This window comes from Emys orbicularis, chromosome 1, assembly GCF_028017835.1.
Source record: "Emys orbicularis isolate rEmyOrb1 chromosome 1, rEmyOrb1.hap1, whole genome shotgun sequence".
NCBI classification, from domain to species: Eukaryota; Metazoa; Chordata; order Testudines; family Emydidae; genus Emys; species Emys orbicularis.
In genome coordinates, this window is record NC_088683.1 from 154,195,183 (window position 1) to 154,339,361 (window position 144,179).

Consider the following 144,179-nt stretch of genomic DNA (forward strand, 5'->3'; position numbering starts at 1 on the left):
TAACTTCAGCTTGGAGAAGCTGCGTTCTCCACTGGCAACTGTTACAGGAAGTGTTAGAAGTATGCACAGAGCAAGAAAAGCATTTGGAAAGAGGGTGGTCATCTTATTTGTGCACATATATTCCAGAACAGCCTTTGGAGTTGATCCTGCTGAAATGTATCTTGAAAGGGCTTTCAGTTCATCACCTAAATCACTCGCCTCAATATCGTGCATTGCTGGTGTAGGTCTTCTTCAGGTATAGTGAGGAGTTTTGGAATATCATACAACACCCCAAATATAATATCTAGCACCTGGTTAAAGAATTCAACTTTGAATTGTTGTTTGGGGTCTCTTATGGGATTATCCCGTGCCTCGTAAGGAAAATGTCTTCTTCGGTGACTCTTGTATTCTTGAATGGGTGGGAAAATAACTTCAGTGTGAAGTTCCTCTGCCAACTTCTGTGCACTCTTCAGAACATTTTGAAATCCCTCATCTCACCGGTAAGACTGTAGGTATGACTTTGCTTTGTCCAGTTGTTCCATTGCTCCAGATATATCAAGGTCAACACCTTGGAGTCTCTTGCTTACAACATTTATTTCAAACAGTATGTCATGCCACAACACTAAGCCACACAGAAATTTGAAGTTATGTATGTTTCTGGTGATTCCATTTCCCTCTGCCACTGTTCTCCCATGAACAGTTCCTGTCATAGCATTATCCTGCATAATGGCAACTATGGCATCATCTATCTTCCCAATTTGGTGTTTGATAGGCTTTATCGCCTCCACTCGACTTTCCCATCATGTGGCACTCAGTGGTTTCAGTGTCAGAGAGGATGTTCCCAGATGTTGCTTCAAAATTTGCCATTGATGAGTTGATGCAGAGAAAAATACATAGATGCTTTGAATTGCATTAAAAAATTCAGCAGCCTCACTAGAAGCTGATGCTGCATCACTGACCACCATGTTCAATGAATGAGAACTGCATGGGACAAAAAAAGCTCGAGGGTTTAACTCTTGGATCCGTGTCTGCACTCCTCTGTTCTTTCCTCTCATGTTGGCACCATTATCGTAGCCCTGACCTCTCATGTCAGCTATCGCAATTCCCATATCATCCAGCTTTTTAAGAAGCACATTTGTCATACCAGCTCCTGTAGTATCATCAATGTCAATACATTCTAGAAAATGCTCTCTGACAGTCACCATTTTCACTAGGTTCTGTTGTTGTTACAAAACGCACCATTAAAGTCATTTGTTCCGTATGGCTGATGTCAGGTGTGCAGTTCAGAATAACAGAGTAATATCTTGCTGACTTCAGATCTGCCACAATCTTCTGTTTGACTTTTGTTGCCAGTAACTGTATGATCTAATTTTGAATTGTTTTTCCAAGGTAGGGTTGTGTGTATATTTCTTGGGTGGTGACTCTTCTTAGATGCTCCTTGAGTACAGCATCAAACTCAGCCATCAGCTCCACAATTTTAAGGAAGTTTCATTTCCATTGTTTGGCACATACAGCTGATCTGAAATGCCACGCAGTGCTAGGTTTTGGGTAGCAAGCATTCTCACAACGGCAATGAGCCTTTTCAGAACATTTTGCCAGTAAAAAGACTCTGATGCAATCTTCTCTTGATGCTGATCATCTATGGTGCCCTTTAACCTTAGTCTCATCTCAAGCTCCTTCCACCTATGGAATGCTCTCTGGTGATTTGCTGCCGTCTCATGGCATGCCAGATTTCTAGCCAGATTTTTCCAGTCCTTTGTTCCTGTAGAACCCAATGTGGCTGGAACATTAGACTGGAAGAGTTTGCAACAAAAACAGTATGCAGCATTCTGGGTTTTTGAGTACATAAGCCATGGCCTTTCCACTTTGTCACCATTGGGGATTTCATGCCAGTAATGTGTTGGATGGAAACTTCTATTTTCATTGTCTTTGGGGAATATGAAGTTTTTCACTTGCTGTGGCTCATGCAGTACAAGGAAGTCCCTCAGGCTACTGCTCAAGTGGGTCCACAGTCCTGGATCATCTAGGCCAGGGGTCTCAAACTCAAATGACCACGAGGGCCGCATGAGAAATAGTGCATTGGCCCGAGGGCCGCATCACTGACACCCACCCCTTGCTGGCCCTGGCCCTGCCCCCACTCCACCCCTTCCATGAGGCTCAGCCCCTGCCCCGCCTCTTCCCGCCCCTTCCCTGCCCCCATTCCAACCCCTTCCCCAAAGTCCTCACCCCAACTCTGCCCCCTCCCTGCCCCCAGGGGGTGCAGGAGGGGTGTGGGGTGTGATGGGGGCTCAGGGCAGGGAGTTGAGGTGCAGGAGGGGTGCAGGGTACGGCAGGGGGCTCAGGGCAGGGAATTTGGGTGTGGGGTGCAGGGAGTTGAGGTGCAGGAGGTGTGCAGGGTGCGGCAGGGGGCTTAGGGCAGGGAGTTGGGGTGTGGGGTGCAGGAGGGGTGAGGGGTGCAGCAGGGGGTTGGGGTGCAGGGTGTGGCAGGGGGCTCCGGACAGGGGGTTGGGGTGCAGGAGGGGTGCGGAGTGTGATGGGGGCTCAGGGCAGGGAGTTGAGGTGCAGGAGGTGTGCAGGGTACGGCAGGGGGCTCAGGGCAGGGAATTTGGGTATGGGGTGCAGGGAGTTGAGGTGCAGGAGGTGTGCAGGGTGCGGCAGGGGGCTCAGGGCAGGGAGTTGGGGTGCAGGAGGGTGTGGGATGTGGCAGGGGGCTCTGGACAGGGGGTTGGGGTGAGGGCTCCGGCCTGGTGCCGCTTACCTAGAGCGGCTCTGGGGTGGCAGCACCGCGCACCGTGGCCAGGGCAGGCTCCCTGCCTGCCCTGGCCCCTGGCCCCACTCCGCTCTGCTCCGCTCCAAGAAGCAGTCGGAGTCCCGAGGGAGGGAACGGCGCCATGTGCTGCTCTTGTTCCTCCAGGTACCTCCCCCAAAGCTCCCATTGGCCGCGGTTCCCCGTTCGCAGCCAATGGGAGCTGCGGGGGGCAGTGCCTGGAAGCGAGAGCACAGAGCCCTCTACTCCCCCCTCCCCCCCCCCCGCCCGGGGCTGCAGGGACATAGTTCCAGCCGCTTCAGGGAGCGGTGCGGGGCTCGCGGCACCACGGGGTAGGCAGAAGGGCGTGGGGGCGCGCGGGCAGGGGGGCGTGGGGAGCTTGGCGGGCCGCACGAAAGAACCCCGCAGGCCGCGTATTTGAGACCCCTGAACTAGACTTAAGGAACTAAACTCAGCAGCAGCTGTTTCTTGTGCCTCCACCACACTCCTCTCTGATCTACACTTTTCTTCAGGAATGTGCATGGTTACATCCATTTGAGATGGAGATATGGATGCTGCAGTAGCTGTCAGGTCACCTGCACTCTGACTAACTGGAAGATCAGGCATCTCCTCACCACTCACATCCTCACTAGGGCCAGAAGGCTCACCGTGAACATTTGTGCCTATGTATCTCAGGAGAGCTCCTTCCTGCTTAGATAGAAAAGCTTCCTTTGCTTTCTTTCTTTTTCTGAATGCTACCCCAGAGGGGCGTTTTCTTCTTTCACTCATGACTGCTGTTTTGTGCCAGCTATAGTGGCTCTCAACACTCAGTTGAAGGGGACAAATAAGCAGGCTGGTAACAGGGCCTGAACGAGGGAAGATATCAGTGTCTTAAAGGCCTAACTTCAGCTGACTGCCAGTTCTCCTCAAGTGGGTTCAGGGAAGCAGCAAGAAACAGGAAGCTCCCCGAGAAGCTGGTGTTAATCAGTCCAGGCTCCTGGGGGTGCTAGAGAGGTACATAAGATGCTCTTCCTCCTCTCTCTCCCTGCAGCTCCTGCCGCTTTCTGTTATTTCCTCACCTTTTCTCCTGCCTACCTGTTATGTCTCTTGTGCCCTCCTTCCTCCAGCACAGCACTCCACCATATCTGTGCATCTAGAGCATAGAGAATACATATGCACCAGCAGCAGACATAATTTTCTACACTCTGGGTCCTAGTGGCGTCCCCCCTCCCCCCACAGTTTGGCACCTGAGGCGGCCGCGTCAGTTCACCTCATGATAAGGCCAGCCCTGATCCACTCTCTTCAGCCTATGTAAAATGATGAGTATTGACAGCAGGAAACCATAAGTTACTTTCCAGCTCTCATCTGTGCAGTGGCCATGGACATATGTGTTTGTTTTCCTGTTTATACTTTTAATTTTACTCATTGAATGCACCTGTGCCTTGGCTGGTGACTCTGGTGATTTGTAAAGTCTGCAGAAGTGATTCCGCCAGGTGAGTCTCAGTTATGTTTACCATTTCGCAGATGATCTATTGAACCAAGACATAAGTCTTTTGGAAACTATTCTCAGGGTTAGGCTAGAATCCCACTTGTCTTATTCTTTAGCTACTCCTGCCATCTAGTGTCCATTTCCTTTCACTCAGTTAAAGCCAGAGACCAAGATTTTCAAAACTGGGTGCCTGAAATTGGGCTCCTAAGTCCATATTTAAGCACCTACATATGTAGCCTGATTTTTAGAAGTGTTGAGTACCTTTGGCTTCAATGGCAGAGCCTACTTTTAAAAATTGTTCCAGAGTGTGTATTTTTAAGTTTTCTCCCTGCTGTTTAATTGTTTTGATCAAATGTCATTTTAATATGTTGGTCACTTAATTAATTTGCTGCTGTTTTTCTACATATAATCATAAGCTCTGCCTGTCACAGGTGTATGCACACACAGCAATGAAAAGGTTAATTAATCCCTACCTTGAAAAAGTGTCTCTTCAAGTTCAGACTACCCTTATGTTCCCCACAATATTCCTCCTCAGCTAACAGTGCAGATAGTAAAACACGCCCTTACATGGCAATATCACCTGGAAGGCTTATTTTCTTGCCCTGACCAAAAAAATAAAAAAAAACAATGACAACCTAACAACAACAATAGTAATAAAAGAATAATGAGGTTTTAACCAAGGCGTTTCCACAGACCTTTGTTTGTCTCTGCTCAAGGTAAGTCTAAGGACAACCTACTCTGCTGCAGTGATCTAGAGCATTTTATAGTATTTTGAGAGAAGATTATAATTGATTCACACAGGCTGATAACTGTTACACAGAGGGAGATAAATTAACTTTAACTCAAGATTGGATGTTTTTCTAAAAGACATGCTCTAGGAACTATTTTGGGGAAGTTCTAGGGATGGTGTTATGCAGGAGGTCAGACTAGATGACCACAGTGGTCCCTTATGGCCTTGGAATCTATGTGGCAATGAATCCCTGATGTACCCCATTGTCTCCAGTGTGGCCGTACAGGTGCATTATTTCTCTGATCCATCCACATGCCAAATTTTCACATCAGTGAGTTCATTTAAAACAGGGGTAGGCAACCTATGGCATGCGTGCCGAAGGCGGCACACGAGCTGATTTTCAGTGGCACTCACACTGCCCAGGTCCTAGCCATTGGTCCGGGAGGCTCTGCATTTTAATTTAATTTTAAATGAAGCTTCTTAAATATTTTAAAAACCTTATTTACTTTACATACAACAATAGTTTAGTTATATATTATAGACTTAGAGAAAGAGACCTTCTAAAAATGTTAAAATGTATTACTGGCACATGAAACCTTAAATTAGAGTGAATAAATGAAGACTCGGTACATCACTTCTGAAAGGTTACCAACCCCTGATTTAAAACATCCTCAAAGTGGGTGAGAGAGGAGTGAGCACATCTTATCAAAAATTGGAGGCACTTGGGTCAACCTTGAGAAGGCCACTGAAGAGAGTGTCTTTAAAGATCTCTTCTGCTCCCCTCTCAACCCTTAAAGCTTCTCGTTCAGATAAAGATGTGTCCTGTACCATATACCCCTTCAAGATGGACCAGGATTGAAACGCTTGCTCTGGCTCACCTACCCTATAACCCCTCCCCCCACCCCGCCAATCCTAGCAGCTCCAAAATATTCAGTTGACCCTTACCTCTGTGCATGACACAAAACCCAAAACATCTGGCTGCTCGTATGCATTTCCCCATACTGCACCCAGCCACCTGTCTATGTGTGCCTCTCTAATACTCATCTTTCCTTTGGCTACACCCAAACATACCCATTTCTTGGGGACAGTTTCCACATCTTGACGTGTGTGTGTGTGTGTGTGAGTGTGTGTGAGAGAGAGAGAGAGAAATTAATATGGCAAAACACAACATAGGCTGTGATGTGAATGTTAGCCATGTATGTCATACGGGACATTATAGCAAGGACACTTCATTAACCATAAAACTACTAGGAACATAATCACTCATTGATACATCTCATTGAGCTCTCTCAACATTCTCCCTTGTGGCAAACTGTCCTCCCTCTCCACCAAAGTAGGCAGCCTGGGGGTGACAACATGTCAATGGGAACAAACCAACAGGCCACTAGTAACTCGATCTAATGCACTGATGTCTATGAAGAATATTGTCCAGCATTCACTACTGCTCACACTGGCAGCAACAGGAAGCAGGGGTTGGAACATCTTATATAAATAGCAGGGAGCACCGTCTGTCATATTAAATACTTTACATGTTCAGACTGTTGGCTGTACAAAGCATTCAGAATATTTATGTATTTATTTGTTTTATTTTTAAAGGACCCCTTTCCCCAGGTCAAACTGCAAGTCCTGTTTTAGTAAAGCTGAGTCCTTCCCTTGGTCTAACATGGTTAGAGATTTCACATGTAGGATACAGAGGGACTATTATACACAATGGGGAAGAGGGGTATTATACATCAGTGTAAAAGCAGAGTAAAATGAAATTGCCTAAATGCCTACAGCCAGCTGAGCTGCAGTCTGGCAGGCAAGATCGACAATGGCAAGGCAGTAGGCACAGTTTTACTAAAACCCATCTGGAGAAAATTTTCACTTGTCCTTTCAAGATGTCCTGATCCTGATTTCTTTAAAACAAACACAATGTCAGTACAAGGGTCCCTAGATGTAGCCTTCTGATAGTCTGTCCTCCTGTGTGTCCTTTGGAGGTGAGGGTCTCTTTGCTTGTACTAACAATAAGGTGTGGTGGCTACATCTCAGATGTGTCTTTGGTGTCTTTCCCAAAGAAGAAAGCAGGTGAGCTGGTTTCTCTGGAGAACTGTGGTGGATTTTATCATTTTTGTTTGTTAAAAATGTATTGTGTTCTCTATGATGGAGCCACCTCCACTACCTATAAAATTCTGGGAATTTGCTGACGGCAGAGGAGGCTCTTCTGGGATTTGCACCTCTTGTTTGGTTTCTCCCACTCCTGACTCCTGTAAGCTTGACTCTTGTCTTGAAGGTGCCTGGAAGCCAGGCTCTACACCTAGGGGTTCACTGTTCTGTAGGGGAAGCAGGGCCTTGTGCCGCATCAGGCTGTCATCACTGTTTTGGACTTCTAGGGAGTTCCTGTGCTTGGCATTCTTGTTGGCCACAGAGTTCTTCTGGGGCTCCTCAAAGCTCAATGACAGGGTGACAGTCCCACTGCCAAAGCTGACTTTTTGCTTGCATCCACGCTTCTGCTGCTGCCGCTCTGTGGAGGTAGGCAGAGGACAGGGGTCTTCATGGTTGCTCTTGCTACTCATGGAGGATGATGGGGTAGAGCCCGTGGAACCACCTAAACTGTTAGACCTCTTGCGTGACACGTTGCTACGTCTCAGTGTGGCCCTGGCTGCTACTTTGAAGGCATGTGCAGCTGTACTGCAGCGCACTTCCTCGATGGTGTTGCGGGAAGGCTTAAAGAGGATGATGTAGACTTTGTTGAAGAAGATGCAGGCCAACTGCCCAAAGCTGGCAGCCAGGATGGCAATCACCTCCACTGCTGAGACAAACTTGCCATAGGTACTGGCATAGGCAGGTATGAAGGAGATCCAGACAATGAAGAAGATCAGCATGCTGAAGGTGATGAACTTGGCCTCGTTGAAGTTCTCTGGCAGCTTCCGAGATTTGAAAGCGAAGAAGAAGCAGATGGCAGCCAGGAGGCAGGTGTAACCAATCAGGAAGCCCAGAGCCATCAGGGAGCCCTCATGGCAGGTGAGGAAGATGATCTCATCCTCCAACTCATGGTTCCGGTAGCTGGAAGGGGGAGCTGTGTAGAGCCAGATCACACAGATGATGATCTGCACAAAAGTACACAAGAAGACCAGAAGGAACTGCAGGTTGAGGCCCCACCATTTGCGATGGAGGCTTGTAGGGATCTTGGCTTCAAAAACCAGCAGGACGCGATTGGTCTTTACCAGGATGCAGGAGATGCAGAGGACAAAGCTGATACCAAAGGCTGGCTGCCGCAAACGGCAAGTCCAATCCTGAGGCTGGCCAATGAAGAATAGTGAGCTGGAGAAACAGCACAGCAGGGAGAACAGGAGGAGGTAGGACAACTCGCGGTTTGTGGCCTTGACAATGGGTGTATTGCGGAATTTGGTGAAGACCCCCAGAACAAAAGAGGTCAGGAAAATTCCCAGCACAGCAAAGAGAGTAAGAGCTATTCCAAAGGGCTCTGTCCAGGACAGGAACTCTATCTGCTTGGGGATGCAGGATGTGTGGTTTTCGTTGGACCAGAAATCCTTGGTGCACTTCTTACAAGTACTCGCATCTGCAAAATAAATAACACTGAATGAACAAGTTTGTTAGACTAGAGGGCCACCCAAAATAAAATGGGGCAATGTATAGCTCCCTTCATCTTAAATACAGAAGTGCTTCCTATAAGAGATTACAGGTTCTGGCATATAATGCTCTGAATCAAGAAGGAACATTGCATGATGGGACCTGTAGCCTCTCAGGAGCCATAGGTCTGTATTAAAGATGAAGGCCATTTATGAGCCACACGATAAAGTTTTGGGGCTGCACTCTGGCTTTTCAGACCAATTTCTTGGGAGAATTTTAGAATGTTTAAGTACTAGCTGGTAGACAGTGCACACTATACTGCTCCTATCTTATCTCACATACCTACTTCCTCCATCATCATGGTGGTATCTGAGTCCTTCTGGCTGACTTGATAACAAATGATGAAAATCAAAAGAATATGCTAGCTTCTTTAGCTGCACTGGGATCCCACCTCTCATCCTAGGGAGGTAAATCTTGAATGCATTTAAACTGTTCGTTTTAAGCAGACCGTCAGTGCCCTTGATTCCCCCATATCTTAAAGCCCTCATTTGAGAATGGCAGGGAAAGGGAACCCTGACTAGCTGATGTCGTCTTTATGTTGTTCTAATCATGCACAACACAACATCCCACAAAAACATACAGAAGAGAAATTTGGATGTCCACCAGGTGCGTCCAGGCCTTTCAGTATGTGCCTGTGTAAAACACATGGAATGTAGGTGTGTGATTATATCTCCCTCTAATGGCTGGCATTTCACTCAAATGGGGCTTGTGGTTTTGGTGCTGAAGATCTCTGTGGATGACCTGTGGTGGGATTTCATTATAAGTTTAGAACCTACACCTCAGCCATCAGCACCACTGTGCTGTGAGCTGACAAAGCATTCTGAGTACTGATTTGCAAATAACTCTATCAGCTGTCCCACACCCTTTTGTTTTCAGAGCTTTCTATCTGAGTACCGATTACAGCCACAGAACATGGCTCTTAAACTGGAATGAGGCATTTGACTGATATTAATAACGCAGCCAATAATGCTCCGCTAATGAGGGCAGAATATTCTGAACTCTTTCTGGAAAAGAGGTGACATCATGGGCCATGGCATGCCCAAAGGACTCTTCCATGGTCATTGTTGAAGGTTATTCTTTAAATCTGCTTAAAAATAACAATAGCCATTAAAATACTGAAAAACAATAAATAAATAAATTAAATAAACCAGGGTTCTTCAGAATCTGTTAACAAATGCTCCTCTATGATATCTCTCTCCTTATGTTTAGTTGGTCTTTTGTAAATTGTTCATGTGAGAAAATGTGAACAGAGAAAAAAGACCACTGTTACTATAGAACAGAACGTGTAATTTAGGTATTTCATTAACATTAATTCAGTCAAAAGTATAGTAATTATTATATACTATTTTATAGCCTTTTCATCTCACTGGCCTTTGCAAACTGTACACTACTTCACACACCATTGAAATGCAGCCACCTATCAGAACCTGGGACCATGGGGTTTCTGGGCTGCTGACACTTCCGCATCACCATTGGAAGCTTAGGTAGGGTTTCTGCTGGAGAACCCTAGCTAGACACTGCAGGAAGTACCTCCCAGCAGGGCCTGAGTGGCAGCCTCCTGCATCCCTCTGATTGGCTCTTGCTGGTATATAAACCAAGAAGCCATCATGGGTTGCTGTCTGAGAAATGACACAAACAGCCTACTTGCTTCCGCTCCAGACGTTGCCTTGCTGTGGATCGTAGACTCTGGCTTCTGACCCTGGTTCATTTCCAACTCCGCTACTTGCCAGTTGTCTGTAACCTGGTGCCTGACCCTGACTTCTTGGTATCCTGACCCGGCTTGAGCCCGACTCCACTTCTCATCTCGACTGCAACTTGGTAACTGAACAGTGCACACAGGCCACCCACAGCACAGCTCAGACCCCTTTGGTTCCCCACTCCATCCAACCACTCCACAGATGACGGAAGGGGCAGGCTGCCCTCTGACTGCGGCCCCCTGAGGGCCTGGGACTTGCAGGACCAAGTCATCTGCCTGCAGGCAGAGAACCTCATGCTACAGGCCCAAGTGAGGTAGCTCACTGCCGAAGCACAGAGCCTATGTGACCAGCTAGCACACTCACAGGGAGAAGCAGCTACACTATGGACCTGAATCGGCTCCCACAGTGCCACTGCCCGAATGGCTTGGTGGGGACTGCCGGAAATTCTGGGGGTTGCTGAACCAATGCAGGCTGCTCCTCCTGCTCTGTCCCAGTACATACCCCACAGACCAAACAAAGGTGCGGCTAATAGTCAGCCTTCTTACCAGCAAAATGCTCGCTTGGACGTCCCCATTGGAGCAGAACAGCCTAGTGCTCTCAAACTGTGATGCCTTCCAGAAAGCCTTCTCGACCTTTTTTGAGGACCCACATTGGATCTGCTCCACGGAGGCTGCCCTCTGGAAGCTTAACCAAGGGAAAGGGCTGGTCATCTCCTATGCTGCACATTTCCAACGGCTTGCTGCTGATGTCAAATGGAATGGAGCAGCCCAACTATACCAATTCTGGTGGAGACTCAGTGAGGATGTAAAAGATGAGCTAGCTTGCATTGAAAGCCCCACTTGCCTAGAGGTCTTTCTTGATATTGCCCTGTGCATTGACTCTCAGTTGCATAGGGGAGGGAAGAAAGCAGGGGAGCCTAATGCCCCCATGCAAGAGGGTTACTCGCCCTGTGCAGTAACTGAGGTTCTTCGAGATGTGTGTCCCTATGGGTGCTCCGCTGTAGGTGTGACAGCACCCCCTGTACCTGGGATCAGAGATCTGCAACTGGCAGTGCCCATCGGACCGCACATGTGCCCTTTCCCTCTCTCCTGCTGTGTGCAGGATGTATATATAGTGCTGTGTAGTCAGATTGCCCCCAGTTCCTTCTCTGCCACAGAGTTTGTTTTTGGCTCCAAAGCAGAGGGGAGGAGGGCAGGTAGTAGAGCACCCATAAGGACACACATCTCGAAGAACCTCAGTTACTGCACAGGGTGAGTAACAACTTCTTCTTTGAGTGATGTCCCTATGGGTGCTCCACTGGAGGTGACTAGAAAGTAGTGCCCCTTGTTGGAAGGCTGTTTCTTTGAAGCGACATGTACTGCTGAGGAGAGGACAGCATCTCCAAGGAGAGTGTCCATTGCGGCATCATGCCTAATAGCATAGTGCCGGGTGAAAATGTCTGTCGATGCCCATGTGGCAGCCTTATAAATGTCATCAGTGGGGACATTATTAAGAATGGCAATTGAGGTAGATAACAAACGTGTGGAATGTGTTCTGACTGAGGAAGGAATTTGTCTATCATGGAGTTCATAAGATAAACGTATACACTGGGAGATCCATTTAGAGAGGCATTGTTTAGATATAGCTGTGCCTCTGGATCTTTCAGTGATGGAGAGGAATAATCATGGCAATTTCTGGAAGGGGTTAGTCCTATCCAAGTAGATGACTACTGTGCGCCTCCCATCTAGGATGTGTAGAGCCACCTCCTGTTGATTTCTGTGAGGCTTCAGGAAAAAGCAAGGGAGCTGTATCGGTTGACTGAGATGAAAACACTGTGTATGGTGGATATGCCATGAGGACCATGATTTTGCCCACCTGTCTAGCAGAGGTGACTGGCGACAAGAAAGACTGTGTTCATTGATAGGTGTTTGTAAGAACAGCTTGCCACTGATTCAAACGGGGGCTTTCAGGGAACGTAGGACTAGGCTGGGGTCACAGGCTGGGATTGGGTCTCATATATGGGGATAGAGATTTTGAATATGCCTCAAGAAGCGCTTTGTGAGCGGGTGTCTGAAGACAGAGTGGATGTAAATAGGGGAGTGAAGGGTAGTGATTGCCACCAAGTGTACCCTAATAGAGCTATTGGCCAATCCTGACTATTTAAGGTGGAGAATGTAGGCAAAAATAAGGGGCAACAGAGTGTGTGCTGCATCAACCCGGTGTGAGGCACTCCAGCAGTGAAATCTAGTTCATTTGTGAATGCATGTTCATCTGGTCATCTCACGCCTGTTATTCAAAAGTTTGACTGCATCTGAGCGGGTTATTTCTGGACCCTGGGACCACAGAGGAGCCAGGATTTGAGGTGGAGCATCTATGGATTGGGATGGAGATGCGTCCTGTGAAAGGAGCCACGGTATTAGGTGGAGAGAGATCGGTCGGCATACCATCATGCGTAGAAGGTAAGTATAACAGACCTATTATGGCCATGTTGGAGCTATTAGTATGACAGGAGCTCGGTCCTCCTATATTTTGCAAAGTGCTCAGAATAGGAGGGAAAAAGGAGGGAAGACCTAAGGGAGCAGTGCATCCCAGGTTTTGAGGAACACATCCCCCAGCGATTGGTGCCCCAGTCCCACCCTGGAACAGAATTAAGCGCAATGGGCATTGTGTTGAGTGGCAAAGAGATATATAGTGGGATAGCCCCATCGGTTGAATATGGGTTGAAGTGCTCGCATATCCAGCTCTCACTCATGATCGTGTGAGAACATCCTGCTCAGTGCATCCACAGTGGTGTTCTGGTTCCCTGGAAGGTACGTGGCTAAAATGGAGATGTCATTCTGGATACACCAGTTCCACAGTTTGATCGCCTACAAGCATAAAGAGTGGGACCTCTGTTCACCCGCCCCGTTGATGTAATACATGCAGGCAAGATTGTCCATCATCTCTCTGATGGTATGATGTTTGAGAAGAGGTAGGAAATGTTGGCAGGCATTGCGGACTGCTCATAGTTCTAGGAGGTTGACGTGTAAGATGGAGTCAGTGGACAACCATCTGCCCTGCACTGTGTGTTCATGTATATGCGCTCCCCCAACTGACTAGGGAGGCATCAGTGGTTAGGAACATAGTTGGTGATGGTTGTAGGAAAGGAACTCCAACACAAACGTAGCTGGGCTGTGTCCACACAGCAGTGAGTCCTTGACTCGCCTCGGCATGGATAAAAGTTTGTGAATGCTGTGCTTGTGGGGGAGGTATATAGTATGGAGCCATGCTTGAAGACATTGCATGTGCAGTCTTGCGTGCCTGACCACAAACGTGGCTGCTGCCATGTGGCCTAGAAGCTGGAGGCACGTTCATGCAGAGATCTGGGGAGCAGACCCGTGCGGCGGATATCAGATCCATTAAAGTGAGAATCTGTGAGGTTGTAGGATGGCTCTGGCTTGTATGGCATCCAACTATACACCGATGAATTCCAGCTGTTGTACTGGCATTAGAGTGGACTTTTCTAGGTTCACAAGGAGGTCTAGCTTTGTGAACAGGTCCACTGTTACACAGACGGCTCGGAGAGCATTGATTTTGGATGGGGCCTTGAGGAGACAATAGTGCAAGTACGGGAAAATGATGATTCCTTGTTTCCTTTGGTAGGCTGTGACTACCGTGAGGATCTTGGAGAACACCCGAGGCACAGTGAATAGTCCAAAGGGCAGTACTTTGTAGTGGTCGGTGCCCATGACTAACTGGAGGAATTGTCTGTGGGCAGGATGTATGGAAATATGAAAGTATGCATCTTGGAAGTTGAGGGCCAAGAACCAGTCCCCCTGTTTTTTAGATTCTGAAGGTCTAGGATGGGACAGCTACCAGCGGACTTCTTCTGACTCAGAAAATAGTAGGAGTAGAAGGCCTGTCCCATGTGTTGGGAAGGAACTTGTTCTATGGCTCCCAGTACCAGAAGATGACTTATTTCTCCCCATGAGAGGGGTCCTGAAGAGGGGTGGTGAGGAGAGGTGGTGGGGTGGGATATATAGGAAGGGGATGGAGTATCCTTCCTTGACTGTCTCTAGAATCCACTTGTCCAAGGTGATGAGACTTTAAGATGGGGGAAAACGGAGCTAGTCGGTCCCCAAACTGTTGGACTGTCAGGAATGGTGGGGATGATTGGAACAAGGGAAGGCTTCTTGGGACCTCAACCACACCTTCAAAATTGTTATTTTGGTGCTGGTGCATGAGAGGTAGCCCCTTGAGGAGTGGGCTATCTACTTTTAGTCAGAGTCCTTTGTCGACAGCCTTGTGTATTGTAGTGCCGTTGAGGGATGTATTGTTGAATTTGGGATTGCGGGGGGAGTTGGTACTTCGCCGAACGTCTCTTTGGTGCTGGCGTGTATATCCTGAGAGAATGAAGTATAGCTGGGGAGTCTTTAAGGGAGTGCAGAGAGTTTTCTGTATGCTCCGAGAATAGTTTCTGACCTTCGAATGGTAAGTCCTCTACTGATAAGTCATGGCAGAGTGCCTCCAATTTGGAGTAGTTCAGATAATTATACTTCATAATTTGAAATCCTAAATTGGAGCACGGCTGAAGAATATGTCTTGTATCCAAATAGGTCCAGGCGTTTCCAATCTCTGCCTGGATGACCATATCGAGATTGGTATTGACGGCTTCTCTCCTGCACCACATTGACCACCAAAGAAGCAGGATGGGATACGAAAATAAAAATTCAGGATCCTTCTCCAGACTATAATATTTTTTGTCAGCATGTTTGCAGGTCGGAGAGATGGAAGCCACGGTCTGCCACAGAACTTTGGCGGGGTTGAGAAGAGCCTCATTGATAGGTAGTGTGATCTTTGAGAAAGAGGATATGTGGAAGATATTCAGCAGTTTATGCTGCTGGTCTTTGGCTTCCTCCAATGGAATCTATAGGGGGTCTGCCATCCTATGGAATAGATCTTGAAAGTGCCTGAAGTTGTCGGCAGATGCAGGGGGTGGAGGCATAATCACCTCGTCAGGTGAGGAGGAGGGAAAATGTAAAGTTGGGAAAGCCTCCTCTTCCTGCCCTTCCTCCTGTTTTTCCTCCTCAGTGGGTACCCGTGGCAGTTTGACTTCCTGAGGGCAAGAGAGTGATGGAGAAGGGAGAAGTGTAGGTCTCTGGCTTTGCTCTCTGGGAGCGTTCCTGAATTGTGCCCTGTACATAGCCCAAGGGTCCCAATATGACCAGTTTGGTGGAAGTGTGTGATAGGATCACCTATGAATAAACAACCTGGAACTGGGGTACCACTGTGCCCCCTTAATTCTCTAGCCTGGGCTCTCTCTTACAATACTTTTCTAGTGAAAAGCAGCAAACCCCTCCGGGTGCTGTTATCACTCAGTACAACAGCATGTGGAGCCCCACACCCAGCTAAATTGCATGAATTCTCCCTGAGCCACTCATGAATCACACAGAGAAAGGCACCAGCAAATCTCCCAAGCCCCCAGCCTTGCACCGTGGAATATACCATCTTGCCCTCATCAGGCGCCTGACCAGTATAAGTTTATTACCCACTTCACCCCTCCCTTGATGTGGAGAGGACACACACTAGCCTTTGTAAACTGAGTTGAGATTTCCCAAGCATTTCAACCAAAATACACTGTTTTAGATAAAATATTAAACAGATTTATTAACGACAGAAAGATAGGTTTTAGTGATTATGAGTGGTAAGCACAAAAGGTCAGAGATAGTTACCAAAGAAAATAAAAGGCAAGCTCACAGTCTAAATCTTAAACCTTATTAGACTAGGCAGTATTTGGATCAAGCAGTTCTCTCACCCTACTAGATGTTAAGTTTTTGATACACAGGCTTCCCCTTTAAACCTGGGACCAGTCTCCTCAGTTCAAGTCTTTGTCTTCCCAGTGTTCTTATTGCTCAGAGTGTAGGTGGGGGAGGAGAAAGGCAAAGGCATGATGCCACTGTCCCCTATTTTATATCCTCAGTCCATGTGCCTGGAAAACACTAGCCCAGACATGTCCTGGTGGGCTTTGCTGAGTCAGAGTTGAGCAATCCCCATTGTGTGATGCTTGTGCAGCCCTCTTACAGCCTTCTTACAGTACAACTCCCCTACTGATTAATGGTCACTTAACACCCTCCTGGGAGTTGATCACCACCTAGCAGTAGAGACTCTCAAACTTACAACATATTTCAGTAACAGCCATACAGCAAAATCTCATAACTTCATACACACTAACGATCTACATATTTGGACAGAACAGTGGGTTTCAGCAGATCATGACCTTTCATATGATATCTTACATGGCATGCTTTGTATAAAATATATCATAATTATATGACAAGGGTGAATATGGGGGTTCCAGAGTGCTGCTTTGAGGTACAGAATGCCAGAGTGGCACATGTGGCTGCATCCATGGTGGTCCCTGTCAGAACTGGGGGCCAGAGGTAGTTTGCATATAGTGAGGATAAGCCAGTGCAATTTGTCCAGTAGTCGAGGGAACAATGGAGCCCTCGTCGTCCTCTACTTTCTCCTCCTCACTGGGGAAGGGAGGTGCTGTTCTCAGCGGAGAGAGGGAGGAATTTCCAGAGTCCAGAGAGGAGGGTAGAAGTGGGGGGAGGTTCCGTCGAAGAAGTGAGGACTTACTTGGTGCCAATGGCTTTGTTGGTGCCAGAAATGGTGTCGGTGCCATAGCTCCTGCACACGGGCCGCCTCAGTCCCCAGAGCTGGGAAACGGTGCCGAGGGCTGAAGGTCTGCGCAGATAGGGTCTTTAGACGGTTTCTTTGAGTCGGTACCAGAGGTACTCGGACAAGCCCTGGACCTGTGTCCCCTGTCGGATGAGGTTGAAGCCACCAACCTAGCTGGGGATGGTATTCTGGCAGGCTGTGCCTCAAGAGTGTGAGGAGGAGGAAGCCCGTTTCTTGTCAAATGCACGATTACAGGATGACTTTCTTTTCAGTGTGTGTGGAGAGTGCGGGTCAGCTGATGACCTGGCAGAGCATGAGGGCCTCTGAGGGGAAGAGTCCGGGCCCAGGTTCATTGCTGCATGTAGCGATTTCTTCATGAGGAGAAATTTCAATCTAATGTCCCTTTCTTTTCTGGCTCTGTGTTTCAGGCCGAGGCAATGGGAACATTTTTGAGGGATGTGTCCCTCTGCCTGACAGCGGATACATTGCAGGTGGACGTCCGTTATCGAGAAGATGGTCCCACATGAATCACACTTCTCAAATCCGGAAAAGCCGTGCATAAGAGTGAAGGGAAAAGGCTTCCTGGTTGGCAAGGGTGGGAAGCGGGGGAAAACAGAAACCTAAGCTATGAGAAGAACTGTAAAGATAAACAATTTTTTTTAGATAGAAGGAAAAAGAAGAAGAAAATACTAATTACACTATCAGGTAAGGCACTATCTATAAGGGACTAGGAGAAGCGGGCTCTGCTAGCAGATTCCGTCCTAGACCAAAGATGTTAGAGAAGGAACTGGGGGGTGGTTGGACCACACAGCGCTATATATATGTCCTGCGTGCAGTGCAAAAGAGGGGTGGTGCCCATGTGCAGTCCGATGGGAACTGCTGATGAAGATCTCCAAACCCAGGCGCAGGGGGTGCTGCCGCACCTACAGTCGAGCAGCCATAGGGACATCACTTGAAGAACTGCCTGCTACACCAAAGCCTGTAGACCCGAGTCCTGAACTGATGTAGGTTTGCCTGGGTTGCAGACGCCTGACCTCGGAGGAGAAAGAATGTCAATGGCAGCTGAAACTCTGTACTGTGGGGTGCCAGGACATGCCGTCACCTCCTTTCCAGCTTGAAAGAGCTTGGAAAATGGACCAGTCCAAGTCCGGTGTGTGGGGGGGTACAGCTTGGGCATTACCAGAGCTCCATGCTCTAGAACCACTTTCACCCCTCAAGTAGAACCTGACCTAGGAACCATGGGGTCTCCCTGCATTTCTAATTGCTGCTGAGGTTGTGAGTCTTCGGGCAGGTGCAGCAGATCCCACCACAACTGGTGATGAGAGATGCTACTGTCAACTTTATAGGCATTAAGGTAGCCCAAATCATCCAGATCCCTCTCTGGCCAAAACCTACCCGAGACCTGGTAGAAATGGTTGATGGGTCGCCTCTGCTGTCAGGACTGGTGACCCAAGAGACCGTTTCCTTAGAGGCCATAGGGGAAGGGCACCAGGAAATAATATGCTTTGATGTGATCCACTCTCCATTCTTCCCAATAATTCTTGGCATTCTTTGGTTGTAGCGACATGGCCTGTGTATCTCCTGGTGGTGGAGGAACATTCGCTTCTCCTCTAAATATTGCCAGAAAGTTTGCCTCCAACAAATCGACAACCCCCCCAGGTGACCTGCAACCAGGGCCCCAGGATCAGATAAGACCCTCGGAAGCGAGATCCCAGATGGCAGGGGCTAACCCAGAAAGGAGTATCTCCAGACCAGAACCTCAGCTTCCCCTACAGATACCAAGACTACCTGGGTGTGGTGGAAAAGAAAAACATGGATTCATTACCCCGACATAGGGACTACAACTGTCCAATAGACCTCTAACCCAGGGCAAAGGTGCCCTGTGGATGGATATACACCATGCCTGAACCAGAAATGGAGATACTATGCACGTATATCCAGGAACATCTCATAAAGGGCTTCATTCAGAGATCCACCTCTTGAGCAGGGGCACCAGTCCTCTTTGTGCAAGAAAAGAACAGATCACTGCACCTCTGCATAGATTATCGTGCATTGAATCAGCTGACTATTTGTAACCGGTACCCCCTGCCCCTCATCCTGGAATTGCTGGACTGCCTGACGACTCACCTAGGTTTTGGGGGGGCATACAATCTAGAGCACATAAGGCCTGGGGACGAATGGAAGACTGCTTTTTGTACCTGATATGGGGACTTTGAATACTCAGTAATGCTGTTTGGCTTAACCAGTGCCTTCACAACATTTCAACAGTTCGTAAACAATATGTTCTAGGACATCTTGAACTGTATATAATCACCTATCCCGATGATATACTGGAGTTTTCTGAGAACCCTGAGCAGCACTGTCTGGTCTGTCCTGGATAGACTACGGAGGCATGGTTTCTATGCCAAACTAGAGAAGTGCACCTTTGACCAGACCACCCTTGAAGTTTTATGTTCCCTAGTCTCTCCAGAGGATACTCAGATGGACCTGTAGAAGATGGAAGCCATGCACAACTGGACAGCACCCCAGCTCCTCTGAGAACTTCAGTGCTTCCTGGACTTTGCAAATTTTTATAGGTGATTCATCGTCAACTTCTCAGAACAAATAACCCCCTGACCTCCCTCCTTCATAAAGCCATTTGGTTCACTTGGTCACCCGAAGCCCAGCTCACTTTTGACCGGCTTAAGATCACCTGCACCACAGCCCTGATTCTGGCATACTCTGACCCAATTTTCCTGTTAATAATGGAAGTGGATGTGTCCAACATGACCATCGGGACAGTACTCTTGCAGAGAGTTGGACCCCAGTCAGTTCTGCACCCTTGTGCATTCTGCTCTCAAAAACTCACCCCCGCAGAGATGAACTATGGAATACTGGACAAGGAGCTTATCACAATCAAAACTGCATTTGAAGAATGGTGTCACCATCTTGAGGGAGCTTGGCACACAGTACAGGTTTTTACTGACCATATGAACCCGGAGTACCTCTACAAGACCCAAGCTTTGAATCAGAGGCAGTTAAAGTGGGCCTTGTTCTTCTCTGAGTTAGAGTTTATTACCTACTGCCTAGGAAACCGAAATGGGAGAGCCAGCACTCTATCATGGAAGGGGAGATACTACCAGGAAAACAAGGAACTTACTTCTGAGACCCCCACCTCCTCAAGCCTAGTAATGTTGTCAATGTCACAATTCAGCAAGACCTGGTCTCCCTTATCAATTCTGCCTTGAAAGAAGACCCACTTGCCCAAAGAACACAGTCTATGCCATTGTGGGCTAAGAGACACTGTTCTGTGAGGGATGGGATAATATACTTTGGTGAGTGCATATATGTCCTTCTGGGGTGCCCCTGACTGGAGATGCTACGACCATGCCACAACGCTCCATTGGTGGGTCACTTTGGCCACCTAAATATCTCCTGCATGGTTGCCCATTTTTTCTGGTGGTCCCACATTCTGGCCAAAGTCTGAGCTTTTGTGGACTCCTGCACATGCTGTACTTGTACCAAGATGTTTTCAACGGAAGCCCTCAGTATCTTAGTACCCCTGGAGACTCCAACTAGGCCTTGTTTGGCCATCAGCCTAGACTTCATTGTGGAGTTCCCAGGGTCTGATGGCTGCACAGCAGCCTTACCGTCTGACTAAAATGGCCAACTTCATCCCTGCAACCACCTGCCTTCTGCCAAGACTACTGCTCATCTCCTGACATAGAATGTGGTTCATCTCCATAGACTTGCAGACCACATAGTTTCAGACTGAGGCCCATTCATGTTTCCCTTCTGAAGCCCTATACTGAGAACCTCTTCCCTGACTGAACCCCACCACTGCCTCCACCAGTCAAAATGCAGGGTCATGATGAGTAAAAAGTGCATGCCAACCTCAATTCCCGATGGACATGTGGCCGCCTGGTGGACTGGGAAGTCTACAGCCCCGAGGAGCACACTTGGACACTTCCCACATCCACACCCTTGCCCTGGTTGGGGAATGCCACAGGACTCCTCACGACTAGCCTGGCCTGGCACCACCTTAAAGGGGGCCACTGTAAGAAAGTGTGGGATTAGAACCTGGGACTGTGGGGTTCTGGACTACTGAAGCTTCTGCATCATCACTGGAAACTTAAGTTGGGTTTCTGCTGGAGGACACTGTGAAGCTAGACATTACAGGAAGTACCTCCCAGCAGGGCCTGAGTGGTGGCTCCCTGCAGCCCACTGATTGGCTCATGTTGGTATATAAACCAGAAAGCCATCATGAGGAGCTGTCTGAGCAACAACACAGACTATCTGCTTGCTTCCGCTCCAGACCTTGCCTTGCTGTGGATCCTAGACTCCGGCTTCTGACCCTGGTTCATCCCTGACTTTGCTACTGTAACCTGGTACCTGATCTTGGCTTCCTGGTATCCTGATCCAGCTTGACCCTGACTCCACCACTTGCCTCCCACCTGCAACTTGGTGCCTGACCCTGACTTTCTGACCCTGTTCAATTGTGATGCTACCAATTGTCTCCTGACCACAACGTGGTAACTGACTGGTGCACATGGGTCACCTATGGCCTGGTCCAGACACCACCTCTGGGGTGAAGAGTGGCAATTGTTTAACCGTGTATAGCAACACTGTAAAACTGTTTAAGCACAGGAAATGAAAAAAAGTAATGTATCCAACTGAAATAGGAAGAAATTTAGAAAGGCAGAATGAAATCACCCCAGCTGGAATTTTACCAGGGCAGCAGAAACCGCTCCTTAAATCTTGAGAAAAGTGCCAGGGGATCTTTACTTCAGATCTTTACAGAGGTCAGGACCTCTGTTTTCTATCTAATTCAAAATAAGCTTTTACATACATATTGATTAAATTTCTTATAGTATTTGAATCAAGAAATGTATGGTACCATATTAAAGAATGGTAATTCATTTCTGATATGCTGAGAATGTGATTCACACACATGGTAGCACATTTTAAATACTGCTGCAGCCTGGACTGTGACGCATGATGCCGGTGAGGGCAAGGAAATGGCTGCACTTTGGAGTGTAGCGTGGTTTTGGATGCAGAAATTTGCTGACACAATAATTTGGTTTCATTGTCTGGGATGTGCCCAACCCTGAGGCATCAGTCTGACTGAGACATTGGAAATTCAAAAATTTTCAATTTGCTCTAAAACTGTCATTACATTTTCCCTCCAGAGTGGAACTGTATGGTTTAATCAAACTCGCACTTCAATAGGAGTTGATTTGTGCCCCCAGGTCATATCAATCTGCTTTATTTCCTGGTAGCCAATTCAATTAAGGGAAATGTTCATCTGTGCAGTGTGAATACGGGGGTGTCTGATTACAATGGATTCTGCTACAGAATGGACTTTATTTCCTGATAAAATGGGGAATATATAAACATATAAAAAGGTGGATGCAGATTGGAATTGAATTATGGAGCATTTCACCTATCGGTTGTTGGGGGACCAAAAGTTATTGCCATGGTGTAGTAGGAATACTGATGTCAGATTCCTGGGTACTGTTTGTGGCTCTTCGACGGGCTTCGTGTGTGCCCTTGAGCAAAACTTTTCCCATCTCTCTTCCTTAGGAAACCTAACTGTGCAATAAGGGATAAGACTGACATGGCTCTGAGGGGGCTGAGAGCAGGGTTTTTTTTAGCAGAGATTAGGAAACGAATGAGCCACGAAAACTGAACTCCCCTCTGCCCTTTAGAGAGGGTCCCAATGAAGTCTATTGGCAGTGCCTTGAGGCAATTTGAACTAGGGAGGCTGCTGCATGTGCTGTACCTATTTCGGGGATGACTGAGAGGTTCATTCTTCAGGTCTGTGAATCTGGCAGCTTTCACTAGCACAAATTCACTTAAAGGAACTAATCATTCTTCATGCATCTTTCCTATGTGATATTCTCTCAGAGGACTTTCCAAGTTCTCTGTTGCTTCAGCTCAGCATTATTCTACCAGACTAGAACAGGGGCTGGGAATTAATTGCTCTTACAAATACAATCCATTGGCGGGGGCTCACAGGAATCTTTGCAAACCACACATGCTTTTTCCGTATTACCTGTTTCATCACTGTATTCCCCGTCAGAGCATTTCACGCATTGAAAGCAACAGGTGGGCTCTCCCTCGATGATACCTTTTCTGGTACCTGGGAGGCAATCCGTGCTGCAGTTAGAGACTGGCATCTGCAAGACAAAGAGTAATCTGGTTAAACATGCAAATGCATGATCCAGAACCTTGATGGGGAAAGGGCTCATACATAGGGTGACCAGATAGCAAGTGTGAAAAATCAGAATAGGGGGTGGGGGATAATAGGAGCCTATATAAGACAAAGCCCCAAATATCGGGACTGTCCCTATAAAATCGGGACATCAGGTCACCCTACTCATACACACTCTACTCTGGTGAGAAATTACAAAATGTGCTAAGGTCATATACTATGGTGATGAGCACAGTATAAAATTCTGGAGAGATACCCATCCTGAAGTTTGGTCGCTCTCTCTCTCTCTCTCTCTCTCAATATTTTCCAATTTTCTAACCCAAAAAATGTTGCAGCCAACACAGGGGAATTCTATATTAGACCTTGTCCTAACAGATAAATAAGAACTGACCACAGAAGTAAAAGATAATGGTAGCTTAGGTACAAGTGATCATGACTTGATCACATTCATATTGTGCAAGCAGAATAAACTCTAGACCAGATATATATACATACACTTATTGCTTTAAGGGCCAATTTCACAAAGCTGAAAACAATTATGAGCGAAATCAGCTGGGATGAAGAATTTAATCCCAAACATACAAATGATAATTGAGAGTCATTTAAGAACACCTTACTAAATGCCCAGAAAGTCACAATCCTGCTATTGAGGAAGAGGGCTATGCAGGTTAAAAAAACAATCTGGGCTAGAGGGGAAGTGAAGGCAGCTGTAAAAAATAAAACACACACACACAGAGATACACCAAATGGAAGAAAGGGGAAGTTGATAGTAATTAATATAAATCAGAAGTTAGGAATTGTAGAAAATTGATAAGGGAAGCCAAGGGACACACGGAAAAATCTGTGGCCAGCAGAAGTAAGGATAATAAGGCATTTAAAAATATATTGGGAACAACAAGAATCTTGACAATGTTATTGGTCCATTACTAGATGAAAGAAGTAGAATTATCAATAATAATGCAGAAAAGGCACATTTGCTCAATAACTATTTCTCTTCTGGATTTGGGGAAAAACAGATAATGCAGTCTCATCATATGGTGATGATAACACTTTCTCAATTTCACTAATATCTCAGGAGGATGTTAAACAGAAGCTACTAGAGTTAGACACTAAATCAGTAGGTCTGGAAAACTTGCATCCAAAAGTTTTTAAAGAGATGGCTGAGGATTGCACTGATCCATTAATGCTGATTTTCAGTAAGTCTTGGAGCACTGGGGAAGTACCAGAAGACTGGAAGAAAGCTAATGTTGTGCCATGTTTTATTAAGGATAAATGGATTGACATGGGTAATTATAGACCTGTCAGCCTGACATCAATCCCAGGCAAAATAATGGAGCAACTGATACTGGACTAGATTAATAAAGAATTCAACTCATGCAAATCAACATGGATTTACGGAAAATAGATCATGTCAAACTAACTTCATATCTTTTTGATGAGATAAGTTTGGTTGATAAAGTTTGGTTGATGTAATTTACTTAGACTTCTGTAAAGCATTTGACTTGGTGCCGCATGACATTTTTATTAAAAATTGAAACGACATAAAGTTTACATGGCACTCACTAAATGGATTAACAACTTGCTAACTAATAGGTCTTAAAATGCAGTTGCAAATGCGGAATTGTCATCAAGCACATCTGTTTCCAATGAGATCCTGCAGGGATTAGTTCTCGGCCCTACACTATATAATTTTTATCAATGACCTGGAAAAAAACATAAAATCATCACTGATTAAATTTGCAGATGACTTTGTGGGGAAAAAATTGGGGAACTAGTAGATAATGAAGAAGACAGGCTAGAGATTAAGAGTGGTCAGGATCACTTGGTATACTGAGCACAAGCAAACAATATGCGTTTAAATATGGCTAAATATAAATGTATAAATCTAGGAACAAATAACATAGGTCATACTTACAGGATGGGAAGCAGTGACTCTTAAAAACACCTGGGGGTTGTGGTTTGTGGTGGATAATCAGCTGAACATGAGCTCCCAGTGTGTGACGCTGTGGCCAAAAGAGCTAATGCTATCCTGGATGCATAAACAGGGGAATCTCAAGTAGAAGTGCAGAGGTTATTTTATCTGTGTATTTGGCAATGATGAGACCACTGTTGGGACACTGTGTTCAGTTCTGGAGCCCACAATTAAAGAAGGATGTTGATAAATTACAGACAGTTCAGAGGATAGCCATGAGAATGATTAAAGGATTAGAAAACCTGCCTTATAGTGATTGAGCATTTTTGAGTCTATCTACTTAGCTTAGCAAAGTGAAAGTTGAGGGGGTGACTTGATTACAGACTATAAGTACCTATATGGGGAATCAATATTTAATAATGGGCTCTTCAGTCTAGCAGAGAAAGGCACAACATGCTCCAATGGCTGGAAGTTGAAGCAAGACAAATTTAGACTGGAAATAGGCATACATGTTTGACAGTGAGAGTAATTAATCATCGGAACAACTTACCAAGGGTCTTGGTGGATTCTCCATCATTGACAATTTTTAAATCAAGATTGGATGTTTTTCTAGAAGATCTGCTCTAGGAATTATTTTGGGGAAGTTCTATGGCCTGTGCAATATAGGAAGTCAGACTAGACGATCATAATGGTCTCTTCTGGCCTTAGAAGCTATGAATCTCTCTCATATCCATGCTCTGATTCTGGTCCTACAGGCCTGTTGCTCAGGGGGTTGCAGGAGAAGCCTGAATATAGCTGGTGCATGGCAATGCAAGGAAGATACATACTCCAATATCGGAGTAGGTAAATTCTGTAAGTGGTGGCCAAACTGCAAGGGTAAAAATGAATTTAGTGCTGGTGGAAAGTGTCAGATTGACAGCCCTGGAGACTGAAATCTGCTGAGAGAACACGTGTAATCGAAAAACTGTCCTCCCTCAACCAGCCTTATCAGTATTCTCCACTTTTGTGTTTGAAGGACCATTTCTAGGGAGGAGAAGGTAGACCACAAGTCCTTGTAATCTCTGCTACATAATAGACACTAATTCCACTGAGAACTCATATTTAGGGTACTATTTTTAGGTTTTAACAGATAAACACCAATAAAACACCCCTGATTAGAAAAAAAAATGAAATCAGTGTTTATTCAATAAACACTAGAAATGGTTACTCAATTAATGCTTACTACACCTCTTTCCCAGTGCAGTTTGTTTATATAGGTGATGTCCCTGCTCCCTGACTGGTATCTAAGGGCTTGTCTACACAGAGCAGTAATGCAGACTACCGGGGTGTGATTTCTGAAATGCACTAACGTGTTATGCATTAATTGGTTAATATACAATCTGCTGGCGCGCACTAAAGGTTCTCTATTGTGCTCTATATAGAAAAAGCCTTGAAGAATATCCAATTTTTGGACATCTACATAGAACTCAAAAATTGCTAAAAATAAACCCTGAAAAATGAAATTATTAAACCCCGAAAAGCAGAAGCCCAACTCATGTTACTCATAACATCTAAGTGTTATCAGGTGGTAACAAAAGTCAGTTCTTACTGGTCTGAATTTGAATTAGCAGCCTAGAGTTGAAAGGTTCTAGTTACCATGAAACAAACCGCTGAGTCAGCCTGTCTCCTTGATATTGCATGATTACTAGTAACTAAAGCAAAGTAAAATGATTTCTTGCCACTCACTTTTACCCAATATCCTCTCCCACACAAATCTCCCCCTCCAACATTGAATAAAACTATTTAATTAACTAAATGTAAAATATACACTACCCTGAGAAAAGGTTTAACCCCTAAAAGGGAGAAGGGGTTAGATTTTTAGGTACTTAGGTGCCTAAAATTGCAGATAGGCACCTAAGGGGATTTTCAAAAGCTCCTAGGCACCTAACTACCATTGAAATGAAGGGAATTAGGTGTCATAGGCTAGGGACTCAGGTGCCTAACTGCCATTGAGATCCTCAAAACACCTGGGACCTAAATTCGCATGGCGCCTAAGTTTCTGTCGGTGGCCATGCACAAAACTGCCTAAGTTCTGAAGCTGATAGCTGCTTAGTGTGCTTGCTCATGCTGAAGTCCCAGCAGGATTCACAAACTTAGTGTTCCCTGCCTGTGTCATCTATGGGGCCTGATCTACTAGGTGTGCTCAGAGCATGCCCAACCCTACAAAAGACAGCTGGGGACAACCAGGTGGGGACTTTTGGGGCTGGCAAAAATCTATCCAATAGCCCAGAGATTAGGCTACCTGCTATAGTCACCAGGGATGCAGGAGACTTAGGTTTCAATACCTAATTTGGAGCAGGGACTCAAACTTCCACTCCCAGGTGAGTGCCCTAATTACCATGCTCCAGGGTGGGTGCCTCTCAATCTGTCCTTTGGGAGCTGTTCCACTTTGTAGAAATAATTGAATATTACTAGGAGCAGGGTCTTGACTGACTTTCCTACCTCTCAGATCTGTGCCCTAACCACCAGGCTACAGAGTCAATCTCTTTCTTTTTCTCTCTTCATCCGGCTCAAGGAGTATGTAATTATTTACACAAAATGGAACTGGCCGGCTTAGGTGGCTCCCTAGGATGTGTCTGGGGGCCTGACTCTGGGTCGTGAATTCCACTGAGCAGCAAGGTGCCTAGGAGTTAGGTGTGGGACTGCCTAAATCCCTTTGTGGATCTAGCCCCTCGGCACTTTTGAAAATCCCACTAGGCATCTAGCTGCATCTTTAGGCTCCTAACTAGCTTTACAAATTTGACCCAAAGTGCCAGAGACTCCATGAAGTCCACAAAGGATTATGCTATAAATAAAGATATCCTATCTCCTAGAACTAGAAGGGACCTTGAAAGGTCATTGAGTCCAGCCCCCTGCCTTCACTAGCAGGATGAAGTACTGATTTTGCCCCCAATCCCTAAGTGGTCCCCTCAAGGATTGAGCTCAAGGATTGAGCTCACAACCCTGGGGTTAACAGGCCAATGCTCAAACCACTGAGCTATCCTTCCCCCCAATTGCTTTTGATTACACATGGAAGCTGTATAAAACCCTAAGACAGATAGAAAGTTGGCTAGATCAATAGATCACGTATAAATCAATAATAAACTGTTATACGTAAAGAAGCCTTTCATCCTCAAGGGACTTTAAAAGCTTTACAAACTTAAAACATGCAGAATCTTCTGCTTGAGCTTTCAGAGAGACTGAAACAATAGCTTTGAGGTGTGAACTGTCCCAATAATTTAAATAGATGCTAAGTCAGCGGTTAACAATGATATTATTATGCTGAAAGATGCTAATGGCTGCAAGTAGTGGATCTAGGAGCCTATCTAGATTAATAGTGCAGCCCAGTTTGCTGTGCACTAAGTGTTCATCTAAACAAGCCCTAAACTCCAAAGTTAATCATAAACCTAATTAAAACCAATGTGCGTGTAAAGTACCTATCAGGTTCAACAAAAAGGGCTGTAGTATATAGTAAACCAGCTGCAGAAAATGGAAGCTATTGCCTGAGAAAATAGATGGCAAAGCATCCCAGAAATATTTTAGAGATTAACAGGTTTGCCCTTGTAGTAAATGCAGGGGCTCAATCAGGATATAGATTAAAGATTGTGGGTATTGGAGATAGGAAGCCAGCAGATGGATTTCTAGCCTCCTGAAAGGAAAAAAATCCCTGAGAGGAAGTAATGTGACTGAGTTGCTTGGGCACAGAGCTTGCTAGAGTGGCAGACCTGGGGATTTCTGAGCAAGGACTCTGCCTGCTGCTGTTTGTTTCTATTGTGCTCAGGGAAACGGGACTTTGTGTACATTCTCTTCTTAAAAAAACAACAACCCAAACCCAAGAATATACCTGACTCATATAATCAATTTCTCTTCCTAACAGAAACAACTTTGCAATGCACCACATTTTGGCTAGCCATTGGGGCCAAAAGGGGCAACACTATTTTAAATATCAGCGTTCTTAACTATGAGAGATTGAGAAGTGAAGCACTAGTCGAGGAGCATGGAAGATATATAAATTAAGATGAATTGTCCCTTAATAACACATGGTGACATTGCAATGGAGGTAGGTGTGTGTGTGTGATCTAATTTTCTTGAAGAAAGGCTCAGCTTTCAAAGATTTAGGAAACACTGTGGTGAGGGGTTTAAGGTGACCTATGGCACTTACCTCCCTGGAGAATCCACTCCACAGGATTTTGTTTTCATTGATAAAGAGCCTCTCTCCCTTCTTGGCATAAACATTGTAATGTCCGACCTCCTCAAACATGATGGAGCCATCTTCTGGTGACAGGTGCCAATTGATTATCGAGTAATTCCCTATTAGGTCCCCAGACTCATCAAAATCCACTTGCTCCCCCATGTTACTGGTGAAATTTAAATGACGCAGATGCTTCAGTACCTAGAAAGAGAGACAAAGATGCCTTGAACCCCTGCATATAACAATCCTTCCTGGGCACAGGTCTTCTGGAGCATCAGTACCTTCAGCACAATACCCAAAGCCCCTACCACTTGAGGTGACTTCATTACCTCAGAGCAGTAGCAGGCTCCTGTCTTGTATGTGGACCAGTCACTAAACGAGGATATCACACCACTTAGCCAGCCTGTGACATACAAACCACACTCCCCACCTTCGCTGAACTATCAGTTATTGACTGACATGGAGCTATTGCTCAAAGCTTTTTTCTTCATTTTATAAAAACTACACTGCATTCCAGATGGAACATTAAACTAAGTCTCTTGACAACTTGCAGGCACTAGAGATCTTGTGGCATTTTCCCAGAATTGTGTTGATCTGGCATCCTAGTCAAATTGCAATATGGATAATTATATTCTGCCTCTGTACATTCTCCCTGCAGTTTAGCTAGAGTATTCTTCACTTCCTGTCTTAAACTCTGATGTGGTGTTGGTGTGAGCAGTTAAACAATACTAGGAACACTGAAGTTGCCATACCAGATAGGGCCAGTTGTCCATTTAGTCTAATATCTTGTCTCTGACAGTGCCTAGTACCAGATGTATCAAAGGAAAGGACAAGGACCCTGTATTGACAGTTAAGGAATAACTTCTCCTTATAGGAAGTTTCTTTCTAATCCCTGCCAGTTAGTTGCTGCTTTATCCCTCAAGCATGACATTTATTCCCTTATAGCATTTTCTCCTATTTACAGTAACTGTGGATGTTCTCATAGCTCATACTTATTCATTACTTATTTGAATAATTACATTTCTATAACATACTTAAAAGAACATATCTTGACTCCTAGGTGCCCTTGACATCAGTTATAAATATATTACATAATCAAAATAACTCAATGAGCAGCACATTCCCCATTCCTATGCATACAACCTCAGACAGCAAATCAAATCAAAACCAGGCCTGCCTATCTGAGCCCTCCAATCAGGCAGGTGTAGCTGTGGGGAGGAGGGAGAGGGATGGAGGCAGTAGCAGTTCCTCTTTTCTGAATCTGGAGTCTTGGGGATCTCTCCTTGGATATGGGACAGAGGCTCCAAATCATCTCTCCCTTCATCTCTACTCACAGCGTCGACAACACTTGAAGGACAAAGACAGAGATCCTGTCTGAAAGGAGTTCAGTCAGTAAGACTGCTAAAGCATGTGGTGAGAGAAACCTTTTGCTTTGAATTCACTTAGTTTGTTAAGTTAGGTGTTAGTTGCGTTTTACCTTCATTTCCTTGTAACCAATTCTAACTTTTATGCCTCATTACTTGTAACCACTTAAAATCTATCTTTCTGTAGTTAAGAAACTTGTTTTATTATTTTTCTCAACAAGTGTGTGTTTGGATTGAAGTGTTTGGGAAACTCCATTTGAGGTAACAAGCTTTGTGCATATCATTTTCTATCAATGAAATGAAGGACTTTATATGAGCTTGTGTTGTCCAGGAGAGGGCTGGGCAGTACAACATGCACATTTCTGGCGGGGAGAGGAAGTCTGAGACTGGGAGTTTGCTGGTGTTGCCCTGCAATGTAATTCATAGGCGTCTGGCTATAGCACTCATATAATATAGCTGGGAGTGATTTACATGCTGGAGGCTGTGTGTGAGCTGACCGGGAGTGGTTGCTTTCACAGCGAAGCAGTGTCAGAGGCACCTCAGTTTGGAGAATTGAGGGGACACAGCTGTCCATCAGTCCAGATTGTACCCTGGAGAATGTGTATACTTGGTATCCCTATATATGTAAATCCATACTTTGCTTTGTTGATCGGGTATTTTTGTATGTTCCTGTGACAGTCTACACTATTATAGTCAGCACTTTTACAAAACTATGATAAATCTTGTACAAAGTATACCTTCTGAGGTATCATTGGAAAAGTCAATCTGTTGAACATTACTGTCTGGTTGAAATGTATGTGTCATCATTGTATATGAAGTTCTGAGATTTTGCTATATGTTTGTTACTGAAACATGTTGTGAGTTTGGGGAATGCCCACTGACCAGCCCTCTAGAAATAACAAAGGAACTGTAAAACAAGCATTACATGTCAAGCCTCATGTATATGGAAGGTGCAAGCAAGAATTTGTAATTCATATGAAGGACTGGGTGTGAAACACATAGACAATGGGGGCTTCCTAAACCCCATGACACAGCAAGGATTTTTCCAGCACCTGGAGGAGATTATAAAGTAAGAGACAGAGACATCATCAGATCACCTCTCATCCTTTACTCACACTGAAGGCAACAAGATCATTTTGAAAAAAGAAACATCATTGACTTGGGGGAAGTGGTCCTAACTGGAAAACTTTCCAGTGTGCACAGACTGCTGTAGACTTTTGGGTAAGGGAAAAAACAGTTACCTACCTTTTGTAACTGTTGTTCTTCGAGATGTGTTGCTCATGTCGATTCCATTCTAGGTGTGCACGTGCCCACTTGCGCGGCCGTCAGAGATTTTTGCCTTAGTGGTACCTGTAGGGCCGGCTGTGGAGCCCCCTGGCCCTCATGCCACAGTATATCAGGCGCCGCCGGCTCTACGCCCTCTCTGTTCCTTCTTGCCGACCACTCCGATAGAGGGGCAGGAGGGCAGGTAATGGAATGGACATGAGCAACACATCTCGAAAAACAACAGTTACGAAAGGCAGGTAACCGTTTTTTCTTCTTCAAGTGCTTGCTCATGTCAATTCCATTCTAGGTGACTCACAAGCAGAATCAACAGAGGGGAGCTCAGAGTTCACAGTCTCGCAGCTTGCAGCACTGCTCTGCCAAAGCCAACATCGTCTCGAGCCTGCTGAGTCAGGGCATAATGCGACACGAGTGTGTGGACGGACGACCAGGTCATGGCCCGACAGATCTCCTGGATTGGCACCTGTGCCAGGAAAGCTGCTGATGACGCCTGCGCCCTAGTCGAATGAACCGTCGCGATCGCTGGCAGGGGCACCTTTGCCAGCTCATAGCAAAAGCGGATGCAGGCCGTGATCCAAGATGAAATTCTCTGGGCCGAGACTGAGCAACCTTTCATCCTGTCAGCGACAGCAACGAACAACTGCATTGACTTACAGAACGGCTTTGTTCTATCAATGTAGAAGGCCAGTGCCCATCTGACGTCCAGGGTATGCAGCCTGCGCTTGTCATCCGTAGCATGAGGCTTTGGTAAGTAAATATCTTGACCAGTGCAGAACTGGGAGACGATCTTGGGCAGAAAGGCTGGGTGCGGACGCAGCTGGACCTTGTCCCTGTAGAAGACCATATAGGGTGACTCCGACGTGAGCGCCCTGATCTCGGACACCCTACAGGCCGAAGTTATAGTGACGAAGAAGGCCACTTTCCAGGAGAGAAGCAGAAGGGAGCCAAGAGTTCGAGGGGGGACCCATGAGTCTGGACAGCACAAGATTCAGGTCCCAAGAGGGGACTGGGTCTTGGACATGCAGGTAAAGGTGCTCCAAACCCTTCAAGAAACACCCCGTCCTGGGATGGGCAAAGACCGACCGGCCTTGAAGCAGAGGGTGGAACACTGAAATGGCCGCCAGGTGTACTTTGATCGAAGATAGTGACAGACCCTGGTGCTTAAAGGTGCAGTAAATCGTCCAGTATGTCCTGCAGCTGGGCCTCAGCCGCACTATTGTGACAATCCGAGGCCCAACATGAACTGCTTCCACTTTGCCACATAGGTCACCCTGGTGGTTTTTTGCTGCCCCGCAGGACCTGCTGGACACCAGTGCAACACCCCCGTTTGTCCACACTCAGCCAGGCTGCCAAGTGCAGCTACTCCAGGTTCGGGTGCAGCAGGTTGCCGTGGTTCTGTGACAGCAGATCCAGCCAAAGAGGTGTCTGCAGTGGGATGGCTGCCGAGAGACTCAGCAGCATGCCGAACCAGTGTTAATAAGGCCATGCCAAGGCTATGAGGATGATCAATGCTTTGTCTTGCTTTACCTTGAGCTGGACTCTGTGGATCAGCAGTACTGGCGGGAAGGCGTACATCAGCGCTCCCGACCACGGAATCAGGAAGGCATCCAACAGGGGAGCCTTTGTCCCTGCACTGCAGAGAACAGAACACGTGGCACTTCCTGTTCTGTCTGGATGTGAACAGGTCCACCTGGGGAGTCCCCCACCTGCAGAAGATCAGGCTGACCACCTCCGGATGGAGCGACCATTCGTGGCGAGACGAGAAGGTCCTGCTGAGGCGATTCACCAGGACGTTCTTGGCTCCGGGTAGGTGGGCGGCTACCAGATGAATGGCATGCCGCACACAAAAGTCCCAGAGGCTGAGCGTTTCCTGACAAAGGGCTGAAGACCTGGCTCCGTCTTGCCTGTTGATGTAGTACATTGCAGCTGTATTGTCCATCAGGACCTGCACCACCTTGCCCTTCAGGGGGGCAGAAATACCTGGCAGGCCAGGCGCACCACTTTTTAGCTCCCTGGCAGGAGTGTAGGTCCCATACCACTCCTAAGAGTCAGTGGCGGACCTTTCAGGGGGCTGGACACCCCAGCCGGGGAGGCATGATCACGTGGCTCCAGAACAGTCTGATGGGCAGGCCTGGGTCCCTTGATAGATGACCCCTGGGCCATCTTGCTCAGTGCCGGGGAGTGCTTCTTGGCCTTCTTCTTTGGCACCGGCGATGGTGAACGGTGCTGTGAGGAGTCGGGTGCTGGCGGTGCGCTGCGCATGGAGGCTGAGGCACTTGGTGCGACCTGTCCGGACGGCTCGGAAGCTGGGCGGAGGGCGGACTCCATCAGGAGAGCCCTGAGGTGGATGTGCTGCTCCTTCTGGGTGCGGGGCCAAAAGTTTTGCAGATCCGGCATCATTCCTTAATATGTGATTCCCCCAGGCACTTAAGGCAGCTGCTGTGGGAGTCACTCACATGCATAATCCGAGTGGGGCTTGAACCCAGAGACTGGGGCATTCCCCGCCTGGGGCAAAGTCCTGCTGGGATCCTAACTACTAACTAGCTCATACTTAACAACTATTTAAGAACTGCTTGACAACTACTTAAGACTAGCAAAGTGAAGTATATACAATGGCCTTAAGGCACGAAGCTCGAAATGGTAGACGACCACTAGCTCTTGCCAAGCAAGAGAGGCGCTCCGACTGACTACCACGGGTGGTAAGAAGGAACTGAGTGGGCGTAGGGCCGGCGGCACCTTATATACTGCAGCATGAGTGCGCCCCTCCAGGGGACGCACTCATGCCACAGCACGCCCTACGGGTACCACTAAGGCAAAATCTCCGACGGCCATGCATGTGGGCGCGCGCACACCTAGAATGGAATCAACATGAGCAAGCACTCGAAGAAGAAACCTTATTGCTTCACATTTGACTTAGCTTGATAAAGTTTAGGAGTTAGAGTGCGATTTTATCTTTTATTTCTTTTTGTAACCAATTCTGCACTTCTATGCCTATACCACTTATAGTCACTTAAAATCTATCTTTCTGTAGTTAATAAACTTATTTTAATGTTTTATTTAAGACAGTGTGGTTTTGACAGAAGTTTGGGGAATCTACTCAAGTTACAAAGGCTAGTGCATATTCATACCCTTTGATGGAATGACAAACTAATTAATGAGCTTACTCTAATCAAGGGAGTCTTGAACAGTCTAAGGCGAACATTTCTTGGGTGCAAGACGGGGACTAGGGATATGCGGGTGTCACCCTATATGTAATTCAAGAGTGGCTGGGCATAGCCTGCTGGTATTTGTCTGGGGGTGACTTGCATGCCAGAGGCTGGGATAAGTTGGCAAAGTGGCAGCTCATAAAGCAAAGCAGGGCATAGTGCTCACCAGACTGGTGAGTTAAGGGGGCACAATGATCCAACAATTCAGATTTGTACCCTGCAGCATGTCACAGTCTCCTTTATTGATTTGCTAGGAATTCATTGAAGATGAACTGACTTATGAAGTCTTTCACCTCTGTGAGAGAAATAGTGTAATGGGAGTACAGACTTAGTATAAACTTCAATTATTTCCATTTCAAATGGAATTCATATTGATCAGCTGTAAAGTAACTTTCTGCTTTGAGATGGACAGTTAATAAAGGAGTCAAGCTGTGTAACCTTTTACCCAGTTAGACTATAATGGTTCTTAAGTCCCCAAATTCTCTTGTTTGCAAAGGAAAGATGTGACATCTGTCATGAGATGTCTGAATTTATTTTTAATAATTGCTGACGAAAGCATGATTTTAGTGTTTGTTTTTTCGGTCAGAAACTTTTGCAACAAAATATTGCTATGGATATTTGAGGCAGGAACAGATATCAATGCATAACTATTTCACTCAGAAGAGGGCTATGGCAACTTCCTTAAAACTCTGATTCTTGTGCTTCTTTCATTTTAGATATTTTGGGGGTTCACATGTTCCCACTGCATGTGGTTTGAAACAATGGATATTTCAAGAAAACTGCAGGCTTTTCTAAACTGACATTATGCCAAAGTTTGCCTCACTTCAGCTGAATTGGGCCATGCTGCTGGAGTCCAAAGCATACATGATTTAGACCTTCATACATGATCTAGACCTTGGAAGAGGTGCCATCAGGTGGAGCAAGCTAGAATTGCAACCATAAAGATCAAGGTAAAGGTAGAAGGCCTTGGTTCCTGTGGCTTAACATGACATTTGAACCAATGCTCCAACTTCCTGAGGCAAGCCTACAAGAAGACAACACTGATGGGTTATGCCAGCCCCTGACCAGTCTGCCAGTACCCATAAGGCCCTGCTAGCATGAAGCACAGTCCCAGCAACATTATCATCTGGTTTCTTAACTGCAGCTACAGCTCCTATTCCATATGAGTCTAAGGACTGCAAGAGTTGGAGACCCCTTTTATCTTAGATATCTTATTTTTCCTTTTTTCTACTTTTTCCTTTTGCTTTTATTAACTGAGAGACTTCCCAGCCTTTTATTATTTAGGGTGTGAAAGTATGGCTGGTTGCCTGCATGTGTGTATCAGCCCACACGGGAAAGAATCCAGATAGAATGAGTCTTCAATTCCAAAACAGCCCTAAACCGTGTCTCATAAAATCATTGAATGTGTGTTTCTTATTCCATGCAAGTGTCCAAAGAAACTATACTGTCAGCTATAGAGTTTTAAGTGAGAGCTGTTAAATTTCTGCTTATTGAAGTCTCAATAGCTCTGAATCTGTGTTGGGAATGGAGAAAGGAGAGCCATCATACGTAACAGTGAAATCCAAGGAGGACACTTTAATTGGCTTTTGGGTTGTAAGACTTAGCTGTAAACAATAATTTGGTTTCATTACTAAAATATTCAGCCAGCTAAATTGGCTGCATTGCTGTGAATGAAGTTCACTAATTGGGGGTTATAACTAGGGCCCTACCAAATTCACGGTCCATTTTGGTGAATTTCATGGTCATAGGATTTAAAAAATCATAAATGTCATGATTTCAGCTATTTAAATCTGAAATTTCAGTGTTGTAATTGTAGGGATCTTGACCTAAAAAGGAGTTGGGGGGGGGGGTCGCAAGGTTATTGTAGGGGGTGTTTGCAGTACTGCTGCCTTTACTTCTGCACTGCTTCTGGTGGCAGCGCTGCCTTCAGAGATGGGCCGTTGAAGAGTGGTGGCTGCTGGCAGGGAGCCCAGCTCTGAAGGCAGAGCCACCGCCAGCAGCAGCGCAGAAGTAAGGATGGCATGGCATGGTATTGCCACCCTTACTTCTGTGCTGCTGCCTGCAGAGCTGGGCCTTCAGTCAGCAGCTGCCATTCTTCAGCTGCCCAGCTATAAAGGCAACAACGTAGCTGTAAGGATGGCACAGTATGGTATTGCCACCCTTACTTCTGTGGTGCTGCTGGCACTGCACTGCCTTCAGAGCTGGGCGCCTGGCCAACAGCCGCCGCTCTCCGGCCACACAGCTCTGAAGGCAGCGCAGAAGTAAGGGTGGCAACACTGCGACTCCCCTGCAACTCCCTTTTGGGTCACGATCCCCAATTTGAGAAACGCTGGTCTCCCCTGTGAAATCTGTATAGTATAGCGTAAAAGCATGCAAAAGACCAGGTTTCATGGGGGGGGAGACCAGATTTCACAGTCTGTGATGCGTGTTTCATGGTGTAGCCTGACCCAAAGTTGGGTAAATACAATTGTAATTTAAGGATTAACAGGTTCTTGTCCCAAGATCAGGCCCAGTTAGATTTTGTAAAATTATCATATAATTTGGGAACCCCGATGTGCACAGGTGCAACACTCACACTATAGGAACCCTCTCTATATATAAATATATGATTTATTAATAATTTAGCAAAGCTTATACACACACTTAAACTTAAGAAAGCAGATAGCGATAATACAAAAAGTACATTTGGACGTCCATACTTACACCTTTATCTTTCATACTTAACCATTATCTTTCTAATCACCATCATCGTCCTCATCTTTCCCAGTGGCCATCATTCTGGCCCCTCCCAAGGTCTACATCTTTTCCAACCTATCTGCTGTCCCGGGATGTTACTTTTATAGTAGGTTACGCTGATGCTGCCATGACCAATGCATATTCAATAGAGGTCCTTATTTGTATTTCCTCCCCTTAAGGTGTCCATTTTCTATAGGTTAGTATATGTATGATGTTACCCTTTTAGCATACACGACAATTTGCTGTCATGGCGGCTTTGCGGTCGGAGGTCCTGTCCGGAACTTTCTGGATGCTGGTGTCAGCGATGTTCTGTGCTGGGGTCAGCTGTGTTGTGTGGGTGGCTGATGTCAGTATTCTGGACAAAATTCCCCTTCTGGCATGCCACTTTCAGTTCCCTATAATTTATGAGTTACTTAAGTTTATCTATACCAAATGTAAGGGGACTGTTGCCCCCTTACTAACATTCAGTGGGGGTGTTTTGGTTGGCTAGCTCCCAGTACTAAAAGGGGAAGGGTCGATGGCAAATCAGGAGCCTGAGACTGACAATCCCCAGGAACAATGGGGAGAGGCCAATGCTCCAGATCAGCCTGATTGACAGGGCGGGCAGGCTAATCAGAGGGTCAGGAGGCGAGGGAGGCCCCGTCCTCCGTGTGAGCTGGAATTGCCTGGGTCAGACTGAGTGGGGCCCAGCTAAGGAGAAAGCAGGGGCCTGAGCTAAATTGCTGGGAGCAGAGCTGCAGCCCCAAAGCCAGAGCACAGCCAGGAGAGAGCAGGGGCCTGAGCTAAGTTGCTGGGAGCAGAGCTGCAGCCCCAAAGCCAGAGCACAGCCAGGAGAGAGCAGGGGCCTGAGCTAAGTTGCTGGGAGCAGAGCTGCAGCCCCAAAGCCAGAGCACAGCCAGGAGAGAGCAGGGGCCTGAGCTAAGTTGCTGGGAGCAGAGCTGCAGCCCCAAAGCCAGAGCACAGCCAGGAGAGAGAAGGGGCCTGAGCTAAGTTGCTGGGAGCAGAGCTGCAGCCCCAAAGCAGAGTCACAAAAGCAGCCTGCAGAGCAGACCTGTCCTGGGGGCAGAGCTGCAGCAACCTGAGCCAGAGGGGCCAGAGAAGCAGCCCAGGGAGCTGGAGGCAGAGCAGCAGCAGCAGCCGTGCTGAGGCAGAGTGGAGCTGGAGCTGGGGCTGGAGCAGTCCGGAGCCGGGTGCGGTGAGCAGCTGGGGAGAGTGAGGGGGACCCTGGCAGTGGGCCCAGCACAGGGAGATACCTCAGCCAAGAGGCCTTGCAGGCCAGACTTGGAGGGGGATCGTAACCCTGACAGGGCGGGGGCGACGCTGGGAAGAAGGGTCCTGCCACCTAGAGCCTGAGAGCGTGTGGCCACCGCCAGAGCAAGTGTCCAACCCGCAGCGTCTCTGCAGCACAGCCAGGGCCTGAGAAGGAGGCCCGGGACCTACAAGGAACAGACTGTGAACTGCCCTGACGTTCCAGAGACACTGCTTGTGATATTCCCTGCCTCAGAGCAGGGTGATGTGTTTCCTTTAACCTTTTCCATTTTTCCTTATTCTTTTTTAAAAGTAATTGTTAATTAAACAACTTGTATTTGTTTTAAATTGTATAAGATGATCAGTGGGTCAGGGAGGTGCCCAGTGCAAAGAGAGTACCCCGGAGTGGGGACACCCTAGCCCCTGTCCTAGGTGACCACAGCAGGGTTGGGGGTCAAGCCCCCCAGGAATCCTGGGCCCAGCCTTGTCGGGGTTTACGAGGACTCTGCCAGACAGGAGAGTGGAAGGGGAGTCCTCAAGGGCAGGGAGGCCTCTGGGTAAAGGAAGTGGGAGCGAGGACTCGGATCCTTTCGTTAGCCCACTTCACCGGGGTAGTGCAGAAGCCAGGAAAGTTCCCCACAATAGCGGGACCATTCCCCCGCTTACACAAAGGTTATAGGCCTCAAGCCTCACACTATCTACTAAAGCCAAATCTTACAGGATAAAAGCCTGTAGGTTCCTTGCATTACTACTAAATATAATAAAGCACGATAACAAAGCAATGAATATAATACAGGTAAGCTGGCCCACTGGGCTACAATGGCCATGAATTTGGTAGGGCCCTAGTTATAACTAAATGGACAGCAACCTCCTGGATTTCTGTTTTAGGACTTAATGGGGATTGATTATCTGCTGCATTAATCTGATGATTTGACTAAATTGATTACTTAATTCCAATCCAATATTGCTTCTGATTTGTTGACTTTTGATTTGATAATTGTATTATTCAATTTTTAGATAAGTTTAGTAGTGTTTAGTACTGTGAGTGGCTGTAATAGTAGTTTAGCCTTAGTGACATGTTTTCTTAGTTTTATGTTTGTTAATTAACTTTAATAAAATTTATGAAAATAATACTTAGTCATATTTCTTTCAATAACTACCAAGAATCAGAACCTTTGATTCAGAATCCTGGTTGGCATCAACCAGTCCACCTAGGAACTTAATCATCTTTCTCTAAGTTAACAATATGAAACATCTTGGGTCTTGCATAGACATTCTACAGCACCAATATGGCAAGAGTGCAGAGTAAATAAAAATAGATTATTAAAAAAACAAAACTTTTTTATTTAAGTTGAAATTTTTCTTTTAATTTAAATTAAATACAGGGTTTTTTTAAAACATGTTTAAAATAAAATTTGAAATTGACAACATATTTTTAAAGCCTAAACTTATTATAATCTATTAAAATAATTTAAATTTAATACAAAACATAATATTAAGAAATACGTGTTTGCTGCCAAGTTTTAAAGAAAGTCAAACGATTGAACTGATGAAAGTTGATGGCTAAGCACCTGGAATCAGAGTTTTTTGACGTGCAAAATGGGCTAAACCAGCTTTTGTTAGCAATAACCTCTTCTCATACAGTTCATTGACTAGTTTATTCAAAGTTACAAAACCATCCTGGGGTGAAAAAGTAGGAAAGCTTGTTTTCCTCTTCCAATCTATGAATAAAAACTAGGTGTGAGAGGATGAGATCATTTAGTTCTAAAATATTGAAGGACATGATGACCAGAAACAAAGTAAAACTATTTCCCCATGCTTATTTCCCCCTCCTCCTCCCCAGTTCCTCATATCTCCTTGTCAATTGCTGGAAATGGGCCATTTTCATTACCACTACAAACAGGGCCGGCTCTGGCTTTTTTGCCGCCCCAGGCAAAAAAGCCTCCGCCGCCCCCCCCCCGCGGGGGGGGGGGGGGCGGAGCCCGGGGGGGCGGTGAGCCCCGACGGGGGCTCCGCTCTCCCCCCGGCGGCCGGGGGGAGGGCGGCCGGAGCCCTGGGAGGAGGGCGGTGAGCCCCGGCGGGGGCTCGGCTCTCCCCCCCTGGCGGCCAGAGCGCCGGGGGCAGGGCGGCGAGCCCTGGCGGGGGCAGGGCGGCGAGCCCCGGTGGGGGCTCGGCTCTCCCCGCGGCGGCCAGAGCCCCCCCGGCAGCCGGGGGGAGGGCGCGGGGGGGAGGGCGGCCAGAGCGCCGGGGGGAGGGCGGCGAGCCCGGCTGTGGCCCCGCTCTCCCCGGCGGCCCGAGCGCCGCGCCGCCCCCCTCCAGGTGCCGTCCCAAGCACCAGATTGGTTGCCTGGTGCCTGGAGCCGGCCCTGACTACAAACAGTTTTTTTTTCTCTCCTGCTGATAAAAGCTCACCTTAACTGATCACTCTCCTTATAGTGTGTACAGTAATACCCATTGTTTCATGTTCTCTGTGTATATATATATCTTCCTACTGTATTTTCCACTACATGCATCCGATGAAGTAGGCTGTAGCCCACGAAAGCTTATGCTCAAATAAATTTGTTAGTCTCCAAGGTGCCACAAGTACTCCTGTTCTTTTTGCGGATACAGACTAACACGGCTGCTACTCTGAAATCAGCGTACTGTAATTCAACAACTACAGATAATATTTTATTTAATAAATCAGTGATTTTAAACTGAAAAACATGTTGTGATAAATTTTTGATAAACTTCTTTTTGTATATATCCAGCATGGCTGAGGTAGTTTTAGTTGTTAAAAAAATTAAAATGCTGTTTTTCAACATTTTTAATTAAATTTGAATTTCTATCAAATAGTGCTCGACACAAATCACAGGCAAAAAATTAATCCCCATCTATTAAATAAGAAATACTTTGCTCACAATTTTCTAACAATGTAAAAATTAAGAATCTGAATAAATGTAAATTAAGCTATATAATTGCTTGAATAAATATGAAAAAATATAGTGTATTCTCCTTGTTAGCAAAAAGAAGCACCAAATTTTGTGTAAAAGCTATATTTGGTTGCAAATTGTGTGTTTTAATGGTTACCAACTAATGAGAATCAAGCTTTCTTCAAGAAAATAACTAAAAGGTACAAATGAAAAATATGATTAAAACCAATTATTTAAATCTAGGTTTTCTATCTGCTGATTTAAATAATAATTAAGATCAGTGATTTAAATAGCTTTGCTTTAAATCATGGAGTGCATGAAGGTGAGTATTACATGACTCATGTCGTTAGGTATTTACTGCCATTACAGAGAACACCATTAATCATGGTTAGTTTTCTCTATTTGTTCAATATTGATAAATATTAAGTGGCACCTCTTCCTCCCTGTTTGCCCATCCTGACATAATGACCATTCTAAGTGTTTGAAATGCAGTGTCTGTTCAGTGTCTCTACATGTGGCCATGTATTGTCGCAAGAACATATACTGAAGATTTCATAATCAAGGGTCAGTGTCTTTTGGGGCACTGCTGCTCTGGACAAAAAGTCTGCAATGAACATCACAGACTCTCTTTTGCTTTGTACGTCCAAGAGATATTTTTGAATTTTCATAAATATCCTTTGAAAATATTGTGGAGCTGATAGCAAAGGTTTTTTGAAGGTGGATTCCAAAGATTTGCGGTCATTGTCCACATGGATATGATCATGTCACACAAGATACTGGTCAAACTTGAAGCATGCTAAAACAGTGGTTGGCATTCCTTCTCTGTTTGAGCATAGTTATACTTTGTAGCAAAGAGTGTTCTAGAAGCAAATGCTACAGGCTAACCATCTTGTAACAATGCTGCTCCAAATCCTTATTCATTGGCAGCACACTGAATAGTTACAGATTCCTTCACATCATAATATTTTAGGACTAGATGGTTAGTCACTAGCTCTTAGATTTCTTTGAAAGCATCTTGCTGTTGGGATGCCCAGCCCCATCCCACATCTTTATCAGGCAATTTCCTCAGAGGCCCTTTGATCTGGGAAAGTTATGGCAGGAAGTTAGATGGATAACTAGCAGATCCCATAAAGTGCTGTATATCTTGCATATTTTGTGAAGAGGCAGTGTCCAAAATGGTTGGACCTTCTCTGGGCCTGGTTTTACGCCCTCTGCAGTTAGAAGGTGTCCAATACACAGCACTGCTGACAGGCGCAGTCCCATTTTTTTCTTATTCAGTTTTAGATTCACTGATGTGCTCTATATAAAGTAGTTCTGTCAGGGTACCATCATGATCAGCAATAGCCTCTGTGAGTATGTCCACACTGCAATGGAAAACCCATGGCTGGTCCATGCCAGCTGACTCGGGCTGGAAGGGATTGGGCTAAGGGGCTGTTTATTGTGGTGTAGACGTTAGGCTTTGCAAAGGAATTTCCTAACCACGGCTACTTTACTTTTAAAGAGCACTATAGAGTTACACATCTTTGGAAAACAAGAAACAATTCTGTATGCACTCTTTGAGTCTGATCTCAGCCCTCCTGTGTGCCCTGGGTTTGGTCAGTGTCCATAGGTAGCCCTTCCTGATTCTCTCTCCTTAGCCCAGTCTTCTGGCATGAGGCTCTCCCCTTCACAGAGAGCATTCCCTCTTAAATATAGCCTCTAACCCCTTTGGCCATGGGCCCAGGATGATGAACAGGAGCTCATTTCCCGCCAGGCTTCTGTGTAGAGCAGTGGTTTTCAAATGGGTTGTGGAATGTAAGGCACTGGGTAGCAGCGGCTCTGGTCAGCACCACCGACCGGGCCGTTAAAAGTCCCGTCGGCAGTCCTGCCCAGCTAAGGCAGGCTAGTTCCTACCTGTTCTGACACCACGCTGCACCCCAGAAGCGACTAACAGCAGGTCCCGCTCCTAGGCAGAGGGGCCATGGGTGCTACCCCAGCCCCGAGCACTGGCTCTACACTCCCATTGGCCGGTTCCTGGCCAATGGGAGTTGGGGGGGGATGGTGCCTGCGGGTGAGAGCTCCACGGAGCCGCTTGCACACCTCCGCCTAGGAGCTGGACCTGCTGCTGGCTGCTTCCAGGGCGCAGCGCGGTCCATGGTGCCAGGACAGGCAGGAAGCCTGCCTTAGCATCCCCATTGAGCTGCTGACTCGGAGCTGCCTGAGGTAAGTCCGTGCTCCAACCCCATGTCCCAATCCCCTGCCACAGCCCTGAGCCCCCCCAAACCCGGAGCCCCTTCCTGCACCCCAAACCTCTCAACCCTGCCCCCCCGAACCTGCACCCCCAGCCCAGAGCCCTGACCCCCTCCCACACCTCAACCCCCTGCTCCAGTCCTGAGCCCCCCCAAAACCCAGAACCCCCTCCTGCACCCCAAACCCCTCATCCCCGACCCCAACCCAGAGCCTGCACCCCCAGCCCAGAGCCCTGACCCCCTCCCACACCTCAACCCCGCTCCAGTCCTGAGCCCCCCCAAATCCCGGAACCCCCTCCTGCACCCCAAACCCCTCATCCCCGACCCCAACCCAGAGTCTGCACCCCCAGCCCAGAGCCCTGAACCCCTCATCCTCTGCCCCAGCCCTGAGCCCCTCCCACACCCCAGACCCCTCATCCCCAGCTCCATTGGGTCGCAGGCATCAACAATTTTTTTCAACTGGGTCGCCAGAAAGGAAGTTTGAAAACCACTTGTCTAGAGAGCTCATTGTTCTTGTGGCTGGCCCGGTGGCTGAAAGACAATCAGAGTTGATGGGCCTAGATTGCTCTGAGCCAGTTACTCAGACATAGTCATTTGATAGGTGTCAAGCTCTTACCACAAAATGGATGTGCTAGTCCACAATGGAGGTTACAATACAAAATGAAAGTCACAGTCAAACGTGAAGGTTACAACAGAAAGTGGAGCCCCTGAAAAGAAATGGCATTCACAAAACTAGATGGAGTTGACAATTTGACACAGACATACCCCCAAGCTTGCCAGAGAAAAGCCAAATTTCATTCACAGCCATCTAGATCTGCCAAAAGGAGTCCAGAAAGATGTCAGTAAGCAGCTGTTTGTGGGCATCAAGTTTTCCCAGCCAGAAACCATCTTTGGGATCTAAAACAGGAAAGACCTTGGCCTTTGTGAGTCTTGGCAGGATCTCTTCAATTGTTGGCAAAGGTTAATGGGAACATTGTAGAGCTTTAATGAGGTGTGAGGGATCAATACATAGGTAAAGTTTGTTTGGCCTTTTTACTAGCTACCATATTGCCTGTTAGCCCTGTAACTTTCTCTAAGGGCAGGTCTACACTACCCGCCTGAATCGGCGGGTAGAAATTGATCTCTCGGGGATCGAATTATCGCGTCTCGTCGGGACGCGACAATCGATCCCCGAATCGATGCTTCTACTCCACCAGCGGAGGTAGGAGTAAGCGCCGTCGACAGGGGAGCCGCGGAGGTCGATTTGCCGCCGTCCTCACAGCGGGGTAAGTCGGCTCCGATACGTCGATAGCGTAGCTGAATTTGCGTATCTTAAATCGACACACCCCCCCCGTAGTGAGGACGTAGCCTAAGTCTCCCAACTCTACAAGGTTGTCAGTTTGTTTTTTTAAGTTCCTTCTTCAAAGATGGTGTAGCACAGGGGTTCTCAAACTGGAGGTCACGACCCCTCAGGGGGTCACGAGGTTATTATATAGGGGGTCGCAAGCTGTCAGCCTCCACCCCAAGCCCCGCTTTGCATCCAGCATTTATAATGATGTTAAATATATAAAAAAGTGTTTTTAATTTATAAGGGGGGGGGTCGCACTGAGAGGCTTGCTATTTGAAAGGGGTCACCAGTACAAAAGTTTGAGAACCACTGGTGTAGCAGTTTCACCTTAGGGTTGATAGCCAAGTGGCATTTTCCAGGCAGGCAACCAAGGCCTTTAAAACCATCCCCATACTGATTGAGTTTGTTTCTTTATTAGAGGAATATGGCTGGAACTCTTTAAAGCATTGCAGATCATTATTTCATCTGCCACCTGTAAAAGCCTCAATTTTCACTGGATTCTGCTGAGAGCAAAGGCACTTATGCCTGGTTATCTATTGGTCTATACTATAGTTTCAGTGTCATTTTGATCAGATGTACTGAAAAGATCTCTCTTATATATTCCATTTCTTTTAGGCAAAAGGTAGCTTTCTAAAAAATCTAGGATTTTACTTAATCTTGTCGTTCGGCAGCTGCTAGCTGTAAACGCAGAAATGAGAAAGCAGCCATGATCCAAAATTGATATGGGATTAATTGATAATGAATTAAAAGATGGGAATATAATTAATGCCAGTCAACACAGTTTTGTGGAAAATTGGTGTAGTCATACAAACTGATTTCATTTTTTGATGAGACAACAGGCTTGGTTAATAAAGATAACCGCATAGAAGTAATATACTTTAGTAAGGAGTTTGACTTAGTAGCACACAGGCGCAAGTAATGCACATTATGATTAAAAAAAGCACTATACAATATCAACAGAGCACACATTAAATAGATTGAGAACTTGCTACATGACAAATCTCAAAGAGTAGTTGTCAGTGGGGAATTATCAAATATGGGTGTGGTTCTAGTGGGGTTCTGCAAGAATCAGTTCTAGGCTTGATGCTATTCAAGATTTTTATCAATGATCTGAAAGTAAATATAAAAAATCTTTGCTGATAACATTTGCAGATGACACAAAGAGTGGTGGAGTAGCAAATGATGAGGACAGGGGAGTCAGACTGAATGATCTGGATCTCTTGGTAAGATGGATCCAACAAACAAAATGTGTTTTAATAAAGCCAAATTCAAGGTCATACATCTAGGAACAAAGAATCTAGACCAGTAGTTTTCAAACTTCTTTCTGGAGACCCAGTTGAAGAAAATTGTTGATGCCCGCGACCCAACGGAGCTGGGGATCAGAGGTTTAGTGTGAGAGGGGCTCAGGGCTGGAGCAGAGGGTTGCAGTGCAGGGGTGAGGGCTGGGGCCAGGAATGAGGGGTTCAGGGTATGGGGGGGCTCTGGGCTGGGGCAGGGGGTTGGGATGCAGTAGGGCATCAGGGCTCTGGGCTGGGGGTGCAGGCTCTCGGGTGGAGCTGGGGATGTGGGGTTTGGGGTGCAGGAAGGGGCTCAGCTTTGGGGGGGCTCAGGTCTGGGGCAGGGGATTGGGGTGTGGGGCTGGGGTGTGGACTTACCTCGGGCGGCTCCCGGTCAGCGGTGCAGCCGGGGTGCTAAGGCAGGCTTCCTGCCTGTCCTGGCACCGCGGACCGCGCCGCACCCCAGAAGCGGCCAGCAGCAGGTCCGGCTCCTAGGCAGAAGCTCTCGCCCGCAGGCACTGCCTCCCCCCAGCTCCCATTGGAGCCGCTGCTTGGGGCAGGGGCAGCACGTGGAGCCCCGTGGCCCCTCCTCCCCTGCTTAGAAGCCGGACCTGCTGCTGGCCGCTTCCGGGGCACAGTGCGGTATCAGAACAGGTGGGAACTAGCCTGCCTTAGCTGGGAAGCACCACCAACGGGACTTTTAACGGCCCAGTTGGTGATGCTGACCAGAGCCGCTGTGACCCAGTGCCTTATTTTCCGCGACCCAGTACTGGGTTGCGACCTGCAGTTTGAAAACAACTGATCTAGACCATACTTACAGGATGGGAGATTTTATCCTGAAAACCAGGGATTCTGAAAAGGACTTAGGTGTCACAGTGCACAACCAAGTCAACATGAGCTCCCAGTGCGATGCAGTGGCAAATACTGCTAATGAAATCATTGACTGTATAAACACAAGAATAGATTAGAAGATCAGAAGAGACCTGTGATCATCTAGTCTGCACTTCTATATAGCACAGGTCATAGGACTTCCATGAATTAATTCATGTTGGAAGTTGAGCATAAATTTTAGAAAAACATCCAATCTTGATTTAAAAATTGTCAATGATAGAAAATTCACCACAATCCTTGGAAAGTTGCTCCAGTGGGTAATAACCTTCATGGTTAAAAATTTGCACCTTATTTCTAGGCTGAATTGTCTGCCTTCAGCTTCCAGCCATTGGATCTTGTTAAAATTGCTAGATTAAAGAGCCCATTTTCAAAGTTTTGTTCTTCATATACCTACATATAGACTTTCACCAAGTTGTCCTGTAATCTTCTTTTGGTTGAGATAAACAGATTGAGCTCTTGGAATCTCTCACTATAAGCAGGTTTTCTAATCCGTCAGTCATTTTTGTGGCTCTTCTCTGCACCCTCTCCAATTTATCAACATCCTTCTTGAATTGTGGACTCTAGATCTGGACACAGTATTTCAGTAGTGGTTGCAGCAGTGTCAAATATAGAGATAATATAACCTCCCTACTTCTATTTGAGATTCCCTGTTTATATGTCATCTTAGCCCTTTTGGCCATAGCGTCATACTGAGGGCTCATGTTCAGGTGATTACCCCTCTCGACTCCCCAAGTCACTGCTCCCCCCATCCTGTAAGTATGGCCTGCATTCTCTGTTCCTAGAGTAGTGAGTAGGAGTAGAGAGGTGATTTTACCTCTGTATCCGGCATTGGTGAAACGGACACTGGAATATTGCATCCAGTGTCCATGTTTTAAAAAGGATATTGAAAAATTGGACAGCGTGCAGACAACAGCCATAACAATGATTTGAGTGCTGGAAAAAAATGCCATGCAGTGAGAAACTTAAGGAGCTCAATCTGTTTAACTATTAAAAAGAAGATCAAGATGTGATTTGATCAAGGTGTATAAAGTACCTTCACAGGGAGAAAATACCAGATACTAAAGGGATCTGTAATTTAGCAGAGAAAGGCATAGCAAGAACCAACGGCTGGAAGTTAAAGCCAGTCAAATTCAAATTTGAAATCTGGTGCAAATTTTTAAAAGTGAGGATGATTAACCAGTGGAACAAACTACCAAAAGAAGTGATAGATTCTCCATCTCTTGAAGTCTTCAAATCAAGACTGGATCCTTTCTGGAAGATATGCTTTAGCCAAACAGAAATTATTGGGCTGAACACCTGAGTAGCTAGATTCAATTCTATGTCCTGTGTTATATAAAAGTTCTGACTAGATGATCTAATGGTCCCTTCTGGCCTCAAAACCTATGAATCTATTAATATAAATGAATTGCTGTGTTCAGCATATTCACTCTGATTGCCATGTTACCTTTCTCCTGTCATGCATCCACGTCATAGTTTTCTCTGTGAGGCTCTAAAGAAACTCGTTTTCACACTTGCATTTCCATTGTGGCAAGGAGTGGAGTGTGGCTCACAGCTATTGCTGAAGTGACTCAATGCCTCTGGTTGGCCACAATAAAGAATTAAAGCAGTAAAAACTACTTTACTTCTGACACATTATGATCTGCATGTAAAGAGCAGCCAGAGGAAACCATTTACAGTGCAAAACACGAAGTTTTATCAGTTCTATAAAACCCAGGAACTAGACTACATATTATTGACTGCCATCTACTGGTATCTTATCTATTATTAACTATCTGTTTACATATATAGAGATAGATATAGAGTTCTTCAACAGCCCATATGTAACGTAGCCTTTTCAAAGTGGGAGTTTAGTCTGCAGAAGAGAAGAATGGGGGGGGGATTTGATAGCTGCTTTCAACTACCTGAAAGGGGGTTCCAAAGAGGATGGATCTAGACTGTTCTCAGTGGTAGCAGATGACAGAACAAGGAGTAATGGTCTCAAGTTGCAGTGGGGGAGGTTTAGGTTGGATATTAGGAAAAACTAGGAGTGTGGTGAAGCACTGGAATGGGTTGCCTAGGGAGGTGGTGGAATCTCCTTCCTTAGAGGTTTTTAAGGACAGGCTTGACAAAGCCCTGGCTGGGATGATTTAGTTGCGGTTTAGGTCCTGCTTTGAGCAGGAGGTTGGACTAGATGACCTCCTGAGGTCCCTTCCAACCCTGATATTCTATGATTCTATGACAGAAACCTTGAACTGGCTTCATTCTGTAGCCAAAAATGTGCTACAATTGAGAGGTATGATGCCTATCACAACAGAGGCCTGATCCTGATCAGGGAGTCTAGGCACTACATAATAGTAACCATATAGTATAAACCTCAGATTAAGCTTTCTTCCAAGCTTGGCTATTTCTAGGTTTCTCTGCAAGACCCCTTTGGGTAGGTCTACACAGCATTTTGGACTGAGCAGAAGCAAGCTTCCCAGCCCAGATCAACAGACTTGAGTTAGCAGGGCTCCTGCTACTGCTCTAAAAATAGTTGTATAGACAATGCTTTGAAGTTGCAGCTTGGGCTTTGAAGCCTAGGGAGTTGGGATATAGTATTTTTCTTCACTTCCTGTTCTAATCTGTTATGCAGTGTTGCAGTCTGCTATTAAACCTTTCCCATGCCCCACCCGAGAGCTGGCTGGATTTCAGTGGTGGGTGGATGATCTCTGTGTGTATAAAGTACAGAGCTTTGAATTGTTTTGATAATAGGCATTATACAAATCCACAGATATGATGTTTGATTCTGCAACAGCACTTGCACAGACTCATCACTGCACAGAGTTGCCTCTTTAGGGGCATGCGGAATGTTGGTAGTTAATAATGTCAGTGAGGTGAACTAATGAGAAATGTCTGGGTTCCCTAGAAACCCTTTTGCTTTATTTTATCGCATTCATCTCAGTTAATCTGTTCCTCTGCCTTACATCCTAACATTAGTCTTCCTAGAAATCATTATCTATCCCTGGCTGGGGGCTGGTTTTACAGGATTACCTTAGCAGCACATTTTCTTTGGTCACATACACCATAGATGAGGATTAGAGTCACCAGACCGTAGATATTTGCAAACCAACTTATGTATAAAATGATGTTTCTAATTTACGGGGAGATAGTTGTACAAAAGCATTAACTTGCACTGAATGGCTTATTCTCTAGTATATAGATTATCAACTGCAGTCCTGCCCAAGGAGTAGAAGATTCCACATAAGTCAACTCCTGCAGGGAAGCAGCAGGTCCTGCCTAGAATATGAACCAGAGGGGCAACAGCAACCAGAGGAATAAACTTTTTGATTCCTGCCTACCAATAGGCTTGGCCTCCATTGCTGGAATTTCTGATGAGCATCTTGTGAAACAACTCTTGAGTTGAAAAGGGAGAGGCCTTGTTACAGTCTCAGATTATCATGAACACAAAGTTCGGGGCCAACATGTGTGAAGTGCTTTACTATGAAATGTGAGACCAAAATAAGGAGGAGAGGCTCAAGCAACCCAGAAATGTTTAAGCTCTAAACTTTAAAAGAAAGAGCTGCTGCCTGTGTTCTTTCATTGTGTAATTATGGGCCTTTTTTTTAATAGGCACCAGCCTATCAATGATTAGCTAAACCCTTCACAGTCAAAAATATGTTTTGTAGCTAAAGATAGAAACAAATACTGAGCACTCAATCTAACATTTAAAAAACTCTGATTCAGCCAGGGCAAAAGAGCATGTACTGTATGTGTGTCATATCCTGGAAGAGACATTTTGGAGAAGTAAAGTGATGGCTGGATGAATACATTGTTAGACCAATACACCACTGAATGCTGGTAAAGGCCAGTGGGGAAGGCGGCATTCTGTCAGCTACCACCTTCAGACCTTTCCCCAAGGTTGTAGGGAGACAGAACCCAGGAGCGCCGCCAGCTTTTCTGCCGCCCTAGGCGGCGGAAGGTCCCACCCCGAAATGCCACCCCCCACAGAGGCAGCGGAAGGTCCTGCCACCGAAATACCGCTGCCGTCGCCGCCACCCAAATTGTAGCGCCCTAGGCGACTACCTAGGTCGCCTAATGGGTTGTGCCGGCCCTGACAGAACCCCATGGATTCTGCTACTTTTTCTGTCTCAGACCACTGGATGCCTTTGAATCAGAGCATTTAGTAATGGAAAAGATCTGTTAGGTCCCATCTAGTCCATCCTCTCATGAGTCAGTGCAAGATCACTGCCTACCCAGTATTAACCAGTGCTTTGTCCAGGTCAGTGCTAAATATCCTAAATAATAGGGCTTCCCCTCTTACTTAGGAGATGATTCCACACTCCAACAGTCAATTTCTTTACACCTAGTTATAGGCTAAGTCTCATGGCCATTTCTAGGCTGATTTACCCCACATGCTTTCCTGCTCACTTTATTAGGGTTGCAAATGGTCAGAGCAGCCGATAATTTGACTTTAAGACTAAATGCAAACATAAAAATCCAACAATTTTACTGAAAACACCCAGTTATTCTAGAGAACTACAAAGAACTGATTATAAAAACTCCAAAATAGTCCCATTGGGCCTCATGAAAAAACATGATAGACTTATTCGGGGTTTGTCTCTCCCTTCCTTATTCCAAAGTCTTAATCAGGAAAAAGAAGAGGGTCTTTCTACAGCATTACAGTGGGCATTAGGAACATAAGAATTGTTATACTAGATTAGTCCAGTGGTAATCTAGTTCAGTATCTTCTTTCTGATAGTGGCCAGTATCAGGTGCATCAGAGGAAGGTGAAAGAAACCCCCTAGCAGCCAATTATGGAATAATCTGTCCATAGGTAACATTTCTTAGTGATTGTCTTATGCCCTGAGACTATGTAGCATAACTGTGGATATTCTCATTATCCATGTAAATGTCTAATACTTATTTGAATCCTACTGCATTCTTGGCCTCAGTAATATCTTGCATCAGTTAGTTCCACTGGCTATTAGCTTTTATCTGAGATCAGGTTTTGGGCAAGTGCTCATTATCATAGTATTAAGAAGTCCTAATTCAATGGACCAGCCAGGAAAAAGCCAATGCTAGACTAAGGTTTGACTTCCAATTCTTAAAGGATGCCTTTTTGCCACTAATCGCTTCTTTTACTTTGTTGTTTAACCATGGTGGCACTTTTTTGGTCCTCTTACTATGTTTTTAGTTTGGGGTATACCTTAATTTGAGCCTCTATTATGGTGTTTTTGAAAAGTTTCCATGCAGCTTGCAGGCATTTCTCTTTTGTGACTATACCTTTTAATTTCTGTTTAACTAGTTTTGTGTAGTTCCCCTTTCTGACATTAAATGCTACTGTGGTGGGATTCTTTGGTATTCCCCCCCCCCACAAAAAGGCAGTTAAATTTAATTATATTATGGTTGCTATTACTGAATGGTTCTCCACCATACCCCACTCACAGTTGATTGTCCTTAGTCAGTGAAGACCCAGAGTTCAGAGCTTCATTCACATGGGTCCCCCTCACACCCCTGAAAGGCCAGGGCAGGGGCATCGTGCTGCCATGTCTCTGCAACTGGCTCGCTGTTATCTCTGCTACTGTTCACCACTTGCTATTGCTGTTACCTCTGCTGCTGCTCATCTTTGCCACTGTTATCACTGCTGCTGCTTGCCACTCACTGCCACTCCTGTGATGCCATGTTCTGAGGTTCCCCCACCTAGCCTAGCCTTGTGATTTCAGCTCTTAGTGATTTCACTTGGTAGTGAGGAACCGCTGAGCTGCTGCCTCTTTGTTGCCTTTCATTGCAACACTGTGCCTATATCAGGTCTAAAGGCTTAGCCCCTAGACTTGCTCATCAGTGATTTCAGCTCTAGCAATCACTGAATAGAAACAAGGACTCTCAATTGAGTCCAATTAGCCCTGTCTTTAAACACTGGAGAAGAGAGAGTCAAATGGTGTCTAGGACTCATTAGGAAGAGTCCACACCATCACGTAGCAACACCAGTCCCCATCTCTTTCTCATCTTCAGTGGGATTTGCCACCCTTACCCTCTGCTCAGCAGTGAGGTTCAGTTAGGGTGACACCCTCAATTAAGGCATGCTAAGTACAGTTCTTCTGCCCTTTAATCATACAATAAGGATAACAACATTTCATTATCCTTGCATTCAATATGAATTGAATTGTAACTCAAAACCAGCCAAAATTGATCATTTTGGCAAAGCAGGTCTGACTGCCGAAAACCCAGGCAGAGTAGACGTGTCTATGCAGCTACGGTCTGCTCCAGAAGTCTTTCCCCCAGTGCATCACTAGACGTCAGGGGAGAGCTTATTCACGCCCTGCTTACATCAGATAGACAGAAGATCCTTGTTGGTGATTCAGTACTCAGAAGAATCAAAAGAACATTCAGCAAGGGCCAGGCAGGGCAACAGGACAGTGGACTGCTTACCTGGAACCAAGAGACAAGACATCACGCTAAGACTGGATAGGCGTCTGAAATTGCTAGGCAAAGATCATAGGATCATAGAATATTAGGGTTGGAAGAGACCTGAGGAGGTCATCTAGTCCAATCCCCTGCTCAAAGCAGGACCAACACCAACTAAATCATCCCAGCCAGGGCTTTGTCAAGCTGGGCCTTAAAAACCTCGAAGGATGGAGATTCCACCACCTCCCTAGGTAACCCATTCCAGTGCTTCACCACCCTCCTAGTGAAATATTGGTGATGTTTGGTGATGATTCATATTGGCACAAATGACACTGCATTGTGGGATATCTCACAGACAGTAGATAACTTCAGGGCACTCAGAAGCATGCTGAAGCAGAGGAATGTCCAAGCCATCTTCTCTGGGATCCTTCCTGTTCTCCGAGCAAAGGAAGACAGAAGGCAGAAGATTCTGGAAGTGAACCCCTGGATAAGTAAGTGATGAAGGGTGGAAGACTTTGGTTTTGAGGAACATTGATCCACCTTCTACAAGGGGAGGGGGGCTGTATAGTTTGAATGGCCTCCAGCTCAGTAGAAGGGGACACAATCTCCTTGGGTACAGACTGGCTAAAGTGGTCAAGGGGGGGGGTTAAACTAATACCAAAAGGGGAGGGTAGAAAGAGGGAAGATATGATCATCAGCATAAAATTGAGATGTTGAAAATTAAATAAATCAAGGAACCAAAGGACACGAAGAGAAGAAATTCTTTAATTGCTTATTCACCAATGCTAGGAACCCAGGTAATAAACAAGAAGAATTGGAATTCCTCATTTATGAGCATAAATTCTATCTAGTTGGTATTACTGAAACATGATGGAATGATTCACGCAATTGGAATGTTAAAATCAGTGGTTATAATCTATTTAGGAAGGACTGAGTGGGCAAAAGAGGAGGGTGAATGGCACTCTATATCAAAAATGGCATTACCTGTTTTCGAGTCACTGATAACTTGGAAGAAAATTATCTTGATTGCTTATGGATCAGTGTCCTAACAGCACAAGATGGAGTACTAGTTGGTGTCTGCTACAGACCACCAAATCACAATAGGGAGCAGGATGACCGCTTCCTTATATGAAAAAAAGCTGTGTGATCATGGGGGACTTCAGTTTGAGTATCATATGCTTGAGGTGTCATACTGCCAATACTAAAACATCCTTGGAATGTCTAAATATTATTGCATTTGGAGAGGAAGATGATGTCTGTCTGTATCTGTGCAAGTTTTTTGTTGAGGTTGATGGATTTCCACTCCATACGGCTAAATTTAGTGCCTTGCATGGTGTCAAGTATCAGGGGGTAGCCGTGTTAGTCTGTATCTACAAAAACAACGAGGAGTCTGGTGGCACCTTAAAGACTAACAGATTTATTTGGGCATAAGCTTTCGTGCGTAAAAACCTCACTTCTTCAGATGCATAGAGTGAAAGTTACAGATGCAGGCATCATCTTCCTCTCCAAATGCAAACAGATGGACATCATACCAAATGGACTGAAGGTAAAAAATCCATTGCAATCAACATACTACACTGACTATGGTGAGAGACTGTGCCACACACTCTCAAAGAAACTGAGGAACCACCTGATCAGCATCCTGTACAGCAGACAGGAGAAGATCAAGAATGAGCTCTCAGAACTGGAGACTCTCATACAATACCAACCTTCCACACAAACTTCCACGTGGCTGGACTTTACAAAAATGAGACAAGCCATTTACAATGCACACTTCACTTCTCTACAGAGGAAAAAGGACAGTAAGCTATCTAAACTCCTACCTGCCACAGGGGGCTACAACAGTGGTACCCTCAACTCATCTAACAACATTGTCAATCTTTCCAACCACACACTTAGCCCAGCAGAAGAGTCTGTCCTATCTCGGGGACTCTCTTTCTGTCCCACCATCCCCACGAACACAATACAGTTCTGCGGTGATCTGGAAGCCTACTTTCGTCGTCTCCGACTCAAGGAATATTTTCAACGCACCACTGAACAGTGCACTGACCCACAGGAACCCTCCTACCAACACTACAAGAAGAACTCTGCGTGGACTCCTCCTGACGGTCGAAATGACAGACTGGACCTCTACATAGAGTGCTTCCGCAGACGTGCACAGGCTGAAATTGTGGACAAACAACATCACTTGTCCCATAACCTCAGCCGTACAGAACGCAATGCCATCCACAGCCTCAGAAACAACTCTGACATTATCATCAAAGGGGCTGACAAAGGAGGTGCTGTAGTCATAATGAACAGGTCGGATTATGAACAGGAGGCTGCCAGGCAACTCTCCAAGACCACATTCTACAGGCCACTATCCTCTGATCCCACTGAGGAATACCAAAAGAAACTACACCATCTGCTCAAGAAATTCCCAGCTACAGTACGGGAACAAATCTACATGGACACACCCCCAGAACCCCGACCAGGGGTATTCTATCTGCTACCCAAGATCCATAAACCCGGAAACCCTGGATGCCCCATCATCTCAGGCATTGGCACTCTTACAGCAGGATTATCTGGCTATTTGGACTCTCTCCTCAGACCCTACGCTACCAGCACTCCCAGCTATCTTCGAGACACCACCGACTTCCCGAGGAAACTACAATGCATTGGTGTTCTTCCTGAAAACACCATCCTGGCCACCATGGATGTAGAAGCACTTTACACCAATATTCCACATGAGGATGGACTACAAGCTGTCAGGAACAGTATCCCTGATGAGGCCACAGCACACCTGGTGGCTGAGCTTTGTGACTTTGTCCTCACCCACAACCACTTCAGATTTGGGGACAACTTATACCTTCAAGTCAGTGGCACTGCCATGGGTACCCACATGGCCCCACAGTATGCCAACATTTTTATGGCTGACTTAGAACAACGCTTCCTCAGCTCTCGTCCCCTAGTGCCCCTCCTCTATTTGCGCTACATTGATGACATCTTCATCATATGGACCCACGGAAAGGAGGCCCTTGAAGAATTCCACCTGGACTTCAACAATTTCCACCCCACCATCAACGTCAGCCTGGACCAGTCCACACAAGAGATCCACTTCCTGGACACTACAGTGCAAATAAGTGATGGTTACATAAACACCACCCTATACCAGAAACCTACTGACTGCTATACGTACCTACATGCCTCCAGCTTCCATCCAAGACACATCACACGATCCATTGTCTACAGCCAAGCCCTAAGATACAACCGAATTTGCTCCAACCCCTCAGACAGAGACAAACACCTACAAGCTATTTATCAAGCATTCGTAAAACTACAATACCCACCTGGGGAAGTGAGGAAACAGATTGACAGAGCAAGACGGGTACCCAGAAATCACCTACTACAGGACAGGCCGAACAAGGACAATAACAGAACACCACTGGCCATCACATACAGCCCCCAGCTAAAACCTCTCCAGCGCATTATCCACGATCTACAACCTATCCTGGAAAATGATCCCTCACTCTCACAGACCTTGGGAGGCAGGCCAGTCCTCGCTTACAGACAGCCCCCCAACCTGAAGCAAATACTCACCAGCAACTACACACCACACCACAGAAACACCAACCCAGGAACCAATCCATGTAGCAAACCTCGTTGCCTACTCTGTCCCCATATCTACTCTGGCGACACCATCAGAGGACCCAACCACATCAGCCACACCATCAAGGGCTCATTCACCTGCACATCCACTAATGTTATATATGCCATCATGTGCCAGCAATGCCCCTCTGCCATGTACATTGGCCAAACCGGACAGTCCCTCCGCAAAAGAATAAATGGACACAAATCGGACATCAGAAATGGTAACATACATAAGCCAGTAAGTGAACACTTCAATCTCCCTGGTCATTCTATTACAGATTTAAAAGTCACTATCATTGAACAAAAAACTTCAGAAACAGACTTCAAAGAGAAACAGCAGAACTAAAATTCATTTGCAAATTTAACATCATTAATCTGGGCTTGAATAGGGACTGGGAGTGGCTGGCTCATTACAGAAGCAGCTTTTCCTCTCCTGGAATTGACACCTCCTCATCTATTATTGGGAGTGGACTACATCCACCCTGATTGAATTGGCCTTGTCAACACTGGTTCTCCACTTGCCAAGTAACTCCCTGCTCTCCATGTGTCAGTATATAATGCCTGCATCTGTAACTTTCACTCTATGCATCTGAAGAAGTGAGGTTTTTACCCACGAAAGCTTATGCCCAAATAAATCTGTTAGTCTTTAAGGTGCCACCAGACTCCTCGTTGTTTATGTATATATGTTGTTTTAATAGGGCCAGTTCCATAAAGCTAGAAACAATTTAAGAATACCTTATTAGATTCCCAAAAACCACAATATCTAATAAGGTATTCTTACATGATTCCCAATTATCCTTTACATTTTCCTGATTAAATTCTTCTTCCCAGATGATTTGGTTAAAAAAACAACCACCTTGTTTAGAGAAGAAGTGAAAGCAGCTGTAAAAAAATAAAATTTATACATATAACAAATGGAAGAAAAAGGAAGTTGATAGTAATGAATATAAATCTGAAGTTAGGAATTGTAGAAAATTGGTAAGGGAAGCCAAAGGACATAAGGAGACCTCTTTGGTGAGCACAGTTAAGGACAATAAGAAATAATTAAAAATATATTAGGAACAAAAAGAATCCTGAGAATGATATTGGTTCATTTCTAGATGAAAATGGTATAATTATCAATAATAATGCAGAAAAGGCATAAGCATGCAATAAATATTACTGTTTTGCATTTGGGGAAAAAACAAATGATATAGTCCCATCATATGGTGATAACACTCTTTCCATTCCACTAGCATCTCAAGAGAATGTTAATCAGCAGCTACTAAAGTTAGACATTTTTAAATCAGGAGGTCCAGATAACTTGCATCCATGGATTTAAAAAAAAATCTGGCTGAGGAGCTCACTGGACTGGTCATTTTCAATAAGTTTTGGAGCACTGATGAAGTTCCAGAAGATTGGAAGAAAGCCAATATTTTGCCAGTGTTTAAAAAAGATAAACGGGATGACGAGGGTAATTATACATCTGTCAACCTGGCCTCAATCCAAGCAAGATAATGGAGCGACCAATACAGGACTCGATTAATAAAGAATGAAATGAATATAATATAATTAATTCAAATCAACATGTGTTTATGGAAAATAGATCCAGTCAAAATAACTTGATATCTTTTTTTGATGACATTACAAGTTTGTATGAGAAAGGCTATAGTGTTGACATGATATAGTTACATATGACTTATGTAAGACATGTGACATGGTCCCACACAACATTTTGATTAAAAAACTAGAATGATATAAAATTAACATGGCACACTTAAAATGGATTAGTAACTGGATAACTGATAGGTCTCAAAATTTTAAAAAGGAAAAAGTCAATGAGTGGGTCCATTTTCAGTGGGGTCCCACAGGGATCAGTTCTTAGCCCTACACTATTTAATATTTTTGATAATGACCTGAAAGAAAACATAAAATCATCACTGATAAAGTTTGCAGATGCCATAAAATTAGGGGAGTAGTAAATGATGAAGAGGACAATTCACTGAATTCAAAGCGATCTGGATGGCTTGGTAAACTGGGCACAAGCAAACAATACGTGTTTAAATATGGCTAAATGTATGCATCTAAGAAAAAAAGAATATAGGCCATACTTACAGGATAGGGGACTGTATCCTGGGAAGTAGGGACCCTGAAAAAGATTTGGGGGTCATGGTGGATAATCAGCTGAACGTGAGCTCCCAGTGTGACGCTGTGACCAAAAGAGCTAATATGATCCTAGGATGCATAAATAGGGAAACTTGAGAAGTAGTAGAGAGGTTATTTTAGCTTTGTATTAAGCACTGGTGTGATCACTGCTGGAATACGGTGTCCAGTTCTGGTGCCCACAGTTCAAGAAGGAGGTTGATAAATTGGAGAGGGTTCAGAGAAGAATCACAGAAATCATTAAGGGATTAGAACACATGCCTTCTAGTGAGAGGCTCCAGAAGCTCAATCTATTTAGCTTAACCTAAAGTGGGGTAAGAAATAACTTGCTCGCTGTCTATAAGTACCTATATGGGGAACAAATATTTAATCTATTTAATATATCTTCATTCTATCAGAGAATGGTATAATATGATGTAATAGCTGGAAGCTGAAGCTAGACCATTTCATATTTTAAAAGGTCTAACTTTAGCAGCTACTGTTTAATATCCTCCTGAAATACTAGTGGAAGGGAAAGAATGTTATCATTATATGATGAGACAATATCATTGGTTTCCCCTCCCGCCCAAAAATATAAAGAAATAGCAGAAATATTTATTGAGCACTTCTGCCTTTTTTGCATTATTGCTGATAATTCTACCATTTCCATTTAGTAATGAACCAATGCTATTGTTAGGATTCTTTTTGTTCCTAATATACTAAACAACTCCTTCGCTGTCTTCACTTCCCCTATAAGCTTCGGTTTTTTAACCAGCACAGCCTTCTTCCTCGTTTGTGGGATTGTGCCTTTTTCCTCATTCATTCACATTTTTCTGATTAAATTCTTCCTCATAATTATTTTTCAGCTTTGTGAAACTGGCTCTATTAAAACACCAAGTGTATATATATATGTTACTGGTCTGGACTATACTCTGTTTGCACATTATAAATGTGATCAACTCATGATCACTTGTACTTAAGCTACCATTAATTTTTAGTTCTGTGATCAGTTCCTGTGCTGGTTAAAAAACGAAGCTTATGGGGAAGTGAAGACAGCTGTAAATATATATATGGCCAGCAAAGTTAAGGACAATAAGAAGGAGTTGTTTAGTATATTAGGAACAAAAATAATTCTAACAATAGCATTGGTTCATTACTAAATGGAAATGGTAGAATTATCAGCAATAATGCAAAAAAGGCAGAAGTGCTCAATAAATATTTCTGCTATTTCTTTTTATTTTTGGGCGGGAGGGAAAACCAATGATATAGGGGAAACCAATGCGGCCAGCACATCCCTCGGCCTGCGCCGCTTCCCGCAGCCCCCATTGGCCTGGAGCAGCGAACCGCAGCCAGTGGGAGCCTCGATTGGCCAAACCTGCGGACGTGGCAGGTAAACAAACTGGCCCGGCCCGCCAGGGTGCTTACCCTGGTGGGCCACGGGCCAAAGGTTGCCAATCCCTGGGTTAGGACATTGACCTTTAAGCATTTAAAATATTTTTTGTCCGAGTTGTCAGTGACTTGGAAACAGGTAATGCCATTTTTGTATTGAGCACTACTCCCACTCCCCTTTAGCCCTATCGATCCTTTCTAAATAGGTTATGACCATTGATTTTAACATTCCAATCACGCAAATCATCCCACAAAGTTTCAGTAATACCAACTAGATAGAACTTATGCTCATAAATAAGCAATGCCAGTTTTTCTTGTGTTACCCAGACTCGTGAATAGGCACTGTGGTTCCTTCATTAATTTTGTTCTCAACATTTTAATTCTGTGCAAAACAAGTGTTCATATCTTCCCTCTTTTTACTCTCTCTTTTTGTTATTATTTTAATGTTCTCCTGACTACTCTAGCCAGCCTGTCCGCAAAGAGATTGGATCCTCTTTACTGAGGTGGAGGCCATCCAAACCATACAGCTACCCACACTCACAGGAGTTGGACAAATGTTCCACAAAACCAAAACCCTCCAGCCTACATCACTTACTTAGCCAGCAGTTCAATTCTGGAGTCTTCTGCCTTCTGTCTTCCTTCACTTGTAGGACAGGACATCAGAGAAAACAGCTTGAACATTCTTCTGCTTCAGCATGCTTCTGAGTTCTCTGAAGTCCCCTATTATCTGTGAGATATAACCATCTCCAATGGACTGTTTCCCGCAACTTAAGAAGCCTATCCAATCTTCGAGTGACATGTAATGTCTTGGCTCGGGAAAACAGCACACCATCCTGTCTCTTGCAGAATATTCTTTTGATTTTTCTGAGTATTGAATCCGCAACAAGGATCGTCTGTTTTCCTTGGATGACTGGGGAACTCTTTTTGGGCAAGCTTGATTTTCTTACAGGATGGGTTGCCATCCACAGGTGTGTCCCATACATCTCTCCATTCCCTTGGACAAGTTGGATCTTGAGAGGTATCTTTCACAGATTCCACATTGAGAACCTGGGTATTGATTGGAAATGTCTAGCTGAATGGAATTCCTCCCAGTCTTCTAATTTCTGGTGCCTACAGCCTGCCCATCCTCATCTGTGTTCAGCCATACAGAATGCTGCCACGACCTCTTGTGGTTACAAACTTCCAGGCATCCTCTCTGACTTCTTCTCCCTCTGACTCCTTGATGGCCAGCTCCTTTCTTTCTTGAATCTGGAATACTGGTGTTTCCTGAATCTGAGTGTCTAGGAACTCCTCAGCTTCTCTGATTCTCAGTAGCATCTCTACTTGCCACTCCAGTCCAAGAATCTTTTTCTCCAGCACAGCCACCAACTTGCACTTCATGCACAGGAAGTTCCTTCTGGCTTCAGGCAGGAAAAGAAACATGGTACATCAATTGCACCACTGTTCCATCTCTGGTCATCTTGAAATTGCATATAGGAAGGAAAAGCCTCTCATATTCTCTTTCTATACTCCCTCCAAAACTCTTCTTCTAGTTGCCTCTGTTGGCAGTTCTCGAGTTCGCCTAGCAGAGACTTTTTATGCCAAGTCTCCCTGCTTAGCTCAGCTCAGCTCACGTCCACCCCCCGTCACCTGATTAACTACTCAGAGACTTCAAACAGCAGAGCTGATCAAAGCTCCAAAGGTCAGAGCTTTGCGGTCCTTACTAAGGCAACAATGAACAGACCTGTCTCAGCTGCTTGCTCAGGGGCCAGCAATGCAGAGAACCAATAGTCAAACAAACAACCCACAGATGGAACAAATGAACCACTCACTGTCTCACTGCCACAAGCACAGAGTCCATGGCTATGTTCACTGCTACTGAAACCCTGCTATTACCTACCTCTGTTCATGACTCTCAAATTCACCTTGCAAGTGACTTTTTATACTGTCTACCTGCTTAGCTCAGCATTGCCTATGATCTAAGAACCCCTCAATGCCAGCTGGCAAAGAGGTCACAAGAATATCCTGATTCTGGTATGTACATCCTGGTTCACCAAATAATGTCATGTAAGGTATCAAAGGAAATCCAGTGCCACACTGGTTATGAATATCATGGTAAAATGTATATGCTGCTGCTATGTAAGAAGATATGCATATATACTGGAAATAAACCGGAGAGGTTTATCTATCTGTCTGTTGAAATATAAATTGAGAATTGTCTAGCTCACAGCTAAATGCAGATGTAGGATGTGAAATTTAACAGGAAAAGAAAAACAGCGGGAGGAAAAGAGCCTTATCTGGGGTTGCACTTCAAAGGTTACTGGACTATAACTGGGGGACAAGAAAAGCACCTTGTTATCCTGCACCTATAAAATAATTGGGCAGTGCGATTACCTTCATGAAAATGGGATTTCAATCAGGCTTGGTTGAAAACAGTGCAAAGGACATTTGGGTGAGATAAACTTCTTTAAATAGAAGGTTAACTTGTTAAGTTTAGTCCTTAGGAACCATGTTACAGTTCTGTTTATATGTAACCCTTCTCTTTCCACTATCCGTACGCATGCGATACTGGGTTTACGGTAACCTTGATGTCACCACAGATAGGGAAAGCCCCATTCTTTTTCATTACTGGCACTATTAGAATGCGCCATTCACTCCAGTTAGCCCTGGATATAATCCCAGTCTTGTAAGTGCTGAAATTCTAACTCTGCCTTTTGCTGTATCACAAAAGGCACTGGAAGATATTTGCAACATTTAGAAATTGCTCAAGCAAAGTTTTTTGCTTTCATGGGCTTTAAGTTTCTCATACCATCCTGAAAGATACTAGTTGCCTTGTACAAAAGTCTAGCTAATTTTTGTTTTGGGCTGGAATTCATTATTTTTTTAAACCTGAAGTCATTTTATACTTTCCCAGTCTGGTTGAATCTCTCTCAGCTATTCTCTACCAAATCCCAGCATAGACTCTTCGCATCTGCTGTTTAGTTATATGTTACCTTCATTGTAATAACAATCAGGAGATTGAGGATTTCCCCTGTACATGTATTTAGTAGTACTCAGATTCTTCTGCAACTTCACCTCTTTAAGTAGTCTCTATAATCCTGTGTGAAATTACAGAAATACCAGATCCTGTATCAAGCTCCATCTGAACGCTTAATCCTTCCACTTCTAAAGCAATCCAAATATCACTTCACTTATTGTCTGAGATGACATAACAGTCAACTACAGTTGTAGAGATGAAATAATATTCTCACTTGACTCTGTGTTGTCATCTGTAAACTGATGAATTTGAAATCCTCTGGTATTGTTGTTGTGCTTTTTGTACTGACCAGAACATTTTCTGTGTGTGCTCCCAATTTGTTACAGTTTCTGCAGGGTTTGTCCTTGAACCAACTATCATTTGCATTGTGAGACTCAGGGCCGGCTCCAGGCACCAGGCAACCAAGCACGTGCTTGGGGCGGCACCTGGTAAGGGGCGGCCAATCTTGGGGTGGCGGGGGGCAGCGTGGCGCGGCGCTCAGCGGGGGGAGGGGTTCCGGCAGCGTGGCGCTCGGCGGGGGTTTCGGCGGCGCGGCGCTCCACGGGGGCGGGGGTGTTCAGCAGCGGGGCGGGGGCTGTTCGGCGGCGCGGCGCTCGCGGGGGTTTCTGCGGTGCAGCGCTCGGCGGGGGGTGTTCGGCGGCGCTCTGCGCGGGGGAGTTCAGCAGCCCGGCGGGGGGTGGGGGGTGTTCGGCAGCGTGGTGGGGGGCGGCGGTTGTTCGGCGGCGAGACGCTCGGCGGGGGGGGTTTCGGCGGCGCGGCACTCGGTGGGGGGGTGTTACGGCGGGGCGGCGCTTTTTTTTGCTGCTTGGGGCGGCAAAAAAGTTAGAGCCGGCCCTGGTGAGACTGTTTCCCACAATGAAAGCAGTCAGTGATGACATGTGGTGCCTTCTGCTTGACTACCAGTTTATTTGTTACAGATCACATGATGGTGTTGCAGCTTCCTGGAGTCTTTAATAGCTATCTCCACTGATACAGCATTTTCTAATTCATGCTTTAGCATCAAATCAATCCGTCAATAACTGGTTTTGGATTGTTTCATTTTGCTTATGACAAACCAACTGGTCCCTTAAGGAACCATTTCAATTCTCTCCAAACAGGCAGTGCTCTGTTAATTTCCTTAATCCAGTCACATATTCAGAAATTGTTTGATTTTCTTTTTGACTCCATTTAGGGATAGGCAATTTTCTAGAATTTCCACATTCTCAGTAAATGTTTTCTCTTCTAGTTTAGTTAAGCTAAGCAGCATTAGCCCCATTACACTCAGTAAATCTCCTCCCTGTTTCTAATCAGTTATACTGTTAGTAATCATATACTCCTCCAGTTCCAGTCAATATATGAGAGACAGTAAAAATGTAAGGGTACAACATCACTCAAACTGACCCCGTCCCCATACCCCATAAAGCCCCACCTCTGCCCCATAAGAACCTCCCTGCCATTCTATTACTTCCAAGGTAGAGTCTGGAATATGGCCAGAAGCAAGGGGTGTCAAATAACCCCTCTAAAAAATTTTCTCACCACCATCTACCAATCAGAGGGGATTTCAGCACCATAGATCCTTCCCAAGACTGGAGAGGTCATGTGACCCATCTGGACAGGGTCATGTGACCCCTCTAAGAACTTCTATCATCGTCCCTTACCAATTGGAGTGTGTTCCAGTGCCCTAGGACATCCCCAAGAGTGGGAGTGACCAATTAGGGAAAGTTTAGGGGTTGGGTGACCCATCCGGAAGAGGGTTGTGTGCTCCCTCTAAGACAGGGGTTCTCAAACTGTGGGTCGGGCCCCCTCAGGGGGTCACAAGGTTCTTACATTGGGGGTCACAAGCTGTCAGCTCTACCCCAAACCCTGCTTTGCCTCCAGCATTTATAATGGTGCTAAATATATAAAAAGTGTTTTTAATTTATAAGGAGGGGTCACACTATGTGAAAGTGGGTCACCAGTACAAAAGTTTGAGAACCACTGCTCTAAGAACTCCTCCAACTACACTCTACCAATCAACACAGGTTCTAGCCCTGTAGGACATCCCAGATGGGAACTGTGTACCAATCAGAATAGCTATAGCACAAGTGTGTAGCTGGAAACTCCACCATCTGGAGTTTAGTGATTGGCTGGTCAGCAGCACCATCCCTGGAAGCCCCTCGCTGTGGTGAAGAGGCCATATGTTTCAAGAACATGTTTTCAGAAATTGTGGAAATGGTGAAAGGAAACATGGCAGTCTTCATCACCCCTGTGAGAACTCTGGCATTTATTTTAGCTCTGAGAGTGCTCGGTCACCTGAAGGAAGTGCAATATTAAAGACAGTTCTGAGGAGGAGAGAATGGCCAAATGGAGCCCTTTTGCCCAGCTATTGCCCAATATGGCAGAACCTGACACCGAGATCCATGTGATCGTGAGCCAGACTGACTACTGTGATGCCCATCCGATGTCTGAATCCGTGGGGGAAGGTGACAAGGCCTCTTCAGCGACACCATTGGATAAGGTGAACTGAGGAGATGTTGCTTAGGTAAACAGATTCTAAAAAGTGGAGGTCAAGGGGGGTGTAATGCAGTAGGATCTGACCTGAGGTTGTGTAAATCTAAAACAGGGGACTTACACCTGTTTCTGTTCTGAAAAATTTTCAACAGCTTGATGACATCTTTCTAGAGGACCCGGAGACCCTGAACAATGTTGCATCAGAGAACAAAGATGAATCAGGGCAAACTTGTTGCTCAGCAGCAAGACAAATTGTTCAAGAGGACATCAACCATGAAGAGGATGACAGCTATCTGGCTTTATGGAAGGCACTAGGCATACAGCTAATGGCATGCATGGCACGTCGGGAGTGTAAAAGAATTTAGCAGTTTATTCTATGCATTTCTGTTGATGCTGTCCTTAATTATTGTCTTAGGGAGAAGGTTTTTGAAGATGGTGAGGGCTGTGTTATAGACACACGAGGCCAACGGCATCATGACTGTGTCAACTAGACTTCAGAGGATATAAACTGCAAGCTCTGGGACCTCTGTGCTGACCTGTGTTTGGAAAGCTTATTAAACAGTTATTGCCATAGGTTATGCAATGCAATGCAATGTCTGTGCTTAACCTAAAAAAATTTAGCACTAAGGGTGGTCTTGGTAAATGCTGTGCAAACTGCTAGAGATTCTGGCAGTATTTAAACAAAATTACCAAACTGAAGGATATCCACTTATTACATTATACTGACCACCTGATCTGTACAGAAAGTTACAGAACTCTGCTTAGGAAAAAGACTATTCTAAGGAATCTAAAAGGATTAAGTTAGAGAATGGTGATGGGACAAATGTGATATAAAATATAATAAAATGTGTCATCTGAAAATCAAAATATCTATTGAAAAGGTATTTGACCATATCTGTGTTTCTGTTACAAAGCCTGTGTGAGGCCTTAAATAAAATGGGGTTTTTGAAGGATCCCCAAAGGAGCTTTCAAGGGGGATTTTTAAAAAAAGGAGCTTCTGAGACCCTAGCTATTGTTTCTTTCTTTCTTTAAAAAAAGGCCTATTTTACAACAAAAAGATGGAATGTTTGTAGCCAATTCAGGTCGAAAAAAACCACTGTGTTTAAAATAAAGCAAAAAACGATCATGTTTTATAGCTATATATCTCAAACCATGTCTTGAGAACAAGACAGCTGACTGACACAAGTCCATCAGTATGACTAGGGGTTCCTGGTTTAATCAATCTATTTTTTGAAATTTCCTGGGATGTGGCCTATTGCCTTCAGCAAATGTGTAAACAGATGCCCCAGGTCCTTAGCATTACAGCAGAATAAGATATTATGGTTTGCAAAAGTATCAGTAAACAGTGTTGATGAATATTCAGATTTGGGTAAACATAATGTTTTGTTCAGAGTTACCAACATTTCAGAGTTACGAACAACCTCCATTCCCAAGGTGTTCTTAACTCTGAGGTTCTACTGTAATACTTAAGTAAAGACAGTTTCTCACCCAGAGACATCAAAAGGGAATGTTCAGGGAGGGATGCATAAATTCCACATGTCTATTAGTTAAGAGCAACAGTGATCAAAACAATCTGGTAACAGACATTGAAGTTTTGTTTGAAACAAAGCAATATATTGAAGCAGATGTATTGGAGACAGAGAGGCCTGTATACTTTCCTGATGATACCATAGTCAGAATATGCTCTGACATCTTTAGCAACAATGACACCACAAAGCAGCAGAAGACCACAGAGACAGCATCAAGACAGCCCAATGCTCAGATACATCAAGTTAAATGACAAAGCAAAAAACATTGGTTAAAAGCAACAATGGAAACACACCTCCAGTTCCGTACTAAGCCCTGAAAAAACTGTGAATGAAAACACAAACCCAGAGCATGTGCTTTAGGGGCTGTGAATAAAAAAAAACAAGGACTGAAAGTTCACACACTACCAAAATGTTTTCTTGTGAAATATCTGATATTGTTGGTGAAATATGGTCTCTCTTTAGGGTTAGTGACAAATTTGTTAAAGCTCTTTGTGAAAATTATGGTTCTTTGAAGAGATGGGTGACAGATGGCTTTGTCTTGGGGGTTGCCACACAGGATCTCCAGAGGGCAAAAGACATACATAAGGCTTTAAAAATGTGAAAGTTTTTCAAGGGTTAACCTGTAGCTCTAAACAAACATGCCTAGGCGTGAGTAACAAGGTTGTGCAGAAAAAGGAGCATAAAAGGGGGCTGAATGCAAAAGGGACTGCACAGAGTTTGAGAGGGGGCAGTGTTAAGGTTAAGAACAGGGTTGCACGGGGTAGTTGCTGGGGAAACAAAGGGGATGGGGGTCAGCATTTGGGGGATAAACAGACTGCTGCCAAAAAGTTACATCCAGGGTTTTTGTAAAAAAAAATTAAAAGGCGAAAGAGGTGATGAGGAGAAAACAAAAAAACAAAAAGAGAAGCCCCCAAGTGGAGGCTCTCAAACTGACATGTCAGAGAATGAGGATGTGGGATCTGGCCCTTATGGCCTACGGGATGGTGGTGGCTCTCAGGGATAAATTACGAATTGCTACACTTGCTCAGCAAATGTACCTCAGGAAGGCCTAATTCTTTCTAGAAGCTTTTGAGGATGCTACCAAAATACCTTATGGGTACGGTGACAGACCCAGACCAGTTGGGTGCAGGAGTCTGGTAGAAGGCAAATATACTGGCCACTGGATGAATAGTTTTCTGTTCCCTGAGTCACCAGAGCAGAGACTGCCATAGAGCAATCAGGAAGCTGCTAGAACCAATTAAGACAGGCAGACTAATTACGACACCTGGAGCCAATTAAGAACTTACTAGAATCAATTATGACAGGCAGGCTAATCAGGACACCTGGTTTAAAAAGGACCTGCCATCAGTTAGTGGGGGATGCACAAGGATCAGGAAGTGAGTGGGTGTGCTGCTGGAGGACTGAAGGAGTACAAATGTTATCAGACTTCAGGAGGAAGGTCCTGTGGTGTGGATAAAGAAGGTGCTGAGGGGAGGCCATGGGGAAGTAGCCCAGGGAGTTGTAACTGTCATGCAGCTGACACAGGAGCTGTTGTAGACAGCTGCTATCCACAGGGCCCTGGGCTGGAACCTGGTGTAGAGGACGGGCCTGGGTTCCCCCCATCCTCCCCAACAACCTATCTGACACAGGAGGAGTTGACCTGGTCTGTGAGACACACCAGAGGGGAAGGTCTAATTTGGAAAGGGATCTGGCCTGTCCTTGACCCACTAGGTGGGACAACAGAGACTGTGGAGATTGTTCTCCATTTCCCCCATGCTGGCCAGTGATGAGGTTAGCTGATTGAATGGCAGGTTTGAGCCTCTAGCACAAGTGGCCAAACTGAGGGCTGCTGTGAACCTCTGAGGTGAGCAAATCCGCCAGAAAGCGCAGGACCCACCAAGGCAGAGGAGGAACTTTGTCACAGTACCTAGTGGTGGATTTAAATACTTCTACACCAGACGCTTATAGATTAAGAACTGGGCTTTTCCCTCACAGTTAGCCAGTGGCTTATACTTTGAAAAGAACAACAGCCGGGTGTAAAAAGCAATGAATGATCATCAGGCCCCTTTTTAACAACCAAGGCTGCTGACTGAAAACATGTCTAGCTACATGAAGAGACACCTGGCCCCTTTAAAATTACTTAGCAAATCCCCACCACAGCAAAGGAAAGCTATCCTGTGATCAGCCTCTGATGATTTAATAGTGGCCATTTCAGAAATAGCAATCAGCAACTTAAAAAGAAACATCCCTTTGACACAAAATCAAGTGTGTGTGCAGAAAAAGAGACACAATTTTATCAAAACTCTGTGTAATAAAAGGGTCTCTCGTAAAAGAGGCTGGGGCATTTATCGGACCTCTGTTAAGTTTTGTTATCCCTCTGATAATGGGGTATAAGAATAGCCCTACTGGGTCAGACCAAAGGTCCATCTAGCCCAGTATCCTGTCTTCCGACAGTGGCCAGTGCCAGGTGCCCCAGGGGGAATGAACAGAACAGATAATCATCAAGTGATCCATCCCTGTTGCTCATTCCCAGCATCTGGCAAACAGAGGCTAGGGATACCATTCCTGCCCATCCTGCGTAATAGCCATAGATGGACCTATCCTCCATGAATTTATCTAGTTCTTTTTTGAACCCTGTTATGGTCTCGGCCTTCACAACATCATCTGGCAAGGAGTTCCACAGGTTGACTGTGCGTTGTATGAAGAAATACTTCCTTTTATTTGGTTTAAACATGCTGCCTATTAATTTCATTTGGTGACCCCTAGTTCTTGTGTTTATGAGAAGTAGTAAACCACACTTCCTTATCTACTTTCTCTACACCAGTCATGATTTTATAGACCTCAATCATATCCCCCCTTAGTCATCTCTTTTCCAAGCTGAAAAGTCCCAGTCTTATTAATCTCTCCTCATACGGAAGCCATTCCATACCCTTAATCATTTTTGTTGCCTTTTTCTGAACCTTTTCCAATTCCAATATATCTTTTTTGAGATGTGGCAACCACATCTGCACACAGTATTCAAGATGTGGGTGTACCATGGATTTATATAGAGGTAACATGATATTTTCTGTCCTATTATCTATCCCAGGGGTAGGCAATCTATGGCACGCGTGCCAAAGGTGGCACATGAGCTGATTTTCAGTGGCACTCACACTGCCCGGGTCCTGGCTCCCAGGGCCTCTGCTGCCGGCCTGGGGTACTGTCCGCCAGCCCTCTGCCAGCCGGGGTTCCGTCCGCCGGCCTTGCTCAGCCTGCTGCCAGCCCCAGGTCACGGCCACTGGTCCCGGGGGCTCCGCTGCCAGCCTGGGGTCCCGGCCCAGGGCTCTGTTCCTGGCCTCGGCCCGAGGCTCCGCAGCCGCCACCAGCTGTGGCCCTCTGGCCCCAGCCTGGGGCAGTGAGGGGTGCAGACAGGGCCAAGAGGGGGCGCAGCTCAGCATGGATCGCATGGATTCTTATTACTGGCATGCAAAACTTTAAATTAGAGTGAATAAATGAAGATTCGGCACACCACTTCTGAAAGGTTGCCAACCCCTGATCTATCCCTTTCTTAATTATTCCCAGCTTTCTGTTCACTTTTTTGACTGCCGCTGCACATTGAGTGGATGTTTTCAGAGAACTATCCACAATAACGCCAAGATCTCTTTCTTGAGTGGTAACAGCTAATTTAGACCCCATCATTTTATATGTATAGTTTGGATTATGCTTTCCAATGTGCATTACTTTGTATTTATCAACACTAAATTTCATCTGCCATTTTGTTGCCCAGTCACCCAGTTTTGAGAGAACGTTTATAGCTCTCCGCAGTCTGCCTGGGTCTTAACTATCTTTAGTAATTTTGTATCATCTGCAAATTTTGCCACCTCACCGTTTACCCCTTTTTCCAGATCATTAATGAATATATTGAATAGGCTTCCTGCTTCTGATGTACTTAAAAAAAAATTGCTATTACTTTTTGAGTCTTTGGCTAACTCAGGGGTCGGCAACGTTTGGCACGCGGTTCGCCATCCCGGGCCAATGGGGGTGGCGAGAAGCAGCGGCCAGCACATCCCTCGCCAGCGCCGCTTCCCGCCGCCCCCATTGGTCCGGGACGGCGAACCGCGGCCAGTGGGGGCCGCGATCGGCCCGAACCTGCCGCGTCAGCAGGTAAATAAAACTGGCCCGGCCCGCCAGGGTAAGCTGCGTGCCAAACGTTGCCGACCCCTGGGCTAACAGTTCCTCAAATCCTTTTTTGGTCTTCCTAATTGTATTTTTACACTTCATTTGCCAATGTTTATGCTCCTTTCTATTTTCCTCACTAGGATTTAACTTCCACTTTTTAAAGGATGCCTTTTTGCCTCTCACTGCTTCTTTTACTTTGTTGTTTAGCCACAGTGGCTCTTTTTTGGTTCTCTTACAATGTTTTTTAATTTGGGGTATACATTTAAGTTGAGCCTCTATTATGGTGTCTTTAAAAAGTTTCTATGCAGCTTGCAGAGATTTCACTTTTGGCACTTTCCCCTTTAATTTCTGTTTAACTAACCTCCTCATTTTTGTGTAGTTCCCCTTTCTGAAATTAAATGCTATTGCTATGCTATTAAGTTAAATGAAATGCAGTGTTGGGCCACTGTGGTGTTTTTCCTGCCACAGGGATATTAAATTTAATTATATTATGGTCACTATTACCAAGCGGTCCAGCTATATTCACCTCTTGGACCAGATCCTGGGCTCCACTTAGGACTAGATCAAGAATTGCCTCTCCTCTGGTGGGTTCCAGGACCAGCTACTCCAAGAAGCCATCATTTAAGGTGTCAAGAAACTTTATCTCTGCATCCTGTCCTGAGGTGACGTGTACCCAGTCAATATGGGGATAACTGAAATCCCACATTATTATTATTGAGTTTTTTATTTTAATAGCCTTTCTAATCTCCCTGAGCATTTCACAAATGCTTTTGACAAATCAATAATGAAGTATGCAGAAAAAATTTCCTGGTGCCTAGCCATCAGCTGGAGCAATTAAGGGATCCCCCATCGGCTGAAGAAAATAGCAACTTGCTTACTGGATGCTGAAATGAAGGCTATTCTCCAAAGGCTTGATATAGCTGAATATGAAAAGACTAAACTTTACACCACTGTGTTTCAAAGATACCCACTGTACATGATACATAAAGGATACATGTGGATAAAAGGAATATAAGTCTGTTTTTATCAGAACAGGAGCAGAGCATGATTCCCAAACCCACAAAAATAAAAAGAGAATTCTGACTCTGTTGCTCAGTAGGTGTTGGATAATGTGAATAAACGTTATAAGAAAAATGCAGTAGCATTGCTAGATAAGCTGGGCTAGAATAATATTTCTTCATGGAAGGCTAAAGGGGCTTTTGTGTACAAAGGCACAGTTGTTAATGGTTCTAATATGCTCAGTTTAGTCAGGGTTGCCACCGGACACATCCCATTCCTACCAGACATACACCTAAAGGTCGGGGTGTAGTTATGAATGCCATGGCAGAGCTGAACGTCCCATTTTCTGTCATGGGCAATGCCGCCAACAGAGATCTTTTGGCACATCTGAAGGCCTCTACTACACAAACAGGATTTGACCAAGAAACTCCAGCAACACATCCTTTTTTTGCCTCCTCCTAAAAAGCGGCTAAAAGTCCTGAATGTCTCAGTGTGTAATGTTTTTCATGCTTTAGAAAGTAATTTTAAAATCATGATAATGTTTTGTCTTAAATTTAAAAAATTCTGTACTTTTCAAAAATCGGAATCTCTGTATGTGATTTCTCTGTTTTGGCATGTGTAAGAAGCCAAAACAAAAAAACCACCAGACAGTGATTGTCTTTAAACCCTCAAGAGGGCACTTTATTGAGAACCATGATTATGAAAGTCCTTGCAAGAAACACATCTGGGCTTGTCGAAACATGTTTTGAGCAGGCCTAGATGCGCAAAATTTAATGTTTTTTCATTTTTTACAAAATTCATCATCATTTGTATTAAGTTATTAGAATACAGCTTTAAAATCTGTTCAAAAGTTAAACCCTCGCTACGGTGGTGTAAGAAAAACACATAATGATAGCTACAGGCGATAGAGCTGGGTCTTGTAAATGTCTCGAGTAAAATACAGTGTCATCAGCCTTTGTTGTTTATAACTTCATAATGTTTCTAGGAAAGGAAACGCTGTGTGTGGAGGGTGTCCATCTGAGTCAAAAAATTCTCCGCAGCCACACTCCACCAGCTGTAAGGCAAGTCAGTGTTCACCCAGTTAGTTGTGTGTGTGTGTGGGGGGGGAGAGTGATCATCAAATTTAGGGGTCTCTGAGACAGCCTGCCTCCGGGGAGCCAGTCACAAGAGGGCACATTTAAGAAATCCTCTTTCCTGTAAGGGTCCATGAATAAAACATGTGTTAACTATAGGATGTCCATATTCACATGTAGTCAAACAGAACATGTGTCCTCTGATTTATCTCTATGATGTTATCAAAAAAACCCATAAACGATCTGGTTGATTGTGAATGTCAAAGCCTTTAAAAAATGTATTTCTGCTCCCAGGTTCCTAATTTTAATCAGGGAACAGTGATCAGCACATTCTTGGTCCGGTAACAGTTCAAAAGCGAACAAGGTGTAACCCTGGCAAACTCCTCTTGATTGATTAACAGTGCACAATCATTCATGTGTTTACCAGTCATTTTTACCAGATTCAGGTACCCTCTCATACTGTTCAAGGCCTTGGAGTCTGGTTGCAGAGGCTTAGCTGGTATCTGTTCACCATCCACATAAAAGGCCGCAAAATTAATATAATAAAGTTTAAAGTGAATGGGTTTTTAATGTAATTTCCCACTAAGGCATCATTATCTGCAAACCTAAGGACAAGCAGTTTGGGTAACTCCTCCAAGAACAGGTTTACCCCGGTTACTGACCCTGCTACCTGCAAAGATGCTAAATACTTTCATCCCCCCCAGTGTCCACAGGGTATTTAGCATTAGCAGTAAGCAGGACCTCCTGGACATCAGGAGCCACCCACACTTTCTTCACAAAAAGGGACGCTGATACAACCCATAGTTTAAATCCTTCATCTGCATCGTCCATGAAGCAGAAGGAATCTTCATTAGGTGTGAATTTAATTTTCACGTCCACACCATTCAACAGAATTTTTCTTGAAAAAAACAGGTTGCTGTGTAGATGACCCAACAGCTCTATGTTTCTGCTCTGGGCCGTCAGATTTACCTGCATTATTATTAACAAAATGGACGTTGGTTGGACAATTTGCTTTAAAGTTTGTTTAAAAATTCTTTTCCCCAATCAGTTTGTAACTTTTGAGGCATGTGACCTTTGCTGAAAATAGTTTTAAAGCCCTTTGATACTTGACCACCTGTCTTACCTTTCAGACGTAAGGCCCAGGAGTATTTAGATAGAATGCCTATCGCTGTTAAGCTTAAAAAACACAGTTGCGTACGGAGACCTGACGCATAACCACCAAATCTGCCTGCCATTGTGCAACCACATCTGAAACAATAGTCTTGTTTGTTTTAAAACATACTTTTACACAGTAAATGTCATAGGATGTAACTACACGGGCACAGTGGGGTTCCAACAACCATGTTTACTAACTATATACCATATGCAAACATATACCATAGGCAAGGATAGCAAGGGGGAGATCCTGTCCAGTTTGGTCTCTATTCTATGGATATACACACACAGGCATGCTTTATACTGAAAATAAGACTTACCTGCCATGCCTCAACCTTCTTAATGTCTGCACATGATCCATTGGTGAAGAGGCCTTTTCCGGGGGTACATGTGTATATATCCTGCAAAGCATGAGCAATGGAGTACACTGCCAAGTACACATTATAAGATATCCGCAGGTGTGTATAGTCCATGTATGGCGTCTCTACATTGGTGATGTTCTCCTCCCCTGTGCATGGGGGTCGGAAGGCAGCTGTGCTATTTCCAACTCCACTTCCTTCTTCGTGGCCCTTGTGGAAAGAGGCTGAAGCTGGGTGATTCTTATTGGACCCTTCCGGGAGGTAGCAGTTAAAGGTCTCCTCCCAAAACTCCTTGGCAAAGCCATTGTTGGTAGATTTCTTGGGATGCACTTTCTGTAGAAACTCACGAAAGCCCGGGATCTGCCCTGCCTTCAGTGCAAACCCAATGGTACCTCCAATGACATGGAAGAACTCTGGCATGGCTATCAGGGAAGAGCTGGCCCAAGCCTCACTTGCCAGCCAGATCTTGCCAGTTATGTTACGCCTGACTATCTCCTTGATGAGGGGTTCCAGGTCCGGTCCACTGGAGAAGACAACAATCACTTTAGCAGAGGAGTTATGGATGACCTCCACCACATGCTGGATCTCCTCCTCCACTGAGTACTGGGAAATGAGCTCACTGAAATCAATGCAGATGTCCCTTTCCTCTGCCTCCTCCCGGAACTTCTCAATCCCTGGCCGACCATAGTCATCATCAGCTGCAATTGTTCCCACCCAGTTCCACCGGAAGTACTCAATGATATCTGCCATTGCAGTGGCCTGGTGCTCATCATTAGGGATCGTGCGGAGGAAAGACTTGAATTGGTTTTTGTTGCTCAAAAGTCGGCTGGATGAGGCATAACTGACCTGTAGGAGGACAGGGAGCAAGCAATATGGCTCATTAAGTAAGCTGTGTGGAGATAAATTGCCTAGTCTTGTTTTAGGGTCACCATCTAGATGCGTAATCTGAGATGGCGATGCTCAGCCAGCCACTTACTCTTGGGCATTTACAGTGCCTGAAATTACATTTTCAGATGGAAACTGAAATTTGGGTATGTTCTTGTGGTAATAAATGACTTGCAGAAACATGTGTGCTCAGTGTGTCCCAGAGCTAGATAAGTGGGGCATACATATGTACATCTCATGGGTCAGAGATCTGGGGAAATGGGGCAGAAACACATAGACACACAGACTTGGGGAAATGGACAGAGATGTGTGCCACTGGTGGATCACACAAGCAAGCTTCTGCACTTCTTGCCAAATCTGAAAAAACAAGAACTTGTCATTAGAGTAAACTAAGAACGTATACATCAGTTCAGGTAAAATACAAGCGGTCCCTCCCTGAATGTGATATCTACAGACTTTCATTATCATCACAACCTCAACTACACCACACTGAAGTCCTTCCCCCACTCCCTTCTCCTTGCATTCCATTACACAGACTTAGCTATGAGCCAACAGATCTCCATGCGATACCGTCGCCAACTATTATTTCAGTCTAGGTGCAAGAGGTGTGTGAGAAACCAGAAATGATATGGACCTGTGGGTAGTATTAAATAGTTTATGTAAACTCAAAATATCCATGGTCAAACTCAAAAAATCAGCAGTGTAGTAATTATGAAGGCATAGTTAGTGAATCCATGGTCACAGTGCATTGAGTTTTACAATTAAAGTGGAATTTCAATTTCTTTGTTAAGGCTGCAAAAAAATGTTTTTTCCTAACCAAATTTGTACCACTTACTCTTAGGGGATAGATTAAATCTTCTAGAAACTTAGAAGAAACAGCACTGACTAGTATAGGGATTTGAAAGAGTTAAAATTACTCCTCTGAAATTTCAGGACTGATGTTTAATTTTTCTGAGGACTCCTTCTAATGTACAAATGGCTTTGCTTTAGCATTTCAGACTTTGAAAGATGAAAAAAACACATAAAATCTGATTTTATTCATCTAAAAGAATTTAAGAACAAAAGCCCAGGTCCACAAAGGTGCATAAGCACCTAAAGCCCAGACTTAGTCAAATAAGACTGTGGTTTAGGATCCTAAATCCCAGTTTTAGGCTTCACTGTGATCCACAAAACTCCTGCCATATGCTGTAGATGCCTAAGCTCATTCAGTGTCTAAGTTTTTGCAGTAAAAGTTCCTTAGGTGCCTGCCTCTGGACATGCCTCACTCAAGGTGTCCAGACACCAATCTCCTGCCTAAGCCCCAGAGCAATCCATGAACTGGGGAGACAGGTAGAAGAGCACCTATCTTGCATGTGGGCCTGATCTGACAGGCATGCTCAGAGGTCACCTACCGGATCAGGTCCCATTCAAAATTTGGCAGAAAAAGGGCATGAGGTGGTGGTGGTGCCCACCTTATAACTTTTAACCAAATGGTTAGAGTGCTCACCTGGGATGTGGGAGACCCAGGTTCAGCTCCCCCATCCCTGCCTAAGGGGGCAAAATGATTTGAACAGGGGTCTCCCACTGCTCAGGAGAGTGCACTAAACACTGAGATATTTTGAGGCAAGGGTTTTCTCAATCTCTTCTGTTGAAGCTGTTCCATTGCAGATAAATACTTAAAGAGTCATTGGGCTAGAGGAGAGAAAGAGAATGACTCTGTATGTCATAACTATAAAGGGAAGGGTAACAGCCCTCCTGGGTACAATACTATAAAATCCCTCCTGGCCAGAGACTCCAAAAATCCTTTTACCTGTAAAGGGTTAAGAAGCTCAGGTAACCTGGCTGACACCTGACCCAAAGGACCAATAAGGGGACAAGATACTTTCAAATCTTGGTGGGGGGGGGGGGAAGGCTTTTGTTTTGTGCTCTTTGTTTTGGGGGTGGTTTGCTCTTGGGACTGAGAGGGACCAGACATCAATCCAGGCTCTCCAAATCCTTCTGAACAAGTCTCTCATATTTCAAACTTGTAAGCAAACAGCCAGGCAAGGCATGTTAGTTTTTATCTTTGTTTTCTCAACTTGTAAATGTACCTTTTTGCTAGAGTGTTTATCTCTGTTTGCTGTAACTTTGAACCCAAGGCTAGAGGGGGGTCCTCTGGGCTCTTTAAGTTTGATTACCCTGTAAAGTTATTTTCCATCCTGATTTTACAGAGATGATTTTTACCTTTTTCTTTAATTAAAAGCCTTCTTTTTAAGAACCTGATTAATTTTCCTTGTTTTAAGATCCAAGGGGTTTGGATTTTGATCCACCAGGAGTTGGTGGGAGAAAGGAGGGGGATGGTTAATTTCTCCTTGTTTTAAGATCTAAGGGGTTTGGATCTGTATTCACCAGGGAATTGGTGAAGAGTCTCTCAAGGCTACCCAGGGAAGGGAATTAGCACTTTGGGAGTGGTGGCAGCGGACCAGATCTTAGCTGGTAGTTAAGCTTAGAAGTTTTCATGCAGGCTCCCACATTTGTACCCCTAAGTTCAAAGTGGGGAAGCAGCCTTGACACGGATAAATACTTAAAGAGTCATTGGGCTAGAGGAGAGAAAGAGAATGACTCTGTAGCCTGGTAGCTAGGGCACTGAGCTGGGAGACCTGGTGTCCCCTGTTCCAATGACTCTCTAATTATTTATACACAGTGGAACAACTTCAACAGGAGAGACTGAGCAAGTCCCACATCAGAATATCCATACCTGAGCAGCTAGAGCATGCACCTGAGAGGTTCAAATTCTTTCTCCTCCTTAGGTAGAAGGGTGACCTGATCATGGGTCTCTAATATCCTAGGCGAGTGCTCTAACCACTGGGCTAAAAGCTAGCATGAGGGCACCTCCACAACCACTTGTTGTTTTGTGTGGAGTGAGGCAGGTGCCTAACTTATGACTCCAGGAGAGGGGCTCCTGATTGTAAATCACACGCAGAGATACACACCTATCTCTGTGAAAGGGGCAGGCTTTGGATTCCCATTGGCTAGCTTAGGCAGCTCCCTGCGTAATGTGTTGGCTTTTGTGGATGACATTTGAAGATGCCTATTTTTCCCAATTCATTGCATAGGGAGCCTAGGTGCCTAACCTGGCTTTGTGGATCACAGTGGTGTTCCTGTGATTTTTCTAGCACTATTGTTTCTTATTATTTCTTTTGCAAAAGCCAATAGATTAAAAAATGCCTTATGTTGATGTGTAAAATTTTGCATGCTAAAATGCTGGCATTTAAAATTTTAGAAGTCAACTCTTCTGAGAGAGAAAAGAAAGAACCTGGCTAGCAAAGAATATTCCCAGCACTGCCCCTCCTCAGGTGCACATAAAAGAAGCACCTCTTTTGAAGACCTTAGGATGTGCCCAGTAGCAGGGCTCTCATCTCCATAACACCTTCTAAAGTGAGTAGGGAGCACAGGAGAGGAGTTCCATGCCTGCACACCTCATAAGGTACTCAGTAGCTGAGCTCTTTTTTCTGTTATTTTTAGGACTGCAGAACAAGAGTTGCTCTTCTGTTCACTTTTTAAGATGCAAAGAAGGCGAGTTCCTCTGTGCAACTCCAAAGAGCTACAACTTATACCAGTGTAAATCAGTAACACTGGTGTCAAATTGATGCAAGCGAAGAATCAGTTTCAACATGTTTGTGTTTATTAAGTTGGCAGAGTGGAACTGATGATGTCTAATTATTCCTTAACTTTTTTGGGGGGGGTTCTTTGTATTATGTGTTTTTTTTTAATTAAAAATAATCTGAAGTTGCCAATTCTCTCTGCATAACATCTCTAAGATACAGCCTTCCTTATCCACACAAACAGCTAAGAGTCTCATCCAAGCTCTCTCATCTCACATCTCAACTACTGCAAATATCCTTCCCTCTGGCCTTGACAAAACCAATCTTTCCCCACTCATATTCTGAATGGTCAGAATGCTGCTGCAAAGACCATTTTCCTAGCCTTTCCTTGCTTTGACCATATCACCCCTCGCCTTTGCATCCCTCCACTAGATCCCCTTTCTCTAGCACATCAAACATGAGTTGCTTGTCTTCACTTTCAAGGGCCTTCACAGCCTATTCCCCACCACCTATCATCCCTCATTCAGTATCAAGAAGTTGATTCCTGCCTCTGATAGGCCCTTAATGCCAGCCTCCACTGCCCACTTGTTAAATTTTCAAACAAACATCTTCATGCTTTCTCTCATGCTGCCCACACACTTGGGACGTGCTCCGATTAACCATCCACAAAGCTGCTTAATTGTTTTCCTTCAAATCCCTCCTCAAAACTCTTCTGTGCTGTGATGCCTACAAAACACTTGTTAGACGAGGGGTAGGCAACCTATGGCACGTGTGCCGAAGGCGGCACGCAAGCTGATTTTCAGTGGCACTCACACTGCCCAGGTCCTGCCCACCGCTCCGGGGGGCTCTGCATTTTAATTTAATTTTAAATGAAGCTTCTTAAATATTTTGAAACCTTATTTACTTTACATACAACAATAGTTTCGTTATATATTATAGGCTTATATAAAGAGACCTTCTAAAAAGGTTAAAATGTATTACTGGCACGCGAAACCTTAAATTAGAGTGAATAAATGAAGACTCGGCACACTACTTCTGAAAGGTTGCTGACCTCTGTGTTAGACTATTATTGTGGAGAGATCACTGCCTATCATGCTGACCAATACTGTCTCATTGTTTCCTTGTACTCCTCCATCAGTCTATATCCATCTCTTGTCTCTTGTCTTATCCTCTGATTATAAGCTCCTTGGGGCAGGGATGTCTTTTTGTTCTGTGTCTGTACAGCACCTAACACAATGGGGTCCTGGTCCATGACTAGAGCTCCTAGGCATTAGGGTAATACAAATAATAATAGTCTTTCTACACAGGGGCCCACAAGGGTGGGAGAGGTACAAGCATAACTGATGGATATAGAACTTCACAGTATGAGCACTTGACAAAGAGAAGGAGGCCCTATTTAGAAGTATAGTTCTGTTCTGTGCAGGGGACTGATGACTGCCACACACAGGAAGGACTTGCAGTAGACAGAGGACAGGAAGGACTCCACCCAGCCTGAAATGCTGATGAACATCGGGCTCACAGAATGGGTGAGCTAAGCTCTGACTAGGGAACCCTGTGTCTCAGGATTTTTGTTATTTTCAAAAATCTGTAACTGTCAAATGTTTTAAGAGTAAAGTCACTGTGATTAAGAAATGTCTTTGTTACACCTGGGTTCCTTACTTTCCTATCACATTGTCCCTGAAGGGATTAAATGAGTAAGCCAAAGAGTCCACAGACGAGAGGGCATATATAAGCAACTGGGGGGGCAGGAGGACTGACTGGTTTCAGGTTATTGAGCAGCTGGACAACAGCATCCCAGAGAAGGGCTGCAGACAAGAGGCCTGAGCCTGGGAGTGTGCCCTAGAGTCTCAGAGCTAGAAACAGTGACTAGACTCTACACAAACTCCTTTGGCTTGGAAGCACTTGGGGCCCAATTACACCTTTACCCCAATATAACGCTGTCCTCGGGAGCCAAAAAAATCTTACCGCGTTATAGGTGAAACCGCGTTATATCGAACTTGCTTTGATCCGCCGGAGTGCGCAGCCCTGCCCCCGCGGAGCGCTGCTTTACCGCGTTATATCCAAATTCGTGTTATATCGGGTCGCGTTATATCGAGGTAGCGGTGTAGTATATTTAAACAATAACCCCAAAGTTGTGGAGTATGTTATTGGGCCATAAACATCTCCCAAACTCATAAATACAGTGTATTTGATCCACTAGCAACAGGCTGGGGTAACTGTATAGTGGGGTTATGGGACCAGTTTGTAATAGCTGACATGCACCACATTTTAGGTCACAGTATTTGTTGACTGAAAAGTCAACTCTGAAGGAAGATCAGAGGGGCAAGAAGATATTTATATTTGTGCTAAAGTATTCAAGTGTAAATGTTATGCTAAAACTTTGTTGTAATGCACATATTACAAATCAAATTTTAATTCCATAAATGTTTGTTGTAATGACAGCAGAGTTTGTAGAAGACTGTGATGAGATTTAATAGCTTTTGTTTATTTAAGGCCTGGGTTAGTTTTTGAATGACCATGAATTCCCACTGTTGATAACAATGAATGGTCATTGGGCCATAGAAAGAGAGGGAGAATGATTCTATAGAGTGTGTGGTGGGGGGAGGGCACTCACCTAGGATGTGGGAGACCCAATTTCAAGTCCCTGATCCAATGACCATTTAATTATTTATAAACAGTGGAAAAGCTTCAACAGAACAGACTGAGGAAATCCCACACTAGACTGTGTGGCTCATGCACTTTCCTAATAGGTAAGAGACTCAAATTCAAATCCCTTTTCCTCATCGGGGGTGGGGGGTGGAGATTGAAGCCAGATCACTCAGATCCCAGAGCAGTGCCCTAACCACTGGTCTAAAAGTTATAAAGAAGGCACCTCCTGCTCCTCCGTTCATTTAGTGAAGCTAGTCTTCCTTTGCTTCTGTTAAAACACCCAAAATTGAAACTAAAAATTTTGAATTGAATTGAAACAAAATATTTTGTTTGGACTCCATGTGAATTATTTTCAACTAATTTCAACCAGCCAAAAACGATGAAAAATGTATTGTTTGGTTTGACTCGAAATGAACCTTTTCCTGATTTTTAAGAAATGCCAGTGAAACAAAAAATTCACCCAGCTCTAGCAACGAGCCAATTGTCTATAACGACTGGCAACTGTGAATGATTTATTTGAACTAAGGGTATTCAGGGGACTAAATCACTGAAGAGAATGCCAATGAGATATGTATCTCATAGGTTCTGTCTAATCCAGATTGCTTGTGGCTGGAAGTTGTTGCCATCTGTTGGCTTCTTGGTGGCCTTAGGCTTTATGAAATGAGTTGGATGCATTTCAATCCAATTCCCAGCCGCACAAATGTTCACATCACACACAAAAATGTAATTTGTAGTAACTGACCTTCTTGTTGGCAGTCTCAACAGAGAGGTAAAGGAAAGAATGAACTGAACTCCTTTTGTGCTTCTAAAGGTGGTCCTGCTAGGGCAGGGCGAGGGCAAATTGGCAGAGTGGTAAATGGAAGCTTGCACTGCCACTGCCCAAGGCTGTACCTATTCAGTCAGAACACACAGACCTGGCAATTCTGGAGAGTGAAATCTAGCACATTTCACCAACAAAAATATTGAGTCCTCCATGACATAAAATATTTGTGAAAGGAATAGGTTGTGTCACATCATATAAATCGACCAGGTTGTATTGTTGTGTGTTGTTGTAAATGTCTGTGTGAGTCACATAAGGGTACTGTCTATCTCATGGCACTTTCAGGGCCTATTTGTACTACAAGCCCTTACCAGGACAGCTCACAGTTAGGCCCTCCATGCTAAAACTGTTTTTGTCTGTAACGGAGAAAGGACTACAAGGAGCTAGGATCACATTAGGTTGTAATACAATTCCTGAACATGGCTCAGTAAATTTGTTTTTCTGTCCATACTACTAACAATTAGCTATTTTACAAAATAGTTTCACCTAACTTTGCCCTGGCCTGGTTAGACTAAAGAGTAGATAGGCCAGGCCCTAAGATCTAACCCACCTTGTAAGCTAAACAAGAGAAAAATATGCAGTACCTGAGGTATGTAAAAGAGTCCCAGCAGATTGGCCACTGCGGTGGAGATCCCAGAGCCGGTTGCCCCCACTACTGCAATGGTAGAAGGGATGTGGTCTGAGCAGTTGCAGAACTCATCCAGGTTCAGGGAGTCTATCTTGTTCTGGGCCACAAAACTCAGTGTGGCCTCCAGGGCTTTGGAGACAGTGTTGCAGGTATCAAATATCCTGTATCCCAAGGTCATGTTGGGAAGGAGGGTTGGGCTACTGTTTATTTCCTCTATGGCAAAGATCATAGCCTGCAACCACCGGAAACCTCGGAAATTATACCTACAAATGGGCGAGAAATAAAAATAAGAGAGAGTGGGCGGCAGAGAAAGAGAGGGGGAGACATTGTACGGATGAGAAAAAGAGACAGAGAAAGCAAGTGCATATTAGAGATAGTGAACAAGAGAGCATGTGAGCAAGAGAGAGATTGAGAGATTTTGTGTGTGTGTGTGTGTGAGAGAGAGAGAGAGAGAGAACTGGAGGTTTTAGATAGGAAAATCAAAAGCACAGTATAGTGTGAAGAGTCCAGTCACACATCCTATTGTATTTAATGGAGAGTTTTGCTATTGACTTCAGTCAGTGCAGGAAAAGGTCCCTGGAAAAGATGGGCCTAAACTGCAAGATTTGGATCAAGACTTCAAACTCCCATATTTGGGAGTGGGTTGGATTTGAGGATCTGGTTCTCATCCAGAGCTGGCTGTGGATTTCTAACCCCCCACAGAGTCTAGGGAAGATGAAGGAGATCAGGTCTGGAGTGTTGGTTGGTATCTCTTGTACCTTGGAGACCTTACCAGATACAAAATAATTACCGTACTTAGTCCCCAGATCTAACTTGGGTACATATGGCCATTGGCCACTGTCAGAGGACAGGATACTGGCTTGATGGACCTTTGGTCTGATCCAGTATGTCTGTTCTTATGTTCTAATGTTAATTATTAACAGGCATTCACCTCACAAACACTGAATGGATGGCCCTTCACAACGCCCATGTGGAAAAGGTCAGTATCAATATGCCTCTTTTACAAATGGAGAAATGGATGCATAGAGAGGGGAAGTGACTTTCAAGTCTACAGAAAAAACAGGACTGGTGTGTAAATTTTCAAAAGTGCCAAAGTGGGATTTATGCTCCTAAGTGTCTGACTTTTGAAAATTAGACATATGCTCCTAAATTACTTAGATGGTTTTGAAAAATTTAACAAGAATACAGAAATCCTGGGTCCCAGTCCAGTGCTTTAACTACAGTCTTCCTCTGTTATAATGGTCAGGGCAGTTGCCTTTAGATAGGAGTTCAGAACCTTGCAAGTAGATCTTGGCAGGGAACTCCATGACTCATGGATGTTTAAGGAGTGCCTCATAAGATTGCTGCTACCACTCTGCTCTGGAATGGCTAAGCCATATTTCAGGACTGCTTTTCAGCTCTGGACTGAGCTTCCACAGTTACATACATTGACAATCAGAAATGTCCATCAGGGCACTAGGAATTTGGGTCTGGAGTGTCACCTCGGGGTGGGGTGAGCATTATCCCTGTGATGTGCTAAACTTTCTAATTGAAAACATTAAGAACATAAGAACAGCCATACTTGGTCACACCAAACATCCATCTAGCCCAGTATGCTGTCTTCCGACAGTGGCCAATGCCACATGCTTCAGAGGGAATGAACAGAACAGGTAATCATCAAGTGATTCATCCCGTCACCCATTCCCAGCTTCTGGCAAACAGACTCTAGGGACGCCATCCCTGCCCATCCTGGCTAATAGCCATTGATGGACTTTTCCTCCATGAACATATCTAGTTCTTTTCTGAAGCTTGTTATAGTCTTGGCCTTCACAACATCCTCTGGCAAAGAGTTCCCTTTTAAATTACTTTTTAAAATTATTTTTTAAACAGGACTTTTCCAGAATTGACACTAGTAAAGGATGACCTAACTTGAACCTGACTGGATCAGGCTGCATGACTGCAAGGTAGGCCTCACACATGATCTGTCAAAGATCCTGGAGGGAGGTTCTGCCAGGCTTAGGGAAGGGCTACACCTAAATGCTGCATCAGCACAGCTGCAGCTGCGCCGCTGTAGCACTTAAGTCAGATACTCTTACACCGACGGGAGAGCTTCTCTTGTCAGCATATTTAATCCACGAGAGGTGGTAATTATGTCGACAGGAGAAGCTCTCCAGTCGATATAGCATGGCCTACTCCGCGGGTTAGGTTGGTATAACTACGTTGCTCAAGGATATGGATTTTTCACATCTCTGAGCGACGTATTTATACCGATATAAGTCTGTAGTGTAGACCTGGCCTGAGTAAGTGAAGTGAAAGGCAGCTATAAATAAAAAAATAATTTCAAAATGAAGCAAGGGAAAGTTGATAGTAATGAATATAAATCAGAAGCTTAGAATTGTAGAAAATTGATAAGGGAAGCAAAGGGACACAAGGAGAACTCTGTGACCAGAAGAGTTAAGAATAGTAAGGAGATTTTTAGGTATATTAAGAACAAAAAAAATCTTAACAATGGTATTGGACCAGTACTAGATAGAAATATTAGAATTGTCAATAATAATACAGGAAAAGTAGAAGTGTTCAATAAGTATTTCTGTTCTGTATTTGGGAAAAAGGCAGATGATATGGTCATATCACATGATGCTAACAATGCTCTTTCCATTCCAATATTGTATCATAAAGATGTTAAATTGCAGTTATTAAAGTTACACATTTTTAAATTGGCAGGTCTGGATAATTTGCATGCCAGAGTTTTAAAAGATTTGGCTGAGGAGCTTGCTAGACTGCTAGTGCTGATTTTCTACAAGTCTGGGAACACTGTGGAAGTTCCAGAAGACTGGAGGAAAGCTAGTTGTGCCCATATAGAAAAAAAGGTAAAAAGTATCACCTGGGTAATTATAGGCCTGTCAGTCTGACATGGATCCTGGGCACGATAAGAGAGCAACTGATATGGGCCTTGATTTATAAAGAATTAAAGGAAGGTAATAAAATTAATGCCAATCCACATGGGTTTAGGGAAAATAGATACTGTCAAACTAACTTGATACATTTTTTATGAGACAATAAGTTTGATTGATAATTGAACTGATGTAATAGATTTCTGTTAGATATTTGACTTGGTACCACATGACATTTTGATTAAAAACCTAGAATGATATGAAATTAACATGGCAAACATTAAATGGATTAAAAACTGGCGAACTGATAGGTCTCAAAATATAATTATAAACCGGGAATCATAGATTCATAGATTGTAGGACTGGAAGGGACCTCGAGAGGTCATCGAGTCCAGTCCCCTGCCCTCATGGCAGGACCAAATACTGTCTAGACCATCCCTGATAGACATTTATCTAACCTACTCGTAAATATCTCCAGAGATGGAGATTCCACAACTTCCCTAGGTAATTTATTCCAGTGTTTAACCTCCCTGACAGTTAGGAACCTTTTCCTAATGTCCAACCTAAACCACCCTTGCTGCAGTTTAAGCCCATTGCTTCCTGTTCTATCCTTAGAGGGTAAGGTGAACAAGTTTTCTCCCTCCTCCTTATGACACCCTTTTAGATACCTGAAAACTGCTATCATGTCCCCTCTCAGTCTTCTCTTTTCCAAACTAAACAAACCCAATTCTTTCAGCCTTCCTTCATAGGTCATGTTCTCAAGACCTTTAATCATTCTTGTTGCTCTTCTCTGGACCCTCTCCAATTTCTCCACATCTTTCTTGAAATGTGGTGCCCAGAACTGGACACAATACTCCAGTTGAGGCCTAACCAGCACAGAGTAGAGCGGAAGAATGACTTCTCGTGTCTTGCTCACAACACACCTGTTAATACATCCCAGAATCATGTTTGCTTTTTTTGCAACAGCATCACACTGTTGACTCATATTTAGCTTGTGGTCCACTATAACCCCTAGATCCCTTTCTGCCATACTCCTTCCTAGACAGTCTCTTCCCATTCTGAATGTGTGAAACTGATTTTTCCTTCCTAAGTGGAGCACTTTGCATTTGTCTTTGTTAAACTTCATCCTGTTTACCTCAGACCATTTCTCCAATTTGTCCAGATCATTTTGAATTATGACCCTGTCCTCCAAAGCAGTTGCAATCCCTCCCAGTTTGGTAACATCTGCAAACTTAATAAGCATACTTTCTATGCCAATATCTAAGTCGTTAATGAAGATATTGAACAAAGCCGGTCCCAAAACAGACCCCTGCGGAACCCCACCTTTCCAGCAGGATTGGGAACCATTAATAACAACTCGGTTCTTACCCACGAAAGCTTATGCTCCCAATACTTCTGTTAGTCTTAAAGGTGCCAAAGGACCCTCTGTTGCTTTTTACAGATTCAGACTAACACGGCTACCCCTCTGATCTCTGAGTAGGGTTATCCATCCAGTTATGCACCCAACTTATAGTAGACCCATCTAAATTGTATTTGCCTAGTTTATTGATAAGAATATCATGCGAGACCGTATCAAATGCCTTACTAAAGTCTAGGTATGCCACATCCACAGCTTCTCCCTTATCCATAAGACTCGTTATCCTATCAAAGAAAGCTATCAGATTGGTTTGACACGATTTGTTCTTTACAAATCCATGCTGGCTATTCCCTTACCACCTTACCACCTTCCAAGTGTTTGCAGATGATTTCCTTAATTACTTGCTTCATTATCTTCCCTGGCACAGAAGTTAAACTAACTGGTCTGTAGTTTCCTGGGTTGTTTTTATTTCCCTTTTTATAGATGGGCACTATATTTGCCCTTTTCCAGTCTTCTGGAATCTCTCCTGTCTCCCATGATTTTCCAAAGATAATAGCTAGAGGCTCAGATACCTCCTCTATTAACTCCTTGAGTATTCTAGTATTCATCAGGCCCTGGTGACTTGCAGTCATCTAACTTTTCTAAGTGATTTTTAACTTGTTCTTTTTTTATTTTATCTGCTAAACCTACCCCCTTCCCATTAGCATTCACTATGTTAGGCATTCCTTCAGACTTCTCGGTGAAGACCGAAACAAAGAAGTCAGTCATTCAGCATCTCTGCCATTTCCAAGTTTCCTGTTACTGTTTCTCCCTCTTCACTGAGCAGTGGGCCTACCCTGTCTTTGGTCTTCCTCTTGCTTCTAATGTATTGATAAAAAGTCTTCTTGTTTCCCTTTATTCCCGTAGCTAGTTTGAGCTCATTTTGTGCCTTTGCCTTTCTAATCTTGCCCCTGCATTCCTGTGTTGTTTGCCTATATTCATCCTTTGTAATCTGTCCTAGTTTCCATTATATGACTCCTTTTTATTTTTTAGATCATGCAAGATCTCGTGGTTAAGCCAAGGTGGTCTTTTGCCACATTTTCTATCTTTCCTAACCAGCGGAATAGCTTGCTTTTGGGCCCTTAATAGTGTCTCTTTGAAAAACTGTCAACTCTCCTCAGTTGTTTTTCCCCTCAGTCTTGATTTCCATGGGACCTTACCTATCAGCTCTCTGAGCTTACCAAAATCCGCCTTCCTGAAATCCATTGTCTCTATTTTGCTGTTCTCCCTTCTACCCTTCCTTAGAATTGCAAACTCTATGATTTCATGATCACTTTCACCCAAGCTGCCTTCTACTTTCAAATTCTCAATGAGTTCCTACCTACTTGTTAAAATCAAGTCTAGAACAGCTTCCCCCCAGTAGCTTTTTCAACCTTCTGAAATAAAAAGTTGTCTGCAATGCAGTCCAAGAATTTGTTGGATAGTCTGTGCCCTGCTGTGTTATTTTCCCAACATATATTTGGATAGTTGAAGTCCCCCATCACCACCAAATCTTGGGCTTTGGATGATTTTGTTAGTTGTTTAAAAAAAGCCTCATCCACCTCTTCCACCTGGTTAGGTGGCCTGTAGTAGACTCCTAGCATGACATTATCAAACATGTGTGTTTCTAGTGGGGTCCTGCAGGTATTTGTCCTTGGCCCTATGCTATTTAACATTTTTGTTAAAGACCTGGAAGAGAACATAAAATCATCACTGATAAAGTTTACAGATGACACAAAAATTTGGGGAGAGATACATAATAAGGAAAACAGGTCACTTATATATAGCGATCTGTCTCACTTGGTAAGCTGGGCACAAGCAAACAATATGAATTTTAGTATGGCTATGTGTAAATGTATTCATCTAGGAGCAAAGAATGTAGGCCATATTTGGAGTATGGGGGATTCTATCCTGGGAAAAGGTGATTCTGAAAAAGATTTGGGGGTCATGGTGTATAATCAGCTAAGAATGAGTACCCAGTGCCATGATGTGGCCAAAAGGGCTGGTGCAATTCTTGGATACATAAAATGGGGATTCTCAAGTAGGAGTAGAGAGGTTATTTTACCTCTGTATTTGGCACTGGTGCAACCTCTGCTGGAATACTGTGTCCAGTTCTGGTGTCCACAATTCAAGAAGCATGTTGATAAATTGGAGTGGGTACAGAGATGAGCTACGAGAATGATTAAAGAATTGGAAAACATGCCTTATAGTGGTAGACTCAAAGAACTCAATCTATTTAGCTTAATAAAGAGAAAGTTAAAGGGTGACTTGATCACACTTTATGAGTATCTACATGTGGAACAAATATTTGATAATGGGCTCTTCAATCTAGCAGACAGACATATAACAAGATCCAATGGCTTGTTGCTGAAGCTAGACAAATTCAGACTAGAAATAAGGTGTCTATTTTAACAGTGATTGTAATTAACTATTGGAACAACTTACCAAGGATTCTCCATCACTGGCAATATTTAAATCAAGGTTGAATGGGTTCTTTAAAAGATGTGTTTACTTCAAAAGGAATTATTTTGGGGAAGCTCTATGGCCTATGTTATAAGCAGGTCAGACTAGATGATAACAAGGGTCCCTTCTGGCCTTGGAATCTATGAAGTTTTCAAACTGTAAAACTCAAGGGTCAGATTGAGAAGCCTTTTGAGTCAACAAGCCACCTGAGGGAAAACTGATGTTCCAGAATCCCCAAGACTGATCATCTTGTAAAGAGGAAGTCATAACATCAGCAAACAGGGTACTCCAGCCTGCTGTGCCAGCAGAACATCACTACCTGCTCCTTGACTGCAGGTTCCAGCTCCTAGACAATGAGAGTCCAAAGGACTGTGAAAGCTGAAGAGGTCGCAAATCCGTTATCTTAAATATCTTGTTTATCTTTTATCTATTTTTGTCTTATATTTTTATTAGCTGGGAGATGTCCCAGGCTTTTTATTTTCTAATTTTAGGATGCAATAGGGTGATAGTGTGCATGCATGCATGTATGAGAATCCACAAAGTCACATGGTGAAGTTACCAGAAAAAAAGTTTAAACTCCCATAATCCTTGTCTCATGAAGATACTCATTGAAGTGTCTTTGGTATTCTGTATTTAAAAGTCCTAAGAAACTTAAATTGTAGCAAACACTTTGGTTCATAGGAGAGCTGTCAAACTCCTGCTTATCAACATGTTTTCTTAGAGCCTGTCTTATAATATGTGTTCTAGTCACCACACTGGAATTTAATTCTAAGAAAGAAGCATAATGGCTCTTAGGTAGTGATTCAGATATTAGATAATTTGGTTTCAATATTAAGCTTTTAATCAGTTCTCAGTCATAGATTTAATTGAGATCAGTAAAATTCCTTAGTTGGGGGTTTATAACCAAATGCACAGTTACCTTCTTAAGAATCATCTTTAGAACTTAAAAGGGTTTATAATTTTTAGAACTAATTTGATGATTTAACTCATTTTATTATTTAATTCCAATTCAGTGAGATTAATTTATTAATTTATTGATCTGACCAAGATTCAGTATTGACTTGATGGTTGTATTGATTTATTTTATTTATATATTAGTTTAACCTTAGCAATAACAACATATCACCAAAACTGCTGCTATTACTCTTGTTTGTGGGATTAGAAGCATTAGATTCACTCACATTCTTTTAAATGTCAGTAAAGGTGGACTAGTGGTGTGTAAAGCACAATGGCTTGGTTTTGTTTCACAGATTTTTAAGGCCAAAGGGACCTGTAGATCATCTAGTTTGACATCCTGTACAACACAAACTTTAGAAATTTAGCCAGTTCCCATTTTTGTCCTTTACTGCTTCTCCAGGATCATTTTCTGGTCTTTTTAAATTTAACAGTTTCCTCTATTATAAGCAAGTACTCTTAAAATGTTCAAGGTTTGCTCAAGACATGACCCACAGTATTTTCATTTAGACCAATGGCACTTAAACTGTTTATATGATGGACCACCATTTAAGATGTAGATCATCTCTGAAAGTGTCTACACCGCAATGTAAGCCTGGGTTTAGACTCAGGCTCAAGCCCAAACCCCGCTTCCATCTACACACAGTTCTGACTTGGGCCAATAAGCCCTTTGGGCCCTGGGACCTAGCAAGAGGAGTGGGTTTGAGCACGAATCCCACTGGGACTTGGGTCCAAACTCCATAGTTTTGCTATGTGGATGCAACTCATGTCCGGGTCCCCGAGACTCATGTTTGGGTCTCCGAGACTCATGTCCTGAGAGTCTGCCAATGCTATCCCACAATCCTATTGGCCAGTGTTCCCTGTCCTTTCTATCTCAAGATTAACCAATTGACTCCCAGGAAATGGAAGCAACCCCCCTGGTTCAAGTACAGCTGCTCAGTATTTAACCCTCTATTTGATTCTGACTGCTGAGCTAACAGGAAGTCCTTTGCCGAGGACACTGCTATCTGGTCAGGGGATCACAGAAAAGTTTTGGTGAATCTCTGGTGAGAGATGAGCAAAATGTTTGACTTCAGCAAGAGTTCCAGGAATGCATCAGGAAATGGCAGCACTGTAGATTCACTGGACCAGTGACCAGTTCAGGGGGCCAATTAAATGGTTCAAGAGCAACAGTCGTAAAACCAGAGATGCAAACTACACCTCTGGGAACTCAGCATCATCCTGCCTCTTCTACAAAGAGTATGATTAGATGCTGGGTACTGCTCCAAGCATTGAGTCACCAGCATTTCACAATAGCGTAGTCAGCCAGGATGGTGACTTCTGACTCCCGAATCTAGTCAGCAGGCACGAGCTCAGGTTAGTGAAGTGACTGGTGCTCATACTGATCTCTGAGGAGTCTTTGCTGCCTGCAGCACATCCTGGGTCCCTACTCGGAGAGGCTGTTTGATGATCCCCTGGAAGAGCAGTCCACTGCAGAAATGGCAGCAGAACCAGAAGAGGTGCAGAAGTTACCTACCTGATAAACTGGTAGCCTGGAAAGTTTTTGGCTCCATGTTTGTTATTAATATAGGAATGTGAGGGATTTCCAGTTTATGACCCAATGTAAAATTTATCACAAGCTTTGGGAAGCAGTGTGTATCTGCTAATGGCAGAATGCGTGCCAGCACCTTGGTGTCACCACCCCCCATGTGGAATTCAAAAGTGAAACACAACAGTTATACAAGCATTTATATATAAATTTTTATTTGATACTCACACCTTCTTACAAAGATGTGCCAGGGTGTTAAAAGTAAGAACCGTATATTGCCTTCCCTTTTAGTATGCTGCACTGTACAAACCGGCCATGACACAGCATAATGAGCCTCCTGTAAACAGTTAACTATACGTGGGAGGGGCAGGGGCAATGTAGGCCACGGGTGATGAAATTAATGTTCAAAATACAGCTGAATTTTTTTTCTGCAGTCCAGAAATGTGCCAGGGGACAGGGAGGGGAATGACTGTGTAGTTCTTTGAGAGTCAGTATTATTGTGTGTGTTTGCATGTAGTCCATAGCTAGATATAGTCAGAGCAGACTGCATCGGAAGCTGCAGGGAAGCAGTAATCCATGTGAATGCTAATCCAGCATCCTGTTGATTACCTGAAAAATGTTGACCCAATCCCAGGTGCTAATAGCTGGAAACTTTTCCCATGGTAGGAAGTCCAGATGAGTAGTCACATTTTGGAGAAGGGTGCATTTTCTGGGCCGATTTCTGTAGGACACCAGCCAACTCCATTCATAGGTGTGCTGCTCAGTCACCATAAGCTTCAAAATCTCTGTGGCACACTTGCCACCAGCAGAATAGAATGTACCTTTACATTCAGGAACCTCCAGGATTGTTATGTCCCGTGGAATGTGAAAGGACAGAGAAGGCTGGGTAGTAAGCCAGGCTGTCCCTGCCCTGCTCCCCAGGCTACAATGGTCTGCAATTCTTAAACATATGTGTACACATACCATTATGTGTGCACTCTTTTCATTCTGATTAACTCAAGTTGTGTCCATGGAGCTTCTGGGAACCGAAGTGTTCCTCTGACAATATACTGAAGCAGAGTTTTACAAAGTATTGTTCTTTAGCCTGGAGAGTCATCTGATACTTTTCTCTGTGAATGCGCTGAACCTTTTTTGAAGTACTGAGACAATAATGTATTTTTGATGTTGGTTTTCAGGAGGAGCCTGAGATTTAGAACGGTCATGGAGCAGTCCAAGAGGAAGTGTTTCCATGATGCACTTATGGTGGACACGCAGGACAGAGCCAACAATCAGGTTTAATACCAAAGAGAGAAGGATTCACGGCAAGTGGAAAAGCACAGACAGGATGCAGAGTGCGAGGACAGAATTGCAGGGCACGAATTGAGACTGGCAGCGCAATTTCCGGAGTAGGAATGTCACTTCAGGGAGGAAGATAGAGCTCCGGTGAAAGACCTGTTTGAGAGGCTGCTTCTCCTGAGTCCCCTCCATGTTACCATGTGCTTCAGACCAGGAACGCAGTGGACAATTCCATGGTTGGGTGGCCCATGCAGCTGGGACTAGCTGGACAGGGCAAATGTACCCCTGCAGTCTTCTACCCCCTGCAGGCCTCCACCCTCATGCAGCAATGCCAAGTACATGCTAAATGGGCAAGAAAGGGATGCTGGGGGACACACAAAAGCAGGGAATTTATTTGTCAGCACTGGCTTCACTGTTTGCCCTATTCAATGTTTGTTTTATGCACTTCGTTTTATTACTGGTTTTGATGTTGGTTTGTTACTTGTTTTGTTGTTGTTATAATGGCAGCTGAAAACGCTTTAATATTTTTTTAATACAGCCATGTTCACAAATAAAGGCATTTATTTTATTAAGAAAGTTTATTACCATCACTGCATCACATCATGTAATGTGTACTTCAAATAATAAACACATGATAAGGCACAACTGGAAAGTTATATCTAAAACACAATTTCTCAATACATCTATTTACATCAATCCATAATGAAAATCTACAGTTCTTGCCATATAGTGTATCCTCCCCCCATTACATAAGAAGTCATCTAATCCATAATTAAAATTAATGACAATCATCCTCTCATTCATTGCATACAGGGACAGTATTTCATTCATGGTTAACACTGCTGTAAAAACACATTCATAAACATGCAATTCTCCCTCTTCCATTGGTCCATACAAGTCCATAATGTGATAACATAGAGCATACCTGATTTCTGTTGCACATCACCCTGCTCTAGCTGTCACGGGTGTCTGGCTAGCTGAGTGTACCAGGTTAGCAATCTACTACTGTCAAAAGTCCATTTCGGGGACAAATGACTCATCTTTGGTTTCACAAAGATTGAAGAGCTCAGCAAGCCACAGCAATGCAGGCAGCATTGATGACACTGGAATCCAAATGGTTCTGTAAACAGCACCAGCGGGATTTCAGTCTGCCAAACACACATTCAACCACCATTCTACACCTACTGAAAGTGTCATTAAATCTTCTTTTGCCAGGGCCTCTGAGATCAGGATACGTTTTCGTAAGCCAATGCAAAAGGGGATACGCAGGGTCCCCTAGAATAACAGTGGAAACAGCTACTCCATTTATGATAATATCATTTGGTAGGAACAGTGTCCTGGCCTGACCTTGAAGATAGACTCACAATCAGTGGAAAACCCTGGCATCATAAACTTTTCCAGTACAGCCCACGTTGTAAATCCATAAATCAGCCTGCATAAGAATGGAGTAGTACCTTTTGCGGCTGATGTGCTCCTTGAGGAGGGTGAACTATGAGCACGAGTCACATCAATGGCCCCAGCACAATTTGGAAACCCCATTCTCAAAACCAGCAGTTACTTCAGGAATATTGTTTACGCCTGCCTCCTTGGGCAAACCTAATTTCCATACACTTTATTGCCCCAGAAACCTCTGCCACCGCTTTATCCACAGTTGACTTTCCATTGCCAAGCTGCTTAGCAATGGACTTTTAGCAGACTGAGGTAGCCAGCTTCCAGATGGTTATAGCAACTTGCTTCTGGACCAGTATGGCCGACAACATGCATGTATCATGATGCTGGAGGGTTGGAGCAAATTACTCACAAAGCTCCAGAAATGTAGCTTTCTTTATGCTAAATTTCTGGACCCATTGCTGGTCACCCCAGGTGCACATGATAATGTGATTCCACCAGTCTGTGCTCCAGAACTCCAATCTACATAGCGGGCATCAGCGACTGTACCAAAAGTCTTCAGCAGCCTCAACCAGTTTGAGTGTGTCATGTCTATATCATCCTTCTCCTCCAATAGGTGCCTTTGGTAGCTCAGAAAGTGCTGCCAAAACATCCACTAGTATCTCATGGACGCTTTGCCTATTTCCTGAAACAGGAGTGAAAGTCCAAGCAAGATATATTCTTCAAATGTTGACTCCTCCATGTTGCTGGCTCTGGTTGCCAGGAGTGTGTAGACCCAGCAGACAGCTCAGCAAGTTGTGTTGGCAGGCTGTGACAACTTCCTGTAATGTGCAGGGTGGACAGTCAAGTTTTTCCACACTACACTACAATCTAAGGGCTACAGTGGCTACAGCTGGAGAGGGAGCTAGGAAGCCTGGTACAGGCTGGTTTGACTCAGGTTTGTGTAATGCAGTGTGGATGCCTGAGCACAGGTGTGAGAACTGGGTTCAGCAATTCTAAACCTAGGGTCAATATTCAGTGCGGCCGCTCAAGCCTGGGCATATAAATACGGAGCAAGCGGGCTTGAGTCCGGGCTTACATTGCAGTGTACATGTACCCACAGACATTTCCCCTCCAAATCTTCCTGTTGCAACTAAAGTGTTGGGTTTAATGCAAGTTATTAAAGAAACAAGATGAAAATAAATTAGCTTTACATCACTTGTGTCAACCAAAGTTTGCAGTGTAGACATGGCCTAAGCATTGCAACACCTAAGTCCCTTTGTGGATCCTGGCCAAAGTGTTTAACCCAAATGACTTGCTCAAAACAATACAGCAAGTCAGTGGCAGAACTTGGATCTTCTGCCACCAAATCGTGTGCCTTAACCAGGTGACCATGTTTCTCTTCAAGAAGGAAAAGTTACTCTTCGGCCTATGTTTTTACTAGCTGCCACAGGCTGTGCCCTGCTGAGAACCATTAGTTGTTCTGCTTGGAATCAAGTACATTCTCAAAGGTTCTAACTGCAGCTTGATATGTGAGAGAAGTTTCAACAATGTTCTCAGTGAATCTCATCATATTAATAGAAGATCCAATGTTTCTCTTTTGTGAATTCCCCAGTCATTAAAGCACTGGTCCCCAAACTGTGGGGCGCTCTCCTCTAGAACGTTGGGAAGGTGCACAGCGGAGACTGGGGGGCAGGGAGGGAGAGAGTGAGAGGTGCTCCACTCCTCTTCCAGCCGCAGCTCTGCTCCGCCCCCATCCCAGCTCTGGCCCCAGCCACAGCTCCATTCTTCCCCCGCTACACCCACAGCCCAGCTCCAGCCTCAGCCCCAGCCCCAGCTCCACTCTGCCCCCTGTTCCACCCACAGCCCAGCTCCAGCCCCAGCCGCAGCTCCACTCTGCCCCCTGCTCCACCCACAGCCCAGCTCCAGCCCCAGCCGCAGCTCCACTCTGCCCCCTGCTACACCCACAGCCCAGCTCCAGCCCCAGCCGCAGCTCCACTCTGCCCCATGCTCCACCCACAGCCCAGCTCCAGCCCCAGCCGCAGCTCCACTCTGCCCCCTGCTACACCCACAGCCCAGCTCTGTCCTCATTCCCTCTCCACCCCCAGGCCAGCTCCACCTTAGCCCCAGCTCCTCCCCGATTCCGCAGTTCTGCCCCCAGCTCTGCCTTCAGCCCAAGCTCCTCTGCTGAGCCAACTGTTCTATAATGGAGGGTGGGGGCATGGACAGATTCCACCACTGGTAAGTGGGGGGGCATGACAGGAAAAGTTTGGGGCACCACTGCATTAAAGTTTCCAGGGCCATTAGAGCAGGGAGTAGCTGTTACACTATGACTTTGTCTAGCCTAAGGTTTCAAGGTGTGATATTAGATTGAGTTGGCTCATTAACATGGAGCTAACATGATGTTTGCTGCCATCACATAGTTCACTCTGCTTGTTGTGTTCTATCCCTACCACGTGTCTGTTTTGTCTGCTTAAACAATATTGTCTCATTGTTTCCTGCTACTACCCCGCAGGGGTCTGTTTTATACTCAGATTACTAGTGTTTTGAGACAGGAACTATCTTTTTTGCTCTGTGTTTACACCATGCCTAGCACAGTGGGGTCCTGGTCTATGACGTAGGCCTGGTCCACACTAACCCCCCACTTCGAACTAAGGTACGCAAATATTCGAAGTACCTTAGTTCGAACTTACCGCGGGTCCAGACGCAGCAGGCAGGCTCCCCCGTCGATGCCGCGTACTCCTCTCGCCGAGCTGGAGTACCGGCGTCGACGGCGAGCACTTCCGGGATCGATCCCAGAAGACGATTGCTTATGGCCGGACCAGGAAGTAAGTGTAGACCTGCCCTGGGGCTCCTAAAGTAGGCGCTACAGTAAGAGAAATAATGATAATGAATAATAGCTTCAAATTAACACCTTCAAAATCCTAGTTAAAATGAAGAGAATGTGCTAAACTGGTCAAGTTAAAGCCTAGCCCATTTTAACATAGAAAGGCTTTCTCTTCACTAGAGATTTAGAAGGTGTTAGGGTGTGATATTAGATAGAGTAATCTATACAAGGCATATTATAAAATGCTTCCAGCTAATCTTAGATCATCTAGAGATGCCCAGAGCAATCACATTTGTGACCTGTGAGCCAGATCCCACTCACAAAGGTCTTCTGTTTGGCCCACCGGGTGTCAGCTACTAGGTCCTGCTCCCTGCTGGGAGCTCTGCTGTAAGGACAGCCCTGATAGCCGGCTCCAGCTCCACCCCGGGCTGCTGGCAGCTCCAGCACCTGTGTGCCCCTGCCCAGTCACATATGCAGTGTTCCCATGCTAACCTGTCTTTGAGCACCTCCACCCCAACTCGGAGGATGCTCTGCATCCAGGGAGAAAGGGACCACCTGGCAGCCAGGGAGCATAAAGGCCGGAGCTGCCAGGAGCCTGGGGCCAGCCAGAGCTGGGTAGCAGGGCAGCCTTTACAGCAGACCCCCCATTAGGGAGCAGGAAGGAACTGATACCCAGCAGGCCAAACGGAAGGCCCTCTTCAGAGGCTCCTGCTCCTGTGCTCCCATGTCAGACCCTTTCCCGCCCCTGCAGAGCATCCTCTAAGCCAGTACATGCTGATGCCAGGTCCAGGCAGAGAGTGAGAGGTGCTTAGAGGCAGGGCAGCATCAGGACACTACAGCCTGGGACCAAGCAGGGGAGTGCAGGGGCTGAAGCTGCTGGGAGCCTGGGGCAGACCCAGAAGCAGAGCCAGAGCTAAGTAGCAAAGCTGCCAAGACAGTGGAGCTCCCAGCTGGGAGCAGGAGCTAGAGACAGGCAGGGGGAGACAGGGATGGGAAGGGCTTTAAGAGGATTCACCCCCGCTTCCTTGATCCTCTCCTAATTCCCCTGCTGTCCCCAACACTGGTAGGGGCCCAGAATGTAGGGGGCCCACACAGGACAAACACTGCCACTGCCTCAGTTGGAAGGAGATATAAAGGTGCCACTTCAACAAACCTCACCCTCCTCCAACATGCTCAGCAGGCAGTAACATGGACTTCTCTGCAGCCTCCCTCTCCACAACTGTTCCCTTCAGGCTGCCCCACTTCAAAATCTTCATTTGTGGGCCCAGCACTGTCATCTTAGCTCAGGGCCAGATGATTTGTTCTGCTTGCATTTGCCTCCTCAGACTTTCAATGGACACCAGTGTGTTTTTTACAAGGAAGCCCAGAAACATTTTTTGGTTTGAACAGCTCTCACAGCCTGGACCCAGAAGAGAGATGAAGATCTATAGGAACACTCAATATCTTTATGTTACACAGTGACTTCAGTGCAAAAACAACAGATCTTCATCAGCTGCACCCACCAAGACTTAAAATTAACAAGCATGAAACTAATAAAACAAGAGAGGAAGGAACAACAAAATAAAGTGAAAACTCTAAATGCAGCTTTATCTTGCTTTTAAAACAGCCAGAGATTCTGCACTTTTACCTGACTGTGACAGTAAAGAGTCCCATAGGCAATGGACATAATCAGCCAAAGATCTTTCTTACAAGTAGGAGAGTCTGAAGGGGGTTGTGGAAACTGGGAAATTACAGATGGCTCAGGGAAGAAGGAAGGGAAGAGAGAATGAAGGCCCTGAATAATTTGGTTTCAGAAGTAGAGTTCAAATGGCAGGCTACTCATGTAATTCGCCGTTTGGGATTGTGAATATCTCCATGAGAAAGTTAGAGCTTTTAAAGGCAGACAACAAATGTTTCCTGATTACAATGGGACAGTCCTACATCTAATGTGGGTGCAAAGGATGTTAAAATGTCCTGAAATCAGGATGGTTCACTGTGATGCAAAAATACTATTTTGTAATGTGGAAATGTGTCATAGTGTGGACCATCAGATTATGGAGATGTGCATCAGAATATTGCATTGTTGTACTGCGTTCTGGTGATACGATGGCATTTTGTCACCATAAGGCAACGACGTATCGTAATGCTGTGAAGATTCATTGTCATTGCAAAAAATCACAACATTATGATATGAACAGTTCACGATTAGGGTGCCTAGGTGCTACGTTATTTCAAATAATACATTAATAATAAATAATGTTTCTGAGATCTAAAAAGGACAGAGAGATTAGGATCTGAATAAGGCCACTGGGGACTGATTCATTTTGTGATGTATTCTGCCTTTATTACTATTCTACACAAAATGTATACGCCAGAAATGTGATGGGAAACAGTCTTAAGTAGAACTGCAGGCAAATATACAACATAGTAGATGAATTTTACATCACTCTCTCAATACTTGCACTACTTAAACAATTAATTATATGTAAGAGATATTTCGGAAACACAAGCTGCAAGTATGTAATTCCTGTGGCTTAAAATGACCCCATTTTACATTTCCAATGAGGATGAAAATTGTGGGCAAGTTTTTCCCTTAGGTTTTAGGACTCAGCCCTCAAGCTGGTAAGACCAAGGTGGAGAGAAGTATTTTGCCAATGACACCAGGACAATGAGAGCAATGGGGAAATTCTTACTTTTCTTTTTTCTTTTCACTGTTAAATTCAGTATGAGAAATTTTCCAGATAATATTATGTAAGATACACAAATTAAATTTATGTCAATGAATATGCAGAGGCATTGGATAGCTAGACAAAGATTGACAAGAGGCAATTCTACAAGTATTTGAATGGGGAGGAGTGGGCATGGAATTGCTTTTTGTGTTCTGAGAAGATATGATAGGAGTAAAAGGATGAAACTGATCAAGGCTGAATATCAGGAAAAATATCCTAACACTGTAGTTCAGGTTGAATAGTCTCAAAATGGAAGGGGTGGAAGCCCCATTGGTTAGGACATTTAATATCAGACTATAGAACAGACCAGAAAGGAGCAATGTAGCCACCTGGAATGCTAGGGATGGACTGGATGTAACTCATATGTCTTTTTTCTCTCTCAAGGCTAAAACTCGTCCATAGAATAAATATGTTGGCTTTCTGATATTACTGTCTAATGAAAGAAAAGAATGAGAAAAAAGAGAAAGGTACCATTTTGGAAATATCCATTTAGAGAAGTTGACCAAATGCTCGTGAACAGATTGGGCTCAATTTTCCCATATGGTTTGACACATGCCTTTGATAAAAAAAGATGCAGTTGTACCCAGTCATCTAAAATAAGGTCATATCATCCCCTCTGCTCTGGCAAGAGAAGGGAATTTGTCTCCTACAGATTCCAGTTGAGGAGCACAGAACAGGAAAGTGCTATCTCTGCAATCTTATTCCTCCTTTCCACCAGGGATGCTCCTCTACATTTTTGCTATACAGTGCAGTATTATCAAGTCATGATTTTATTTGATTCTTTGATGTGTTCAGGCAAAGCAACCCTAATGCCTGAGTAGCCAACCACAGCAAGATTTCCCCACATGGGATGATTCCTCAGGTGCCACAGAAATGTTATAGCAGCTCCTATGCAGTGTTGTTGTAGCTGTGTCGGTCCCACAATATTAGAGAGACAAGGTGAGATAATATCGTTTATTGGATCAACTTCTGTTGGTGAGAGACAAGCTTTTGAGCTTACACAGAGCTCTTCTTCAGGTCTGGGAAACTTACTCAGAGTGTCACTTCTAAATACAAAATGGATTTTTTAGCATAAGTAGGTAATATATTTCAAGGGATCATTCAAGGTGAAGTGGCCTGTTAACACCCCTCCAGTCATAGGGAGGAAAGGGACGGGGAGGAGAACCTGAGGAGGTGTTTAGGAGCTGTTGACCCCTCTTCTCCAGCTGCTGGAGTGAGTTTGCGGAAAAGGGGGTATGCCTGGAGTACTCCTGTGCCCTGGTGATCCCTTCTATTGCAAGAACTCCTTGGGACAGTTGGCAACCAATGTAAATTACACCAGATACCTTTCTGGATGATGCTAGGATTGGAGATTGCAAAGGTTTAAAGCCACCTTTGCACATTCACCTTTTGAGCTACACTGAGCACTTCTCATCATAGAGCAAGATCTGGGCCCTTACAGTCAAAACACTTCAAACTTCAGATTATGAATATTGACTACCCCTCAAAGCAACACTGGCAGCAAGCAGTTTTCAAGTGACCTGTAGGCTAAAATACAAGAACATAAGAACGTCCATACTGGGTCAGACCAATGGTCCATCTAGCCCAGTATCTTGTCTTTGATATTGGCCAAGGCCAAATTTTAAGGGAATGAACAGAACAGGGCAATTATCAAGTGATCCATCCTCTGTCGTTCAGTCCCAGCATATGGCAGTCAGAGGTTTAGGAACACATACAGCATGGTGTTGCATCCCTGGCCATCATGGCTAATACCCATTGATCAGGGTGGATAAAAATCAACAATTTTTTTTTTAATTTATTTTTTTTATTTAAATTGGATTTTTTTGATAAAATGCTTTTTGAGGAAAAAACCTATCTAAAGATAGTTTTAATTAAGATACATTATAGCTCAAAGATACCTCATCATGGAATAGGGATTATAAATTCTAATTCTATAGTATGAGACAATATATTCATATAATGTTTAAAAAAAGTTTTGTAAATGAGTTCCAATAGTTCATGGATTAGGGATCCAATCTCATAGGGTTCCAGGAACTTCTGTATAGGTTATTTAGGTTAATCTTTCTATCTACCCAATGGGACTCAGTGCTCAGTCTAGAAAATACTATCAGAGATGCTTAGTTTTGCAGTTCTCAAACTGTGGATTTGTGTCTCCAGAGATGATATGCTTGTTAACAGCAAAAATAATTTTAAATAAATAAATAACACTGCTCTACAGCCAAAATGCTTCTGAAATAAATGTAGTCAAACTTTACTAATTCTGGGTCACTGAGAACGAAACTGATGCTTAAAATTGTTGATTGGCTCTAGTTTTCAAGATATGCTATTGGGTCAGTATATACGACCCTTGACTTGGGAATGGCGGAGGATAAGTGAGTTATAAAGGGAAGGGATCTCAATTTAAACCAGAAATGACTAAAATACATCTTTGACTGGATCTATGAATAAATCTATGACTGGGTTTGGACAGTACTTGCTTTTTAGGCAAAACAATGAATGATGCAATCTGAAGCATACATGATATGAATTGCATCATGTTATTCCTAGAAGTCATGGATGATGCAATCATAACGAAGCTTACATCACTCTGCTGAACAAATTACCCTATATCAGCTCTAGAAATCATACAGTGTCGTGCTCTCTTATTTGTCAATGTTTGATTTTGCAAAGGGACACATTTCTGTTTAGCCAAAGTGACCAGAGATGCCTCGTACTTGTGTGAACAGTGCAGATAACTTCTGCTATGTTTGTGGTGAAGTGACTTTTGCATCACTAAAGTGCAGTATAACCACTATGGTTAAGAAAGCCTATCACCTTTATTTTGGCTGCAAAATTGGAGATCAGGACAAAAGGTGGGCCCCACACATATGCTGCAACACTTATGCAACAAATCTTCGCCAGTGGTTGAACAGGAAAAGGAAATCTATGCCTTTTGCAGTGCCAATGATTTGGAGAGAGCCAACAGATCATACCAGCAATTGTTACTTCTGCATGGTGCCTCCAGTTGGGAAAGGTGTGTCAAAGAAGAAAAAGTGGACTGTGCATTATCCAAACATTCCATCAGCTATACGCCCAGTACCCCACGGAGAAGGACTGCCGGTTCCTGATGCACCAGAATCATTCTCACTTGAGTCAGACGAGGAAGAGGAAGAGGATGAAACTTCTGGTCCTGAACCATCAATGTCACAGGACCCACATTTTCTCCCATCCTCCTCCTCTGAACCACACCTCATAACACAAGGTGAACTGAATGACCTTGTCAGGGATTTGGAACTACCCAAGAGTAAGGCAGAGCTGTTGGGCTCCAGACTACAGCAGTGGAATCTCCTGGCAGGTGATGTTAGGGTTTCCATGTTCCGTGACCGTCAAAAGGATCTTGTCCCATTCTTCTTCATGGAAGGTGATCTTGTAGCCTGCAACAACATCGATGGTGTGATGGCAGCCCTCAACATGGTTCACGATCCAGATGAGTGGAGACTGTTCATTGATTCATCGAAGACGAGTCTTAAAGCTGTTTTACTGCATAATGGCAATGTTTTGCCATCAATTCCAGTTGGTCATGCAGTCCATATGAAGGAAACCTATGACAACATGAAACAACTTTTGAGGTGCATAAACTATGACCAACATCAGTGGCAGCTTTGTGGCGATTTGAAGGTTGTTGCTCTCTTGCTTGGTCTGCAGTCTGGATACACAAAGTACTGCTGTTTTCTCTGCAAATGGGATAGTCGTGCAAGAGATTCCCACTACATCAAGAAAGATTGGCCACTCCGACAGTCATTGGAGCCTGGGAGGAAAAGTGTTCAGCATCCACCACTTGTTGACTCAAGGAAGATTTTGTTACTACCCTTACACATCAGGCTGGGTCTGATGAAGAACTTTGTCAAGGCCATTGACAAAACACAAGCAGCTTTCAAGTACCTCCGTGGAAAATTTCCAAGGTTAAGTGAAGCTAAGATAAAGGAAGGTGTCTTTGTTGGTCCTCAGATTCGTGAACTTCTTCGAGATGATGCATTTGACCATGCACTGCGTGGCAAGGAAAATAAATTTTCTCGGAAACAACAAGGCAGACAACTACAGGTTGTTGGTGGAAAACCTCCTCAAGGCATACAAAAGCCTTGGTTGCAACATGTCACTAAAGATACATTTTTTGCACTCTCATCTAGATTTTTTTCCACCGAACTGCGGAGCAGTGAGCAACGAGCACGGCGAGTGATTTTACCAGGACATTGCAACAATGGAGAAACGCTATCAGGGCAAATGGAACCCATCAATGCTTGCAGACTATTGCTGGACAGTGACAAGAGATGCTCCATTTAATGAATACAAGAGACAAGCCAAGAAGCGCCGAGTAGACACTGAATAGGACTAAACTATGTACATAATAGTTTTTTGCCTTTTGTTTCATAATACATTTTATTTATATAACCCTTTTGCTGATTTTTAAAGTGTTACATAAACAGGACAGTGAAATATTATCATGTAAAGCAACCATAAACACATGAAAAGACCTAGGTTTACAATTTATGATTAAAACTCTACTATCTACACAATATACATAGACATAAAATGTAAAAACTTAAATATCTTAGAAACAGTAGCCAACCATTTGTTTTAATTGTCATATTTGAATTCAGCACATCAAAATACATAATAAATAGCACATTTTATCTCTGAAGTAGACGACTTCTCAAAAATTGTAGACCAGTGTAATATATAGAGGTAAGAAATAACAGACTTCAACCCTATTGTCCCTCTGCAAATTTGTGTACACAGAGTCAATCCCTTACCTCTCTCTAAAAGTGCAAAGTTTCAAAAAGTTCAATGAATAGAAGATTGTTGGGGGCGGAATAGATCTGGACAAGGAGAAGAAGTCTGGAGATAAATGTGAGAAGGGAGGGACAGGCAGTAGAAACAAAAGTGAAACTGTTTGAGCAGCATATTCCAGAAGTCTTGAGGTCTTTCTGAGTGTAGCCTTCATTGATTTGAGATCTACCATACCATTCTCTCACTAGAAGGGAAAACCTATAATGGCAGCAGGCCGTAAAAGAGACCCAGTTTGGGAATAAGAACCATTCAAGAAATATATGTTTGCTGATGATGTTTTAAGTAGTTGTTAAGTAGTTGTTAAGTACATAGTTAGCTGATAGTTAAGGTCCGAGAGAGGACTTCACCCCAAACGGGCCATGCCCCAAGATCCTGGGTTTAAGCCCTGCTCGGTCTGTGGCAGGCCTATGCCTTTGAGTGACCCCGAGGACAGCTGCCTTAAGTGCTTGGGGGAATCACACATCAAGGAGAGTTGCTGGATCTGTAAGAATTTTGGCCTTGCACTCAGAAGGAGAGGGACATTCGCCTCAGAGCTCTCCTGATGGAATCCGCTCTCCACCCGGCTTCTGAGCCCTCTGTGCAGGCTGCATCGAGTACTTCGGCCTCCATGCGCAGTGCGCTGCCGGCGCCCGGGTCCTCTCGACACCGTTCGCCGTCGTCGGTGCCAAAGAAGAAAGCAAAGAAGCGCTCGCCGGTGCCGAGCAAGAAGATCCAGGGGTCATCTGGTAGAGCAGTGGTCCCCAACCTTTTTGTGGCCAGTAGCACATTCATGTTTTCAGAAGAGTGTGGCAGGCACCAACATTTTTTCAACGCTTATTTTGTATTTGTACATTAAATAATACAAAAAACATCATATTTAATATTACATAATATATGAATCCATAAGATAAAAAAGGTAATTTTACATGTAAAAGGTATTAATTAAATTATTCGGCAATTACTCTTTCACCTTACCATGTGAATTTGCTCTTTTTTATCTATCTGTAAGAAAAATTAAGGAGTTTTTACAAAATAAATATCATAAACAGTTTTCATCTTATTTATTTAAAAAAAGTAAAACATTGTTGAACTGCTGGTCCAAATATATTTATTAGTCTTACTTTAACATAGATAGCCAGTTATGGTTAATTAAAAATATTCTTTGTATTGTTACTTGTATCTGGATTTCAATAAACAAACAAACAAACATGAAAAAAAGTTAAACACAAGTTAATCATACGCGCTCATCAGCACTTAATGGAAAACAGGTATAATTAATTCACGTGGTTTTTCTAATAAAGTCAGTGTGATTTTTGGCACTGCATTTCTTCAGCCAATTTTTCGTAGTTGGGAGAGTAGGATGATATTCCCATTCGTAAGCAATCATCAAGATGGGCATCTGTAAGCCGAGATCTGTATTTTGATTTTATGATGTTCATTGTTGAAAACAGAACTTCGCATAAATAAGTGGAACCAAAATAAGATTTTATTTTGTATGCTACATTTTTTAAGGCAGGAAACTTTTTTCGGTCAACCAGATTCCAAAACTTTTCATCTGTTGCGCAGGATTTTAGAACAATAGCATTTTGAAGGTCCAAAATCTCCAGTTCTACGTCTTCTGTTCTTACTTGAATGAGACTCGCAATTGATGTAGCCATTTCTGTTACCTCTATTTGGCAAGTAAAAGGATTCACAAGAAAGGCAACTACAGGCTCAATGATGGTGAACTGTTGAAATCTCTTTTCAAATTGTTCCAGAAGTGTTTGAATGTGGATAACAAATGGTGATGGGTTAAAATCACTGTCACATACCATTTTCTTCATACTTGGGAAAAGTACGAGAGACTTTGTCTTCATATGTGACATCTACAAGGTCAATTTTGCTTTGAATGATTTTACAGAACCTATCATTTGAGCCACATGTTTGTCTTTTCCCTGGAGCTCAAGATTTAAAATGTTCAATTTGTCAGTGATGTCGGCAAGAAAAGCCAAGTCCATTAACCAGTTGGAGTCTTCTAGTTGCTCGAAGTTCTGATTTGTGGACTGCAGAAATTCTTTGATCTCTTCAATTAGGCTTTAAAAACGTGCAAGAACTTTACCTTTGCTCAGCCATCGTACTTCTGTGTGCAAGATAAGATCAGATTGTTTATCATCAACATCTTCCAACAGGGCCTTAAAAAGTCGGTGTTGCAAAGGTTTCGCTCGAATAGAGTTAATTATTTTAATAACGACATTCATGACGTGTTGAAAAGAAAGAACTTTGACGCACAAAGCTTCTTGGTGGATAATGCAATGATAAGACATAAAGTTCGGAAAGGATTCATTCTTCTTACAGAGTGCAATGAATCCATTGGCGCTAACTACACTAACTACAATCGAACAAAGGCACGAAGGCACGAAGTCCAATGGAAGAAATCGCTAGCTCTTGACAAGCAAGAGAGGCGGTCTAACTGACCACCACGGGCAGCAAGAAGGAACTGAGAGGGCGTGGGCCTGCAGCGCCTGATATACCACGGCATGAGTGCGGCACTCCAGAGGGCGCTACAGCCAGCCCTACGGGTACAGCTAAGGCAAAAATCTCCAACGGTCATGCACGTGGGCATGCGCACACCTAGAATGGAATTGACATGAGCAAGTACTCGAAGAACCTCTGTTCTCAGAGTTAGATCAGTCAGAGAGTGCTTATCTAAAAGCAGCCTACATAGATACATAGTGGCTTAATTGCTTTGCTTCAATATCAGCCTGATCCAAACACCACTGACGTCAATGGACCCATTTAGATCAGGCTTTATGTAAGCAAGCAAAGGCTGGATCCTTAAGATGTCAGTTTGCACATTTAAAATGCAATTTTACTGCAGCTAAGACAGTAAAGGAACACTGAATCAAGTTCAAATGCTGACACGCACCACTGCTTTGAGAGTGTGACAGAGCAGGTATGCTGGATTTTATATACATTCAGTGCTAGATCCACAAGGAAATTTAGGCACCTAAATCCAAAATTTAGATGCTCAAAACCCCTGCTCAGCTGCTTCCTAACCCTGAAGCAGAGGTGCTGGAACAATCTGTACAGTGGGGGTGCTGAGAACCATTGAATCAAACTGTAAATCCGGTATATGATGGAAACCACTTCAAGCCAGGGGTGCAGCAGGATGCCCAGAACCCCTAGTTCCAGCACCTGCCCTGCAGGGGCATAAATTCCCTTGGCACCTAGATTTCTGCTAGCAAAATCCCTGAGACACCTAAATGTCTCTCAGTGGCCATGCGCAAAGCTGCCTACGTCCTGCTGCTGAGCTGCTCTGTGCCTAAGCCACAGTGGGGTTCTCAAACTAAGCATTCCCCTGCCTATCTTGTCTGTGGGGCCCAATGCAGTAGTCATCCTCAGAGGCTGCCTAAGCACATGCTTACAGGATTGGGCCCTGCACAAGGCAGAGCTGAGGAGAACAGTTCAGTTGTTAGAGCATTCACCCAAGATGGGTGAGAACAAGCATTTGAACCAGATCTACTCCCAACCAATGGGCTACAGGGTATTTTAGGGTTGGGGATCTCTCAGTGTCTCCCATTGAAGCTGTTCAACTTTGCATGAAACAGTTAAATTACACCTCTACCCCGATATAACGCGACCCGATATAACATGAATTTGGATATAACGTGGTAAAGCAGTGCTCCGGGGGGGCAGGGCTGCGCACTCCAGTGTATCAAAGCAAGTTTGATATAACGCGGTTTCACCTATAACGCAGTAAGATTTTTTTACTCCCGAGGACAGCGTTATATCGAGGTAGAGGTGTATGCATTGAAGAAGCAATAGGAACTTGAATCTGGGTCCCCCACATCAGTGCCCTAACTAGCAGGCTATAGAGTCATTTTTCACTCTCTGGCACAATGAATGAATGGCAAGGATATCTACTTGAGTGCTGAGTATGTGGCAGGGGGCTCCTCTTCCCCTCAGTTTTTTGCTACAAAGGACTGCCTTGGTTCATAGCTGTGAATCTTGAGTGGAAGGAGACATCCAACTCCCTTTGAGGGGGTGGGACATAGGCATTTCTTACTGGTTAGCTTAAGCCTCTCCCTGATCAGCTTGCTGCCTTCCATTAATACCTTTCCCGGGCACTTAACTCTCCTTGTGAATTGTACAGGGAGCCTGGGTACCTAACTCAGGGCTATGGAGTCCACTGGGTGGCAGAGTGCCTAAATGTCAGCTGTTGCAACACTGAATCTAAGTCCACTGTGTAGAATCATAGAATCATAGGACTGGAAGGGACCTTGAGAGGTCTAGTCCAGTCCCTTGCACTCCTGGCAGAACTAAGTATTATCTCAACCATTCCTGACAGGTGTTTGTCCAACCTGCTCTTAAAAATCTCCAATGATGAAGATTCCACAACCTCCCTAGGCAATTTATTCCGGTGCTTAACCACCCTGACAGCTAGGAAGTTTTCCTAATGTCCACCCTAAACCTTCCTTGCTGCAATGTAAGTCCATTGCTTCTTGTGCTAGCCTCAGAGGTTAAGAAAAACAATTTTTCTCCCTCCTCCTTGTAACAACCTTTTATGTACTTGAAAACTGTTATCATGTCCCCTCTTAGTCTTCTCTTTTCCAGATTAAACAAACCCAATTTTTTCAATCTTCCCTCATAGGTCATGTTTTCTAGACCTTCTCTTCTCTGGACTTTCTCCAATTTGTCCATATATTTACTGAAATGTGGCACCCAGAACTGGACACAATACTCCAGTTGAGGCCTAATCAGCATGGAATAGAGCAGAAGAATTACTTCTCATGTCTTGTTGTCATAACTATAAAGGGAAGGGTAACAGCCCTCCTGTGTACAGTACTATAAAATCCCTCCTGGCCAGAGACTCCAAAATCCTTTTACCTGTAAAGGGTTAAGAAGCTCAGGTAACCTGGCTGACACCTGACCCAAAAGACCAATAAGGGGACAAGATACTTTCAAATCTTGGTGGGGGGAAGGCTTTTGTTTGTGCTCTTTGTTTTGGGGGTGGTTCGCTCTTGGGACTAAGAGGGACCAGACATCAATCCAGGTTCTCCAAATCTTTCTGAACAAGTCTCTCATATTTCCAACTTGTAAGTAAACAGCCAGGCAAGGCGTGTTAGTTTTTATCTTTGTTTTCTCAACTTGTAAATGTACCTTTTTGCTAGAGTGTTTATCTCTGTTTGCTGTACTTTGAACCTAAGGCTAGAGGGGATTCCTCTGGGCTCTTTAAGTTTGATTACCCTGTAAAGTTATTTTCCATCCTGATTTTACAGAGATGATTTTTACCTTTTTCTTTAATTAAAAGCCTTCTTTTTAAGAACCTGATTGATTTTTCCTTGTTTTTAAGATCCAAGGGGGTTGGATCTTGATCCACCAGGAGTTGGTGGGAGAAAGGAGGGGGATGATTAATTTCTACTTGTTTTAAGATCCAAGGGGTTTGGATCTGTATTCACCAGGGAATTGGTGAAGAGTCTCTCAAGGCTACCCAGGGAAGGGAATTAGCATTTTGGGAGTGGTGGCAGCTGACCAGATCTAAGCTGGTAGTTAAGCTTAGAAGTTTTCATGCAGGGCCCCACATTTGTACCCTAAAGTTCAAAGTGGGGAAGCAGCCTTGACACTTGCTTACAACACTCCTGCTAATACATCCCAGAATGATGTTCACTTTTTTTGCAACAGCTTTACACTGTTGACTGATATTTAGCTTGTGATCCTCTATGTCCCGCAGATCCCTTTCTGCACTACTCCTTCCTAGGCAGTCATTTCCCATTTTGTATGTGTGCAACTGATTGTTCCTTCCTAACTGGAGTACTTTGCATTTGTCCTTAATTAATTTCATCCTATTTACTTCAGACCATTTCTCCAATTTGTCCAGATCATTTTGAATTTTAATCCTATCCTCCAATGCACTTGCAACCCCTCCCAGCTTGGTATCATCCACAAACTTGATAAGTGTACTCTCTATGCCATTATCTAAATCATTGATGAAGATATTGAACAGAACCGGACCCAGAACTGATCTCTGCGGGACCCCACTCATTATGCCCTTCCAGCATGACTGTGAACCACTGATAACTACTCTTTGGGAACGGTTTCCCAACCAGTTTTGCACCCACCTTATGGTAGCTCCATCTAGGTTGCATTTCCCTAGATGTAGATCTAGCCTATAGTTTTTAGGTACCGGTAAGTGTATTGAATAGAACAAGAGAAGCTTTAGAATTGTTTTGTTAAAGTTCTTTCCTTCTGCTCTCTTATGCACTGTATTCAGACCACTGTGTGCTGTGACTCTGTCTGATCTTACAAACTAGCTGGATTGAACCAGCTCAGTATTTGGATGGGAGACCACTAAGGAAATCTAAGTCAGTGGTTTTCAACCTTTTTTATTTGCGGACCCCTACAAAATTTCAAATGGAGGTGCAGACCCCTTTGGAAATCTTAGACATAGTCTGTGGCCCCCCCAGGGATCTGTGGACCACAGGTTGAAAATCACTGTTCTATCGTAACAACAACCTTTCCCGGACTTCTTAAACATTGTCTGCGTCCCCCCTCCCCCAGGGGTCTGCAGACCACAGGTTGAAAACCACTGCTCTAGGTGAAGCAGGAATGGTGTTAAGCATTCATTATCATCATTCTGAATCCATATTGAACTAATTCCCCAGCCTAGTATTAGAAGTCAGTATGCTTCTAGACATGCTGTTTTTAGATAAGGTGTAAAACAGACGCCCTGACTACATGTTGTTATTAAAGTCCCTTGCCACTTTACTGCTCAGGAGCACAAGTATTTCCCCCCTTTTATCATGACCAAATTCCAAACTGAATATCTTACATTTTGCCTTCATGAAGTTTCAATTGAATTCAATTTTTGTCATAATTTCCAATCTTAAATTGCTATGTAGTGTTGCTGTGCAAGGTTAAACAGAAGCCACATCTCATCCCAGAACTGACTATATTTCAGTAGCGGAAGAAGCAATTCACATACATACACATAGAGCTTAGTGCCAAAGACTTTTCCCAGTCCATAGGCAGTATTTACACGAAAGTAATTGAATTTTGGTTGAGCAAGGATTGATTATGGAATTCAGGTTTGGGACCATAGGGCCAGATTTTTTAAAGTATTTAGGTGCCTAAGGAGGAAGATAGGTGCCTAGTGGAATTTTCAAAAGTGCCTAGGCATCTAATGCCCACCTATCTGCACCTTTAGGCACCTAAACACTTTGAAAATTTACCTCACAGTAAGTGAAGTGCTTTGGGAGAGAGGAGGAAAGGCACAACAAAAATAAGGGATTTCATTATTTCAAAACCCTTTTTTGCCACACATGACTGTAGTCAGACAATCTTATAAAAAATTTTGGTCACTTCCATTGCATTTGCTGTGACTCTAAGTGAAGTATATATATATATTTAAATATTATTTATTAAATATCCATTATTCGTTGCCTGAATAGATTTGTGTATTTGTGAATTGGCAGCATTGGGAACTATAATGTGTATCGTTCTTTCTCATTATAAGCTGCCAAATAATTCTTAACATTTACTTTAGCTTATTCACCATTCATTCTCTTTACACCACACACTTCCATGGTCTTGTATTACTTAGCTCTGTGAGGAACAAGTCTACTGCCTTCACATGGTGCCCCTCATCAGTAGCAAAAAGCAAGATGGAATGCGAAATTGGAGCTTGAGTTCTTGTCATAAAAAGCAAAAGACAAATACTTAATTCTGTAAAGCATTTGGGTTACAAATTGTATTAAAGATACTATACACAGTAAAGATGTGTTGTATTTGATAGTTAGCTACAGCTATACTACTGAAGCGGTAAGGCACCTCACTTATAACTGACCAAGGTAAAGGCTCCAGCATTGTAGATTTTTACCAGTTTCTTTTTGGCTTACCTTATACACTCCACTGATTCTGGCCTAGATTTTAAATCCTGGTCTTTGGCAGCCACTCCAAAATGAATGGGGAACAGTCCCCCAAGAATAATGTCTCCCTTCTTCTGCGCCCTTTGGTTTGGTCCGTAGGCAGAGGTGTTCCAGGTAAATGCCAAGAGAATCAAACAGCAACTATAAAAAGTCATCATTCCTCTTTTCACAAGTGGATTACAGGATGCAAAAGTAAAAAAGATGTAAGAAAATAAATGGATCTAGTAATGTCTGACAAGTATTTCCTCTCCTAAGGCAGCACACTCTGGGTTGGGAGTGCATGTCTGCAGTACAATAAGCCACAAGATGGTAGCCTCAGGACTGGTATTTCTCCTGCAGTCTTCTCCATTGTACACTACTGATCCTACAGTCCTTGGTTCTTCAGAACTGAAGTGTTATGTGGAGCCCATCTCTGAGACATTCTGAAAAAGAATGAGATATAAAAAGTGACCAACTACGCAAAGAATTGTTCTTTGCACTTTTGTGCAGTGCCTTTTAATCATGTACTCCACTGCTTGCTGCGTTATGCCTACTCTATTTCAGTTTTCATTGGAGAGCAAGGGTCACCACTCCTTCCAATATGTGGTATAGGCCTGGTTTTCATGGTTTTATCCTACTTCTTTGGCTACTGAAGAGTCCCAAACTCATGACGGTGTTACATCACTGCACCTCCACACCACAATATTGCAACAATACGTGGCAGGTATGGGGGGGATGGTTTGAGCATTGTCCTGCTAAACCCAGGGTTGTGAGTTCAATCCTTGAGGGGGCCATTTAGGGATCTGGGGCAAAAATCTGTCTGGGGATTGGTCCTGCTTTGAGCAGGGGGTTGGACTAGATGACCTCCTGAGGTCCCTTCCAACCCTGATATTCTATGATTCTCTGACATGCAGCATAATGAAACATCAATGGAAATTCTGTATGCATAGCAGCACCAGTCCTAGCTAGACACATACCAGTGCAAAATTGTACAGGGTCCCATGCATTCAAGAGTGGCCCTGCTTTGTCAGATCCCCTTCCCAGGACACATCCAGCCCCTCCTCCACCCAACAGCCCATAACAACTCACCCCTACTTTGCAAGATGAACCTTGGGGCCCCACCTCTTCTAGTTGCTGAGATGCTCCCTGCCCCACTTCTAGTTTATGAAATGTACATGACCACCCCCAACCCCTTAACAACAAGTACCCTGGACCCTCTCAGCTGCCAAATTCTCCCACCCCCCAGATGTGCTAAGTGAGTTACAGAAGTCTGCCTGAAGATGTGTGTCTCTTACTTCACAATGAGCCTTGCAAAACCTAGAGTCAGCCCTATATAAACAGTGCACATGGTGGTAACTGGGGATCAGGGTGGAAGATTGCATCCCATTTAGGATAAGAGAGATGACATAAAGCAAGCAGAGAATGAGAAACCATATTTAACTAAAGTAAGAACCAATCTACACCTTGGCCCAAAACTCAAACCAAACATATTTGATACTCAAAGAAATATGGTAAACTGTTTGGCTAGGATTTTCCACTCCATTTTCACAGTCCTTACCACCTTCTTGTTCGGGCCAGATTCCTTTCCCCCCAGCAGAAAGAAGCTAACAAGAAAATCTTTTCTCACAAGCCTTCCCACCCAAAATGGCTTGGAAAACCATGTGGAATCAGGATACTTCTCCAAGCTGAACCTCTGAGTCTTCTGAGGTTCTGAGGTTCACTGATCCCCTCTCCCTGGCAGATTCCTGGTTTAGTTACTAATCCTGCTTTGAGGCCTGCATCCTGTTGGGAAGCTAAATATTGTATCTCATCTGTGTTCAGTAGAGTTCCTTCTGTAACATATTAACAGACCTCCTAAATTAAGAGGTGGCTTAATCACAGTCTGCACATATGTACATGTGGAAAAAAAATCTGCTAATGGAAGGCTCTTCAATCTAGTAAAAGTATAACAAGATGCAAGGTCTGGAAGCTGAAGCTAGACAAATTCAGATTAGAAGCAAGGTGCACATTTTTAACAAGGTAATCAATCATTGGAGCAACGTACCATGGGTTGTGGTGGATTCTTCATCAATTAACATTTTAAAATTAAGATTGGATGTATTTCTACAAGATGTGATCTAGTTCAAACAGGGATTAATTCAAGGAAGCTCAGTGACTTGTGTTGTGCAGGAAGTCAGACTAGATGATCACAGTGATTCCTCCTGCCCTTATAATCTATAAGAACATAAGAACATAAGAAAGGCCGTACTGGGTCAGACCAAAGGTCCATCTAGCCCAGTATCTGTCTACCGACAGTGGCCAATGCCAGGTGCCCCAGAGGGAGTGAACCTAACAGGCAATGATCAAGTGACCTCTCTCCTGCCATCCATCTCCATCCTCTGACGAACAGAGGCTAGGGACACCATTCTTACCCATCCTGGCTAATAGCCATTTATGGACTTAGCCACCATGAATTTATCCAGTCGCCTTTTAAACATTGTTATAGTCCTAGCCTTCACAACCTCCTCAGGTAAGGAGTTCCACAAGTTGACTGTGCGCTGCGTGAAGAAGAACTTCCTTTTATTTGTTTTAAACCTGCTGCCTATTAATTTCATTTGGTGACCCCTAGTTCTTGTATTATGGGAATAAGTAAATAACTTTTCCTTATCCACTTTCTCAACATCACTCATGATTTTATATACCTCTATCATGTCCCCCCTTAGTCTTCTCTTTTCCAAACTGAAGAGTCCTAGCCTCTTTAATCTTTCCTCATATGGGACCCTCTCTAAACCCTTAATCATTTTAGTTGCTCTTTTCTGAACCTTTTCTAGTGCTAGAATATCTTTTTTGAGGTGAGACCACATCTGTACACAGTATTCGAGATGTGGGCGTACCATGGATTTATATAAGGGCAATAATATATTCTCAGTCTTATTCTCTATCCCCTTTTTAATGATTCCTAACATCCTGTTTGCTTTTTTGACCACCTCTGCACACTGCGTGGACATCTTTAGAGAACTATCCACGATGACGCCAAGATCTTTTTCCTGACTCGTTGTAGCTAAATTAGCCCCCATCATGTTGTATGTATAGTTGGGGTTATTTTTTCCAATGTGCATTTCTTTACATTTATCCACATTAAATTTCATTTGCTATTTTGCTGCCCAATCACTTAGTTTTGTGAGATCTTTTTGAAGTTCTTCACAATCTGCTTTGGTCTTAACTATCTTGAGTAGTTTAGTATCATCTGCAAACTTTGCCACCTCACTGTTTACCCCTTTCTCCAGATCATTTATGAATAAATTGAATAGGATTGGTCCTAGGACTGACCCTTGGGGAACACCACTAGTTACCCCTCTCCATTCTGAGAATTTACCATTAATTCCTACCCTTTGTTCCCTGTCCTTTAACCAGTTCTCAATCCATGAAAGGACCTTCCCTTTTATCCCATGACAGCTTAATTTACGTAAGAGCCTTTGGTGAGGGACCTTGTCAAAGGCTTTCTGGAAATCTAAATACACTATGTCCACCGGATCCCCCTTGTCCACATGTTTGTTGACCCCTTCAAAGAACTCTAATAGATTAGTAAGACACGATTTCCCTTTACAGAAACCATGTTGACTATTGCTCAAGAGTTTATGTTTTTCTATGTGTCTGACAATTTTGTTCTGTAATTGCCGGGATCACCCCTAGAGCCCTTTTTAAATTTAAATATCTATGAATCTGTAAGTGTCATGGACATTGTGTGAGACACATTTGGAAGTATCTCATGCATTCTCAGTAAATTGCTTTTCTCAGGAAACAATAACAGACAGTGGAAGAGCTGAGAGTAGAGCTCAGGGACTCTAGGTTTGTAGTTCTGTGCACAAAGACTTGAGGGAGAAACTCTCTTGTTATGCACATATACACAGAGGCACACACACGTACACACATAGTCATACACACAAACTCCTGTGCCCCCTGCACCTTTTTGTTTCTCACCCACTCTCCAAAATATTGCCAGATGGCCCTTCATTTGTCCTTGTTTTCATGTATTGCTTGGTTTGGGTCTTCCATGTCCCTGCACAGGATCTAAAAGCCAGGCCTAGTATCATAGGGAATCATGATACTACTGTGGGTTTGGATTTTCTCCCTTTTGTCTTTTTCCTTAGTTTTTCCTCCCATTTCTCACCACCATGGCTAGGCCACAATTCTCTCCCTGATGGGAAAGGCATGCGATTCTGCCTTCTTAAACCAGCTGCTGGTTGGAGTGGGGAGAGAAGGTTTCCTTTACCGCCTCACCAATGTTTATGGTCAGGTTGCCATGCTGTTCTCCCAACCCATAGGTCCCCAGGCGCTTGAGGTGGCTGAAGTCACACCAGGAAACTTGCTGTACCTCCAAGTGAAGAGGTTGGTACTAAACCTTCTCTACACCTATACCCTGATATGGGACTTGGAGCAAGTGCTCTTCTATCAGCAGGCATCTGATTTCCTAGGCACCCTGGGTCATTGTTAGTTAGAGCTGGTCAAAAACTTTTCACCAGAACTTTCTGATTCAACAAAATCAAAATGTTTTGCAGGAATGTCATGATTTTGTCAAAATTTTCAACGAAAAATTATCAAAACACTTTCAATAAGGTCAAAGTGCTTCATTTCAACTTCATTGTTTCAATTGTTACAATCAAATTGAAACAAAGCATTTCAACCTTGTCAAAATGAAACTATTTTTATAAACAATTTCACTAATGATGAAATTACGTTTTTCAGAATTTTCATTTCATGGGAAATGTCAAAATATTGATTATTTGTTTAAATGTTTCATTTAATTTTCAAGTTTGTTTTTACCTTTTGATTTTAAATAAAACTGAAGTAAAATTCAAAACAATCAATCATTTCACATTGAAAATCAAAACATTTCATTTTGAAAAAAATTCATCCATCTCTAACGGTGGGGTCCTGGGAGATGAACTCCCAATGGTAAAGTGGCCAGTACAGTCAACTGGAGGTGGCTAGAGCTTCTTTCTCACTCTGGCCTAGTTCTCAGAAACCCTCCATCTAATGCACAACAGCAAATCTCTGGGAATCTATAAGCTGACCATTGAGTCATATGGGCCGAGACAGGGACATATGTGTCCTGCAGATGAGCGCCTGGCTGTGCAGGATGTGGTCAATGGGAGGGCTTTGGCTTCCTTGATCTTGGGATGCTGCTTTGGGACGGAGGACTGCTGAAAAGAGATGGGGTTACCCTGACCAAGAAGGGGAAGAGCATCTTCAGAAACTGACTCACCAACCTAGTGACGAGGGCTTTGCACTAGGTTCAAATGGAGCAGGTGCTAAATGCCCACTGGTTGGTATTAAAAAAGGTGACCTTTTCAAAGGGGCTAGATGTTGGGGGTGTGTGTGTGAGGGCAGAATGGAAAATTACAATATGGTCATAGGAGCAACAAGAGGGGAATCTGCTCCACTTTTTAGATGTTTATACACAAATGCAAGGAGTATGGGGAATAAACAGTAAGAACTGAAAGTATTAGTACACAAGCTAAATTATGACTTAAATGGCATCACTAAGACTGGGGGCGATAAATCTCATATCTGGACTATAGTGGAGTATTGCTTTTTCAGAAAGGACATGCAGGGAAAAAAGGGAACAAGTGTAGCATTGTACATCAAGAATGTATACACTTGTTCTGAGTGTAGTAGAAAGAGAGAGCCTGGAACACTGGGCCTGATCCAAGGCCTAAGGCCTGAACTAAAGTCAGCAAAGGCCAGGCTATCGGCAAAAGTCAGGTCCTGCCATAAAGCAAACACTTGCTTACAAGTTCACTGTCTGGTACACGAACTTGGCAAAAGCATGATTAGTATTGTAAAAATACAGGCACTCCTAAGAAATACTATGCACAGGGTATTCATGGAAACACATTCCAGAAGGCTAGTACAGGTACACCCCAACATATAGTCATGGCATAAACACAATCCTGAGAGATGATACAGGAACACAAGGAATAAGGAAAAGGATGGAAGAACAGGATGATGAATGGAAATGTTTTGTTCGAACCAGCAGGTACAAGGTGTAGGGTCGGTAACTAAACACGCCAGGAGTGTAATATGTAACCTGTTTGTATCAATGTATAAAAGAGAAATCATAGGAGGGACATCTTTTGTCCAGATGAGAGGGGCAGTGGAAAGTCCCACCACTGACTGATCTGAGTCCACTGTAACAGGCACACGTGTTAGTGTTCAGTGGCGTAGCCAGCTTCTCAGTGCAGGGGGAGCAACCATAAAAAAGGTGCCCCCCCTTGGCTCCTCCTCTGGCCACGCCCCTCCTTGGCTCCTCCTCCGGCCGCTCTGCGCCCCCCCCCCCTTGGCTCCTCCGGCCACACTGCGGCCATGCTACGCCCCCCCTCGGAGGGGCTCGGTGCGGGGGGGGCGGGCGCGGGGGAAGGGGTGGTGGGCGGGCACTGCTCGCTTCTCCCGGAGGCTGGGGGGAGCAGAGCAGTGGGGCGGGCAGCAGCTGGTGGGCAGATCCCCTCTCCCTGGCAGCTTCCTGCTTCCCTCGGCCCGGAAGCAGGAAGCTGCCAGGGAGAGGGGATCTGCCCGCCAGCTGCGGAGCGCTCGGCCGCCGAGCCCTGAGCCGCCGCAGGAGGCGGCCGCGCTGAGCGTGGGGCGCGGTGGTTGAGGAGCCCGGCCCCTTCGCTCCTCCGGCCGCGCCCGCCGCCCCCCCCAATGGCTCCTCCGGAGTCCGACCGTGCTGCCCCCCCTTGCCTGCAGGACCCCAGCGGCGGCCCGGCAGGCGCCGCTTTTGAAAAATGTACTAAGGGGAAGCGGCTGCTTCCCATGAACCCCCCTAGCTACGCTACTGTTAGTGTTCCCGTAGAGTATACCAGGTGTTTGGATCATGCTTTATTGCCAATAAACCTGATCAAGCGCCTTCACCACTGAACTGAGTCTGTGGTCTCTCTCGGTAATACTATCGAAGTCTGCTGCCCCAGCTTCCTACACAAGGCTGGGACAGCACATGGAGAGAGCACACACCGCACACCAACTGACAACAGTGAGGTCCAAAAAGAAGTGAGAGGCAGACCAGCTGAAAGTCTCTGGGTGAAGATAACGGGGAAAGATGGGGGCAAAATCCAGGGAGTGGTCTACTATAGACCAGCTAATCAGGAAGAGCAGGTGGATGAGGCATTTCTAGAACAAATAACAGAAACATCAAAAACACAAAGACCTGATAGCAATGGGGGACTTTAACTACTAAGAGATCTGTTGGAAAAGTAATATGGCAACACAAAAAATTTCCAGTAAGTTCTTGGAATGTGTTGGGGACAACTCCTTGTTTCAGAAGGTGGAGGAAGTAACCCTGCGGAAACCATTTTAGACTTGATTCTAATAGGGAGGAATTTGTTGCCAGTCCAGATGTTGAAGGCAATTTGAATAAAAGGGATGATGAAATGATATATTTCATGATTCTAAGGAAAGGAAGGATTGAGAGCAGCAGAATAAGGACAATCAACATGAAAAAAGCAGACTTTAATAAACTCATAGAACTGGCAGGTAAAGTCCCATGGGAAGAAAATCCAAGGGAAAAAGGAATTCAGGAGAACTGGCAGTTTTTCAAAGAGAAAATATGAAAGGCACAAAAGCAAACTATGCTGATGCAAAAGAATGTCCATCAGGAGTTCTTTAATGACCTGAAAATCAATAAGGAATCCTACAAAGAGTGAAAACATGGACAAATTGCTAAGGATGAATATAAAAGAATAGTGCAAGCACGTAGAGAAAAAAATCAAAAAGACTACATTATAAAATGAGTTAAACCTAGCAAGGGACAAAAAAGTTAATAATAAAAAGTTCTATAAATACATTAAGAGCAACAGCAAGATGAAGGAAAGTGTAGGTACCTTATCTAGCACGAAAGGAGTGCTAATAACTGATGACATCAGGAAGGCTGAGGTGTTTAATACATATTTTGCTTCAGTCTTCACTAAAAAGGTTAATGGTGGCCAGATGCTTAACAAATATTAATATTAATAAGAAGGAGGAAAGAACACAATCCAGAACAGAGAAAGAACAGATTAAAGCAGGGGTCGGCAACCTTCGGCACGTAGCCCATAGGGTAATCCGCTGGCTGCCGCTTCCCGCAGCTCCCATTGGCTGGGAACGGTGAAACGTGGCCACTGGGAGCTGCAGAGGGCCATGCCTGCAGACAGTCAACATAAACAAAATGTCTCACAGCCCGCCAGCGGATTACCTTGATGGGCCGCATGCTGAAGGTTGCCGAACCCTGGATTAAAGAATATTTAGATAAGTTTGATGTATTCAAGTCAGCAGGGCCTGACAAAATTCACATTAGGGTACTTAAAGACCTAGCGGAAGCAATTTCGGAACCATTAGCAATTATCTTTGAGAACTCCTGGAGGACGAGTGAGATCCCAGAAGACTCAAGAAGGACAAACATAGTACCTACCTTTAAAAGGGGGAATAAAGAGGGACCAGGGAATTATAGACCAGTCATCTTAATTTTTGTATCTTACTTTTTGTTCCAAATACCAGAACAAATTATGAAACAATCACTTTATAAACACCGAGAGGATAATAGAGTTATAAGGAACAGCCCATATAGATTTGTCAAGAACAAATCATGCCTAACTTATTTCTTTCTTTGACAGGGATACTGGACTAGTGGATGGGGGGAACCCATGATATATCTTGATTTTAGAAAGGCTTTTTGACTCAGTCCCACATGACATTCTCATAGGCAAATTAGGGAAACATGGTCTACATGAAATTTCTATAAAGTGGATGCACAACTGGTTGAAAGATTGTATTCAAACAGCAGTTGTCAATGGTTTGCTGTCAAAAAGGGAAGGCATATCTAGTGGGGCGCTGAAGGGGTCTGTCCTGGGTCCAGTACTATTCAACATTTTCATTAATGACCTGGCTAATGGAGAAAAGAGTGTGTTTATAAAATTTGCAGATGATACGAAGATGAGAGGGATTGCAAGCACTTGGAAGACAGGATTAGAATTCAAAATGATCTTGACAAATTGGAGACTTGGTCTGAAATCAACAAGATGAAATTCAACAAACTATTACTCTTAGAAAGGAAAAATCAAGTGCAGAGATACAAAATGTGGAATAACTCTATGCAATAGTACTGCTGAAAAGAATCTGGGGATTATAGTGGATCACAAATTAAATATGAGCCAACAATGTGATGTAATCCTGAAAAAGGCTAATATCTTTCTGGGGTATATTAAGAAAATGTCAGAAGTAAAATATGTGAGGTAACTGTCCCGTTCTACTCAGCACTAGTGAGGTCTCTGCTGGAATACTATGTCTAGTTTTGGATGTCACACTTTAGGAAAGCTGTGGAAAAATGAGAGAGATCCAAAGGGGAGCAACAAAAATGATCAAAGAAAACCTGACCTAGGAAGAAAGGTTAAACAAATTGAGCATGTTTAGTCTTGAGAAAAGAAGGCTGAGTGGGGACCCAATAATAGTCTTCAAATATGTTGAGGGCTATTATAGAGGATGGTGATCAATTGTTCTCCATGTTCATTGAAGGGAGGATAAGAAGTAATCCACTTGATATGCAGCAAGGGATGTTTAGGTTAGATATTAGGAAAAACCTTCCACCTATAAGGGTAGTTAAGCTCTGGAATAGCTTAATCTTCCAAGGGGTGTTGTGGAATCCCTCTCAGAGGTTTTCAAGCACAGGCTGGACAAAGACCTGCCAGGGATGGTCTAGGTAAACTTGGTCCTGCTTCAATACAGGGGAATGGATTCTCGATTTCCCTTCCAGCCCTACATTTTTATGACTCTGTGTTCTGAGACATCCTCAGTCCAGACTTTCTCACTGTGTGGACCAGGTCACTGGGGAGCTGAGTACTCCCCCATTCATGCACAAATATTGTGCTTGCACTGCTGCTTAAGAAAGCGCTTTTGTGCCCTAAGTTATTAGTATTCTTCCTATGCATGGACTTTAAAGTCATAAGGAGGGCAATCTTGCTGCAGCAGAAGTCTATGATGATAGTAGTGACTCACCGCAACCAGACCTACTCTGTCCCAGACTGACTATATTTGACAACTTATTCCAACTGGTCTCAGACCTTCTCCAGCCTGCAACTAGGGATGGTCTTTTCCCTCACCTGTCTGGCCCTTGGCTAGGAGAAGGTGTCTTACTGGATGGATCATGTTTATCTTTTGGGAATGCTGCTTGTGTCTGGCTTTGAGATCCACTTTGAAGAGTTCCTCTCAATGGCATTCTGTTCTGCAGCTGCTTGTTTAAGCTCAACCAGACCCTGATCAAACCTGTCATCAGGAATGCCCTCTGTCCAACCAACTATTCCACTGCCATCAAGCCCTGCCTTTATCTCTTCTATCAACGGCTGATGAGGTTAGTGCTCAGAGAGATAGCTGGTGCTGTCAGTGTATGCTAATGACATCATCATTGCAACCAGGGACTCAAAAGAGCTGGTGAAAATGAATACCCAGGCTTATCTCTAGAGCAGTATTTCACACTCTTTGCAGGTTGGTGGCTCCTTGTTCAAAGATAAACATTTTCACAATCCTTTACATTTATTATAAAAGTATGAGTAAAAACATGTATCTATTATAACAATTATAAGCCTGTAGAATTTGTGTGTGTTCTGAGAAGTTGACAGATTTTCTTTGCTTTAAACTGTAATGAAATGTTCACTGCTTTGCAACTTCCCTGAATTGCATTTCATAACCTCCCTGGAGGTCGAAACACTGCTCCAGAAGAAAGTCCTGGATTACTCCTAGCAGGCCTGGTCTGTGTTTGAAGGTCTTCTGTGGTCACTGAAGTTTAGAGCTTTCTGCTTCTGCACAGCCCTGTCTTCTTGGCCTTCCAGATATCCCCCATTCTCCACCCAAGCAGGCTGCATCCTATCCAGTCATTTTTCCTTCCAGCCCCACCCATGGAACACCTTCATAGAATCATAGAATATCAGGGTTGGAAGGGCCCTCAGGAGGTCACCTAGTCCAACCCCCTGCTCAAAGCATGCTTGTGCTCCGTACCATCCACTCTCTCACCCTTGTGTCCTGCCCAGACACCAAGTGGCAGGATCTTCAGTGGGAGAGTGTATTTTCTAGCTTTGTTCTGCAACATGCCAGGGATGAGAGTTAGTAGCTCCTTCATGGAGGCATAAGCATGGGCATGTTGCTGGTGAACTTCACAAATTCCCCTGATACCTACCAGTGTTATGTGCACAGGGAAACTGTGGCCCATGCTTATCTTCAGTGCAACAGGCTGCAACCCTTTACTGCATTTTTTAAAACAATGCATGTGGAACTCATTGCCACATGCTATCACTCAGACCAAAAGCATGACAAGATTTTTAAAAGGATTAGATTTAAATACAGATAATGATAACATGATAACATGAGATAGAGTGAAAATATAAATTTCATGGCATTAGCCAAGTACAGATGTCTACTATGGGGTTTCTTGCATCTTCCTCTGAATAATCTGGAACTGACCACTATCAGACACTGGACTAGATGTGGCACTCATCTGAACTAGTATGTATCGAAATGAGGTGAATTATGCAAATAAAACACTTTTCCCTGAGAAAACAGACTGGAGGCCAGATTTACAAATGTATTTAGGTGCTTAAAGATGCAGATAGGTGCCTAGTGGGATTTACAGAAGCACCTAAGCAGGGCAGGCACCTAACTCCCATTCACTTCTTATGCACTATTGAAAATCTCACTAGGCACCTATCTGAATTTTTAGGTACATAAATGCCTGTGTAAATCTGGCCCTGAGATTCCCCAACTCACTTTATCTACAACAGTTATCAAATATTTTCAGTCACAGACATAGAGAGGGTTTGTAAACACTGGTGTGCAGATGCAAAGCTCTTGCTTCTTGCCAGCACCCTGAACTAGGCAGCCCCTCCACCCTCTGTCATCTTTTGTTATCACAGAGCTTCCTTGAGCTCTATTTTCCTTAATTTCATTAAGAATGTCGGTCTCTTCCTTATTAATGACAACTTTTTAGAGTCAGCGATTGAATTATCCACTAATGCATGCCTGAAGTCATCAAAATTTATCAAAGGATAGGGTGGAAATTGTGCTGTTAGTACAAATAATTTTGTTCCTGTGGTTTCAACACACAAATTAAAAGATCAGATTACTAAGTGATTGAATTGAGCAGAAGGCTCTGTATCTATTTCTACTTCCGTTCTTTAGCAAATATTTGTTACACTCTAAACTTTATTCCGTAACAGAAAGCAAATATTTATATTGCAAGCTCTTCAAAATTGAGATCTTGTCTTTCTACATGTTTGCCTCACACACAGAGCTGTTTTTTTTGTGAAGAATTAAAAAAATATCCTTAATGTTTTCAATTCAAATTTTTTTAAACATGAAAATGAAATTATTCATTTTCCATTTTTATCAAAGTTTTTTTTTTTTTTTTGTAAACGCAGCTTTTTTGGGTTTTGGACTCCGCAGAAAGCAGAAATAGAATGTCAGCCATTTTGCCTGAACTCCTGTGGAGGGAATTAAGGAGGTTTCAGGGACAGAGAAAGATGGAGGGCAATGTAAGAGGGAGCTGAAGAGGGTCCTGTGCAGGCAGACACAGAATCAGGGGAGGGAGCACAGGGAAGAACAAAAGAAATCATAGCAGTGGCATGGGTCTTTTACTAGAAAGGATCTAAAATTTTTAATAATGATGTGGAAAAGTTCAATAAATATTTTCTGTTCTCTACTCGGAAGACACTGGATGATGTTTTTACATCTTACCTAGAAGAGAAAGTATTTCATAATCAAACAGTAAGTAGGCAGGATTTTAAACAGCAATCACTAACGTTTTAAACTGCTTAAAAACTGCAGAACCAGGTAATTTGCACCAAATTGTTTTAAAATAATTGGCTGAGGAGCTCTCAGAGCCACTGCTGTTGATTAGTGAACAAATCTCAGAATACTGGGGAAGTTCCAGAGGTATGGGAAAAAGCTAATATTTTGCCAATATTTAAAAATAGTAAACAGGATTGCCTGGAGAACCACAAGCCAATTAGCTGATCCAGATGGCAATCAGTAAAGAATAAAAGGATGATACAAAAACTAATGCCAATCAATGTGGTTTTGTGAAAATTAGGTCTTGTTTTACAAATGTGAAATAGGTGCTTGATGGGATTACAAATTTAGCTGACAAAGTTAGCATAATATATTCAGATTTCTGTAAGGCATTTGACTTGGTATCAAATGACATTCTAATTAAAAATTAGCACTATACAAAATCAATGCAGCACATATTAAATTGATTAAAAACTGGATAACTGATATTTAAATAAATTGTAAAAGGGGAATTGTCCTCCAATGGGATTGACACTAGTGAGATTCCTCAGGGACTCATTTTTGGACCAGTACTATTCATTATCTTTAAATAGTGACATGTCAGTTCTGAAAAACAATCTGAATTGCATGGCAATCTAGGTTTGCTAAAACATCATTTTAATACAGACAAATACAAGTCCAAACGTCTAGGAACAAAGAATGTAGGTCACACTTGGAATTTTAGCAGGTAATGACTTAGGAAAAGCCTGAGGGGGCTTGGTGTGCAACCAACTGAACATAAACTCCCAGTGTCCTACAGTGGATAAGAGAACAAATATGATCTTTGGATATATTAGCAGAGAAAAATCAAGTAGAAGTAGTGAAGTGGAAATCTGATGAGGTTCAACAAGGACAAGTGCAGAGTCCTGCACGTAGGACGGAAGAATTCCATGCACTGCTACAGGCTGGGGACCGACTGGCTAAGCAGCAGTTCTGCAGAAAAGGACCTGCGGATTACAGTGGACGAGAAGCTGGATATGAGTCAGCAGTGTGCCCTTTTTGCCAAGAAGGCCAACGGCATATTGGGCTGTATTAGTAGCATTAGGAGCATTGCCAGCAGATCGAGGGAAGTGATTATTCCCCTCTATTCGGCACTGGTGAGGCCACACCTGGAGTACTGCGTCCAGTTTTGGTCCCCCCCACTACAGAAGGGATGTGGACAAATTGGAGAGAGTCCAGCGGAGGGCAACGAAAATGATTAGGGAGCTGGGGCACATGACTTACGAGGAGAGGCTGAGGGAACTGGGGTTATTTAGTCTGCAGAAGAGAAGAGAGACCCATAAGAATTAAATAAATATGTAAAAAGGGAGCATTTTCCACTACGTACAAGAGGAGAATTTTTGAGGAGATGGCCAATGCCAAATATTTTTCTACACTTCATGAGGCAGATGCCCATTGAAACACTGAGCACACATTTGTGCATATTCAACACCCCTTTGGGAGAAACTATTTCCACAGAGTGCTATTTGGGTTTTGCTCAGCATCTGAGATGTTTCACTGGAAAATATACACATTTTTGATGGTCTACAGGGGCCTAAGGTTTACATAGATGGCATTTTGATCTGGGGAAAAACAGTAGAAGAACGGGCTCAGAGGCTCTGAGTAACTTTGGAAAGAGCCAGAGCTGCAAGGCTAAAGTAAACAAACAAATATGTAGAATCATAGGATCATAGAATATTAGGGTTGGAAGAGACCTCAGGAGGTCATCTAGTCCAATCCCCTTCTCAAAGCAGGACCAACACCAACTAAATCATCCCAGCCAGGGCTTTGTCAAGCCAGGCCTTAAATGTTATATGTAAATTCCATATAAGAAAAATAACATATACTTGGAAGAGAAGCTAACACAGCAAGGTGTACAAGTAGTTCACAGTAAGGTTGAAGCCAGAACCAATATGCCTGTCCCAACAGACAAGGAAAGGCTTCAAAGATTCCTTGGAATGATGAACTATGTAGGGAAATCTGTGCCTACTCTGTCCAAATCAGCAATCTGAGAGCACTATTGTGCAAAGATGCCCAGTGACATGGGATGAAAATCTTAATAAAGTGTTTGAGAAACTGAAGGAGTTTATTAATGAGGCCCCAGTCATGGTTACTATGATAGTAAGTGTAAAACTAAGTTGTCCATGGATGACTCTAAGGAGGGCATTGGTGCAGTGCTCTTACAACAGCTGGTCAAAACTGGAGACCGGTGGCTTATGAGTCATAAGCACTAACATAAACTGAGTATCAATATGCTCAAATAGAGAAGGAAACTTTGGCCTTAGACCATGGTTGTAAAAGGTTTCATTTCTTTATAGGATGCCAGTGTTAGCTGAAACTGACCATAAAACACTTATCACCATTACCAAAAGGGGCCTGGAAGACACTCCCCCAAGAACACAGGGACTATTTTATCAGTTATAAATGTATGATTTGCAAACTGAATGCAAACATGGGAGAGATGTGGTGGATGCAGACACTCTCTAGAGCACTTGACAAAAATACAATGGAGCAAAGTCCAAACCTAGATTTTGTACTTGTCAATCTGATAAAAAAAAAATCTGTCCAGTCTCAGACAAAATGTGGACTGTGACTGCCAGAGCTACTGCTCAAGAGGACACCCTATGGAAAATAATTAAAAGCTATTAGCACCGAGTGGCCAGGACAACATATTCCCAGACCCTATTATCAATTGAAAAGGGAGCTCTGAGTCCTAGATGGGATTTTGTTTAAAATCACCACGATAGGGATCCCTAAGAAACATATGTTAAAAAAGATACATGAAGGTCATTTAGGGATTGAAAAATCTAAAAGATGGACCAGAGACATTTTATACTGGCCTCAAATGACCAGTGACACTGAGGAAGCTGTTAAGGCTTGTTGTATGTGCCAAACATACATGTCGAGCAAAAGGGCCCATGTTGGTGGTACAGGAAAAATTGCCCCCCTTGAACAAAACAGGTATAGATTTATTTACATTGCCTGGAAAAATCTATGTAATTGTCCCAGATTATTATTCTCACTTCCATGAGATAGCCTTACTAGAAAATACTACAGCTAAGCCGATTATTGTGCATATCAAATCTTTTTCTGCTAGATGTGCTATACCTGACACAGTAATTTCTGACAATGGGCTAGTTTGGTGGGTATGAGTTTAAGCAGTTTGTACAGGTTTAGACATGTAACCACCAGTCCTCATTACCCCCAACTCAATGGGTTGATGGAAAACAGTGTCAAAATAATAAAGCTCCAACTGAAAAAAGCTTCGGAGTCCAGGGCCACCCAGAGGATTCAGGGGCCTGGGGTCTTCGGCGGCGGGTCCCGGAGCAGAAGGACCCCCCGGTGCCAAATTGCCACCGAAGACCCAGAGCAGAAGAAGCTCCGGGGTCCCGGGGCTCCGCAAGAGTTTTCCGGGGCCCCCGGAGCAAGTGAAGCACCCTCGTGGGGGCCTGGGGCAAATTGCCCCACTTGCCCCCCCCGGGCGGCCCTGTCGGAGTCAGACTCTGATCTGTATTTAGCACTGTTAAATTACAGAAGGACACCACTGAAGCATGGGTTGTCACCTGCTGATGTTTTGACCAACAGAAAACTGAAAACAAGAATGTTGGCACTGCTAAAATGTCATGTGTGAGTCACTGTGAACTTACAGATGTATAAAGAGACAGGTAAGGCAAAATAAACATTCAATATGGCTTTGGGTCCTGGGAGCTGCCACCATTTCATGAATATGACTCTGTGCATATCTATGATGGAAAATAATGGTCACAAACAGCAGTGGTATCAGAAGACGTAGCCCTGAAGTCCTATAAGGTTGTCATTCCAAGTGGACAAATACAGAGGAGTGTAGCGGGGTGGTCACCCGCTCCTGCCTTAAAAGGCTTAAAACAGCCTGGGGAGAGGGCTGTGGCAGGGAACGAAAAGCAGGGCTGATTGGGGAAAGCAGCCTCAGCTGGGGAGCCATGCCCCAATCAGGCGTGGCTGGCTTAATGAGGGCCCAGGAGGCCCTTATAAGAGGGCTGGGGCCAGAAGCCAGAGCAGGAGTCTCTCTCTAGCAGTAGAGAGGGAAGGGCCTGGCTGCCTGGAAGCTGAGAGGGTACGAAGACTGGAGAGCGCTGGGGGAAGGCCAGAGGGGCTGGGGAGCTCCGGCCTAGGAACCCCCCAGGCTGCAAGCCAAGTTAAAAGCCAAGGAAGGTACTGGGGTTGCAGAGGGCAGCCCCCAAGGGCAGGCAGAGGCAGCAGGTCCAAAAAACCCCTTGCCAGTGATGAGTGGCATTTATACTACAGTCCGCCCCAGTGAACGGGGGCTAGACGGTGACTGACAGTAGCCAAAGACAGAGGCGAGGTGGGGATAGAGGGTGGGGGTTCCCCAGGGCGGGGAGACCCAGATTTGTGGGTGTACTGCCAGGGGGCAGCACCTCGGCCTGAAAGGGGCAACGGGGTCCAGGAGGGACTCGGGCCCAGCGGCAAACGGGACCCCAGCCTGCAGAGGGTGCTCCGGAGGCTGGAAAGCTAATTCCTGAGACGACCAGCAGGAGGCGCCGCAGGGGTGAGTCCCGCCCCGTTACAAGGAGGAACAGGTGAAACCTTCTCCAGATCTCAGAAGGGAAGGAGATAAAGGGAACCTGTCTTGCTCAAGAGGGTCTCAGAGAGGAAACAACCACAGTAAATTGAAATACCTGAGTTATAATCTTGGGGTTCATAAAACAACAATCCAGCGAATGAGAAAAGAATAAAACTTCTATGAAAAACAAACTGGAGAGTTTTTGTGGTGAACTGGTATACATAGCTACTCTGTGTTCTCTATCCCTGGTCCCAGGACATGTCTCCATATTCGTATATTCATATTACTTTCCCTTATGAGGGAGCCCCTCTAAAGTATAATCTTGCACAAACATACCTCTACATTGTCCCTTCTAAAAAAACAATTAGCTCTTATATATATATATATATATATATATATATATATAAACAGATAACTATCTAATAACACATACATTAAATTCTCAACCCAGCTAGTACATTTCCATAAACACAACATGTCAACTACCTCGACAGGAGAGGTTACCAACTCACTTTCCTCTTACTTTCCTCAAGTATCCTTTCTCCAGGCAGGTTAGAAAGTCTCTACAAGTCTTTCAGGACATTTAATCTCTCTCTCTGATCTTCTTAGTATCACCCTTTCATTACAGTCTGGGTTGTTCTCTTGTTGCTTGACAATTTCTCTTTTGTCCATTAAACAATCAAGTCAGTTGGTAAATGCCAGAGTCCACATCGACTGTCAATGTTTTGGAACGTTCTGTGATTATTCTTAAATCCCTGGATTATGCTGAAATGTGTTCCTTTGGTCTGTTTGAACTATGTAAGACTTTGGAGGCTGCTGTCCTTTAGTGGTACCCCATTTGACTCCAAGTATTAGAGGTGTGATTCCTCAGGCACACTCTATCACCTAGATTAAGATATGATCACAGGCCCTTTTTTTCAAAATAATATTTTTGCTTCCCTTCTGATTTTCTTTCGTCTTCCATATAGTTTCATTGTTATCAACGTTATCAGTGATTGGTAAATTAGATCTGATCCTTCTTCCCTTTAAGAGCTGAGCTGGAGAAGAGCCATTCCCCAGAGGTGTACTTTGGTAAAAATCACTCCCACTGTTGAAAGTCTTTTTCATAAGGTTCTTTACTGTCCATATCGAGCTTTCCACAAGTCCATTTGACTGGGGTAATTTGGACTTGATGTTTTGTAATGAAAATCTCAATCTAGGGCAAACTGCCTATAATCTTCACTGGAAAATTGCAGCCCACTATCCCTAAAGACTTCGTCTGGAATTCCATGTCTGGAAAAGATTCCCTTCATGCCGGCTGTCACTGACTTACTATTAGTACTGTGCAGTGCAAATTTCTGGATATAGAGAATAATAATCTGTGACTATTAAATAATCTTTTGATTGCCAGGTAAATAAGTCAGTGACTACCTTCTCTTAAGGCCTTTGTGCAACTGGGCGAGGTCTCAGCAACTCTGCCTGTTGGCATGGCTTGTATTTCAAGCATGAGAACAGTTTCCTACCACATTAGTAATGTCGTGATTGATCCACAGCCAATACATCACCTCTTGTGCGCGTTGTTTGCACTTCTCAATTCATAAATGACCCTCATGGATCATCTGTAGCATTTCTTTCTGGAGGCTCATTGGTATTTACAACCTTTCTACCACTGAAAATCACCCCATCTATCACAGTAAGTTCATGTCTGCAGTTTCAACAGTCTCTGATACTTGGACAGCAACTGCTTACTTCCTCAAGCTACTCTTTAATTATCCCCAACTCTTTAAGGATCCCCAACAATTCATCTTTTTCTGTTTCCCCTATTATTTGTTGCAGTTTCCTATTAACTAAAGGAATTGACTTTACAATCAGATCTATACAGGCTTGCATCTCTATCAGTAAGGTCTTTTCTGGTTTTGTAGTAGGAGTCACCATTCTGGAAAGAGCATCTGCAGTGAACATGAATTTATCGGGCATATAGGTTGCAACTAAATCAAATTTTTGTAGTTTTATCATCATTCTTTGAATCCTTAAGGCACAGTCATTTAGCTGTTTGCCAGATAATGCTATCAGGGGCCATTAGTCTGTTTCAATATCCACTGTCTGGCCATAAATATATTGATTGAACTCTCACAGGTAAACAATATTCTTAAAAGCACCTTCTCAATCTGTGCATATCTGGTTTCTGCATTAGTCAGTGATTTGGATGTGTATGCCTCTGGTTTCCAACAATTCTCATGTTTCTGTAAAATCACTGCACCTAACTGCAAACTGCTAACCCAAACTGTGAAGCATCTGCATAAAACTTCAGCACTGGCTCTTGTATCAGTTTTTGTTTCAAACCTTCCCATGACTCCTCCTGTTCTACACACCAGTACCATTCATTTTTATTTTCTAGGAGTTTTCTCAAATCCACTGCTTTTGTAGATAGATTAGGTATGCATTTTCCAAGATAATTAACCATTCCCAGAAACCCCTGGACAGCTTTCTTTGACTGGGGATGTGGCATCATTTCAATGGCCAAAATTTTCCTCTTATCAGATTTACACCTTTGCTGGAAATAATATCTCCAATAAAAGTCAGTTCTGGAACCCATAAAACACATTTCTCCCTATTTAGTTTCAAGATTCAGTTCTAGTTTCATCCAAAACTTCCTGAAATCTACAGCCATGCTCCTCTTTAGGTGAGCCGCAGATGATGATATCATCCATTGAGGTGTCAACACTGTTAATATGTTCACAGATCATATGTATGGTTTTGTGGTCCACTTCTGATCCTGAAGCGATGCCAAATGGTAGACATAAGATTCTGTATCTTCCAAATGGGATATTAAATGTACATAGTTTTGAGCTTTCTTCAATTAATTTTAGCTGCCAAAATCCTGAGGAGGCATCCAATACAGTAATTCCTCACTTAACATTGTAGTTATGTTCCTGAAAAATGCTACTTTAAGCAAAACAATGTTAAGTGAATCCAATTTCTCCATAAGAATTAATGTAAATGGGGCGGTTAGGTTCCAGGGAAATTTTTTTCACCAGATAAAAGACTATATTTTTATATATATACACACACAAAGTATAAGTTTTAAACAAACAATTTAATACTGTACACAGCAATGATGATTGTGAAGCTTGTTTGAGGTGGTGAAGTTAGAGGGTGGGATATTTCCCAGGGAATGCTTTACTGCTAAATGATGAACTAGTACTCAGCTGAGCCCTCAAGGGTTAACACATTGTTGTTAATGTAGCCTCACACTCTACAAGGCAGCACAAATGGAGGGAGAGGAGACAGCATGGCAGACAGAGACAGAGACAGAGACACACCCTGTGTGTGTGTGAGAGAGAGAGAGATGTGCATTGCCCCTGTAAGTACGGTGACCCCACTTTAAGTACATTGCCTTTTTAAGTAGATCAGCAAGTTGAGACAACAGCTGCTGCGAGCAAGCTCCCTCTGTCCTGAGCCCTGTCGTGTCCCCCACCCATGAAGATGGGGTAAGTGGGGGGCAGGAGTAGGGGGGTGGGGGGCACCCTGACATTAGCACCCTTCTTCCTCCCCCCTGCACAGCAAGCAGGAGGCTCCCGGGAGCAGCTCCAAGGCAGAGGGCAGGAGCAGCACAAGGCAGTGGGGGGAGGGACAGCTGAACTGCTGGCAATTGATAGCCTGCTGGGCGGCTGCCGCACAGGGAACTTAGGGGAGCGGGGAGCTGATAGGGGGGCTGCCAGTCCACCCTGGTTCCAAGCCCCCACCAGCTAGCTCCAACGGGCTGCTCTTTCTGCAAGCAGCGGACAAAGCAGGCAGCTGCCAAACAACATTATAAGGGAGAATTGCACAACTTTAAACAAGCATGTTCTCTAATTGTTCAGCAATGTAACAACGAAACAACGTTAACCGGGACGACTTTAAGTGAGGAGTTACAAATTGAGCCATAATCTCTTCTCTTGTTGGCAGTTTGAAATGTTCTCTTTTTATAGTCTTGTTGAAGTTTCTGGGATCTAAGCATATGTGTAGCTGGCCATTATTTTTCTCCACAATGACTACAGAGCTCACCTATTCCATTGGCTCCTCAATTATTTGTATTACTTGCATTGCTTCCATCCTTGCAATCTCAGTCTTGAGTTTATCACGAAGTGCAAATGGCACCTTTCTACATCAATGGATAACTTGAGGCACCTGCTTGTTTATCTGGATTGTATGTTCATCCTGCAAGCAACCCAACCCTTGAAACAGATCATGATATTCCTGAATGAGTGCCTCATTGCCAGGTTCAGTATGATTTTGTAGTGAGCGCACCCGATTTACCAGATTAAGTTTTAATCTGGCAGCCAGGCCTAAATTTGGTGTCACCTCCTTTGGCACTACAACAAACAGGAGTCTGTACATGGTGTTTGAATAGTTGATGCTAACAGTGCACCTCTCCTGCACTGGTATATCTGTTCCAGATTAACCAGTTACTTTTATTTTTGTTGGTCCTAGTTTTAGTGTTATTTTCAGTGCCTCATAATCTTGTTCAGACAGAATATTAATCTGAGCTCCTGTGTCCAGTGTGAGTGGAATAAATGTTTCATTCACTTTCACGGGTAGTATCCAGTCCCCCTCATCAGGTTTGCTTGATCCCAGCATAGTTTTTTTAAAATACTCAACCAGGTTGTCTTCAGCTGAATGCACTTAACTGTTTTGCATTTTGGATCTGCAGAATTTTGCAAAAAAGATTATTTCCCCCACATTTATAACAATGTTTCTCAGAGGCAAAACACTGTTTGGGGTCATGCTGTGATCCACACCTTCCACATAACCATCTGTACCAAGTTTTCTCCCTAGCAGTGGCTCTCACAGTGAGTAGATTTGACTTTTTCTGACCATACTCTTTTGTACTTAGTACACCTCTACCTCGATATAACGCTGTCCTCGGGAGCCAAAAAATCTTACCGCGTTATAGGTGAAACCGTGTTATATCGAACTTGCTTTGATCCACCGGAGTGTGCAGCCCCGCCCCCCGGAGCACTGCTTTACCACGTTATATCCGAATTCGTGTTATATCAGGTCACGTTATATCGGGGTAAAGGTGTATGTGGATAACCACTTCTGGTGAATTTAGCTCTTTGGTTTGTGCTTTGACAGTTTCTGCTGCCCTGCATATCTGGAGAGCTTTTTCTAAAGTTAAATCTCCTTCACAGAGCAGTCTCTCTCTTAACATATTGTTTTTAATGCCACAAATGATTCTATCTCTGACTAGAGATTGTGTCAACTCACCAAAGTGACATGTTTTACTCAGTGTACTTAATTCAGTGACATGTTGCTCTATGGTGTCATCAATTTTTTGCATGCATGTAAAAAAAACTGTGTCTCATTCCTTTTTGGCATGCAATGTTCCTTAAAATTAGTCAGTATTTTAATTAACTTCTTGCTTTCACTTTCTTCAAACTTAAAGTTGTTAAATATCCATTGCTTCCTCCCCAACAACATACAGAAAGATTGATGTTTTCTCTTTATCATTTTTCTCCTCTCCCCTTTTGGCTGCTAAATACAATTCAAATCTCTGTTAAAAGATCAGGAGTACTTGTGGCACCTTAGAGACTAACAAATTTATTTGAGCATAAGCTTTCGTGGGCTACAGCCCACTTCATCGGATGCATAGAATGGAACACACAGAAAGAAGATATTTATACATACAGAGAACATGAAAAGGTGGAAGTAGCCATACCAACTGTAAGAGGCCAATCAATTGAGATGAGCTATCATCAGCAGGAGAAAAAAAAATGATTGAAGTGATAATCGAGATGACCCATAGAAGGTGTGAGGATACTTAACATGGGGAAATAGATTCAATTAGTGTAATGACCCAACCATTCCCAGTCTCTGTTCAAACCTAAGTTAATTGTATCTAATTTGCATATTAATTCAAGTTCAGCAGTCTCTCTTTGGAGTCTGTTTTTGAAGTTTTTTTGTTGCAAAATTGCCATCTTCAAGTCTGTCACTGAGTGGTTAGAGAGGTTGAAGTGTTCTCCCACTGGTTTTTGAATGTTATGATTCCTGATGTCAGATTTGTGTCCATTTATTCTTTTGCGTAGAGACTGTCCGGTTTGGCCAATGTATATGGCAGAAGGGCACTGCTGGCACATGATGGCATATATCACATTGGTAGATGTGCAGGTGAATGAGCCCCTGATGGCGTGGCTGATGTGATTAGGTCCTATGATGGTGTCACTTGAATAGATATGTGGACAGAGTTGGCATCAGGCTTTGTTGCAAGGATAGTTTCCTGGGTTAGTGTTTATGTTGTATGGTGTGCGGTTGCTGGTGAGTATTTGCTTCAGGATGGGGGGCTGTCTGTAAGCGAGGACTGGTCTGTCTCCCAAGATCTGTGAGAGTGAGTGATCATCTTTCAGGATAGGTTGTAGATCTTTGATGATGCGCTGGAGAGGTTTTAGTTGGGGGCTGTAGGTGATGGCTAGTGGCGTTCTGTTATTTTCTTTGTTGGGCCTGTCCTGTAGTAGGTGACTTCTGGGTACTCTTCTGGCACTGTCAATCTGTTTTTTCACTTCATCAGGTGGGTATTGTAGTTTTAAGAATGCTTGATAGAGATCTTGTAGGTGTTTGTCTCTGTCTGAGAGATTGGAGCAAATGCGGTTGTATCTTAGAGCTTGGCTGTAGACAATGGATCGTGTGGTGTGTCCTGGATGGAAGCTGGAGGCATGTAGGTAAGTATAGTGGTCAGTAGGTTTCCGGTATAGGGTGGTGTTTATGTGACCATCGCTTATTAGCACAGTAGTGTCTAGGAAAGGGACCGCTTGTGTGGATTGGTCTAGGCTGAGGTTGATGGTGGGATGGAAATTGTTAAAATCATGGTGGAATTCCTCGAGGGCTTCTTTTCCATGGGTGCAGATGATGAAGATGTCATCAATGTAGCGCAAGTAGAGTAGGGGCATTAGGGGACAAGAGCTAAGGAAGCGTTGTTCTAAGTCAGCCATAAAAATGTTGGCATACTGTGGGGCCACGCGGGTACCCATAGCAGTGCCGTTGACTTGAAGGTATATATTGTCCCCAAATGTGAAATAGTTGTGGGTGAGGACAAAGTCACAAAGTTCAGCCACCAGGTTTGCCATGATATTATCGGGGATACTATTCCTGATGGCTTGTAGTCCATCTTTGTGTGGAATGTTGGTGTAGAGGGCTTTTACATCCATAGTGGCCAGGATGGTGTTTTCTGGAAGATCACCGATGGATTGTAGTTTCCTCAGGAAGTCAGTGGTGTCTCGAAGATAGCTGGGAGTGCTGGTAGCGTAGGGCCTGAGGAGAGAGTCCACATAGCCAGACAATCCTGCTGTTAGGGTGCTAATGCTTGAGATGATGGGGCATCTAGGATTTCCAGATTTATGGATCTTGGGTAGCAAATAGAATATTCCTGGTCGGGGTTCTAGGCATGTGTCTGTACAGATCTGTTCCTGTGCTTTTTCAGGGAGTTTCTTGAGCAGATGGTGTAGTTTCTTTTGGCAATCATCAGTGGGATCAGAGGATAATGGCCTGTAGAATGTGGAGTTAGAGAGCTGCCTAGCAGCCTCTTGTTCATATTCCAACTTATTCATGATAACGACAGCACCGCCTTTGGAATTTCTTCCAGTTCTCTGCAACATTGTCTGACAATTGCAAACTGGATGGAGGTTTCCACACATCCATTTTTTGCTTTCTTCTCTTCTTAAGCTAGTCAAACTAATAATGTGCTCATAAAATACATACAAAACCCTTTGTTGTTCTCTGCTTCTCCATATGCTCTCCTTTTCTCTGCTTTCAGTTTCAAAAACAGGAGTTAACCTCAAAATGACTGCAGTCTCTTTCTCATTTGGCACATCTGACACCAAGTAGTAATCTTGGGGTTCATTGAACAACAAACCAGTGAAAAAGAAAAGAATAAAACTTTTATGAAGAACAAACTAGAGAGCTTCTGTGGTGAACTGCTGCAGCTACCCTGTGTTCTCTACCCCTGCTTCCAGATCATGTCTCCAAATCCCTATATGCATAATACTGTCCCTTATGAGGGAGGATCTCAATTATAATCTTGCACAAACATCTCTACAGCTGGAGCCCCAGGACATGGAACCACCAGAACAAGTGAACTTGCTGCTTTCAGGCAGCAGTAATGCCAATGTTCCAGGAGAGCTCCACAGGTCCAACCAACAGTGCAGAGCACTGCTAAGACTAACTGAACAGTGTTTGTAAATTTTCTTAATAGATTGGTTATAAGTGTTTGAAATTCTGCATTATATTAATGTTGACTGTTAATTGATTATTGTTATGTTTGGCTGGGGAAGGAAGAGGTGGTGAACTGTACTTTTAAGTTGAAACTGGTTGTGAAACATTGGCTGATGTTGTGCAATGCTGATCAGTTAGAACTCAGACAATGAATGAATCAGACCTCTGTGAGACCCCCTGGCTCTGAGTGTTTACTGAACACCACAAAAGCTTCTCCTCATTCCCCACGGGAAGACAGGAAAATCTGTCTGTCACTCTTGCTCCTGCTGTGCTGAACAGGTGTTCTGAACAGACACTGCTAAGTGGCAGTGGATCATCGCCAGCTGATGCAGCACTGGCTAGATTGTCTTTTCAGACGCCATTATAGAAAAAGATTGGAGTTTGTGGACACTAGCAAATATATCTTCGAGGGATTCAAAGGCTGGGGCTCCGAGTACCAAAAAATCATCTAAAGATCCAGGATGAAGGCAATGGTCAACAACTTCACTCCTGTGGTGCAACTGGACCTTACTACAATAAGGGTAAAGCTCATCTGTGCCTCAGACAGAGCTTTCTCAGGGGCCAGTCTGAGATTACAGAATGAACTCCCCCAGGAACTAAGACCATCACAAATTTCACCACCTTCTTCTCCAAGTGCAAGGTGCATTTCTTTGACCTTACCTTCTCTAACATAAATAGAGCTATGTATTGATCCATCTATACAATCCAACCAAACAAAACATTCCATGGGGCACACTTCCCCACCCTGCGATAACCAATGATATGTGACAGATGTCAGTCACATTGCTTAATCCAGTACTGGAATGTGCTCAGATGCAGAGACTAGAACAAAATAGAAGAGAATAGCTACAAGTGATTCTATGCAGTTACAGACTGCAGAACAGCTTATAGTCAACCTTTGGGAAGCTGCCATGAATTAGACCAACTTCTGGCTCCCCTAATTTATGCTTTGAACCACATTAACCCAGAGCAACCTAGAATCTCCAGGATGCAAATGTGGCATGAAACCATCTTTTCCCCTTTTTCCATCTGGGCTGTGCCTTCTGCGCTGCACTTCCAGGAAATGCAGCACAGAATTTCATCCTCTCTTTCCCATTTCATGGCTTGCAAATTCTGTTTCCCCCCAAAGAAGTGCATGTTTTCCTCCTCCACGAAGGAACTCCCCCTTTAAAAGGACACCATTAACTTGAAATTAATCAATTTATACAAATGGTTAAAAGAAGTTTCAGGTACCATGCTTGTCTGTGTGTGTCACTGACAATTTTTGTGATTTTACAATAGTATTTTCCTGTTTTTATATCTCCTGTCCCTTTTGCTGTGTGAAAGACCCACATAAGCAGAAGGAGAAACTGATTAAACAGAGGAGATGATAGTAAAACTGACTATACACACGCCATCAAAGGTAGAAGTGAGCATTTTTTCACTCATATTTCATTTATATACATCTTAGGCATTACTTGTAAAGCAGGGGGTACAATATTTTCATTTAAAAAGTGTGATTTTTAGATTGCCAATGTCCCTGACCTTGCTGTCTTCTGATGACATTACCACAATCCACATCAGACAGGGCATAATACAGACTTGCTCCTTCTATACCAGGCATCAAGAGTCTTTTTTGTAAAGTGGATAGCAACCCTAGGATATATCTATAGTCCCAATGGGTATACAGTCAAGGATGAAAGAGAACCAGGGATACATACTTTGGGTTCATATGTATTCCCTTTGGAAAGGCACCCTGCTTCCAAGTTTGATTAGTTTAGACTTTTGCCTGGAGGTGAAACAGTTAGGCATTCAACATGTGTGCCTTCCCGAGTATATAATACATTCCTGCATATTATATATACATTCCTGCATCTCAAACATGCCATTTCTCCTATGTGTATTACAGAAGCTTTGCCAGTAACAGGTGTTAACACAATCATTTAACTGACTTGCTCTTACTGTCTAATGTACAAGATTTATAATTTTTTCTATTTTTTTTCCATCAAATACAGAACTGGTGAAAGGTGCCAGATTCATACCCCTATGGAATGAAGTCCTCCATTTACCTACTGAGCAGGTTCAGCACAGGCAACAGGAAATGTTTCTCCAACACTCATGATCTGCCAGTGTGCCTGAGTCCAGCCTTGGAGGGAACAGTGCTAGGGGTCAGACAGGAGTTCAGCCTCTATGGCCTTCTCAGTCATTGCTCCTTGCTAAGACTGCAAATAAAACACCAATTAGTGTGTATTGTGACAGGTGATTTTTTTTTAACGTGGATACTTGTCCACTAGCAAATAGAAAGAGACTCCAACTCATTTCACACAGGTCAATGAACAATCAAAAGGCATCAACTTTCAGGTATTGCTGACGTAAGCTGGATTTGAAATGGTGGGCAAGAAATAAATGTCTGAGAGACTTGTAACCAGTTCCCTGATCCACCCAGCCTCCTAGTCCTTCTTTTAAAATCACTTTTCCTCAACCTTTCTTACCAATTTAGAAAAAAAAAAAATGACGATTCAGAAGGAGGTTGGTCAGCAGGATTACAGAATTTTCAGGACAGTTTAAATCATTTCCTTTCTGTCTACTTGAGTGAGGGGAGAGGGACACAGAGCAATGAGAGAAAAATTGAGGCAGACAGAAAAAGAGACTGAAGAGCAGAGAGCAGCTGTACATGTGTTATACAAATTATACAATTTTATGCAATTGTTATTCAAAATACAACTCGCACTTTCCAGTTGGCCAATGTAAGCAACTGTGGCTGGTGGGTCTGACAGTGACGGGAACCATGCTGAGAGGATAAGGCCATCGATTGGAAGAGGAGTATGGGAGCATTCAGTACAGCTATCTGCAATGCTAAGGGGTTAATCATCAGATTTTTGATCAGTTTCCTATTTTACAGGTTAGCAGTGGAGCAAATGACCCAAGATCCTCTTTCCTTGTAAATAAAGAAATGCAGAAAATGTATGATGTGTCAGCAGAATTACCTCTTCAAAACTTTAGGTAAGGAATCAACAATTCTTTAAAGCCGCAGTATTTATGAGCTCCTAGAAGAGCAGTCTGCTTGAGATGTAGCATTTCTATAAGACATGTAGGGTCCTCACTTTCTGTTTTTATTTTATTTAATTTTTCCCAGGAATTTATCAGTGTTTATTACCACAACAACAAAAACAGGTGAAAATTGGTGGAAAAACTATTAATTTTTCTTGGTAAATATCGGGGTTTATTTTGGCAGACAGAAGGACAGGGGGGGAAAGTATTCAGTAGATTAATGCTTTGATGAATAGAATTCAATGTGGTTTGCTGCAGAACTAAAACAGAACTCAAAACACAATGCCACCTCTGAGTTTAAGAAAACAATACATCTCTAATCCCCAAATAAAACTTTTCATTTGAATAAACAGTTTACTGTTGTAGACTTAGAACTATTAGCCTATAAATATTTACATTTAATAATTGGGCCACACAATTTGCAGTGCATACACTCAACTTCATCCTTTTCTCCTGTTTTTGTTTTTTTAAAACTTTCAAATACTTCCTTGTGTTCTGAAACATATCCTGATACAGATTTTCATTTTCTTCCCATTTTAGTGTGTCAAATCTGTAAACCATTATCTGCTAACAGCTTGAAGTGTGTATGTGGTGGACATGAGATTCATCAGTAACTTCAAAGCTTGTGTGCATGCCTGTTTGTTTATTGTGTGTATCTTCTAGACTAATACATAGCCTTACTTCAACAGGCAGCTTTGCATATACACACAGACTAATGTATTATCGTAATACATATATCTCATGCAATGTATTGTACTTTCCTAATAAAACAACTTATTTTTTTTATATTTGAATGATGCAAAAGTAGGGTGAAAATCACAAAAAAATGAATAATACTTTTCGTAAAACCCAGGATTTTTTTTAAAATCGGTTTAAACTGAAAACAAAGAGGCTTAAAAACACGCTACCTGAGCTCCGACAGCAGATTAGTACAATCTATTATATGATATGGGAAGCAACATTCTGTACTACTTAGAAAAGGGGACTGTGACCCAATGCCTACATCGTACTCTTG

General features: G+C 43.9%; 1 protein-coding gene across 1 annotated transcript; it reads right to left on the minus strand.

Annotated features, from left to right (window-relative positions):
- Positions 1–7,061: 7,061 nt before the first annotated feature.
- Positions 7,062–114,725, minus strand: CASR (calcium sensing receptor). Its single transcript, XM_065420917.1, has 6 exons — positions 114,538–114,725; positions 84,443–84,749; positions 75,903–76,787; positions 29,199–29,429; positions 22,948–23,071; positions 7,062–8,506 (listed from the first exon to the last, which is right to left on the minus strand). Exons 1-6 carry the CDS (start codon positions 114,723–114,725, stop codon positions 7,062–7,064), a joined length of 3,180 nt encoding a protein of 1,059 aa, XP_065276989.1.
- Positions 114,726–144,179: the final 29,454 nt, after the last annotated feature.

Bases quoted from the DNA above. Each gene is read 5' to 3' on its own strand.
- CASR (XM_065420917.1), bottom strand. From the start codon at position 114,725: ATGATGACTTTTTATAGTTGCTGTTTGATTCTCTTGGCATTTACCTGG. The intron at 84,750-114,537 runs GTAAGCCAAAAA...GCCCATTTGTAG, and splicing joins GAATCAGTGGAGTGTATAAG to GTATAATTTCCGAGGTTTCC. The intron at 8,507-22,947 runs GTAATACGGAAA...TTTATTTTGCAG, and splicing joins GGAATACAGTGATGAAACAG to ATGCGAGTACTTGTAAGAAG.